At 49.0% G+C, this 108,546-nt stretch overlaps 6 protein-coding genes and 1 non-coding gene across 8 annotated transcripts in view; 3 read left to right on the plus strand and 4 right to left on the minus strand.

Moving 5' to 3' along the window:
* HIC2 (HIC ZBTB transcriptional repressor 2) overlaps positions 1-3,147 on the minus strand; it is a 25,160-nt gene extending 22,013 nt beyond the window's left edge. The window contains exon 1 of the mRNA XM_063088193.1: positions 3,086-3,147. The gene's annotated coding sequence lies outside the window, so the exon portion shown is untranslated. The remainder of the gene's footprint in view (positions 1-3,085) is intronic.
* Positions 3,148-16,025: 12,878 nt separating this feature from the next.
* On the minus strand, positions 16,026-20,939 carry LOC134370112 (RIMS-binding protein 3A-like). Its single transcript, XM_063087096.1, has one exon. The coding sequence runs from the start codon at positions 20,937-20,939 to the stop codon at positions 16,026-16,028; it is 4,914 nt and encodes a 1,637-aa protein (XP_062943166.1).
* Positions 20,940-29,660: 8,721 nt separating this feature from the next.
* On the plus strand, positions 29,661-83,114 carry UBE2L3 (ubiquitin conjugating enzyme E2 L3). Of its 2 annotated transcripts, XM_063087097.1 has the most exons (4): positions 29,661-29,742; positions 45,653-45,748; positions 74,059-74,245; positions 81,668-83,114. In XM_063087097.1, the coding sequence occupies exons 1-4, from the start codon at positions 29,716-29,718 to the stop codon at positions 81,820-81,822; spliced, it is 465 nt and encodes a 154-aa protein (XP_062943167.1). In that variant the 5' UTR covers positions 29,661-29,715; the 3' UTR covers positions 81,823-83,114. The 2 variants fall into 2 exon arrangements, with proteins under 2 accessions (XP_062943167.1, XP_062943168.1); XM_063087098.1 differs by lacking the exon at positions 45,653-45,748 and having other exon boundaries at positions 29,698-29,742.
* On the minus strand, positions 50,765-50,898 carry LOC134371398 (U11 spliceosomal RNA). Its single transcript, XR_010022823.1, has one exon. It is a non-coding gene; the product is annotated as a U11 spliceosomal RNA (small nuclear RNA).
* A 4,890-nt stretch (positions 83,115-88,004) lies between the features above and the next one.
* On the minus strand, positions 88,005-89,217 carry YDJC (YdjC chitooligosaccharide deacetylase homolog). The gene is made up of 4 exons (XM_063088208.1): positions 89,054-89,217; positions 88,811-88,970; positions 88,510-88,609; positions 88,005-88,030 (listed from the first exon to the last, which is right to left on the minus strand). The coding sequence occupies exons 1-4, from the start codon at positions 89,215-89,217 to the stop codon at positions 88,005-88,007; spliced, it is 450 nt and encodes a 149-aa protein (XP_062944278.1).
* Positions 89,218-91,848: 2,631 nt separating this feature from the next.
* Positions 91,849-95,919, plus strand: CCDC116 (coiled-coil domain containing 116). The gene is made up of 4 exons (XM_063088145.1): positions 91,849-91,920; positions 92,750-93,304; positions 93,425-94,018; positions 95,143-95,919. Exons 1-4 carry the CDS (start codon positions 91,849-91,851, stop codon positions 95,812-95,814), a joined length of 1,893 nt encoding a protein of 630 aa, XP_062944215.1. The 3' UTR covers positions 95,815-95,919.
* Positions 95,920-103,640: 7,721 nt separating this feature from the next.
* On the plus strand, positions 103,641-105,538 carry SDF2L1 (stromal cell derived factor 2 like 1). Its single transcript, XM_063087509.1, has 3 exons — positions 103,641-103,851; positions 104,200-104,396; positions 105,254-105,538. Exons 1-3 carry the CDS (start codon positions 103,665-103,667, stop codon positions 105,533-105,535), a joined length of 666 nt encoding a protein of 221 aa, XP_062943579.1. The 5' UTR covers positions 103,641-103,664; the 3' UTR covers positions 105,536-105,538.
* The last annotated feature ends 3,008 nt before the right edge of the window (positions 105,539-108,546 follow it).

Here is a 108,546-nt window from a genome sequence, read left to right on the forward strand (position 1 = left end):
CTACAGGCCAGCCCCAGATCAGCATGGCATCCAGTTCTCTCCTCCAGCCCAGGGCCAGCCCCTCCCACCACGTCTCCCACACCACTGCTGCGCCCTCTGTGCTCCACTTATCAAAGTGCCAGCCCTTATCACCCCATCTTACAATCATTTGTTTGCCTGTCTGTCTTGCCCAGGCTGAGCTCTGGAGGACAGCGATACATGAAAGTAAACTTAAGGTCTGTTCCCATTTTAGAAACGGGGACACTAAGGCACAGAGTCAGTCACTGTCCAAGGTCACACTGAAAGTACAAGGCAGAGCCAGTGTCACACTCCACACTTCATGACCAACTGCAGCTCCCCTCTCACTGCCCTACAGCGGGGGTCCCTCCTCAGCCAGGCTCTAAAGAGCCTGGAGGGGAGGAACCTGATTTGTTCGTTCTTCCAGATGGTGAAAGCTACCTCCCCCAGGCTGGCTGGAGCAGCCCAGAATGAAGAGCCTCAACCCTCCTAGTGACCAGTTCCTGGGGGCGGTGGCCCTCAGCCCCAGTGGGCAAGACAAGGTATGGGGTGGGGCTGACTGCTCCAGGCCAACAAGCCAAGCAAAGAGGGCAGAGCCACAAGTCCCCTGGGTCAACTGAACTTTATTGCTCCCTCACTCCGATTCTCCAGAACTTCCCAGCCAGCCCTTCTCCAGGGGCTAGCTGCTGATTAAAAGGCACTACCCGCTTTCCCCCTCCACCCCCAGGTCTGACCCTGGCAGACAATAAGGACTAGGAAGGCAGCAGGCCCATCAGCTCAATAATGCAAAACCCTGTTGCTCCGTGTCCACAACAGCTGACTTGTAGTGGATCGGAGACTGTGCTTATTAACAAAATGAGAAATCTGATCTATGGAAAGAAAACACTACGTGAGGATTAATCCAGGACTGCAGCTTGTGGAGAAGGCTGGGCTGCTGGCCAAGACAAGGAAGCAAGGATGGTATCGTGCCTACCTGTCCCCATAGCAGGTACCACACAGAAGAGGATGCATGGCCTCTGCCCCACCTGCGCCTCCTCTTCTCCTTCCAGCAATTGCAGCAATCATTTCAGTTTTGTTTTAATTAAAGGCCTGGCTCCCTCAGGCTGCTTCTTCCTGTACTCAGAGCCAGCAACCAGAGGGAGAATTCTTCTTTTCAGGAATCGCTCGTAAAAGCTCAGTGACTAATCTGCAAGTCCCAACAACTGGCAGAAAAACACTGCAGGGAGAAACTCTGGGCACACACCAGCACTGGAGTCAAACAGCCAGAGAAGCTGGGCAACAAGCACTCTGCAACACCCCAAATCTGGTCTGCAGGAGCCAGAAGCCAAAGGAAAACCGACCAACCTGGGAGCTCTGAGCCCACGGGCAAGTAGGCAGGTGGGGGGCCTCCTTCCAGGCTTCCACGTTTCTTGCCTGCCCTGTGGGACCTGGAGATTTTCACAATAAACTCAACTGTAGATGACCAAGGGTTCACCTGCAGGCAGGGCAACCTACTCCTTGGAACAACTCTGGGCCAAAGGACTCAGTTAAGCCCCCAAATATCAGCCTCCTCCCCACTTTGGTGTTAAGAGCCTGCTAAACCAGCAATCTCACCACACAGCTTTGTCTCTAGAGGCCGGCCTGAGGCCGGCCCATCTGCTTTTTTTCAAACCACTCCAACAACCCTGCTCCACTGAGCATACACTCCCTCCTTGAGCCAGGGCTACAGACTGGCCACATGGCCTGTGCTCCTGAAAATGTCTGCTTGAAGGCCCAGGGAGTCCAGACACTAGCAGATGGGAAAGGAAGAGAAGCAAAGCCAGGAAGAAATAAATGCTAGATCCAGAAGGGTCTTGGATTTGGGTGACCCAGCTCCATTCCTCCATCCAGGGTCCCTGGAGGACAGCCCCAAGTTCAGCCTAGAAGCTCTACAGGCCCCACCACTACCTGCCCAGCTCTCCCCCTCCCCCCAGCCCAAGAGGCACAGCAATCCCCACATCAGTCAACAATCCACCGCCACAGGATTCCTATGGGCAAGGCTCTGCCCCTCCCCCCCCAACACATATGTCAGAGGGGTGGCCTCCCTGGGTTATACTCCTCCTGCTGTTGGGGGTTGGGGGGGCCGGGAACTCAGCTTTCCAGATGTGCTTGGCAACTCATATTAGAAAAGACACTGAAGGTAGAAGGAGTAGGAAAAGACATGGGTAAATAACTTCAATACCGGTCCAGCCCATCCGGATCAGCATTGGGCTCCCTTCCCCAGGCAGTCCCAAGCTGCTCCGGGTGGGGCCGCTGGGAGCATTATCTGGTCTCATTCCCTCCTGTCCGTAAGTCACTGCCCCCCAGGGAGAGGCATACCCCCCACCACCACCCCCCGCCACAGGCCTGTGTGAATATGAACCATCTTGGAAGATAAACAGAGTGACAAGCTGGGGCCCCTCAGCCCCCTCCCTCAGCCAGCCAACCCCCTCCCCCAAGCCCATCTCTCTTCCTGCCAAGCTGCTGCCTACGGGAGAAGTCTGGGGGCAGGGCAGCGAGCCCACCAGCCGCAGGGCCTGGCCCTCTGGGAGCGGACCCTCCAGGCTAGGCCCTGCCCTTGCTCCAACCGGTCGTCATACGGGATGGGGTAACGGAAGGGGACCGCAGACGGTGCAGGGCCGCAGGTCTAGAATTCGCAAAGTCTTCCAGCGAGGGGCGGCCGCGGGTACAGGCCCGTTTGCATAATGGGAGCCCGCCCGCCTGTCAGGCAGCGCACCTCGCCCGACGCTGTTCGGATTAGATTGCTAATGAAAAGGCACAAAGAGCCTGCGGCCGCTCGCCCACCGACCCCCACTCCGCAGACCCGCGCCCCAGGCCTGTCGCGGCCCTGGGAGCTTTGTGCCCGCGGTCCCCCACAGCCCGCACCCCGCCGGGTACCCGGGCCACAAAGCCCAGGCCGGCCGGGGGTCTCACGTGTGCCCCCGCCTAAGCCCAACGGTCGCGCGCGCGCCCTCCCACGAGCGCAGCCCCACGTCGACCGGGCGCGCGCGTGTCCACGCCCCTCCGTCCGGGGGCGCGCCCGGCCCGCTGCCCCCGCCTGCGCCCCCCACCACCCTCGGCTGCCCCTCACCTCATGTGCGTCGGCGGCGGCGCTCCGCCCGCCGGCCGGCCGGCCCTGCCTGCGATTCCTCGTCCTCGGCGCACGACCCGCGCCGCCCGCGCCCGCCCCGTCCGCCCGCCGCCGGCCCGGCTCGGCTCCCCGCCCAGCGCGCACCGAGCGCCTCTCACAGCCGCCCGCCCGGCGCCATCTTGGAAGCTAGTGACGTCGGCGCCGCCCGCTCACCCCTGACCCACATCTGAATGGGCGAGCGGCGGGGCGTGGCCAGGGGCGGTGAGAGGCGTGGTCGCCCGGGGGCGGGCCCCGAGGGGCGGGCCGGCAAGCGGCCCGAAAGCTGGGCTGGGCTGGCTGCCACCGCACGGCGCCATGGGGGAGGGGCGCGCGGGAGGAGCCGCGGACCCCGACCCCGCACGCCCACCCGGACCACCACCGCAGACGGCAGGGTGGGACTGCGACCTCGCCCCCGAAACACCCGGGGCATCATACCCCCTAGGACAGTGACCCTGGTCCCCCAACGGCCGATGTCCAGCCCCAAACTCAGGGCTGATCCCCTTTGAGCCTGACCCTGACCCCTTGGAGTCCCTCATCAAGGACCCCTAGAGGCCTGGGCCCCACCTCCTCGACCCCTTCGGCGTCCCCTGCTCCGAGCCCCACAAAGTGGTCCCAAACTCAAAGGCGCAGCCTCGGGGGACTGCAGGCTCAGTCGCCTGGGCTCCCGGGAAGGCCGGGGACGTTCGGGTCCGGAGGAAATGGGGAGTCCCGTACCCCTGACCCCGACGCCCTCTCATGTTCGCGCGCACGCACCCACGCGGGCATACCCTACCTGCTCAGAGGGCGCGGAGGTCCCGAGCACGCTGTGCTCAGCCAGCCCCTTCCGGTGGCCGCAGCCCTTCGCAGGCCCCAGGGGTCAAGCGGCGCGCCTAAGCTAGCCCACTAGGACCCAGGCTCGTGGTTGTCATTCAGATGGCCTTCTGAGGGCTGGGGCCAGCTGTAAGACGTGTCCACTTCTCTGGGGAGTTACTTAATAGACCTCTCTCTACTTTGAACGCCAAACAAAGGAACTCATCACTGTTGAGATCCGAGAGGTCCGAAAGGAACCTAGATCTGCCTTGCAGGGAAGTTGTGCTCTAGCGCCAGTGGAGATTGAAAACCAATTCAATAACCCTTCAGGGAGGCTGCTGATAAGACCATTTTTTCCTAACCAATGTGTAGGTTTGATGTAATCCTAACAGGCCATTTCATAAACTTAACAAAATTCTAAGTTCACCTGGAAGGCTAAATAGCCAGAACAGCTATCATTTTCCCCCCTTGGGAACAAAAAAAGAGTAAGGGTAGACTGCCTAGCAGATATTGAAACAAATTATAAAGCTACTGCAGTCAATTCAGTGAGGCACAGACCAAGAAATAGAATGAAAAGCCTAGAAACATCCTGGAAATGGTAAGAACACAATAGATGAAAAAGGAAATATCAAACATCTGTGAAAAAGAGAGATATCAAACACCTGTAAAGAAGAAAAGGCATATTCCACAAATAGGGCTCAGCAGAGGACTCACTCTTTGAAGGAGCTGGGGGGGGGTCAAAAAGTCAACTGCTCTACTAACCAAACACATACAAATTTAGCTACAAAAGGCAACTTTTTTTTTTAACCGAACAAATTAAAAATCAATTTCAAATGATAACCTTCAAACACAGGCAGGGGTCTGATGGGTAATCACTTTCATATACTATTTGAAGCATATAAATTGCTCCAAAATTCCTGGACACGAATTTGGCAGTAGGAGCCAAAAAATCTTTTCAAGTGCGTATACCCCCTTGGACCAGTATTCTGGGAATCTGTTCTAGGGAAATTAACCACATTTGTAGACCTCATGCTTGACTATCTGTCTCTCTAACCCGACCATGAGCTTGGAACCCCCACTGCCTAGGAGCACACCTGAGATTTAGTAGGCACTAAATACTGACTTGTTTCATTTGCATCTGAAATTAATGCATAATAATATTTTTGTGTCATTTATAATAACGAAAAAATCATGCACAAAATAAATCTCATACAACAGGGGATTGGTTAAATAATTCACACGATGGAATGTTAAGCAGCCACTGCAATGTCCAATGATGTTCATGAGGACATTTTATGATTTAGAAATGTACAAATCAGGCTGACTGGTTAGCTCAGTTGGTTAGAGCACCATGTTATAACCTCAGGGTCAACGGTTCGGATCCCCATACTGGTCAGCTGCCAAAAAAGAAAAAGGAAAATAAGAAACTAGACTCTCAACATCTCTGTCCTAGTTATTGGGTAGCACCCTCACATAGTCTCCCCACTTGCAGTCACCATTCTACCCCCAAGCCCATTTCCTGCAAACTACTATATAAAATCCAAGCATGGTTACTCCTCTGTCTCTAGTACAATATTACATAAGCACTTGAACTTAAGAACTTGAGGGAAATTTTTGACATAATATTAAATGAAAACACAAGATTTGGGACTGATCAGTTAACTAAATTGTTTAGAGCATGGTTTTGTAACACTAAGGCCAAGAGTTCGGTTCCCCTGTACCAGCCGGCCACCAAAAAAGAAAATAGCAGGGAGCCGGCCCGTGGCTCACTCGGGAGAGTGCGGTGTTGAGAACACCAAGGCCTCGGGTTCGGATCCCATATAGGGATGGCCGGTTCGCTCACTGGCTGAGCGTGGTGCTGACAACACCAAGTCAAGGGTTAAGATCCCCTTACTGGTCATCTTTTAAAGAAAAAAAAAAAAAAAAAAAGAAAATAGCAGATTTCAAAATTTTGTTCTGACAGCAACCCTGTAAAACTATATTTGGATGGAAGGAAATATGGAAATATAAAAACCACGCGGTTGTGGGGATAGGAGAACCAGCCAGAACTGGGCTCATTTTACATCCCAATTCCCTCTGGATTCTCTGTGTCTAGTACGGGACCTACCCTCTCTGATCTCCTTTCCTCATCGGTCATTTGGTAATCATGACACCTCCCTGTGGGGCACTTGGGAGGCTTGAATGAGATGAGACTAAGAAGGTGGAGCCCAGAACTCAGGCTCTGGTGAGCCCTGGGTAGAGTAACTCTGATTGTTATGTCACATAGTAAGGGTCAAGTGGGGATAGTGGAGCTGATTGTTACTTTTACCATTATGTCTTTTCAAGAAAAACAGAAAGAAAACAAATACACAAAATATCCCAAAATAATGCATCCCAGCGTCTTAACATGACAGCCAGATTTAGCGAGTGAAAAATGCAGGATACCCAGTTAAATTTGAATTTCATATAAACAACCAATAATTTTGTAGTATAAGCATGTCCCATGCAATATCACCTCTTACCTCCCCACATCCCAAACTCAAGCCATGTTGGAAAACTCCCTGTTCCTTTTGTTTGCCATGACTTCTCCTCCCACCTCCAGGCATTCCTACGCAGAGCTCCTCCTGCCTGATGAACTCTTACTCAGCTCAGACATCATCTCCTGCAGGAAGTCTCCCCTAATCCTAGGCTATTCCGTACTGAGAATACTGCTGGGCAGTTGCCATGAGGGCAGGAAGACTTGGTCTTGTTCATTCTTGTAGATCCAGTACCCAGCTCATTCCTGGCATCAAGTAGGCACTCAATTAAAAGTCAAATGACACCAAGGTCAAGGGTTCAGAGCTCTGTAGAGGCCACTAAAATAAAATAAAATAACATAAAATAAGTCAAATGAATGAACGAATGATTGAAATGAATGAATTTCCTCCCAATCCCTCTTCCCCCTTGCCTCAGTGCACCCCACCTGCTGCTCTCAAAGCCATGCAGCTTCATTCACTTCTTGTCACAGGGAGTACCATGCAGGTGGTATATACAGGGGACAGAATGGCACTGCAGAAACCTGGCATTGAGGTCTCTCACATGGGAGGCAGAATATCTCTTGCAAGAGCAACAGCTTCCCCCTCCCCCTAATTCTGATTGCTAATTTTGGCTCCCAACATTGAGTCCTCACTCTATGCATGGGCAAAGCACTTTATACACATGGGCTTGCTGTTATTCACCACTGCCTAGAAGAGGGATGCTGTTACTACCCCATTCTATAGATGAGAAAACTGAGGCTCAAAGAGGTTAAGTCACCTGCCCAAGGTCCACAACCAAGTTTAAATCCCAGCTCCTCTGGTTGGCATAAGCAGAGGTCACCCTCTTAAGAACACCATCTGAAGAAAAGCCCTCCATCCTGCAAATCCCCAACGGTAAAGGGCATGCCTCGTGATGGGTGATTTCCCTCCCTCACCACCCACTTCATGTCACTTTGCCATCCTGCAGCCTCAGGCAGAGCCAGGCACCCTGTGCCCAAGGGAAACTGCACGCTGGATCGTCAGTAGCCCAACAGATGCTGACACCAACGATGAGGTGGGTGTGGGCTAGTGAATAGCCCCAGAAGCCCACATTCAAGAGGGGAGATGACAGAACACTCACAAGAGGGCTGGGGCTGGGCAGGGAAAGGTGCAGGCTGTTTTGTGGGGTCAGAATAGGGGAGCCAACTGCTCTGGTCTGGGGGGCCAGGGAAGGGGCTTTGCCTCTGCTTGGCATGAAATTCTTTCTTTTTTTTTTGGCAGCTGGCCGGTACTTGACCTTGGTGTTGTAACACCGCACTCTAACCAACTGAGGAACCGGCCAGTCCCATGCCATTCTTCAGTATCAGCTCCAACATCACTGCTTGCTCACTTTTCTCAGATTGCTCTTTCTAAAGCAGCTGCTGGTCCCTTTCCATCCTTGCTCCCTATTTGCATCCCAGTCCTTGCACTACTGGTCATGGCCTTGTTGATGTATGTGTTGCCTTGTTCACTTGCCCTCTCTGTCACTAGAACATGAGCTCTGTGTGAGTCAGGATTGTCCACTGTTTGCTCACTGCTGCAGCCTGGTGCCTAGGATGGGGCTTGGCACTTATGTGGTAAATAACAATTTGGTGCACACATGAAAGCAGTGAGACCCAAAGGACAAGCACAAGTGGGAGGCAGGGTGATTCCAGGCAGGGGAGCAGCATGCATGCTCAAAGCCTTGCAGAGAGAAAGCTTTAGGAGGCATCCAGAGGATGCTGGCCAGAGCTGGTGCCACATGTGTGGGACCATGGGGTGTGGTGAGAACCAGGGGTGCGGAGCATTGTCAGCTCAGGCCAGGCATCTGGGGTCTTTGTCTCAAGAGCCACGGGAGCTGCTGAAGGGCTCTAAGCAGGCAGGACATGAACAAATTTGTACTGGAGGTGTGTGGAGGAGTGAGTCCACAAGCAACCCGGGGAAGACAGCAGAGAAAGCAAGACAGCCCTGTAACCCCAGTTGGAGGTGGCACCATCACCAGGCAAACAGGCCAAGAAGGGCGAGAGGTTTTGTTGTCAAAGTGGGCCAAGACATCCTGCTACATGAAAGAAGCAAAACGCAGCATAATATAAATGTGATCACATTTATGGTTTTAGGAATTATATATGTGTTTCCATTTATAAATATGCTTATAAATTCCTAAAGAAAGCTGGACCAACAGTCTCCCTGGGAGGAAGGATGGTGGTTGTGGGGAGGTAGTGCGATTCGTAAGGAGGGACTTTTCACATTTAACTCAATGTACTCCTGTGTTGTTGGAATTGTTGTATCTATGTATTATTTTTGTTATTTTTTAGAAAAAGAATTATGAAATAAAGAAAAATGAAAATCTCAGTGATGACCCCCTTTCTTAAGAAGCTTTGCCTGTCCTCTGCTTGGTCACAAACTCCCTCATCTATCTCCCCCAGATCCTGGATCTCCTGCTCCTGATCAATGATCCACTTGCCATTTGATTTCTGGGTTGTCTCTCCCATTAGACTGGCAAGGTCTGTTGTGGGGTCTGTGTATAGGACACTGTGGCTCCTATACCTGGCCAGCATCTGGCCCAGGTGAACTGATGGTGAATGAGGGGAGCCAGTTTTTCCTCTGAGATGGGAAGGGTGGAGATGAGGGCTGGCAGGCCCATGTTTTGGGGAGAAGCCCACGGGGAGGCAGCTGAACAGGGAACCAAATCCTGGCTATGCCACTGACCAGCCAGCTGCCCTAGAACTGACCAATATGGGCTTCAGTTTTCTCACCTACAAAATGAGCCTTACAGCTGTTATCTGCTTCATTGGCTTTTGTGAGTGTGAGGGAATTACCTGGATGCAACAGACAGAAGCTCAGCAGAGCCTTGGTAGATGGGGAAGCAGGCAGAGAAGGCACCCCAGGGAAAAGTGAGGCCAAGGTGAGGTTCCATTTCCCTAGTGGGGTTCCTCTCCAGCAGCGGGGGAGGAGTGGATAAAACAGACTCCTCCTCAATCTGGGCCAGGGAACAGGGTCCTGAGGGCACCAAGAACCTTCTGGGACCTCTGGCTCAGCTCCTGTAGCCAGATACTGAACCAAGGCCACTCAGGGGATGGGGGGCCATGGAATTTCCAGATTCCAGCTTTCCAGTTTTCTTCAGGGAGACTTCTTCTATCACCAGGCTCTGGTAGGACCTCATGTGGGAATGGGGGAGGGGCCATCTCTTTCATGGCCAGGACGCCAGGAAGCCCCTGGGCTGGGACAGCAGCCTCTGGTCACAGTCATGAGGGAGGTTGGGTGCAGCAGCCCTTATCTTGCCTGACCTTGTGGAGGCTGACCACTCCCTCCTTCTGGAAAATGTGGCCCCCTGCCCTCTCTGAGGCCTCTTTCTCCTTAAATCCTGATGGTCCTGAGGTGGAGCCTCATTGTCCAATTCTACCCCTTGGCCTACCACCCTGGGGTGCTTTCACTGGCCCCAGCTCATGGACATCTCCCAGATGCCTCCCCTGGAGTCCCTCCGGCATCTCTGACTCAGCAGGTCTGTGCCTGCCCCTGCTGCCCACTCCCCGCCCCCAGCTAAGCTCTGCAGAGCACCCTGTTGCCCAAGCTCTAACTGCGGCCACTCCCCAGCACCTCCCCCCTCCCCCCACCAGTCCTACCAATTTGAATTCCTACCTATCTCTCCCTCTGGCCTCCTCCCCAGACCCAGGCCCTGCCCCCAGGGTGGGGAAGGAATCTTCCAGATAAGGGCATGGGGCAAAGGGACACAGCTGGGTTCAGACCCCAGGCTCTGCCACCATCTTGCTGAACAACTTTGACAAATGACCTCCCCTCTCTGAGCCTGAGTTTCCCTAGCTGTAAAAGGGGGAAATAATTATACTCCCTGAGTGGGGTTAATCTGAGCAGTACGTGAGCCTTAGCACATGGTGAAGGGTCAGTAAAGATCAGATCCTAACGGGAAGCTGGAAGCATGGCCACTGAGAGCCCTAGGCCGACACTTTCTGGGGTGGTCTCTTTCACAAGCTGGTTGGGGCCTTTCCTAAGTTAGGAATGGGTTGGTCCCCAGCCCCGATGTCTGCTGCACTCCAGATCCAGATACCTGCATGGCGGGGGTGAGGCAGAATGAGACAGTCTGATAGGGGAGGTGGTGGAGTCAATGAGTAATTCCAGGGTACGGAATTATGCCTGAGGGCTGTCCAAGCATTTGGGAGGGGCAGCTAAAGCCAGTAAGGGAGGGGCGGGATTCAAAGGCCTGCCTGCAAGAGGTGATGGGCACTTTTTTTTTTTTTTTTTTTTAAAAAAAGATGACCGGTAAGGGGATCTCAACCCTTGGCTTGGTGTTGTCAGCACCACGCTCAGCCAGTGAGCAAACCGGCCATCCCTATATAGGACCCGAACCCGTGGCCTTGGTGTTATCAGCACCGCACTCTACCGAGTGAGCCACGGGCCGGCCTGTGATGAGCACTTTTGAAGAACACCTGGGAGTGAGGCAGCCGGAGGAGCAGAGCAGCCGAAAGGCTAATTTTAGGGAAGAGGAAATCGAGTCTGAGAGTTAAGAAACAAAGGAATTGCCCAAGGTTGTTCAACTAAAAGTGAGTGAGAGGGCCAGGATTTGGATTCAGCCCCGATCTACTCTCAAGCTGAGCAGGAGGTGCCTAGCCCCCTAGGACATCCTTTACCCAAAGTACCCTGACCAAGGGAGTGTGGCCAGTGGAGTCCCTAAGATTGAAGTCAACGTCCTGGAGGTCCAGCCAGGTGGTCAGTAACAAGAGGATTTACCTGGGGTCCCAGGGCCCCCATAAATGGACAAAATGAGGCATACAAACCTGTAGCCAGGTATCAGAGGCCAAGTCTTTATGGGGAGTGAGGACAGTTCCTGTGGGCAGGGGACAATTGGATGGTCCTCCAAACACAAGGACATTTCAGCCCTGGGGGGAACAGACCCATTGCAGACCCCACCTGTCACCTGGGGCAGAGATACGTCGGCTGGGCATGGAGGCCGGCTGGACATGTAGGGTTGGCTGGGGTGTCAGTGGTGCCACCACAGCCCTAGGAACCATCTTTGCCCACATTTCTAGATCTAGCTCCACCTGGCAATATGCTTGGTTTCATAAGACCCAGTTGGCCCGGTGTGTTCTATCTTAGGTGGAACATCTGACCTCCTACGAGCCCCTCCCGGCCTCCAAATCCAACCTCCATAGTGGTGAGACAGGGAGAGGAGAGTGTGGCCAAAAGGTGGAACAAGCTTAAAATGGGCTACAGAGCTATCTCTGAGGTTTTTTAAATGGTGCCCTTTACCGAGGTCAAGTGTTCGGATACCCATACCAGTCAGCTCCCTACCCCCACCAAAAATTGTGTCCTTCATATTTTGTGAAATCTTTTCCAGATTTGGTACAATCAATGACTCAGAAATTGGTCAATTAATCTTACATTTTGGAAAATGCACTGTAGCGGAGGGTGAGAGGGAGCAGGTCAGGGAGAGGTGGAGGGGGGCGGAGGGGCTAGAGGCCCATGGACATGGGTGGATGGGGCCAGGGCAGGTGTTGTGACCCTTGAACTAAACTCACCCAGTTGATAGGCTCCTTTGCCCTCTGGCCAGCCAGGCTTCCTAACTCTCTCAGTCCCCTCCTGGGCAGGTCTGGACTGGACAGGCTTTGAGCCTCCAGGTCATGAAGTCAGTCAGGGAGGGAGCCTGGTGCAGGCCACAGCCAGGCATCTCCGTCCTTTGCGGCCTGCCCACATCCTTCAGCAGCCTGCCCACCTTGTTAGACCTCTGTGGCCTTCCCTTGCCCCAGCTCAAAGTCTTCAGCTTCTCAGGGCTCTCAGGGGGAGCCAAGCTGGGCCCAGAATGATGTTCCCCTGCTCCAGCCCAACCTGTGCCCTGACCCAATTTCTTGGTCTTTCTTCATGTCCTGACCCCAGGCTCTGCACATAGGATCTGCTCAAAACAAACTCAATTCTGCTGCAGATGAAAAAGCCAATGCTCTGAGAGTCCTCCTAGTGGCAGGCTGGCATCTAAGTGGCTGGGTTCTCAATCCCAACTGATCCATGCCACCATGGCCCTACCTCTCCCAGCCTTATGTTTCTTAATTTATTCACTAAAAGTTGCCGTGGCCTCTGGGATTTAAGATTTAGAGGAACGTGGCTGTGAGAAGGGTGAAGAAGGAGGCCTACCTGTGGCTGGACATCAGACTGGCCAGGCCTGGTGCTGGTCATGGTCCTCTTGGAGGATGGCCCGTATGGGTATGTGACATTCTCCCTAAGGTGCTCTGGGGAGAGAGGAGGGAGAGAACTAGGCCAGGAGGGACCTGGATTCCAGGCCTACAGCATCAAAAAGATATTTCTTGCTTGCCCCTGACACTGGGGCTGGAAGCCTGAGCAGGCAGGTGTGGGCCTAGGTAGCCCTGCCCAGGTGCACAGTCCCTGGGGAAAGGCTCTTGGGTTCACCCAGGCTGCCCCCTGGTGGCAGTGTGAAGAAGCTCCCAAGACCTGTAGCCCTCTCCAAAGAGGAGGTCCACACCAGCTAGTGGGTGGACACCTGTCCCTCATCCCTTTCCCCCTTTCTATGCCACTGCTCCCCCAAACCTGTAATTGCTCACTATTTTCACACCTAAGGGACCTTTGCTTCTGCTGTTCTTGCTGCCTGGGATGCCATCCCTCTCTCTGGCCCAGTTATTCACATTCTCGTCCCACTTGGGAATGCACTCCTCCCCATGGGTACCTTCCCCAGTCCCTGTTCCTCTGCTGTCCTGGGTCCACATTTTACTCTGTGCAGTGGCCCGAGCAGCCCTGTGTGTGGTGTGAGTGCTTGAGGCATAGCACAGGGGCCACATATAGAGGGTGGCAGAAAAACTGTTCCTTCATTCAACATACACTTATTGAGGACTTACTTTGGGGGGCTGCTGGTGTGAGGGGTGGGGATATCACTTCAGAGCTCTGACAGACTACTCTGCAGCTGTTGGAAAAAAGATGAATGATTTTGGGCAATAGTCAGGGAAGGTTGTAAAATTAAGTAAATAGTGATGGAACATAGGTAGCATGGTCCTTGCTGGGTTGAGTTTGTGGTTCTTAGGGAATGAGAGTCCTTGTCCTTAATTATGAAAGTGTGTGAATTAAAGTTTCTATTCTCTTGCTAAACTGTCATTGCTCTTCCAGTGTGTGTGAAACATAGTTGTCCACACCACTCAGTCCATGATCAGTCTGCAAACTGCCCAACTTGGCACCCACCAGCCCCAAGGGGCTGGGCTGCCTCTCCTGCAGAAGCAGTTCTCTTGCTGCTCATTGTCCTCAGACTCCATTCTGGGCCGTGGGCTCACCAGGAATCTAGTGGTTTGAGAAACTGAGGAGATACCTGTAAATTCATGTTCACAGCAGCATTATTCTGAATAGCTAAAATGCAGAAGCAACCCAAGTGTCCATTGACAGATGGATGGATAAACAGAATGTGGTATATCCATACAATGGAACAATGGAATATTACTCAGTCTTAAAAAGGAAGGAATTTCTGACACATGCTGTAACCTGGATGAACATGGAGGACATTATGCCAAGTGAAATAAGGCAGATATAAAAAGGCAAATACTGTATGATTCCACTGATATGAGATACCTAGAGACAGAAAGTAGTGTGGTGATTGCCAGGAACTGGGAAGAGTGAGAATGGGGGGTGTTTAATGCCTACAGAGTTTCAGTTTTGCATGATAAAAAGAGTTCTGGAGATCTGCTGCACAACAACGTGAATATACCTAACACTACTGAACTGTACACTTAAAAATGGTTATGATGGTAAATTTTATATACCATAACAATTTAAAAAACCATCATGAGAGCCGATGCTCTCAGCTGTGATCAACACTGGGCTTCAGGATCACTGGCCCAAAAGGAGGAGAGGTGGTGGCTGCCTGCAAGGGTTGGAGATAACGTTCAGCTGGGTGAGCTGGTCTGGACTCTCTTCCCAGGCCAGCTGCAGAGCCTGTCTGAGCCTGTTCTCTCACTGTAAAAGTGGGTCATTGTGAGCATGAGAGGGGACAAAAGTGGTTGATGGGGAGTGAGGTGGATTTCCTCCCCTTGCTGGGACCTGCAGCCTCTGGCTCACAAGTAATAAGTATGTGTGTGCACACCACCACTCTTTGAGAATAAGACAGCAGAAAATGTGTCAGGTTGGGACAGCCCTTGGGTCTACCCCTTCCCTGTCCCACCTTCAGCCCCATGGATATCATGGTGGAACCCTCTGGCCCCAATGCACCAACTTATTGTGGAACCAGCTGGTGGCTCCAATCCTTTTGCCCCAGGATGTTTCTGGTCATTTCCGGCTACACACAGGAAGGCAGTGTTCTTTCTCTGACAGTGTGTTGAACGTGGGGAAACAGGGGAAATCAAACAGAAGCAGAGAGGAATTATGACTGCCCCTTATAGGGCCGGCCAATGGCTCACTTGGGAGAGCATGGTGCTGACAACATCAAGTCAAGTGTTAAGAACTCCTTACCAGTCATCTTTTTTTTTTTTTTTTTTTGTCGTTTTTTCGTGACCGGCACTCAGCCAGTGAGTGCACCGGCCAGTCCTATATGGGATCCGAACCCGCGGCGGGAGCGTCGCCGCGCTCCCAGCGCAGCACTCTACCAAGTACGCCACGGGCTCGGCCCCCAGTCATCTTTTTTAAGAAAGAAAAGACTGCCCCTCATCCCTACCCCACTGGAGGGGAAACCCTGGAAAACCATGGGAGGAGGTGGCTCTGAGCCATGTGACCTTAACATTGGTGCCCTTCTAAGCCTCAGGTGGTTCTTCTCTAAAATGGGGCAAACAAGGAAATGCCCTCCTAAGGGGATCCCTCCTAAAGCACCCTGGGAAAGGGGGCAGCTACTAGAGTGAGACCCCCAGCTGGGAGACACTGACCTCAGCCAACCTTCACAAAGGGCTTACCAACAACACAGCCCCAGCACAGGGACACCCTGGGGAAGGTGTGGCTGGGTGGAGACTTTGGGGCCCTGCTTGTCAGCCCTGACTCTTGGCTGGACCCTCTGCAGCTAGCGCAGCAGACCCTGAGCTGGGCCACCCTGAAGAGTAAGGCTGTGCCCTCCCTTCCCCAGCCAGGAAAACACTTCCTCAGCCCTTGAGGACCCCCTGGACAGAAGTAAGAGGGACAAAGAGGATGCTCATGTTTCTCTTGGTTGTGCTTTAACGTTTAAAATATTCTTTTTTTTTTTTCTTCTATGAACATTTTAATGAGGGGTTGAACATAAGATAGAAAAATAACATTCTGATTGCTTTTTTTTTTTTAAGATGTAGACTTTTCTTGAGGCTTTCATACAAGACAATGGATGAATAATGTTAAACTCCTAAAGAAAACACATATTGGCCACAGAAAAAGGCACTTCTCCAAATACCTATCATAGTTATCGACAGCTTGGAGACAGCCTGTCAAACTCTCAGGGGTTGGCTTGTTTTGTTTTCTTTTGGAAATAGCTCAGCTCAGACTTGAGCCCTGCTGCTTTTAGAGGCTAGGGGATGTTTGGGGACGGCCATCAGTCTAACATAGTGGGGCTTGGAGTAAATGCGGTTTACGGTGGCAAGGAGGGGTGCCAGTGTGAGGGTCAATGTGCTTGCTTCTCCAGTGGCATGTGGGTGGCTAGGGGCCACTACCCCGGCAGGGAGTCTTGCTCACTCTCCATGGAGGGACACGTGATCTAGCAGGTGGGCTGGCACCAGGCCCCTCTGGCCACCCGATTCTCCATAATAGAATCCTTTGTCATCCATGGGCCCATAGACTGTGACCACATCCCCCGCCCTCAACACCAGCTTGCCCTTCACCTGGCCCCCTGTTTGCCCATCCCTGGGATCATAGTCCAGAGCAGCCATCATGGTCTTTGGAGTCCACAGTGGGGATCTCCTGGAGTTCTCCTGGGGTGTGAGGAAGGGGCCCCATCGGCTGGTGAACCCCCCAAAGTCCTCGAGGTGGGGCACAGAGGGCAGGTGCTCTTGTACTGGCAAATGCCACCTCTTGTCACTCCGCTCCAAGCCCATCTCTATCTCAGCCACCAGGTGCCCAGGGATGTTGCCCACTTGCCCATTGCACTCGCCATGGTAGAAGCCGTGGGGGTCTTGAGAGCCCCACACTCTCAGCAACTGCCCTTTCTGGAAGGCCAGCTCCTCCTCCACAGTCTCAGGGTTGGAAGACATCACTAGGGGGTTATAATCACAGAGGGCCACAAAGATCCTGGCTGGAGTGTTGGCTTCTGACCCTGGCTGTGTGGGGCCACCCCTGGACATCTTAATGACTTTGCTGGATGGAGGTGGACACAGCGCTGAGATAGGCTCATGAAGCTGGCACTCTCTCTTACCTCCCAGAGCCTGTTCTCGCCCACTCTGGGGTCTGAGCTCCTTTCTCTGCTCTCGCATCTCCATGTGCCATGGACGCGAGCACACTGCCTCCTCCTCCTCCAGAATGCTATGGAAGTCAGACATGTATTGTTGGCTGATGCCCAGGTGCGGAGGCATGAACACTTGGGCATCTTGCTTTTGCTTAAGATCCTTCTCAAGGGCAGTCTTTTCCTGACATGGTTCTTTTCTGGTCCCACACTCAGGGGACAGATGGATGAATCCTGGGGCATGGCTTTTGCTGGTGCCCATGTGCCAGTAGTGGTTTTCTTGCCCCTTACACTGGCTATTGATCAGAGGTGGCCTGTGGATCTGGGGACTCTTTTGAAAGAGCAGGTCTTTCCTGCAGCCCTCCTGGGCATCTGTGGGCCCCTGGGCTTGGCTGCCAGCCCCTTCATTTGGACATTCTTCTTTTGAACTCAGGTTGGACATTGGGGACCGACTCCTTGTGGATTCTTCAGAGAATGCTCCTAGGAACTTGGCCTGGGGCTCCCTGCAGCTTCCAGGACTGTGGAGGCTGGCCTTGGCACTCAGAGAAGCAAGTGCCAGCTTCTGAGGGCAGACGGGGAAGGTGACTCTGCGGGTGGATAGATCACCACAGGTGTAGCTAAAGGGAGGAGTCTCCAGCAATTGTTGACAGGTGAAGCAGTCCTCAGGGATCTGAGCTGGCACTGAATCCAGGGACTCACCACAGAGTGACATGGTTCTCACTGAGACCTTCTGGCACATTAGGGGCACCCGCAGCTGGGAAAATTCCAACAGGGTGCTCCCAGCGGTAGCATCAGTAACCTCTGCAACCTTGAACCCGTCAGCATACACAGCATAGCCAGTGACCTGGACCCCATTGGAGGACCCAGCCAAGTCAATAGTCACAGGGAGCCAGCTGACCACCAGCAGGCCTGGAGAGGTGTGGCACTCCACCAGCACATCCAGTGGAGGGTCAGGAGGTCCTGCTAAGGGTGTGTCGAAGGTGATGGTGGAGGACATCGTTTCCCAGCACACCTGTGGCAAGTCCCATGGCAGTTGCACTTCTACCCGCGCCTGGTATTGTGTGCCAGGATGTAGGCCATGGAAGGTGTAGCAGCTCACTCCAGCGGGGGTCAGGGTATGCTCCTGGTCATTGAGGTACAGTACATGGGGGCAGCTGCTGCTGCTACAGACCCAGGTGATCTTGGCTGACGTGGCTGTGACGCCCTGCATATGTAGTTGCATGGGGGCCACACAGAGCACCCCTTTATTCCCTACAAGGGGTCTGTAGAAGCCCTGTGGAGAGCTCAGGCAGCTGGTCTCCAAAATATCTATTGCCACTTCTGCCTTGGAGCTCAACCTTCCCATCTGGCATAGCCCTCTGTCTACTGCTCCTTGGGCTTCCACAGGTAATAAGCTGTCTTTCTTCAAAGCTTTGCCCTGCCCAGCCAGGAGCTGACTGGGGCCAAGGTCAGGGGACTTGAAGGGCTGGAAGCCCAGGACATCACTGTATCGAATCTGCTCCACCAAGTTGGAGGGCACCAGCCCCTGCCGGCCATCCTCAAGCTTACCCTCATAGAAGCCATCCTCATCAATGTCCCCAAAGACATATACATAGTCCCCAGCTGTTAGGGGAAGCTCGCCCTCGGGGTGCTCATTGGGCCCCTCGAATGGGTTGTAGCTATACCGAGCCAGGAAGATCTTGCATTTGGGGGCAGCGGGAGCCTCTGAGCCCCCCACTTCCAGGGCTGGGGACACACTGTCTGGCTCCAGATCATCCACCTCGCTGGCTGTGTCCATGTCCAGAGCAGGGCAGGAAGGTACGGTGGCCCACAAGGATTCCACCTCGGAGGAGGAGTTCGACCCGGAGCTGCTTTTCTTGGCTTCGGTCCTGGAGTCCAGAGGACAGCTGGTCGGGACTCTGTCTGGCACTTGGGGGGCACTGGCTGGTTCCCCAAAGGCAACTGGTCTCTCCTCCAGGAAGGCTTCCCTTTTCTCCTGTTTGTCTCTGCTGGGCTGGGACACTGCGTGGTCTTCAGGCCCTGGCTGGAACTTGGGGCTTCCACTATCCCTGGCTTGGGACGCCACGGCTTGGGCGGCCTCCTGGGGCTGCTCGGGAGGGTGGCCGGGCTGACATTGCAGCGACTGTATCTCCTTCCAGGCAATCTGGAGGTCACGCAGGGCCTTCTGCAGGTCATGCTGCAGCTGCTGCTGTCTGTCTTGTCCGCGCGTTGCCTGCTGCAGCAGTTGCTCAGCCAGCAAGCCGGTAGCGTCGCGCTCCTGACACGCGCGGCCCAGCTGCTCGCATACCTTTCTGGTCTCGGCTGCCACCTTCCGCACCCAGTCAGCCTGGGCCTGCAGCCGGCCGTTCTCCTCCGCCAACCAGGCGCCCTTGCGCAGCGCTGCCTGCAGCTGCGCCTCTGCCTCATCGCCCCGCCGCCGCGCCGCCGCCGCCTGCGCGCCCAGCTCCTCGCACTCGCGCCGCCGCGCGCCCAGCTCTAGCTCCAGCGCCAGCACCTGGCGTCGCGCCTCCTCGCAGGGTGCGCTCTGGCCGCCCACCTCGGCCCAAGCTCCGCCCTTGCCCTGCTGCAGAGTCAATTGCCGCTGTAGAGTCAATTGCCTCTGCAGACGCAGCACCTCTCGCTGGGACTCGCGCTGCAGCCGGTCCAAGTCGCTGACGTCGAGCCCCTGGGCACTGGAGGCTCCTCCTCCAGAATGAGGGGCGCTGCTCAGGCCCGAGGCGACGCGTGCCTGCAGGAAGTGGCATTCCTGCCGTAGCTCTTCTATCTGCTTGTCCTTTTCTAGCAGAGCACTTGCATACTCTGACATATCCTGGGCGCGCTGGCGGGCAAAAGCCTGGCACAGCTCCAGGCCGGGGCGGCTCTCGCCGGGCACGGGCGCGCTCACTGCCCTCAAGTTGGTCTCCTGGAGCTTGCGGGCCCGGTCTTCCAGGCGCCGCGCCAGGCCAGTCAGCTCCGCGCGCTTCACCTTGAGCCGCTTCAACTTCTCGTCCGCCTCGTCCGGGAAGCCTGCACACCGTAGCTGCATGTTCTCCTCGCGCAGGCCAGAGCAGCGGCGCGCCAACACTTGCAACGCCTCGGCCAGCTCTGAGTTCTGCTTCACCAGCTCGTGATATTCCCGTCTCGGCGGCGAGGGGGTCAGGGCTTCGCAGGGCTGTCTCCCAAAGCCTTCTCCTCCCTGCGGGTTGCTAGGTTTCCCGCGTGCCGATGACGGTGGTGGTGGCGGCGGACTCAGGGAGTCCAGGATGAAGGTGTCTGGCAAGGAGGCCCGCTCCTCGGATTCGGAGGCCTTGGGGCAACCCAGGGTGCTGTCGACCGAGCGGGAACGCACTGGTGCCAAGGAATCGAGGGAGCTGGAGCGCGTGGGGAGCAGGCCGTCTGGAGAGCTTGAGCACGACCCAGGGACCAGGTCGAGGGAGAGGGAGTTCACGCGGATGCTGGCGCTCAGGCTGTCGAAGGATCTGAGTAGACAAGCGGGCTTTGGAGTGAGGCGAGCACCGCTCGCGGTCTTGGGAAGCGGTTCTTTCGAGGAATGTACAGCCTGGGGGTCCGGGGGACTGGACAAAGCGGGGTGCCAGCGGAAGTGCTCCAGGATGTACTTGAGGAATAGCTGGCGCTCCACGTCTAGCGCCGCCTGCAGGTGGCGGATGCGTGCTGCCTGCTCGCCGTCTTTCTCCCAGCGCAGCTGCGCCAGCACTTCCTGCAAGCGACAGCGGCACTTCGCCGCGGAGACCTCGGGCGCCCCCGCGTGGCCGCAGTAGCCGCGGTTCATCAGCTCCTCGGCCAGCTGGCGCTGCAGCTCCCGGGCCTGGCGCAGGACGCCGTCGCGCTCGCGGTGCAGCAGCTGCTGCAGCTGCCGCATCTCGGCCTCCTTCCAGCGCAGCAGCTGCCGGATCTCGGCCTCGCGCTCCCGCTGCATCTCTTCCTGCAGCTGCCGCAGCTCCCGGCGGTGCTGTGCCTCCCACTTGGAGCGCAGATGGTCAGCCAACTGCTCCCGCTCCCGCTCTGCAGCCTCTCGCAGCTGGCGCGCCTGGGCAGCAAAGCGCCGCCGCTCGGCCCGCTCACGCGCCCGCTCCGCCTCCACCTCGGCCCGCAGCTTCTCCAGCTCCCTTCTTTGCTCCTCCAGCACTGCCAGTGCCGGGCCAGGGCTGCCCGGCTTCTTGGGCGACGCGCGGCCGCCGCCGGAGGGGCTGGGCGAATCCTTGGTCATTGCGGCCGCGGCCGGCCAGACGCCTGACCTTGCCTGGCAGGCCGCAGCTCACCAACGGCCGCTGTCCCGGCCGCGGCCAACCGCTCCGCGCGCCCCTTCCGGCGCCTCCTGGGGGTCTCCGCGAGCCCCTTCCGCTTCTGGACGTGTTCCCTCCACCCACTGTCTCTGGCGCCCGGCCGCGCACCTCTCCCGGGGCTGGGCTCCCGACACCCCTGCTCAAACTAGCGCATGTCCCTCCCAGGATGCCTGGGGGTCTTTTTGGCCCCACACCTTTCTTGCTCCTGGCACTATGTCCCTTGTGACCCACCCCAGGCAACCTCCTAGGCACTGTGCAATCTCTTCCAGGCCAAGGTGCCCCGTGGGAAGGCAGGGCCCCTGCTCCTGGGCCTGGAGAAAGAGGCCGGGTGTGTGGGTCAAGGCCACGGGTTGAGTGCAGGCAGACCTGGCCTTGCTCTGCCATGGGTTCAGGTGGTGTGTTTGGCCTAGGTGGCTGGGAACTACAGCAGCATATGCCTAAATTTGGGGATAAGCCTTGGACCCCTAACAAGGGGAGGGAGCATCTGGGAGCTGCACCCACACTGTGCCTACTCCTCCAAGGACCTCTTACATGCGTTATCTATTTAAACCTTTCATGCCCATTTTACAGGTGATAAGTCTGAAGCCCCATGGCTTGGGCATGGTGCCAACTGAGACAGAGGAGAAGGGCCCCTGTGAAAACCAGAGCCTTGACCTGTTTTCTTGGTTCATCTTTACACTCAAGGACGCCTGGAGAGAAAAGGAATTTTCCATTGTCAGACAACACAGAAGTAGCTAAGTGGGGATTCAAACCTGCAAAATTGTGACTCCAGAGTCCATCAGTGCTCTGTGACTTCATCCCCCAACCTCAGGGTCAGCTGTGAGGACCCCTCCCCAGTCTTTCTCCAGAGGGAAGTCTCACATTTCAGAGCTGCAGAAGGAGAGCGGGTCAAGCAGAAGCCGGGGTGGGGGACACTAGTTGGAGAGGTAGCAAAGGAGGTGAGAGAATGGGTCTGCTGGGCCCCTCGGACACACCCTGGGGGCCCAGCCCATCCTTTGGTCTGGCTCATGAGGGCCTGGAGCTACCTGCTTCCCTGAAAGGTAAAGCCAAAGACCCCTATGGGCCCAGACTGGTCCTTGTGTTACCTCCCTGGAGACAGCAAGGCCAAAGAACCTTCCAGGGTCCTCCAACGGGCAGTGTTTTCAGATGGTTGGGTTGGGGGGCCTTTGGAGTCAGATAGTCCTTATGCTTCCTGTATCACTTCCACACCCTCATCTGGAAAATGGGCTAATAATGCAGCCCTCTTCCAGGCTGTGTGACCTCCCAGAGATCTCTGACCTCTCTGAGCATCCATGTCCTCTCTGGGTGTGAGAGTTCAATGGGCTGTGCACAGACATGGTGCATAGACCAGAACAAGGCTCTCTGGCTGGCAACTCACTCACTGATTTTAGTCCTAATCTCTTTTTTGCTTCTAGGGAAACTGAGGTCTTCGAGGCAGAGCTGCCATGGTGGAGGTAGGACAGGCACTCTCTGTCTTCCTGGGACTCACTCAGGTGTCTCATGACAGGTAGAAAGCATCAGAGAGACCTGGGGTTCCATCCAGGCCCTGCCACTTTTTGGCTGAGTAACTATGGCAGGTTACTTCACCTCTTCCAGCCTCTACTCAGTGGACGTATTGATAGCAACAGCCTTTCAGAGTTGGAGGGACACCACTACTCCAGTGGCCCAGGTAAGAACTGCAGTGAGGTCTATGTAAGTTCCCATCTTCCCATCATGAGCTTTTTCCAGGCCCCTGGCTCAAAGGACTCAGTGCCTTTGCATGTGTTGTCCATGGGCCAAGAACCTACTATGTGCTATGCTTGGTGCTTAGCATTTGCTATATATTAAATGTTTAAATCACCTATGTCCATTTAACAGAGAAGTCCCAACCCCAGTGTATCAAAAGTTTTGCTCTAGGTCATTTGGCTGAGTAGTGGGTCCCAAACAACGCTTGTTTTTTTGTCCACTTACCTACTGTTCACCTTGTACTTGTCCTTTGGTCTCAGCTTAGCAGTTTCCTCCTGCGAGAAGCCTTCCTTGATTCTCCAGGCTAGGCCTAAACTCCTCAGGGCCCTACAGCCCCACAATAGCCCTGATCACCCCACCTGTCTCCCCTCCTTTTGAGAAAGAAAAGTGTCTGATACACAGTTGTGTCCCCACCCAGAGTGGGATCAGAGAAAGTGTAAGTGGAAAGTCTTTCCCCAGCAAGGTGGCATAGGGACCCAGGGCTAGGCAGGCAGGAAGGGCACAAGGGGCACTGCCCAACCTGGCCATCTGGCTCACCTACCTCCCATATTCAGGTACCATCTGGCAACCCAGTCTCAGGGTCTGGGCTGCCCACTGGGGCCTTGGGCAGAGGCCTCAGGCTGGGCCAGGAGTGAGGGTCAGTCCTCAGCAGAAATGTTTGCAGGACCTGAGCTGCAGAACACACACACACAAACACACACGCACACGCACACACTCAGCCTCTGACTGGTCACCTGGTGTGGCTTGGGAGCTCAGGAGCCCTACTTCTATCTGGCTCCTCCCTGCTCTTCCTGCCTCTGGTGCCAAGTGGCTCATGGGAGACAAAGATGGCCACCTGGTACCTGTCCATCTGCATCCAGACCTGAATGTTGCGGTCACGTTAGCGGTCCCTTTGCTTTTTGGTCTGTGGTGTCTGCCTGGCCTGGGAAGCACCTGGGACTTCTCATGATATGTTCACTGAGCATGTGGTCCTCTGGTTCCACCTTTTCCATTATACTCAAGTTTTTAAAGCCATGTTCCCCTGAACCCACAGGAAATGCCTTTGGGCAGTGGTTAGTAACAAGAACACCAGGAACTATGGCTCCAGATGTTCTTTTTGAGAGGTGAGGTGGATATGGTGTGGGGATGGGGGTGCAGGTGAGATGTGGCAACAGCCTTGTCCTTGAACTGGTGCTGGGCCCTGGGTGTGGCAGCCACAGGAGGGTGTCTTTATGTCTTTTTTTTTTTTTAAAGATGACCAGTAAGGGGATCTTAACCCTTGACTTGGTGTTGTCAGCACCACGCTCTCCCAAGTGAGCTAACCGGCCGTCCCTATATGGGATCCGAACCCGTGGCCTTGGTGTTATCAGCACCGCACTCTCCCGAGTGAGCCACGGGCCGGCCCTGTCTTTATGGATTCCTCACCACAGCCCTGCTTTACAGAGGAGGACCTGAGGCTCAGAGGGAGTGGGTGGCTTGCCAGGGTGCAAGGAAGTGCTGGATTGTCACTTCAGGGTGGTGGTTGGGCTCCACAGCCTGGTGTTCTGCTGCAGGACTCGCCCTCAAACTGTCAGGTCGGTACGGCAGGCTGCCGCCAAGGAGGAGGATGCTGGGATAAGTCTCTGGGAATCCCACAGTCACCAGCCAGCAATTGCCTGTGCCAGCACGTGCCCCCCCCGCCCCCCACGGCATGTCAGAGGCATTCTGAAGCGTGGAGAGAGTGGATGAGTAAAGCAGCGTTTCCCCAGCTCTGGGCTTCTGTCATCTCTGCACTCATCATGGTGTGCGGTGATTGTCCAGTGACCTGCCTGTCACCCCTATCCACTCTGAGCTTGGCGACAGCAGGGGTAATGTCTTCCTTGGTCCTTACTGTGTCTCTGCATGGGGCCCAGCACATCGCTGGTGCCCAAGACATATGAGAAGTTGTAGACTGGGAGGCAGGAGACCCGGGACTAGCTCACCATGTCACTGCCTTCTCCGGGACCAGCTTTCCTGCCTATAAAATGAAAGGGATGGATTACATGGGTGGTTTTCAAACTGGGTTCCTTAGGGCTCCAGGGTTCCTTGGAAATACCATAGCACTGTGGAGAGGAGATATTGTGGGAGCTGAAGGGTAGACACTGCCCCTATCTGCTTCAATGGGCAGATCCACTCATTGGTGTCATTTATGAGGTTTGAAAGAGAAATGTGATTTAATAAAGAGTTATGCTGCTTTTTTTTTTTAAAAGATGACCGGTAAGGGGATTTTAACCCTTGACTTGGTGTTGTCAGGACCACGCTCAGCCAGTGAGCCAACTGGCCATCCCTATACAGGATCTGAACCCAGGGCCTTGGTGTTGTCAGCACCACACTCTCCCGAGCGAGCCATGGGCCAGCCCAAGAGTTATGCTGCTTGAAATGTTTTCCAACCCCTGGGTTAGAGGTCCTCCTGTCTATAATGTGCCTACACACTGCCCATCCCAAAGCTCCATGATTCCAGTGACCCTAAGAGAAGACAATGTGTCCCCCTCACATCTCTGTTCACCCCACATCACCAACCCTAATTCCACGTTGCCTCTTCCCACAGCCCCAGTCTATGACCTTTGGGCCATGGGGTCTGAGATCCTTGGTGACCTGGTTCCTATCCCTCCCCTGCCAGCCTGGCCTGGATCCATTTCTGCTCTGGTTCCAAAGCTTTGCAGAGCTTGTCTGGCCTCAGGGAGGGGCGTGGGCTCCATCCTGCAGGCCCACAGGAGGGCTTTAATCTTCTCAACCCCTGTGGCTCCAGTGGCCCCAGTTTCCCATTCCACTTCCCTTAGTTTTGTGTCATTGTATTTCTGTCTGTTCTCTGCTGTCTTCTCTGTGTCTAGAACAGTGCCTGGCATGTGGCAAGTGTTCAATAAATATATGAGCAAAGAAGACAGAGGTAGATAGGCCAGATGTGGCCTCTGCCCCCATGGAATTGACAGTGTAAGGGAGGATGCAAAGGTTAAACACAGATGACACAAAGGTCAGTAGTAAAATCGGAGCTTGGACATGCACCGTGGGTGAGGTGTGTGGTGCTAATGGGGAGAAGAGACTGGTCAGAGCAGGCTTCCTGGACAAGGAGATGCATGAGCTGAGGGCTGAGGGAAGAGAGGGAGAGGAGGTGCCCAGAGGAGCTGAGGGGGGATTTCAGGCAGGGGGAACAGAAGCTGCAAAGCCCCCTGCAGTCTGGCTGCACCAGCCCTATCCCATGCCCACCCCTCTCAGGGCAGGCCCACACCCCTTCTGATTTTGATACTTGACAATCCTTTCATGGTCCTCACTTGGGGATGGGGGACAGAGAGAATTGAAGCTCAGAGAGGTTGCCAGCCCAACCTCAATCAGGTGAGTTTCCTTCTACCCCCCAGTACTGACCTTTCCTGGATGGGGCTAGATACATGGAGAGAGACTGTGTTGCTCTCTACCCCCACTTCCTGGGCCCTGCAGCCTGTCCTGGCTGGTCCACACCCTCCTGGGCAAGGAAGGGTGACACACATCCCTCTGCGAGTGGCTTGCCCCTTCCCCACCTGCACTTTATATGCCTCATGCCTGAATTCTCGCCACTGCCAGGGAGGCTGGCACTATCCTCGCCAAATGAGAAAACTGCCTGGGGTCATGCAGGGACTTGTGTGACTCGAGTCTGGGCTCTGAACTGGTGCTAGCAGAGCCTCACCTGCTGGCTCTGGCAGCCTGAGTGTTACTGTAATCCTCCAGCCCTTGAACAAGTGGCTGCTGCTTCCTGAGAACCCCACTGCTGTTGGCAGCATCACTGTTCCCCAGATCTTCACTGTTGACTTATCTTGTCTTTTGGCATCTCCATTTCCGCCTGTCCCACTGCCTTTGGACCTATTCCAATCACCTCCCTCCCTTGCAGCCTGAAGAATGAGGCCCTGCCCACCTCCCTGCTGGCACCAGTAGTAATGACCATTTGTCCCGTCATTTGGCCATAGTTCTAGGTCAGGGGATAGTCCTTCACCAAATGTTTGTTGAGCATCTGGTCAGGGCATGGCAAGGGCCAGAGGAAATGTTAATTTCTTCATTCACTAAGCACAGAGAAATGAGTGAAGGAAGGGAGGGAGGATGGGAGGGGAAAGGAGGGAAGAGAAGAAAGAAAGGTGGGAAAGAGGGAGTCCTTTAGGTCAGCTGATCCCCCAGACCTTGGTTTGTCCCTCACAGCCCAACAGCATACTTGGGCTTGAGCCTCTGACCAGCCAGGTGGCTGAGAAATTGATTAACAGCTTGAGCCTCAGTTTCTTCCTCTGCAAATGGAGCTGATGGCAGTTCTGACTTGTGAGGGCTATTGGAGGAGTCAATGAGATGCCATTTGCTCTCTTTGGGACCTAGCACCCAGCAAAGGAGCGTGGTAAGTCAAGTCCTTGGGGATGAGTAGCACTTGCCAGATGGATGTGGGGGGACATTGTGGGAGGTAATGACAAAGGCACTGAAGGCACAGGGAGCAGCGTGAGCAAAGGCAGGGAATATGGTGTGGCTGGAGCACTAGTTGTGGGAAGGGAGGGAAGTGGGAAGGGAGAAACGTGGGAAGGGAGGAATATGGGACATGAGGCTTTAGCATGCACCAGAGAGGAGTCTGACTCCCAGCTTCCTAGCTGGGCGATGCAGGGCAAGCCACTTCTCTCTGGGTCTCAATTTCCTCTCCTGCCAAATAGAACATCTTAGCACTTCTCTGTGGTGCCAATGAACTTGGTGGTGGGTGTAAATGTGCAGCACCCAGTTACTGTGAGTGCCCATGGCCCATTTCCTGCCTTAGCAGAGGCACTATTTTTTCCCTGTCCTCTTGCCTACTGGGGAACTCCTTTCATTTCATGCCCAGTCTCTGTCAGCGCCCCCCGGCTCCCTGCACCACCGAGACCCCACACCTCACTAAACCCTTGCCACCCTCTGGTATTTTTCTCAGTGCCTCCGCAGGATGCTGTGAACTCCTTGGGGCAGGTGCCGCTTGTGTATCTCCCTTTTTGGACCTGGACCTGAGGCCTGGTGGGTAAGACCCAGGACCCTGTGCTGATTGGAGGAAGGAACAGCATATAAGTGTGAGCAGAAGAGCCTGGACCAGGAGGAGGAGCAGGAGGAAGAGGAGGAGAAGGAGGAGGAGGAAGAGGCCACTTCTGATGAGAGGCTTGGGGAGGTGGCATAGAAAGGCCAGATCTGAATGAGCAGGTTTGGCTGAGTGGAGGTGAGCTGGTGTGACCAGAAGCCAGGCCTGCTACGGGCAGCAATAGATCAGGACAGGAGCCCCAAAGGCCAGGCGGCTTTTCTACTGAAACTGGGTAAATTTGCTGTGTGCTTGTTTAGCAATAGTACCGCAGCTCGGAGACTTGGCTTCCTACCGGCAAAGTGGGTGAGAGGGAGCCATCTTGCAGGGCGGGTGGTGAGGATGCAGGAAGATGCCATGGCAAAGGCTAGTTCTCAGCATTGTGCCTCTCCTGATCCCACCCTCTATCCCCAGCTTAGTATGTCAAGGTCAAAGGTATGAAATGTGCTTCAACTGGCTTGGAATTTCTCAGGGCAGGGCCCCCTTTCCCTTTGTGGTTCTCCATAGAGGGAGGCTGTTCCCAGTAGAGCTGTGTTCTTTCTTTGACCTGGGCCCAGTAAGGGCAGGTCCTATGCTCAGAGTAGGACCATGGAGTCAGTGAGCCCCCAGGCTTCCAAGTCCCCCGTGACTCTAGAGAACAGGTAAAGACCCTCATACATATGCAAGATGTTTATTGAACACCCAGTGTGTTGACCCTTGGGGGTAGGTAAAAGGAAGGCAGGGTCCCTGATTTCATGAGGCTTGTCCTGGTTTCTCCCTCCCTCTATGTGTCAAGCCTGGGCCCCCAGGATGCTGTGTGAGAGGCTGCCCTATTGCAGGCTATATTATCTCCAGTGCCCTTTCCTCTCTCCTTTCATGAAAAACCCCGTGTTCCTAGAATGGAGAAAAACTCCTTAACAAGGCCTAAATGTGTTCTAAAACTGTGCCCTTCTCTCTGCCTGCTGCCACCTTAGGCCCAAACCACTAGCTCCTCTTTGCCCGGATTATAGTGACAGGCTTCCAAGTGGCCCCTGCTCCCCTTCTTATCCCCTTATCCACCTCCATTCCCCATTCTCCAGAGCACTCTCCTTAAAAACATGCATCTGACTATGTAGTCAATACTCACATCCATTAGTGACCTCTCACAGCACATAGAATAAAAAACCCCCTCTGTTTCTGCAGGGCTCTCTGTAGCCTGTCAACTGCCTCACTCCCTTTAATCCTTCTTCCTTCATTCTGGCCACCCAGACTCATGGTCTTGGCCAGTGATTTTCCTCTGCTTGCAACATTCTCCCCCAACCCCCCAGCTGTTCCTTCTCCTTCAGGTCAGCCAGCACTGGCTCTGGTGCCAGCAGCCCAGCCTGGAACAGGAGCCTGGCTCTGCTCCTAGCTGGCTGTGTGACCTTGGGCACGTCACTGGCCTTCTCTATGTTTCTGTTTCCTGAGAAATGGGGATGTTAATGGTAACCATCTCATAGGATGTTTCAAGGCTCAAAGAAAATAAAGCCTGGGGGGGCCCGGCACTTAGTAGGTTCCAGAGTTAGCTATGATTATTTATACTATATTGATATTTCCTTGGTGAGGCTGCCCTGACCTCCCAGTGAAAAGTCGGTCCCCACAGTCACTTTTTCATCACTAAGTTTGCTTACCTTCACAGCGCTTAGCAGTGCCTGAAATAATCTCGGTTATTCAAGTATTTCACGCAACCAAAATTTATTGTGCACCTACTATGTGCCAGGCACTATTTGTAAGTGCTATTAGATAGGACGCTCCGTCATGGCCGTGTCTCTGCCTCTCCGGTTCACCTGTGCTTACCCACGCCTCCGCGGCACTGTTGCAGGCACACAGTAGGCGCTTTGCTCCGCGCTTGCGCCCCGCCCCTCCCCCGCTCCAGGAAGTGTGGGGGCTCCAGCCGCTCGGCCTGCCGCGATGCATTCTGGGAAAGCAGCAGCACCAGATCCAAGATGGCGGCCAGCAGGAGGCTGATGAAGGTAAAAGCCATTCTCCGGCGCCGGCCGGGCGGGGGGCGGTGTCCTGGGCGGCCGGGCGGGGGGCGGCGGTCCGGGGCGCCTTGGGGCGCCACCGCCTGGCCTCTAGCCCTGCGTGGTCCCGCTGCCCCCTACGGACCGCGCGCGGGCCGAGGGAGCTAACGGGGTCGCCTAGGCCGCAGCCTGGGCGGGAGCGCCAGGCCGCGCTGGGAGCCGCTGGCGGCCCCTCCGCCCGGCTCGGGGCGTCCATGCCGCCCTCCGACCTGATCTCGGCCGGGTCCTCCCTTCGCGGAGGCCGCGGACCGGGCCGGCGGTGCCGCTGATGTGAGGGCCCGGCCGGGAGGCCCCAAACCGGGCACCCGCGGGGAAGGCCCGAGCGCCGGAGCCCGGCCGGGAGCCCGTGTTGCGGAGCCGCCCCACCCTGGCCCGCAGCGCGCCGGCCCGCAGCTCGGGAGACTGGGAAGCTGGGAGGCTCGGGTTAGGGAAGGAAGGAGGAGGCCAGGCGGCGAAAGTTAAGTTAGTTTGTTGGTGGGTCGTTTGCAATTGCGCTGGGTCCTAGCAAACTGTCGCCTTGTGACTGCAAAGTCACACAGCACACAAGTTCCAACTCCAGGAAGGCGTGGGGTCGGCCCCGATCGCGGCGCGGTTCTCCTTCCCCGTCTCCTTCCCTATCTACCACTTAGTCATCCCTATCTCCTTTTCCGGATGAAACAAAGTGCCATTTTTTGAGGGGTGGGGGTTGGCTTTCGTCGTTCAAATCAAAACGGGCCAAAGTTTATAAAAATAACTTGGCACTTTGAATCTTGAATGCAGCGGAGTGTCTTCTTGCTAATTGGCTCCTTTGGTGAGGAACACAGATGCTAAATAGGCTTAATTCTTTCTCCGGTGTATTTGCCGACGTCCTCCGGATCCGACCCCGCCAACGTCTGTGAGTCGGCGGCCGGGTAGTGCTGTCGGGCAGCACCGGGCCGGAAATAAAAAAGGCCCAGGAGCTGATTTCCTGAGGGAAGATAAAGAACTGGGGTTCTCCGGGCAGAGCAGTGCTTGATAGAACTAGACATTGAACTTGGAGTCACAGCTTCTGGGCCCCCCTCCTTGGGAAGTTTCCTTTCTTTTGTTCACGAAGGGCTAGAGAGGACATTTAACTTTACAAAGCATGAGTAGAAGTCAGCCCGAAAGAACAGTCAGCCAACTCCAGACCTCTCCTCATCTCTTCTGCCAGTAACACCACCAAATTCACCCAGTCGTCCAGATGAGAGGATTGTTAATGGCTTATTTCCCTACTCTACTCCCCAAATGTAGTCATCCATTAAGCCTTGTGGATTTAACTTTAGAAAGAGTTCTTGAGTGCATGCCTTTGTTCCTAATCTTACTAAAGATACCTGAATCCATACTCTTATCTCTCCATTGTTCCCCTCGTCTTCCCACCCCCCACCCCTGTGCTCCCCTTCCCTGACTCCTCTTTATGGACTCCAGAGTTCTTTTTCTAAAGCAAATATTTAATCCTTCACCCCTGTTAAAAATCTCTGCGGTCTTACTGTCTTCAGCAGTTTAATCCTAACCTCTTGGCATGCAAGACCTTTGTTAGACTGGCTGGCTGAAAGCAATCTGTTCAGTTTCACCTCCCGCCCTTTGGTTACCCACTACTTTTGTACCTAATCACAGTAGCTACCATTTTTCCAGCTTTTACTTTGTTCAGCTCTGTACTTCCCTGTGAAGTAGACATCATTATTCCCATTTTGTAGATGAGAAAAGGGAATGCAGAGAGATTCTTTGGCTTGCCCCAGGTTACCTAGCTAGGGAGAGGGAGTGAGCCGTGATCTAAGCAGTTGATTCCAAAGCAAAGCTTCCTGCTCTTACTTGCTATGTGGCCTCACTTTGAACATGCTGTTTGCTCTTCCTGAGAAAAGCTACCTTCTCCTCATTTCTCCCTTCCAGGGAGGTTCTAAGTTCAACTTCAGTGCCAACTATTCTGTGAGCCATCTCATCCTCCCCTCAACCCAGTCCCCCTTCAAAATCAGTTGTTTCCTCCTTCGTGTGACCACAGCATTTTCTTTGTTTCTCTTTGAGCACTTGTTATCACAATCTGATTTGTGTTTACAGACCTGTCTTTCCTACACTAGATTCTGAGTTCCTGAAGGGCAGGGATCTTGACCTGATTCAGCCTGGTATCCTCCTAGTCTAGCCCAGTTCACCCAATGTGGAATTTCCAGGGTCTCAGGGGTCTGTGAGGGGATTTGTTGTGCTTTTTAAGTTATTTTTGTGTTCTTAAGAAATTGAAGCTCAGAAAAAATATGTAATACTGAGTACTTATTGAATGCTAGGTTATTTACATAAGTTCTTTTTTTCAACAGTCAAAATTAGTATATTGTCATCTTTATTTTTATAGATGAGGAAATTGTGAGGTTTTAGATAGGTTAAGGGAATTACCTAAGGTGGAGTAGTAGGTCATGGTTGAGACAGAGAAGACACTAAATCTATCTTGTCACACTGCCTCCGTTTCTTATTCCAAGACTGCATGGAGGGTATGTCCAGTTTTAAAACTTGTGGATGAAGGCTGGCTGGTAGCTCACTTGGTTAGAGTGCGGTGCTGATAACACCAAGGTCAAGGGTTCAGAAACAAAAACAAACAAAGATAAAATTGTGAATGGAAATTCTTTCAATTCAGTAGGGGAATGCTGGTTATATGATGCTGATTGTTAGCTCTGAGAGTCAGTGTTTAAGCATGGTTAGTTTTAAAAAATAGCAAAGAAAAAGTATTGATGCAGTTCGATCAACAGTCTTTCAGTACATGGGGTGGAAATAATAAAAGGGATTTTCTGTGTTGAAAAATTGGAACTTAGTGCCTGAAACAGTGCCTTAGGCAAAGCAAGCAAGTAGATGTTGAATAATCGAATTAATTATCTTAAAGAATTTTAAGTTTTCTCAAAACTTTTCCAGGACACAGGGCATCAAAGATTTCTTTGTAACAATGGACTGTTTGCAGATAGTGTAAAATACATGATTAAAAGTAGAATGACTTGCATATATCAGGCTGAGAAGTTATGTTAGACAAAGTGAGTATGATAAAGTAGTTTCTGAAGCATTTGTCAAAAGGATTAACCTTTTTCAGAACCCCCTTTAGGAATTACAATGTTATAGAACGTTAGATACATTTTAATTTGCAATCAGCTAATTCAGTATGGATGACAACAACCAGATTGTAACCATTGCTTTCAATACGGAGGGGGAAATAGCTACAAAAGCCAAAAGTAAAACCTGCCTGTGTGGTTGAGGTCAATCAGTTGAAGTCTGATCATATCTTTGCAGTTTCACTGCACACAGCTCACCTAAGGGCTCGCCCATGAGTAGCTTCACAGAAGAGCTTTTCTCAGAGGGGAAATTTGTAGATGGGGTGTGTGTGTATGACATTTTATTAGTTATTATGGCATAACTGTTGAGGTAAGGAGTTGAGATTCGTAGCATCCTTTTAATGCTATTTAAATAATGTTCACTCACAACTCCATATTGGTGTACTTTTTCTCAGTCCATAATCACATATGAGTAGGAGGAGTTGCTAAATAACAGTTCATTCCTTGGAATTCATTGTACTAAGCAATGAACTAGTTTGCTTTTGAGTACAGGTTTGTTTTCGCTGAGGATGGGTAATTAACATGATAGAGCAGTTATTGTTTCTGGTAGTTGGGTCGTGTGTTAGGAGGTGAGAGGAGTTTTACACATGGAGTTCTGCCAGTATAAATGTCCCGAATCCACTGAGGTTTTGGGGATTGAGAAAAGCATTGCATCTTTTATCTTAAATTCATGCATTCCAGTAAGCTGGGACTGTTTGGGCCTCTCAATATTCTTTATCAATGTTTCTCTATTAAAAGAGAATTTGAGGGCCGGACCGTGGCTCACTTGGGAGAGTGTGGTGCTGGTAAAACCAAGGCCACGGGTTCGGATCCCTATATAGGGGATGGCTGGTTGGCTCACTTGGGAGAGAGTGGTGCTGACAACACCAAGTCAAGGTTTAAGATCCCCTTACCGGTCATCTTAAAAAAAAAAAAAAAAAGTAAAGTAAAAAATAAAAGAGACTTTGGCTTCCCAAAGAGAGTATACTCAGTTATTGCAACAGTTGGGAACTTTTCTTAAAGTATATACTAGAATAAAAACATTTGTCTCAGGGCCTTTTCTGCTCTTGTTACAACTGTAAATTAGGAGGCTGTTGATTTAGTGTTTTATTATACCAGATCACTTGAAAGTATTGTTATTCTATTGAAACTGTTATCACTAAATGTTCAAGATACATTCCCTTTTCTTGACTACAACAGTAAATTAGGAATTAAAGGTTAGAGAACCATAGGGACATCCCCCCCTGAGCCCAGACTCTTGTATCCAACTGCCTCAAGAGCTCCTTAGAATGGCACACAGACTGTAGGCATCTAAGTCTGAGCTCATCCTGTGACTCTCTCCCTGTGGCCCCATGTTTCTCCTCCTCCTGTCTTGCCTTACTTAGTTAATGGTCCACTTATCTACCCAAGGAAAAATCCCAGGGAGCCCACCTCAACCCTTCCTCCACATCTAGCCACCTGCCAGATTCTGCTGAACTGCAACTTCGATCTCTGTTCTCTGCCTATCTTGTCTCTATCCCCACTGCCACTGCCTTAGTTCAGTCCATTCCTGTCTGTGGTGGGACATCTGCTTCAGATTCCTCAGCGGTTTCTTTGTCCTCCTTACCAGTCAGTCCACCCTCAGTCCCACATGATTCCTAACCTGCAGTGCATAAGAGTAGTGTGTGGTGTGGAGCTTTAGAGAAATGCATATTCCCAGGCCTTGCTCTCAGAGATTGGACCCAAAGTAAGTAGGACAGGGGGGAGGCTAGGGCTCTGGATTAAAAGTCCTTAGCATGTTCCTCCAAGATCTGGTCTCACCAGCCTTGTCTGTCTCCACTTGCCAGTGGAATCCCCTAAACCTGGTATGCTTTGCACACTCTGGATCTCTTGATGGATGCCCTTGTCTCTTTTCTGCACCAGGTTAACTTCTTGACCTTTGAGACTCAGCTCCAGAGGCACCTCCTCTGGGCTCTGCCCTTGAAGGAGCTCAGCAAGGGGGAAAAATGACATGCACCTGGAATAAAGAAATCCTGGTCTGTCCACTGTGTGCTGGATATATGCCAGCTGAATCAAGGCGTGCAGGGGAGGGAAAGACCCATTTGACATTGAAGAAGAGGGGGAACTTGGCCCTTTAGGAATGAGTAGGGTTTTGGTAGTTGACCTGGTAGCTGGTGAGGCTGAGTCTCTTTCCTCTGTCAGAATGGCTGTGGGTAGTGGCCTGAAAGATGCCTTAAGGAGCCCCAGAAGCAGTCTGCCTACTCTTCAGTACCAGTACCTGCTTCTGACCTTGTGCTTTCCGCTTCTTGGGTTTTAGTTAGGCCAGCCCCTGAGGTGGTTTCCAGAAGTGCAAGGGAACTGGCCTGGTTTTACCCTAGGTTGGGATGTTCAGCATACATGGCTCCTCCAGAACTGGGAGCCCTCCCTCTGCAAGGCCAGTCTTGTTCTCCGGCCAGCCTCTGAACTGCCTCTCCATGAATGAGTGTCATTGAGGGTGATACTGATGAATTTAAGGACAAGACAGAGCAATACCATCACCTTTATTTTTTTTTTTTTGGGGATCCGAACCTGGGGCCTTGGTGTTATCAGCACCGCACTCTCCCGAGTGAGCCACAGGCCGGCCCGATACCATCACCTTTAGAGTGAGGGGTCAGGTAGAGCTGTAGCTGCAGCATTCAGGAGGAGTGACACACCACTTGTGAGAGGTTTTGCCTGTTTTCACCTCCTCTGGCCAGCTCATACTGTTTTCGGGGAACATAGATAAACCAAACCGTGCCCTCCACGACCCCTATAAAAAGGGAGGAGAGGGGACTTTCATTCAGGGCAAAGCTGTTGAGAGGGAGAAACTATAGTATAGTGATTGAGAGCTAAGTTTCTGGAGTTTGAATACTGGGCCTGCTACGTCTTAGCTGCGTGGTCCTGGGCAAGTTCCCTAACCTTTCTGTGCCTTAAGTTTCTTCATCTGTGTATGAAGATTAAATGAATTAATATATATCAAGTTTTTAAAAAAGTGCTTAGCATATTCCAAATGTGAGATACTTGGAGATATTATTATTGAGGGTGAGCAAGACACTTTCCAGGGTGGTGAGGAGACCCGCCTGGCAGGAGGGGAGGGTTTGGAGGAGTGATAGGAGATGGTGCTGAAAAGGTGGGTTGGGGCCAGATAGGAGCAGGCCTGCCCGGACAACCTCACACTGAGGCCGAGCCCATTCTTCCACCTGCAGTGCTCTCCTGCCTCTTGAAGTTACCTATTCTGTAGGGTTGGTGAAAGAGGTACTGAGACAGCTATGTGAATGATTTTTTGTTTAAAAATGCTTACCTTTCCCAACAAAATTGAAAAGCTTTTAAACTCAATGTTTGTCTTCCCAGTATCTCAGAATCTTACTCTGTGTATTTTTCCTTCCTGTCCTGAATATGCGTCCATTGCAGTGATGGTCGCTGTGTCCAAAGATGAGCACAGGTGCTGTAGAAGGCACTGAAAGGTGATGAGCTGCAGGGAGGGGGGAGGTTTGGGGGCAATTCTCGCATAAGTAATTGCAGTCCCAGAAATAATATTGTTGCTTCTTGTCTTCTCTTTCAGCCTTGAAGCAGAAAGTTAAGAAAGTTGCTTCTGGTGGCTGTTCAGTTTCTCCTGATGGCCCTTGCCACACACAGTCTCTTTAGAATTCCAGAGCTTCGAGGGGCTTTGGAGAGCAGACACCAGTGGCCTCAGTTTATGGATGAGGAGGCTGAGGCCAGTGGAAGAACCAAGCCCACTGCCCAGGTCTCCCCTGTCTCAGAGTCATGCTTCTGATTTTTAGATGGCTGCTTTTGGTTTTTAGGGAGGGACAGGGTAGAGAAAAGGAGGATTCATTTTAGGTTAGGTGGTTGTTTGGGTTTTGTTGGTTCTGTTTTTTAACAGTTCTAGGCCTGTGTTGATGATAATTTTCTGTACTTCATTTTCCTGTCAGATTTTGCCTCCAACCTTCTTAGCATGGTTCAGCAGAGGGATGAAATTCTGTTTTGACATCCCCTAGCCCGGCAGCCACATTTGCAACCAAAGCAGTGGCTAAGGTCAAAGCTGGTGCTTCTGGCGATGCTCCATATCTTTCTGAGCAGGGATGCTGCCTGACCTTGTCACGGGTGGTCGAGAGGACATACTCAGAAGTTGAACAGCCACGGAGCCCTTCCTAAGGTGGTTTGTAAACTCTCTGCTTCATACCGGTGTAGCTCTCTTTAAGAAAACTCAGCACACGAAAATCTAGGCCGACAGAAGGATTCTCCACTTATTTGACACAGGTAGTTCCTGTTGTACTCACTTGTCCTGTGTCGGGCTTTGTGACATTGAGTTTATTGTGGCCAGACTTGAGGAGGCTGGTGTCCTATCCCTTAAGGAGCTCCTAGTCTGGTGGGGGGCCACTGGACTCTGGAGTGTGTAATGTAGGTCAAGAATGCCAGGCACACCCATGTTCAGATGGAGGCAGAAATACGTTCCAGGAGTGAGAGCCTGCTGAGCTGGGGCCCTGGCCATGTGTTCCCCACGCTTGCCCGGGGGTGAGGGCAGTGCGTTCCTTTAAGTTTTTGTTGAATGTTCTTTTCAGTCATGTCCTCTTAAAATGACCCCCTGAAGAGAGACCCACCTGCTGAGAAGCAGTGTGCTGTGGTAGTCACAGGAACCTGAGTTAAGATATTGATTTCTGCTTTCAGCTCATTTGTGTTATCACTTTGAACCTCAGTGTCCTGATTCCCGCAAAGAGGATAATGAAATGACTTCATAGAGTTATGACAGTAGTTTTGTAATGATAGCTAATGTAAGCTAGCAGGCATACTGCTGACCTATGGAATAGGTGATGTGTTGGCATGGATCCTGCCCCCTTTGCCGAGTGTTTATTTGAATGAGAGAATCGAATTCAAGGGCTCTGAAACCTTATGTTTAGATTTGCAGTGTATTGAATTACATTAAAGTCATGGTTTAGTGTTATTGCCAGCAGTTGCTTTGTGTATGCTTGGGAAGTTTGTGTTTCTGTTAAAATTAGTCACTTTGATAGACTCCCATAAAAGCAGTGAGTACCTGTTTCAAGTTATTAGTGTCTTACCAGTTGTGTGGCTGGTGTTTGATAGTGATACTGTGTTTAGATTTAAGGCAGATTTGTGTAGCTTTTCTCAGACATCTGGCTCCATCTGCCAGGTTTTGTTTTGCCTGAATACAAGGAGCCTAGAAACATTCCTTGCACTAGGTAGACACTTACAGACCAGCTGTGAAGGGCTAGGGAAAATACTGTGTATGTTCCTGCTTTTGTCATTGTAAATATTGGGGCATACTATTCCAGAGCAAGCTAAGCCCTCCTGGAATCCTGCATGGGAAATGGGAGTACCTGCCCTGCCATTTCTGATGGAAGTGTTAACTACCCTAACCCACTGCTTTGGGTGGCCAAGATGATCACAAAAGAGGGATTCTGGCTCTAGTTCCAGTCCTGGACCTTCCCTGAACAAGTTCTGAGACTTGGGCCTTTCTGAGCCTTGACTCTACCATCTATAAGGTGGGGCTAATATGGTGAAGCTCTGGTCATATCCTATATGCTGTGAATTGTAAACGTGTATAATGTTGTAATTGGCCACCCCTCTCATGCTGCAACCTCCTCTTCCCTAGCATCTGTTTCTGTTCTTTGTTGAAATTTTGGAGGTGATGATATTCTGAACTGATGCCCTTGAGAGGAGTGTGCTGGTGACATGCTGTTAGCAAGACCCCTGCCATGTGTTTCTGGTCGTTTCTGAGAGCTTTATGCTAACAGCCATAAATATATTCATTTCTAATTTAAGACCACATGAGTTATAGGCCTTCAACACCATATCACATTTATCTCCTCTTATGTAGGCTAGAGAATGTATGTTGGTGCCTTGACACTGTCTTGGATTTTAAGAAATATGATGCAACTATGGAAGGGCATGAAATGAACATTGAGTACCCACTAGGTATGCTAAGTATTAAGCACAATGTAAAGTTTCCTGTAATTCTTGGTAGAGCCCTGTGAAATGGGTTTCATACCATTTTTCAGGTGAGAGTAGACTTGGGGCTTCAGGTGGTATGAAGGGCAGGGTCCCTGTGCTCTTTCTAGTGTGCGGATGACTTGGCAGCCATTGAAGCAACCACCTGCCAAATCCAAACATCATTTCATTGTATAGAGTGATATGTAAAATAAATGTTGAAGAAATGGTCAGGGATTGGAATATTCTGAGTTTATTGCCTATAGGAATCTTCAGAATAAATAACAGTAAAATAACCAATATAAGCCACAGGAAGCATGCACTTAAAAAAAAAAAAAAATTCAGAATGACTTCTGGGTTTCCGTGACCTCAGACTTGTTGCTGTCAGAAGGATTTCTTCCATTGCTTCCATGTGCCTAGCTCAGTGAGAGGTTTTAGCCCTTATAGAAGCATGTTTCTAGCTGTGGAAATGAGACTCGGTTAATCAGGGCCTCAATTTCTTCCTTGCTTAAAGATTGGGTGGCATGATTGTGATGTTTCTTAAGCAGAGGTGGGCCTCTCAGTCACGTGGTGCCAGCCTGCTCCGCAGGTTGATGGAGTAGGTCCTAGGGGGCCTAGGTACCAGTTAATCTCTCCCTCCTTCTCCCCTCTCCCTGCACCCCCTGCCTCTCTGCATGTGGGTATTGAACAGGCCCCCAGGAGCTCAGGCATGCACCTGGTTGTGAGTCCAGGACCTGATGGTGACAGTACCCCGATGTTAGTAAACACTCCAGGCAAACTCATTTTCTTATGGCTTCCCTAATACACCTGGTGATTTCTTCCCTCTGTGTCTCTGCAAATACATTTCCCACACATGGACACCTGTTCTCTCTAGCTGTTCAGTTTTCCTCCATCCTTCAAGGCCCATCTCAGAGCCTCTGTTCCATGAAGCTGCTCTTCTTTGCTCATGTCTGCTCTGGTGTCTGATGGGCTTCCTTCACTGTGACCTAAAGGTTCTTAGAGCAGTGTTCTCAGCTCTTTTAACCCAGCCTTACCAGCCAAAAAGGTGGCATTAAGCTTTACTTTCTGTAGAACACACTTTTTTCCATTTAACAAATATAGAATGACATGGTGATATTGAATCTGCTTGTTGACACTATGAACACCCTTGCATTTAGACTTGCTGTCCCTCACATTGATTTGACATCTGAAGTTTCCCTGACTTTCCCCACTGGTATTCCTCTGGACATCTGTTCACCTGCTCCTGTGACACTGGCTTTGGAGGAGACTCGAGGGAATGTCTAGTACAGCCCTGCCCAGTGCAGGTGGCTTCTTTCTGACAGCTGCAGCCAGCAACTGCCCAGTCTCCCCAACCCATTTGAGTATCTGGAGTGATGTGGCAACTTGCTGCCTCCTGGTCAAGAGGCTTGGGACACGTGGAAGTGGCATTAAATGCTAGGAAATTCTGGCACTGAGCCAAAAGCTGCCTGGGATAACTAACACTTATGGGTCCTTGTTGTTTCCCCACTTGTATAGAAAGTTGAATCCCTCTTTTGCAGAAGAACCTTTTAACGTTTGAAGACAGGTGTCCTGTCACCTTCAAATCTCTTCTGCAGGCCTAAAGACCCTCATTCTTTGGATTGTTCTGGTAGGACATGATCCTTGTGATTCTGGTTGTCTTGAGCAGCCTCCGTTTGATGTGGTCTTCTAAAATGTGGCAGCAGAACTGGATGCAGTGTTTGGCTCTGAATAGCTCAGGGTAGCATGGCTGTTTAAACATGACACAAACCTTTGGTCTGCTAAACCACCAGTCAGTTTTTTACGCAGCTAAGGCTTATGTCCTGTACCAGGTGAAGAGTTAACTTTTTGGAACCCAGTCCAGGTCTTTGCTGTATCTCTAAAAGAATTTCATTCTGGTGGGGGTTTTTTGTTTGTTTTTGGCAGCTGGCCAGTTCTGGGATCCATATCCTTAACCTTGGTGTTATAACACTGCAGTCTAACCAACTGAGCTAACTGGCCAGCCCAAGAATTTCATTCTGTGACTTGGGTTGTTGTTTTGCTGTCAAGGAATCTTAAAGCCGTTTCAGTCTTCAAGCCTGTGAGCATTTGTTCTTCCTTTGATGTGTGGCACCTGACTGTGTCTCTGTCCCCTTGCTTCCCTCCATTGTGACTTCAGGCCCCTGGTTCTTTAGCCATTTGACAGTCTCCTTAGCTCTTCTTGATCCAGCCTCTATTTATCTATCTTGTCCATAAATACCATAGTGGCTGTTGACAGAAAGGAGCATCGCTTTTAGCCAAGGCTCAGGAGTGCTTCTTAGAGGAAGGGACATTGACGAGAGGCCTTGAAAGATGAGCAGGTTTTGGACATGGGACCAGGGATAGGCAGGGCAGTTGGGGAAGTCCTTCCAGGAGGCATCCTGGGGAAGGACATGGAGGAGATCACCAGGCCGGTGTGGTGGAATTCTGCACGCCACACATTTGGACTGCACTGAAGGGTCTTAGTTGGGGTCATTCTATTGGGCCGGGGGGGCTGCATATTTTTGGAGGGGAGAAGAATTGTATAGTGCTTTTAGATTTTAAAGAGGACCATGACCACAAACTAGGTAAGAATGGCTAGCTACTGAGGGGTTCTCAAACCGGGCCTTGCATGAAGATTACCTGGGGAGACTTTGAACAAGAGTTTTCTAGGCCCCGTTGTAGACCCCCCAAAAAAGAAACAGAGAGACTTTGTTAACTGTTTTGCCAAACTCAGATGCATACGTTTGAGCTGTGTGACAGTGTGCTGGCTGTGCGTAGCAGTCTCCTGCTCTCCTGTCTCCTCTCAGGTCTTGAGCAGAGGACGGGCCCATCTTTCCTGTTAGTGTTTGCAAAGCTGTTAGGCGGTGATCCCTTTCTGCTACATTCCACACTTTGTCCTGGTGTGGGCATCAAGCTCTTTGGGCTGGAGTTTGGGAAATGGGTTTTTCCCCTTTTGAAGAACTGGGCAGCATGCCTGGGCTGTTTCAGTTTCCCTCCATATGCTGAAATCCACTTCCAGGCTCAGAAACAGGCCTCCTTTTAAGAAGTGTTGCTCTCTTTCTCCCACATACTTGCCCTGGCTGGGAAGCCTGCTGTCCCCCGCCCAGGAGAAGGGACGTGTGAGTTGGCTGCTTCTGCTTTCCTGTGAGCTCTTCACTTCTTGGTTTGTCAGTCTTGCGCCACCAGCCTGAGCAGCTCACTCGGGCTGCTGCTTGCTCTGAGCAGAACTGAAACAAAGCTTTTGTAAACTCCTGTCGTTCTTGGCTTTGGTCTTCCTACCTCTGTTCTAGAGCTGGGCTGCTCTTGTGGTTTTTCTTTGTCAGGTCCTTTCTTTCATCATTTGTAATATCCTTTTTAATTCAGACTCTTTGAATTTACATTGGTTCCTTTAAATTGCTTCTCCATTTCTTCATTATCAGGACCATTCTCAGTTATTAGGGGCACAATTTCATTTGAGGGTTTGCTGTCTTGAAGGTTTGAGTCATCTTGCTTTTTTGAGTCTCAGATCTTATCAAACCTATCTTTTTGAATATTTGAACCCTTCTTTCTCCTTCTCCTCCCCCCTCTTCCTTCTTGTTCTTCTTGTTCTTCCTCCTCCTCCTCCTCCTCCTCCTTTTTATTGTCAGCTGGTTGGTACAGGGATTGAATCCTGGCCCATGGTGTTATCAGCACCATGCTCTAACCAGCTGAGCTAACTGACCAGCCCAAACCCATCTTCTTAAAGTTGTTTTCCTCAGTGGAGGCATGATTGTCATTTTAGGCTAAACAGTTCTTGTCTCCAGGACTGTCTTGTGCAATGCAGGACTTTTAGCATCCTGGCCACTGATGCTGCCAGTGGTTCTCAGTTGGGGCTTGAGAGGACATTGGGAAATCAGGATGGGGTGGTGTCACAATGCCTGTCATCTATCTCATGGGCAGGGCTCAGGATACTCAAGTGCAGAGTCCTGCCTGAGTGCTGAGAAACCCTCAGCTACAGGGTGCTCAGCATTCCCTGAAGGTGACAGGGTTGTTTTGTTTGTGTGTTTCTCTCACTTCTGCCTTATAACCAGTTCTTCCTTGTTGGTGAGAATTATTCAGAGGAATCAACTGTTATACAATGTAAAAAAAAAAAAAAAAAAAAAAAAAAAAAAATATATATATATATATATATATATATATATATATATATGCGAAAGAGGTTGCTTCTTCTGTCTTTGGAGAGCTTAACTTGACGGCAAGGTAAGTTGAGAGTTTATCTGATAGCCCTGCTTTGGATTCCCTTAGCCTCCCAGCTCTGTCATGAGTGTCATTAATGTTTTCCATTCTTCTTTTGGCCAGGAGGTGTATGGCTCATTTCTGCCTTGGTATCACTTTTACTTTTGTTCATGTGTTTCCTTGATATCAAAGCATTAATAGGTGACCTCCCTGCAACCCTGCCCACGGTGCTCACTTGTTCCTCTCCTTTTTCTTGAGCAAGATACAGTTTTTTACTGCCATGTTACAGTTGAGTCCCATCTTGCCATATTTTCATGATTCTTGTAAAATTTACCTCTTTGTGTTTGTCGCTCATAGTTCACATTGTTAGTATGTGCATTTCTGAAGCCATAAAGTATATTTACAGATTATTTTTTAAAATTTCCCCATGAATATTAGATATCTTCTCCTCTGCTGTTTCTTCTTTTTGGTTGTCTAGTTCCAAAGTTCTACCGGAATATTTTTTTTTCCTGTCTGTATTTGGTTTAAAACATTTCATTTGATAGGATTGAGGTTTTAAGGGATATTATATCTTCTGTCCTTAGCCGAGAATCTTACCGCTAGTATCTTGAGCCAAGGACCAGAAAGTCAAAATAGAGCTTTGCTGCTTATTTATAGAGAATCCTTCCTATCCCAGGTCCTTTTTTCCCTCCCAAAGCTCCAGTTTCCTATCCATTCACTAATCTGGTCATTAAGCAAATGTTTGAGCACTACCGTGAGCTAGGTCCTGGCAGTACTGGGGCTTCCTGATCCCTGCCCTCACACAGGCACTACAGAATAGCTTATATTCTATTTGGGGAGCGGATGGAGGTAGTACTGTGGACATAAGATCTCTTCCTCTTCCTGAGTCTGCCCAGGCTTCACAATCCCCAAGGAAGCATTCTGATGAGTCTGGCATGAGCAGGAGGACCAGACAGCAGTTGGCAGGTTGGAGTGATCCTTCAGGTTCCATGCTTTTTCTCATGTAGACTCAGGAAAAGGGGCCAGGCCACTCCATCCCCCACTGCAGAGTGTAGCAGGCCCTGTCAGCTGGTGCAGCTGGGCCTTACTTAGAAATGGATCCATCTCCCAGCACCAGCACATCTCCTCTCACTGTACAGCTTGTTAGAAATCCCCACGTGCAGGCTCCACCCACACTTGCTGAACCAGAATTTCTGTGGCTGGGCCCAGGTCCAGGTGATTGTGGTGGGCAGTGAGGGTTCATAAGCAGTGAGCTACCTGTGGGAAGAAACTTGTGCTTGTCACTTGCCACGAAGCACCAGTGTGTCCTGACTGCCTCTTTCATGCATTCAGTCACCATAATCTCAGCCCACTGTGGACCAGGCATCCCTCACATCCTCCAATCCAGAACCTGTGACACTATTGCCAGATGCCTGTTCCTTAGGAATTGTTTCCTTCCATGCATGCCTGTATAGCCCCAATGTGCCTTACAAACTGCCACTGTGTGATGGGAGTGTGGGGTGCGGAGGATCGTTTGGGCTTGGCATGGGGACTGGTAGGGAGCCTCTGTGCCATTGTGAACTGCAGCACTGCATGAGGAGGGGCCTTCCCCATTCTACAGGCTGTGTGGGCTGGGCCAGAGAGGAAGCAGCCCTGCAGAGCAGGCAGGGCTCAGCTGGGTGGTACTTGGGTTGTAGAAGAGAAGGCACCTGGGAGATGTGGAGGAGGCAGTGGCAGGGAGCAGCACTCCAGGTGTCTGAGCGTAGAGGAATGTTGGCGATGTGGTGCACCCTGGGTGACTTGGGTCATAATGCCTGCTTGACATTCAGTTGAGGTGTCAGGGAGGCAACAAGGAATATCAGCCTGGTGCGCAGCTGAAAAAGAAGTGATGGACAGTTGTAAAGACATCTCAGGCAGGGTCCTGAAGTATTAATCTTGGTGGTTGTGCTTTCTGGATGCAATGGCGTTTGCTGCATTGACTGTTTATATACTAATAAGCCTTCATATTTGCAAGGGACCCTGTTGCTTATAACGTGATTTCCCCTTCATTGTCTGCAGCACTGGGTCTTATTACCCCTGTTTTGCAGCTGAGGAAACTGAGGCTCAGTGGAGGTTTCCTGTCCTCCTCCCCATCCCAGACTGGATAATTGTTCTCTTTGCTGTGTGCCTATGCTGAGGTGGAGTCCTGAAATCGCACCTACAGCATTGGGTAGAAAACTTTGTGGGTATGCATTTGCTTCTAGTCCCCAGTTTTATTCATCTTTATTCTCAGCGTCCGACTCATAGTCAGTGCTTAACAAATCTTGGTTGGAAGAAGTCAGGCTAGTAGCACCTCATGTCGCCCCTGCTGTGCGTCTGCAGGGTGCTGAGGGTATTTAAGCCAAGGCATGGTGACCAGCCCAAGGAGGAGGTGGTGCATCTGCAGCAGCACAGTCCCCCCATCATGTTCAGTGGGTTCACTGAGGTGGGGGCTTGTCTTGGTGTGGGGCATGGGTAGAGGCAATGACCTCACAGAGGGGAACACTGTACCTCTGTGCCTCCTTAACCAGACCAGGCACAGTCTAGTCCTCACTCTCCAATTTTTTCATTGGTGGTGGTGTCACTCAGTTTAATTTGAGGGAGTCAGGAGGGATCTTAATATGTGGTGCTTTCCCCTATTTGACACCCCTTTATGCTTTGTTAATCAACAGGAGCTTGAAGAAATCCGCAAATGTGGAATGAAAAACTTCCGTAACATCCAGGTTGATGAAGCTAATTTATTGACTTGGCAAGGGCTTATTGTTCCTGTGAGTATTGAACACTTCCACTTCTTACCAGATTATTCTTTAAGGTGATGTGTGTGCTGTTGGGCTTATCTTTCTGCTCTTAAGTAGGCTCATAGTCTAGACAGCCAACAGATGCACAGAAGTGGGCTGTCACTCTAGGGTGATAAGGTAGGGAGTGAGCTTAGCCTTGGGTTCCTAAGTAGAATCACATCTTTGCATTGGTTTTGTAAAGTTTTGGGGATCCTGATCTTTCCAGATCTGTGGTTATTGACCCAGGGAAAAGGAGTCTGTATCTTATCTGTGCTCCTGTTCTTTCCTGTCTTCCCTGGCTTCTGTATGCCTGGCCTTATTTATCAGGACAAGACCTTCTTCTCTGACCTCCCTTGGGAGAGGGCAAGCATCCTATCTAGATCTTCTTTTGTTTTTTCCTTTGGTTTTTCATCTGTGTTTCTAACCCTCTGGACATGTTTGTTCCTGGCTTTATTCCTGCTACCCTCCAACATGTATTTCCTGTTTGTCTCAAATCCCTTTTAATTGCCCACATGTTCCCTGCACCCAGTGTTTGTTCTGACGCTTGTGCCTCTAGTGTCTGCCCACCCCCTGCCTCCGCCCCACCGTCTCACAGACTTCTGCCTTTGGATGGGCTCTGGCTTCTTCTAACAGCAGCTTTCCCTTGGCCTTACCGACACCTTGATTTAGTGTCTCTTCTTTTTTTCATCCTTTGATCCCCTCACCCCTCAAGAGACTTGTCCTGTACTTAACCTCAGTTTGCAATCCCCATTTCTCCCACTCTCCTGAAACTGCTTCACACCAAGTGCATGGGCTCCCCTCCATTGTCACACCTTGGGCTCGGCAGCCCTGGCGCTATGGCCCTTGTCTCTCAAGCCTTTGGAGCCTGGGCAGTGGCCCAGTTGCCAGTCCCGTAACCAGTGTGCCTCTCACTTTTGTCCTGCTGCTGCTTCCTCCTGACTCTTATGCACACCTTTCTCCTGTTCTGTTTTGTCTCTGGGGACCCTGCTTCTTCCAGCATCACAGCTTATTATGCTTGACGTGGAGGGTTCCTGCACCTCTTCCTCCATTCCTGCCTTCTTTCGGAGCTGCACCATCTTTCTACCAAGCGGCCTCACTTAGACCTTGTGTAGCCTTCTAGCTACCTGGCTCACAACCTTGACCTTCTGCGTGAGTCTTTCTTTCATGTTCTTCCACATCCACCCTTCCTCTCTCTTCCTTGTCTTCCCCACTTTGCTCATCTGAGCATCAGGCCCTTTCCCTGTGCCTGACCCTATCCTGCCATTGTTGTATATAATCTTTTCTTATGGGCAGATTGGCTATGTTGCCAAAGCAAGACATAGAACATGCTTACTTTAGATGCTTTCTTCTTGATGCTGGTTATAAGGTCATGCCTTTTTAAAAAAGTCCCTGGAACTTGAATAGCAAATATTAGATTTGTAGTTTATTTCCGTAATCATTCGAATAACTAAGGAAAGGTATGTTTGTAGTGTTTTAGTACATACTCAGGATGTTTAAATCTGGGAGCTTACAGCCTGGTTTTGGAGATGAGTCCTGTAGATTTCTTTAGGCTTGCAACTGGTGGGGCGTGGTTCACAGGGTGTGGTTGGTGGGGAAGTCTCTGAGTGGGAGTGGTCTGCCTGTGACTGCAGCCCTTGCCTGCTGTAGGCACCTGTTAAGTGCTGAGCAGAAAGATGATCAGATCATCTGACCACCTGTCTCTTCTCTGATTGATATTTTGTATCCTATTGATATGAGAAGTGAACAGTTAATCACTGGCTCTTTGGAAAATAAGAATGAATGGGATGGTTTTAAGCAGTAAAGCTCGGGCGGTCTGGCCCTGTGAACCCAGTGGCCTGAGAGCCCACAGGCCAGCTCCAAGGGTGGATTGCTGTTGGGCAGGCTGTGCCCCCAGTTCACACCAAGGCTTCCCTCTGGTTTCACACTGCTAGAGCCTGTGGAACAGTGGGCTAAGGTCTCATTGAGCCAAAGCTGGAGACTGGCTGGTAGAATCCCAATGTGCCTAGAAACCCCAGTGTCCAGGCCAGAGCCTCACCTTCTGTTTGAGGAAGCTGGGCCCAGAAGCAGTGCCACCTCCAGGGCTGCTCTCACCCTGCTCATACTGCCCTCTCTCAGTCCCGTCTTTTGCTTCCCTCCTGTAATGACTGCCCAGGGCCCGTGGGTGGGTATGAGCCCTGTTTCAAGGAAGCCTTTCTTCCTTCCCTAGAGCAGTGAAGGCACTCTTGGCAGCCACCCTCACCTGGGTCCACAGTTGTACCCTACACCTACCTGGGCCTCAGGTCTTCCTGCATTGTAGAGGCTGGGCCAGCATGGGAACCTTCTACCCAAATTCACTGGAGGTCCACTCATTTGGGGTGAAAGTGGAGTCAGACTGAGAAAAGGCTTGGCAGCCCCACCCCCTGCCCTTACAGCTGGATGCTGGTTGTTAGGGAGTCGCTTAGTAAATGTCCTGGCTGTTGTGCGAAGGTAAGGCTGGAGAGGTGCTTCCTAGAGACACTGCATTGTTACCATGGCAGTTCAGGTTATTCCCTTCAAATGTTTGTTTTTCTGTAAAAATTTTTCCATCTGAAATTCAGAGATGAAGTATAGGAAGAAAATATTACTCATAATCCCATCATCAAGAAGTTCAGTTCAGTAAGTTTTTTGATACTGACTTTTAGGAACTAGGGGTATGATGGTGAGCCTTCTTGAAGCTTCTAGCCTAGGGAATGTGTTCACTCTTAAACTTTAACATAGTTCCTCCCAGTCTTTTTTCATGTAATTTTTGATAAAACATTTCATAATTTCATAATTATTTCATACTTTATAATTACTAGGTCACTGCCTTGAAACTCTGTGAAGATAATGTTTAATAACTATGCAATATCCCATAATATTTGTATTATCATTTATTTAATCACTTGTTTATTTTAATCTTTATTTTTTATTTTAGATTCTGATCTTAAAATATAGTATTCTGACCATTAGGATCAGTTATATTATACATAAGGGAGGGACTATCTATAGGGCTATATATATTGTTAAATTATTTTCCAGAAAGGTTGTACCAATTTATACTCCTACAGACATGGTCTGCACAAATGCCCACATATGTCCTTGGCTGTCATTGGGCATTTTAAAAGGGAGTTCTGAGTGTCAGGTACTTCAGAGCCTAGGCTGTGGGGTCTGACTGCCTGAGGTGAAAACCCCTCAACTGGCTTGGGGATCTTGGGCAAGTTACCAGTTGGTCCTAGTATCCTCACCTCTGTAACGAGTATGATACTTAACCTCTACAGATACTGGAAAAGTTAAACAAGTGCATGGGTGTGAAGTGCTTAGGCTAGCTTGGTGCTCTTGTTATTAAAGGTCATAATTAAGGCTTTTGTGGGACCTCTTTGGGAAACTCTTGGTCAATATGTAACAAAAAGCCCATGAAACAAACGTACAAAAAGAAATAACTGTTGCCAATTTGATTTACATTTTAAATTTTGTTATTGTGGTTGGCTTTTGCCCCTACTTATTTATTGATTGTTTATATTTCATTATCTGTTAAGGTTTTATTATGTTTCTTTGTTGAAATGTAGGAATTCTGTGTATTAATCCTTTGTGTCTGGGGGAAATATTTTTTATCCTTTTGTTTTCTTTTAGCTTTGTTTAAAAATTTCTAATTTGAAAGTTGCTTTTTTGGGGGGGTGGGGGGTGGCTGGCTGGTATGGGGATCCAAACCCTTGACCTTGGTGTTATCAACATTGTGCCCTAACCAACTAGGTTAACTGGCCAGTCCCCTTTACTAGTTACAGATCTGTTTAGATGTTCTATTTCTTCTTGTGTAGATTGTATGTTTCTTTGGTAGATTGTATGTTTCTAGGAATTTGTCGATTTCATCTAGGTTTTCTGATTTGTTGGCATACAACTGTTCATTGTGTTTTCTTACAATCCTTTTTATTTCTATAAAATTGTTAATGTCCCCACTTTCATTTCTGATTTTAGTAGTGTGAGTATTCTCTCTTTTTCCTTTAGCCTGTCTAGCCAAAGTTTTGGCAATTTTGTTGATATTTTCAAAGAACCAACTTTTGGTTTCATAGTTTTTTGTGTGTTTTTTGTGGCTGGCTGGTAGAGCGAGGTTTTTTTTTTTTTTTTTTTTTTTCTATTTTTTGTTTAAGTCCTTATTTCATCTCCTCTGTAATTGTTATTATTTACTTCTTTCTCCTAGCTTTATGTTTAGTTTGCTCTTCCTCTCCTTGTGTACAGTGTCCATTTAAAATATTGATTTTTGCAGTCTTTTTTCAATGTAGGTATTTATAGCTATGGATTCCCTCTCAGCACTACTTTCACCACATTCCTTAAGTTTTGGTATGTCATGTCTTCATTTTTGTTCATCTCAAGGTATTTTCTAATTTTCCTTGTTATTTTTTCTTTGACCCATTGGTTTTTCAGGAGTATGTTTAATTTCCACATAATTGTGAGTTTCCTAGTTCTGTTAATTGATTTCTAGTTGTATTCCTTTGTGGTTAGAAAAGATACTTAGTATGATTTTGATCTTTATAAATTTATTAAGACTTGTTTTGTGGTCTCTTTTGGAGAATGTTTCATGTGAACTTGAGAAGAATGTGTCTTCAGCTATTGTTGGGTGGCATGTTCTCTATGTTAGGTCTAATTGGTTTATAATAATAAATATTTGTTCAAGTACTCTATTTCCTGGTTGACCCTCTTTTTCAATATTATTGAAAGTGGGATATTGAAGTATCCAACTATTATTTTAGAACTATTTCAGAACATATATTTCTCCTTCAATTTTCTCAGTTTTTGCTTTATATATTTTAGGGCTCTGTTTTTAGTTGTGTATATGTTTATAATTGTTATATCTTCTTGATAGATGAACCTTTTATCAATATATAATGTACTTTTTTCTCTTGTAATCTTTTTTTACCTGCAACTTTACAGCTTCATCTAAATATCAGAAGGCACATTTAGAAGTTGTTCGACTTCCAAAAACCAAATACATTTTCTCTTACTTGGACAATGAATAAGGGTGCCAGGACCAAGGATCACTAGCTGCCCAACTACCAAAATGTTATGCTTCCAAAATCTCTTGATGTCAGTTTTTCACAAAGAGCAATCAAGTTACCCTATGTGTGCCACTCACAACAGAAGCCTTTTTTCACTTGTAATCTTTTTTTTTTTTTTGTCTTTTTCGTGACCTGCACTCAGCCAGTGAGTGCACCGGCCAGTCCTATATAGGATCCAAACCCGCGGCGGGAGCGTCGCCGCGCTCCCAGCGCCACACTCTCCCGAGTGCACCACGGGCTCGGCCTCACTTGTAATCTTTTTTGACTTAAAATTTATTTTGTCAGGTAGTAATATAGCCACTGCAGCTCTCTTTGAGTTATAACTTGTATGGAATATCTTTTTCCCTCCTTTTACTTCTAATCTCTTTGTGTCTTTGCATGTAAAGTGAGTCTCTTATAAACAGCATATAGATAGATGGTGTTTTTTAAAAATTTTTATTTATATTTATTTATTTATTTTTGCAGCAGCTGTTTTGTTTATTAAATAATGATACATTGTTTGAAAAAAGGTCAATTTTTAATTAACTTCTAAATTATTTAAAGTATTTAAAATTTATAACTGAGGATAAGGTATGTATTCTTTCTCTGCAACTTTTTCCTACCTAAAAAATGGATATCATTTCTTATAAGTTTAAGGATATTTGAACATCTCAGAAGTGTATGAGAGGCTTTTATGAAGGTACTTTAGAAAGCAAAGCCATTGATAAAAAAGACAAAGGCAAATCTTTGAGATGCTTACACAATGACAAAGGATTTAAATTCTAGGAAATATAATCAATATTAAAACAATTAAACAGATTTTTTTTTTTTTTTTTTTTTTAGCCTTTGAATATGTAGATTCTGGTCTTTTTTTTTTTTTGGCATTATAAAACATTTAATTTTAATTTTAATTTTAATTATTTAAAAAATTTTATTATGTCAATATACATTGTGGCTGATTATTGTTGCCCATCACCAAAACCTCCCTCCCTCCTCCCTCCCCCCTCCCTCCCAACAATGTCCTTTCTGTTTGCTTGTCGTATCAACTTCAAGTAATTGTGGTTGTTATATCTTCTCCCCCCCCCCCCGGTTTTTTTTTGTCTGTGTGTGTGTGTGTGTGAATTATATATTAATTTTTAGCTCCCACCAATAAGTGAGAACATGTGGTATTTCTCTTTCTGTGCCTGACTTGTTTCACTTAATATAATTCTCTCAAGGTCCATCCATGTTGTTGCAAATGGCAGTATTTCATTCGTTTTTATAGCTGAGTAGTATTCCATTGTGTAGATGTACCACATTTTCCGTATCCACTCATCTGATGATGGACATTTGGGCTGGTTCCAACTCTTGGCTATTGTAAGGAGTGCTGTGATGAACATTGGGGAACAGGTATACCTTCGACTTGATGATTTCCATTCCTCTGAGTATATTCCCAACAGTGGGATAGCTGGGTCGTATGGTAGATCTATCTGCAATAGTTGGAGGAACCTCCATACCATTTTCCATAGAGGCTGCACCATTTTGCAGTCCCACCAACAATGTATGAGAGTTCCTTTTTCCCCGCAACCTCGCCAGCATTTATTGTTCAGATTCTTTTGGATTTTAGCCATCCTAACTGGGGTTAGATGGTATCTCAATGTGGTTTTGATTTGCATTTCCCGGATGCTGAGTGATGTTGAGCATTTTTTCATATGTCTGTTGGCCATTTGTATATCTTCCTTAGAGAAATGCCTACTTAGCTCTTTTGCCCATTTTTTAATTGGGTTGCTTGTTTTTTTCTTATAAAGTTGTTTGAGTTCCTTATATATTCTGGATATTAATCCTTTGTCAGATGTATATTTTGCAAATATTTTCTCCCTCTCTGTTGGTTGTCTTTTAACTCTGTTAATTGTTTCTTTTGCTGTGCAGAATCTCTTTAGTTTGATATAATCCCATTTATTTTTCCTTTGGTTGCCTGTGCTTTTGGGGTCGTATTCATGAAGTCTGTGTCCAGTCCTATTTCCTGAAGTGTTTCTCCTATGTTTTCTTTAATAAGTTTTATTGTTTCAGGGTGTATATTTAAATCCTTAATCCATTTTGAGTTGATTTTAGTATACGGTGAGAGCTATGGATCTAGTTTCATTCTCCTGCATATGGATATCCAGTTATCCCAGCACCATTTGCTAAAGAGGCAGTCCCTTCCCCAGTGAATAGGCTTGGTGCCTTTGTCAAAGATCAGATGGCAGTAAGTGTGTGGGTTGATTTCTGGATTCTCTATTCTATTCCATTGATCAGTGTGTCTGTTTTTATGCCAGTACCATACTATTTTGGTTATTATAGCTTTGTAGTATAGCTTAAGGTCAGGTAGTGTTATGCCTCCAGCTTTATTTTTTTTGCTCAGCATTGCTTTGGCTATGCATGGTCTTTTATTATTCCATATAAATGTCTGGATAGTTTTCTCCATTTCTGAGAAAAATGTCTTTGGATTTTGATGGGGATTGCATTGAATTTGTATATCACTTTGGGTAGTATGGACATTTTCACTATGTTGATTCTTCCAATCCAAGAGCATGGGATATCTTTCCATCTTCTTGTATCCTCTCTAATTTCTCTCAGCAGTGGTTTGTAGTTCTCATTATAGAGATTTTTCACCTCCTTGGTTAACTCAATTCCTAAGTATTTTATTTTTTTGGTGGCTATTGTAAATGGGCAGGCTTTCTTGATTTCTTGTTCTGCATGTTCACTATTGGAGAAAAGAAATGTTACTGATTTTTGTGTGTTGATTTTGTATCCTGCTACTGTGCTGAAATCATTTATCAATTCCAAGAGTTCTTTTGTAGAGGTTTTAGGCTGTTTGATATATAGGATCATGTCATCTGCAAACAGGGACAGTTTGACTTCATCTTTTCCAATCTGGATGCCCTTTATTTCCTTCTCTTCTCTGATTGCTCTGGCTAATACTTGCAACACTATGTTGAATAGGAGTGGTGAGAGTGGGCATCCTTGTCTAGTTCCTGTTCTGAAAGGAAAAGCTTTCAGCTTTTCCCCATTCAGGATGATATTGGCAGTGGGTTTGTCATATATGGCTTTAATTATGTTGAGATACTTTCCCTCTATACCTAACTTATAGAGGGTCTTTGTCGTGAATGAGTGCTGAACTTTATCAAATGCTTTTTCAGCATCTATAGAGATGATCATATGGTCCTTGTGTTTGACTTTATTAATATGGTCTATCACATTTATTGATTTGCGTATGTTGAACCAACCTTGCATCCCTGGGATGAATCCCACTTGATTGTGGTGAATAATTTTACATATGTGTTGCTGTATTGTTTGCTAGTATTTTAGTGAGGAGTTTTGCATCTATATTCATCAAGGATATTGGCCTGTAGTTTTCTTTTTTGGTTATATCTTTACCTGGTTTTGGTATCAGGATGATGTTTGCTTCATAGAATGAGTTTGGGAGATTTGTGTCTGTTTCAATCTTTTGGAATAGTTTGTAAAGAATCGGTGTCAATTCCTGTTTGAATGTTTGGTAAAATTCTGCTGTGAATCCATCTGGTCCTGGGCTTTTCTTTGTTGGGAGCCTTCTGATAACAGCTTCAATCTCCTTTACTGTTATTGGTCTGTTCAAATTTTCTATGTCTTCATGGTTCAGTTTTGGGAGCTTGTGTGTGTCCAGAAATTTATCCACTTCCTCCAGATTTTCAAATTTGTTGGCGTATAGTTTTTTATAGTAGTCTCGAATGATTCCTTGTATTTCAGATGAATCAGTTGTAATATCGCCTTTTTCATTTCTAATTTTTATTTGAGTCTTCTCTCTTCTTTTTTTTTGTTAGCCATGCTAATGGTTTGTCAATTTTATTTATCTTTTCAGAAAACCAACTTTTTGATTCATTGATCTTTTGAATTGTTTTTTGGGTTTCAATTTCATTCAGTTCTGCTCTGATCTTAATGATTTCTTTCCGTCTGCTAACTTTAGGTTTGGATTGTTCTTGTTTTTCTAGTTCTTAAGGTGAAGTGTTAGGTTGTTCACTTGCCATCTTTCCATTCTTCTGAGGTGAGCATTTAATGCAATAAATTTCCCCCTTAATACTGCTTTTGCAGTATCCCACAGGTTTTGGAATGATGTATCATTATTTTCATTAGTTTCAATAAATTTTTTGATTTCCTGCTTGATTTCTTCTTGGACCCATATGTCATTAAGTAGAATGCTGTTTAATTTCCATGTGTTTATATAGTTTCCAGAGTTTCGTTTGTTGTTAATTTCTAGTTTTAATCCATTGTGGTCTGTCAAAATACATGGGATAATTCCAATTTTTTTGAATTTATTGAGATTTGATTTGTGACCTAATATGTGATCTATCCTGGAGAATGATTCATGTGCTGATGAGAAGAATGAATATTCTGAGGTTGTTGGATGGAAAATGTTCTGTAGATATCTGCCAATTCCAATTGGTCTAGAGTAATGTTTAGATCTTGTGTTTCTCTGCTGATTCTTTGCCTAGATGATCTGTCTAATATTGACAGTGGGGTGTTCAGGTCCCCTGCTACTATGGTATTAGTGTCTATTTCCTTCTTTAGGTCTAATAGAGTTTGTTTTATAAATCTGGCTGCTCCAACATTGGGTGCGTACATATTTATGATTGTTATGTCTTCTTGATGGATCAGTCCTTTTATCATTAAGTAGTGTCCCTCATTGTCTCTTTTTATGGTTTTTAGTTTAAAGTCTATTTTGTCAGATATAAGAATAGCTACTCCAGCTCGTTTTTCTTTTCTGTTTGCATGGTAAATCTTTTTCCATCCTCTCACTCTTAGTCTATGTGAATCTTTATGGGTGAGGTGGGTCTCTTGTAGGCAGCATATAGTTGGGTCCTCCTTTTTGATCCAGTCAGCCAGTCTGTGTCTTTTGATTGGGGAATTTAAGCCTTTTACATTAAGAGTTGTTATTGAAAGGTGTTGATTTATTCCTAGCATTTTATTGGTTGTTTGGTTGTCTTAGGTGTCTTTTGTTCCTTGCTTTCTGATTTACTGTTTGGTTTCTGTGTTTGTTGGTTCCTTAGGTTGTAGATAGCATTTTTGTTTGATTGTTTTCTCTTCATGAATGCCATTTTTATTATACTAGTGGATTTTGATTTTTCTTGGGTTTTTATGGCAGTGGTAGTTATTTTTCACGAACCAAACCCAGTACTCTCCCTTGAGGATTTCTTGTAAGGGTGGTCGTGGGGTAGTGAACTCATGCAGTTTTTGTTTGTCTGAGAAATATACTATTTGCCCTTCATTTCAGAAGGATAGCCTTGCAGGGTAGAGTATTCTTGGCTGGCAATCTTTGTCTTTTAGTAATTTGAATATATCATCCCATTCCTTTCTAGCTTTTAGGGTTTGTGATGAAAAGTCTGATGTTAGCCTGATTGGGGCTCCCTTATAGGTGATTTGACGCTTCTCTCTTGCAGCTTTTAAGATTCTCACTTTGTCTCTGAGTTTTGCCAATTTGACTATAACATGTCTTGGAGAAGGCCTTTTTGGGTTGAATACGTTTGGAGATCATTGAGCTTCCTGGATCTGAAGATCTGTGATTTTTCCTTACCTGGGAAGTTTTCTGCCACTATTTTGTTGAATGTGTTTTCAATGGAATCTCCATTTTCCTCCCCTTCTGGAATACCCATGACTCGGATATTTGAGCGCTTAAGGTTGTCTGATATCTCTCTCAGAGTTTCTTCAATGTCTTTGATTCTTTTTTCTTTCTTTTTGTCTGCTTGTGTTATTTCAAACAGCCCATCTTCAAGTTCAGAGGTTCTCTCTTCAACTTCGACAAGCTTGCTGGTTAAACTCTCCGTTGTGTTTTTTATTTCGCTGAATAACTTCTTCAGTTCAGCAAGTTCTGCTACATTTTTTTTCAGGACATCGATTTCCTTGTAGATTTCCTCTTTCAGGTCCTGTATACTTTTCCTCATTTCATCATGATGTCTAGCTGAGTTTTCTTGTATCTCATTCAGTTTCCTTAGAATTATCACTCAAAATTCCTTGTCAGTCATTTCAAGGGCTTCTTGTTCTATAGGATCTAGAGTTTGAGATTTATTAACTTTTGGTGGTGTACTTTCTTGATTTTTTGTATTTCTGGTATCTTTTTTTTGATGTTTATTCATTGTGGCAGGGGGTTTCACAGTCCACCGGTTTGAGACTATTGACTAACTAAGATGTTGCTGTGGTTGCCAATTTGGTATGGCTGCCTCCGTGACTGCTCAGTTGGCCTTTAGTGCCTTGGGTGTATGGTTGCCTCGGGTCTTGGGCCTCTCCGGGGAGCCACCTTTCTGGTCAGCTTGGACTCTGCTGGGCTGCTGGATCACGTACCACAGGGTGTGTGATCTCTGTTGAGCTTCCACTTCCCATGCAGGACTTCTCCCTGTTCCGTGTGCTCTGGCCTGGGCTGTTGGATCGTGCAGTAGCGACCCCACAGGGTGTGTGGTTTCTGTTGAGTCTCCGCCTCCCTGGCTGCACGTCTGCCCGCTCTGTGCGCACTGGGCTGGGCTGGGACGTGTCTTCTGCAACCCTCGTCTATCAGCTGGGCCTTCAAGACCCTGCTCGGCACCACCTTGCCCAGGAAGTGGGATTGTGAAGAAAAGTCCCACGATAGGCCATCTGCAAACTGGATGCCAGTAGCGTGGCTCAGTCCAATTCCAAAGACCTCAAAATGAGGGAAGCTGATGGTGTCCTTGTTGTAAGTCCTGGAACCCAAAAGCTGAAGAGTCTGAAGCCCTGATGTCCACGGACAGGAGAGAAGAGTGTATACCAGCTCCATCAGATAGAGAGCGATAGATGGTGTTTTTAAATCTGTTCTGGAAATCCCTCTTTAAAGTGGAGAGTTTATTTTATTCACATTTCAAGTATTTACTGATAAGAAAAAGGACTTCTGCCATTTAGTTATTTGTTTTCTGGATGTCTTATATACGTTTTCTCCCCTTCAGATGCTGCATTACTGCTTTTTTTTGTATTTGGTTGATATTTTTATAAGGTACCATTTTGATTCCCTTCTTTCCTTTCCTCTGTATTTATTAGTTATTTTCTTAGAGGTTACCTTGGGGATTTCAATTAACTTCTTAAACTTATAGCAAGCTAGTTTGAATAATACCAACTTAGTTTCAAAAGTATATAAACACCCTGTTCCCATATATCTTCATCTCCCCCTTTCATGTTGTTATTGTCACATATTGCATCTTATACACTGTGTGCCCATTAACATTGATTTATAATTATTGTTTTATATATTTGCCTTTTAAATCATATAGAAAAATAGAGGAGGGGCTGGCCATTTAGCTCACTCGGTTAGAGCATGGTGCTGATAGCACCAAGGTCAAGGGTTTGGATCCCCTTACCAGGCAGTTGCCAAAAAAGAAAGAAAGGGAAAAAACAAAACAAAACAAAAAAACAACCCAGGAGTTACAAACCAAAAGTACAATAATACTGGCTTTTATGTTTTCCTGTGTAGTTACCTTTACTGTCCTTTATTTCTTCATATGGCTTCAAGTTACTGTATGTCCTTTCATTTCAGCCGGAAAGACTCTCTTTTGTATTTCTTTTAGGGCAGATCTACTAGTGATGAATTCTCTCAGTTTTTGTTTATCTGGGAATGTCTTAATTTCTACCCCATTTTTGAAGGATAGTTTTAATAGTCTTTTCTTTTCAGTGCCTTCTTTCTGGCCTCCATGGTTTCTGGTGAGAAATTAGTGGTTTGCCTTATTGAGGATCCCTTGTACATGTCAAGTTGCTTCTCACTTGCTGCTTTCAAAATTCTCTCTTTCAGTGATTTGACTATAATGTGTCTTGGTATGGATCTCTTTGAGTTTATCCTGCTTGGAGTTCATTGAGCTTCTTAGATGAAGATTTATATCTTTCATGGAATTTGGGATGTTTTGGGCCATTATTTTTCAAATATTCTTTCTGTCCCTTTTCTCTCTCTTATCCTTCTGGAACTCCCATACTGTTTATTTGGTCACTTCTTAGTGTCCCACATGTTCCTAGGCTCTGCTCAGTTTTCTCCATTCTTTTTTCTTTTTGTTCCCTAGACTGGACAATGTTAATGGTCTTCAAATTTGCTGATTCTTTCTTTTGCCTGCTCAAATCTACTATTGAATTGCTCTAGTGAAATTTTCATTTCAGTTATTGTGCTATTCATTCAGCTCCAGAATCTCTGTTTGGTTCCTATTTATAATTTCTGTCTCTTTATTGGTATTTTAATTGCATTCATTTTCATGGTTTTATTTAGTATTTTGTCTATGGTTTTCTTTACCTCTTAGAGCATATTTAAGACAGTTGACGTTGGGGTTATAACACCGCACATTAACCAACTGAGCTAACTGACCAACCCCCTAAGACAGTTGAATTCAATCTTTGTGTAGTAAATTCAGTGTCTGAGCTTCTTCAGGGATGGTTTCTGTCAATTTATTTGGTTTTTTCATTCATTCATTCATTCATTTTTGTGGCTGGCCAGTACAGGGGGTCTAAGCCTGTGAACTTAGAGTTATAAGTCTGCACTCTAACCAACTGAGCTAATGGGCCAGTGTGTTGTTTTTCTTTAAATGAGCCATACTCTCCTGTTTTCTTTGTGTGCTTTATGATTTTTTTTGTTGAACACTGACGTTCTTATAACGTAGAATCAGATTCTCCCCTTTCCCCTGGGTTTGCTGTTCTTGATTGTGGAAGGCTTTGCTGTGTTCAACCAATGTTTGCATAGAAATTTCCTTGAATGCCAGGAATTAAAAAAAAAAAATAGAACACTCCTCTCAGTCCTTGCAGATTGGCTGTATTCTGGGGGTACTCCTTTAACATCTTAGCCAGGCCATTTACAATTCTGCCTCAGCCTTCACTTTCTGCTTGCACTGAGCTTATAGATTAGCCAGTAGTGGAAGTTTAAGGTTTTCTCAGATCTTTTCTGATTTAGTATGCTGTCCTAGGTGTGTGGGTGTCTTTTCAAATTCCCCAGTATGTCTGGGCACTAATGAATGCTCTAATTTCCTAAAGAAACTTTCTCCCTGGCTTTTCCTTCTTGACTTTAGGCAGTTTATTGTATGTCTCAACTGTTATCTTTTACTCCAGGCAGCTGTGGGTTTTCTTTTTCTTACAGTATTTTTGAGCAGTGCCTGCTGCTTTTCCACCTGTTTTGGCTCCAAGTTAGATGGAACAGAAATGAATACCTATGTCAGTCTTTCAGGTTAGAACAGACAAACACAGTCATTTGTGAATAAGGTCTGCTCTCCAAGTATGAGACCCTGATCCCTCTGGAACCAGGGACCAGGGTCTCATACTGGGAATGGAGGCTCTGTTTTCAAGGTTGCCTGCTGCCCAGGTAGAGAGGGGGTGGAGTAAGGGCAAGTGAAATCCCCACAAAGCTTTCATACTGTTTTTTAGTGGCCTGTTTTGTTATTCTGTCTTCATTGATTGCTGTAAACCTTTGACTGTTTTCCAGAGTTGTGACAAAGTTGGTTCTGACCTTTCCTGCAGTTATTTTTCTGTTTCTGTGGATGGAAGGGAGTTTGGAGCTGCCTGCATCACCATTTTGCTGGTCAATCCCCAAGTTTTTATTTTTTAATCAGAAATGAGTGGATTTTATTAAAGGCCATATTGCTGTCAGTTGAAGTTTCATTATATGGTTGTTTTTGTTTTTTTTTTTTTTTTAAAGATGACTGGTAAGGGGATCTTAACCCTTGACTTGGTGTGTCAGCACCACGCTCACCCAGTGAGCTAATCGGCCATCCCTATATGGGATCTGAACCCGTGGCCTTGGTGTTATCAGCACCACACTCTCACGAGTGAGCCACAGGCCAGCCCCATTATATGGTTTTTCAAAGTGGTCTTTTAACTGTTTTTTTTGTTTTTGGTTTTTTACAACAGCTCACCCCATATCTATGTTAACTATTAATTAAACCCTTCTTTTCTTTCTGAATTAAACTCTTTCTTCATCATGAGGGACTTTTTTTTTTTTTTTTTTTTTCGTGACCGGCACTCAGCCAGTGAGTGCACCGGTCAGTCCTATATAGGATCCGAACCCGCGGCGGGAGCGTCGCCAGCGCGGCGCTCTACCAAGTGCGCCACGGGCTCGGCCCATGAGGGACTATTTTTAAAATATTCCTTTGCATTACATTTACTAGTCTTTAATGTGTTTGCATCTGTATTCAAAAGTGAGGTTGGACTGTGTTTTCTTTGTTGTGCTAGTGGATTTCAGTAAGATGGTCATACTGGTGCCATGTATTATGAAGTATTAAGTTCATTCTTCTGTGTTCTGGTTTGCTAATTTTTCCTTTTATGGCAATTTCTGCTTTTATGTTATGGTATCTTCTTTTTTCCTTGGTGTAGGTTTACTGTTTGTTCTTTTCTAACTTCCTGATTGGAGTGCTTATTTCTTTGAGGTGGGAATTTGTCTTAGCTTGAGTTCCTTTCTCACCTGGGCTGCTCCTGTGCCCTATGTTCTTTGCCCTGAACTGTGGTGATTGCTTTATTTTTTATTGAGAAAGTAATATATGCATGGGTGAAAACAATCCAACAGTGACAGTAAGTCTAACTTACTCAGTCAGAAATATGCCTTAGTTTCCTCATTTGTAAAATGGAGCTAATAGTAAGTGCCTGTCTCTCTTAGTGGTCAGGAGAATTAAATAAGTTGATAATGCCACTGGGCCTGGCCCAGATTAAATACTTCATTTAGCTAGTGTTGTGGTTAATGCTACAGGCTGTTCCTGGATTTCTTTGCCTTTGGACTTCAGAAGCACAGACGTGAGTCATCTTTGAATCTCTGAGGCATGTGTCTCAAAGGCTGCCTTAATAACTTCTTAAAATAAAGTGAAAGTTCTCTGGAGAGACTATGTACTGCCTTGGTGTTCCCCTGTCACTGTTGGGAAGAGAAGCAGAGTCTCTCTGTTGTTACACAGTTTCACCTGCCCCATGCTGGCTCCTGGGCTCACTGCTCCCCTTTCACTGCCCACACACCCGGTTCTGGTGAGCCCCTTCAGAATATTTCTGGGGATAGACATCAGGTGCACCGGTAATGTCCCTTTTCAAAAACTGGAACTCCCGTTGCCTGTGTGCGGACTTTTCCGTCTCACAGCTTCCTTGAAGCACCTCATCATCGTCTCCCCTACCCTGGCTTGTTGACCAGCCTCTTTTGAGCAGTTCTGCCTCTTGACCCATGGGCTGCAGATAAGTGACCTCCACCAGTTGACTCTGAGCTGGTCCGAGAGTGGGCACTCAAAACTGACTAACTGTTGAATTAAATATCTGTTTATTCATTTTCAGTGGGGATAGTCATTCTCAGGAACTAACATGCCACTTGCTGCTCAAAAAGCCATTTATATCCCTTCTACTTAGGGCTCCCATCCTCCTCCTCTTCCTGAGTCTTCTCTGAGACTCTCCCATCCCCTGGTCTTGGTTAATCACACCCTCCTCTGTGTTCCCTCCAGTCACCATGTGCACTAATGAGGTGACCCCCACTCACTTTGGCTCAGAAAGGGGAAATTTACTTCATCTGACAAAGTCTTGAGGTGGATGCTCTGGGTTGCTTAATCCAGCAGCTCAATGAGATGAGTAAGGATCTAGATTCCTCCTATTTCTCTGTCCTCTTGTTCTCCATTCCATTCTGTCCAGCTCTCTACCTAGTAATCAGGTAGCTGCTACAGGGCAGGAGACCCATGCAGACCCAACAGTGTCCAAGGGAGGAAGAGGACCTTCTCTTCTTTGTGTGTGTGTCTGTCTTTTTGAACTTTTTATTTTCAGGTAATTGTAGATTCTCATGCAGTTGTAAGAAAAAATACACAGATCTCCAGCACTCTTCACCCTGTTTACACCAACATAACATCTGTAACTAAGCACAGTGATAAAACCAGAAAATTGACAATGAGATTTCATTGATCTTATTCAGATCTCTCCAGTTTTATGTGTGTTTGTTTAGTTAAACATGAAGTTTTATATGTGTAGTTTGGTGTGACCAAGAACAAAGACACTCATCCCAGGAGCCCTGTGGACACGTGTCTACCTCCCCATCTTTCACTGCTTAGTGTCCAGGGGGTAACACAATAGGCAGTGCTGTCCAATAGGAATATAACGTGAACCGGAGCTGTACTTTTAAATTTTCTAGTAGTCACATTAAAAATTAAAAAGAGACAAGAGTTGAAATCCCCATACCGGCCAGCCACCAAAAAAACAAATTAACAGGTGGAATTCATTTTGATAAATATTTTATTAAACTTAATACATCAAAAAATATTATTCAACATGTAATCAGTATCAGTACTTACTAATGAAATCTTTTGCATTCTTTTTTTGTACACAGTCTGAAATCCAGGTGGATATATTTTATACTTTATAGCACATCTCAATTTGGAAGAGTCACATTTCAAGTATACAACAGCCTCATGTGGCTGGTGGCTACTGTATTGGGCAGTACAGGGTTAGTCTAGTCAGGATTTACAGTCCCTGACTAGGAGGTCACAATGAGAGAGTAGTGTATACGTAAAACTGGGTTTTGCCTGCAAGGAAATAAGGGGAATGGCTGGTGACTGAGTAGCCTGTTGGTGTCTGCTCTCGTCCACCCCTCTGGCTCACCAGCACCATTGTTCCCCTTTTATTTGTGCATTCCCCATCATTTGACTTTTGCTTTATAACTTGTGGTGTAGATGTCTATCTCAGTGAGTTCAGGTTCAGGAGGCCTTTGTCCTCCCACTTCTCTGTCCCCAGCACTGTTTGTTACACATAATAGGCACCCCACAGTCTGTAAATTGAATGTGTACTTTTCAGAACAGTGTTTCTTGGTGGGATTACATTGCAGGCTGCCTTTTGATGTGTGCTTGTGAGTTATTAGTGTAGGATTGTCCCTGTCTCTTGTCTATTAGATGTCAGTGGCCATCCTTAACACTGGGAATATCTAAAGACACCCTCAGGCTTTCTAAATCTCTCTAGGAGGGAAATTGAGTGATTCCTCAGTTGGGACTCACTTTTCCTTAGTTAGCTTTTTTTTGTTTTCTTAGTTTTTTTTTAAACAGTTTTATTGAGATTCATAAACCGTGCTATTCTCCCATTTAAAGTGTACTGTTCAGTGGTTTTTAGTATACAAAGTTGTGCAGCCATCACCACAGTCAATTTGAGAACATTTTTCATTACTTCAAAATAAATCCCTCATTCCTTAGCCATACCCCTTTAGTTGATACCATTTTTTTTTTTTTTTTTGTCATTTTTTCGTGACCGGCACTCAGCCAGTGAGTGCACCGGTCATTCCTATATAGGATCTGAACCCGTGGCGGGAGCGTCGCCGCGCTCCCAGCGCAGCACTCTACCGAGTGCGCCACGGGCTCGGCCCGTTGATACCATTTTTTAATATAAAATATTTAGGTTTAGAGTTAGGGCAACCACAAATCTACCTTTTTTTTTTTTTTTTTTTTTTTTTTAAAGCTATTCTTCATATTTCCTATAAATAGGCTCATGCAATATGTGACTTTTTGTGTCTGGCTTCTTTCACATAGCATAATATTTTCAAGGTTCATCCAAGTTGTAGCATGTGTCAGTACTGCACTCCTTTTTTTTTTTTTTTTTTTTTTTTTTAAAGATGACCGGTAAGGGGATCTTAACCCTTGGCTTGGTGTTGTCAGCACCACGCTCTCCCAAGTGATCTAACTGGCTATCTCTATATAGGGATCCGAACCTGTCGCCTTGGTGTTATCAGCACCACACTCTCCCAAGTGAGCCACAGGCCAGCCCTTGCACTCCTTTTTGTTGCCAAATAATAGTCCTTTGTTTGGATATATCACAGTTAACTTATCCATCATCAGTTGATGGACATTTGGGCTGTTTCTACTTTTTGGCTATTATAAACAATGTTGCTATGGATATCTTTGCACAAGTTTTTATGTGGACATATGTTTTTATTTCTCTTGGGTATTTACGTAGGAATGGAATTGCTGGGTCATGTGGTATGTATGTTTAACCATTTGAGGAACTGCTAGACTGTTCTCCACCGGGACTGCACAATTTGCATTCCCTCTCACAGTGTATGAGCATTCCAATTTCTCCAGTTTCATCTGTCTTTTTAATTACAGCCATCCTGGTGGGTGTGAAGTAGTATCTCATTATGGTTTTGATTTGCATTTTCCTGATGGCTAATGATGTTAGGTGTCTTTTTATATGCTTTTTGGCCATTTACATATCTTTGGAGAAATGTCTCTTTAGATCCTTGCCCATTTTTAAATTGGTTTATTAGTTTTTTAATTATTCAGTTGTAATTAACTTTGATTTTTAAAAGCAGTCAAATCAGTTTTTCTTTCCAAACAAGAGTTGGTTTTTTTGCTGTTTTGGGGGGACTGGCAGGTTATTTCAGTTGGTTAGAGTGCAGCCTTATAACAGCAAGGTCACAGGTTCAGATCCCCATACCATCCAGCTGTGTGCCTCCACCGCCCAAAATAGTTGGTTTTTTGCTTGTGAATGACCTATAATTGAATCTCAACCTCTTAGATTGGCCATGAGGTTCTCATACCCCCTGCTTTATTAGCTTCCATAAGCTGTGCCCATGACTGGGATATCCAGAGATAAGGCAATATTTTCTCTTCTATATAACAAGCTCCAGGCAGAGTCTGGGGTCATTGCGTTCCAGGTATGTTAAACTGTTATTCTGAGAGCTGATGCCCTTGGCTCAAAAAAATAACACAGACACTGATGCTGATGCTTTTATAGCCAAGAAGAGAATCTGAGAGTTCAACAGTTCAGGTAGCAAGCAGTTCAGGGCTGGTTCTGAGGATGCCTTCCATCCCTGCTCTCAGGTATGTCCTGGACAAATGCAGACATCAGAATGCTGTGAAATCCCAACAGAGCAGCAAGTGACCTTCCCTACTGCTTCTTTCTGCCTGTGGCTTCCAGAGTGGATGCTGCCTCCCTTCATTGCAGCTCCCATGACTCTGGTGCCCCTCTCCACCTCCCAGCTTTCCTGCAGCAACTAGAGGAGCTTTGTTTTTTAATAAAGATGTTTATGGGGTCTTTAATGCTGCCACTGACACATGATACTGTTGACATCATCTTTACAAATGACATGGAGTTCATGCCCTGTGGTGGGTAGTGGTAAAGAAACTGTGGCACTTCCAGACCATCGAATACATTGCCACCGTTAGGAACGTGTGGGGGATCAGAGCGCCCAGGGACCAGAGGTACAGTCAGCAGCGAACTGTGAGGTGAAGAAAGGTGGTTATGGCACCATGTGTGCAAATCCTTGGCATGCTCCAGAGTGTGCATGTTAGTGTGTGTGTGTTCACCTAGAAAACAGGTGGCGGGAGGCTGTGTACATGAGTGCTGGCCCCAGTTCTCTGTTATGGAGGTGACTGGGGCAGTGTGTTTTCTCTTTGTGCCTGCTCACATCTCATATTTTCTACAATACACATAAATTTCTCTGATAGTAAAGAATGTCATTTTAGTAAATATCAAGGCTGGGTTTTAGAAAATAAAAATGGTGTGTTCTTTCTGAGCTTGTCTGGGCAGTGGCTGGCTCCCCTTCAGCCTCCAGCTCTGCTCCTCTCCTTCCTGGGAGCAGTTAGCCACCTCTGGCCAAGCTTCCTCAGTCCCCATGGAAGCAGGTATTTAATGTATTCAACCCAGTTCTATTATCTCAATTTTCCAGTCGTTACTTGATGGGTACGGAGTCTTTTTCTGGGGACATGAAAATGTCTTGGAATTAGGGAGGGTGATACAACATTTTGTATGCACTAAATGCCACTGATTGTGCACATTAAAATAGTTAACTGTGTGTTATGTTTCACCTCGATTACAAACTTTTTTCCCCCCACTTTTAACAAACCCTAGTCGAGGTAGGCCATTTGGAGATCTGACAGTTACAGGGTTTCTTTTTGGTTTTTGTTTTTTTCATTTTCCCTTTCTTTTCTGTTGGCCTCTGATGGTTGGTGTGATGTTCTTGATTAAAAGTACTTGGCACAGTACCCGACACAGTATAAAAGCTGCTTCAATGTTCGAGGTTAATTTTTCTATCAAGAAGGAAGCTTTCCCTCAACTCCGTTCCTGCCTCCAGGAGTGCAGTCAGGGCTTTAGTTTCCTGCTTTATTCACCTTTCTGTAGCTACATTTGTAACTTTCATCTTCCTTTTTGTGCACCTCCTCTTTCCTACAGCCCATCGCATCTCAAATCCTCGCCCTTCCTCTTCCTTCCTTCCTCACACTGCCCCTCTGGCCAGGCTCAGCACTGGCCTATGTCTCTGCTCTTCTCTGCTTCCTGCTGCTGCTTCTGTTGCTTCCCCTTCTGCCTTCCTGTAACTGGAATGCTTGAGGCCAAATGAGGGGAGCCCAGTTTTCTGACAAAGAGCTACACACAAAAAATAATTTGGCCATCAACCTCAGGGTACATTAGGGTTTTTAGGAGAATGAGCATGCCCCCATGTTGACAGGAGCCGTTGAGCTCCTGTCAGAAGCCAGGAAGGAGGCTTTGTGGACAGAAGCGTCGGTGGTACTGCCCTCATGGAATCCATGGTCTCTTAACCGGCAAGTGTGGCTCCACCTGGAAGGTACTTAGGGCAGAAGAGGGGCAGCAGGGAGTTCAACTTCTAGATTGCATAGTGGAAGACAGTGTGTGGCAACTTGAGCAGAGCAGTGAAAGAATATAGATGGTATGACTTGAGTTTTATAACTGCCGCACATATGGAAGTATGTGTAGATGTACAGAAATAAAGGCCTTTGTGAGCAGTGTGGATGCACGGAGAGCATACCACAGCTGTGCAGCAGCAGCCTGCCAGTCACCATCCTCGGAGTGTCTGCTGTTTGGGGTTTTGTGTGTGTGTATTGTATATATTTGGTGTGAATGTTATATTTTTTCCATTCTTGGGGGAAAAGTGAATAATGCTGTGAGAGGTACATATGGCTATGTAAGTTCAGAGGAGGGAAAATTCATTGTTGAATTCAGTTAATGGAGATTATGATTTGAAATTGAGATATAATTCAGGAGGTAGTTTAGTCATGGAAGATTGGAAAAACAGTTCTAAAAACACTTATATCGGGCCAGCCCATGGCTCACTCGGGAGAGTGCGGTGCTGATAACACCAAGTCCACGGGTTCAGATCCTATATAGGGATGGCCGGTTGGCTCACTGGCTGAGCGTGTTGCTGACAACATCAAGCCAAGGGTTGAGATCCCCTTACTGGTCATCTTTTAAAAAAAAACAAAAAACATATCTACTAATGTTTATTTTTGATGGAATATAGTTGAATTCCTTAAAGTTGGTATAGTCACCGCCAATGAGCTATGAAAAGTCCCACAAACTAAATTGTTGAAAACAATACAAAGAACTCATCTTCTGAAACCAAAATTAGCTGGTTGAGCAGATTTTGTGATTCAAGTATCCAGGAAGCTTGTTTTTAGAATAGATAAGAGAGAATAAAAACTTAAAGACAGTTTACAAAGGGTAAGGACATAGTCTATGTTTGGAAGACCCATGAATTTATCTCAGCTTTTGGCAAGATTCTAGAGTGGATCACGAAGGTTTGGTAAAGCAGAAGCCAGCCCAGGGCACCCAGAACAGGGCAGGCCACCTCCCCTCATTTCCCTTGACAAAATGATGGAACTCTGGGAGGTAGGCAGCCAGCAGGGCGGGACTCAGCTAGATGTTCTTGTGATAGGAAAGTTTGGGCTTTGTTGACTTCCTGGGTGAAAAGGAGCTGGCCACAGGGAAAGGATGCTGCTGAGGGTCGTGCCAAGCTAATGGAAGTCATAGAAATGTGCAAGAGCTTTCAAATCTGTCTGGCACTTGGAGTGGAGCAGGGACCTCATGTGCATTAGCTCCCACCCAGAGTCCAATTGGGGAGTCAAGCCAGCTGTGAGTCCTGCATGTGGTGTCAGATGGTCACAGAGGTCAGATGAGAAAACACTGTTGGGGACACTCTGTGTAGCAATCCAAGTCAGGGAGCCAGAGCATTGCCCTGATTTCCTTTATGGCTGCCAGAGAGCTGTGGTGGGGTTTTCACTGCTTCATAGTGGTGACACAAAACTGTGACTTCTATGGGATGGTTGAAGTACTCGGGGGGTCTTTACCAGGGAGGGAAGGCATGAGGTGGAATGGGGTCTTAGGATTCTTGAAGGGTTGCCATGGGAAGGAAAGATGAAATTTGACCACAGGGGAGAGGGGAGGGAAAAAAAAAAAAGAAATTTGAGGGCCGGCCCGTGGCTCACTCGGGAGAGTACGGTGCTGATAACACCAAGGCCCCGGGTTCGGATCCCATATACGGATGGCCGGTTCGCTCACTGGCTGATGGTGCTCACAACACCAAGTCAAGGGTTAAGATCCCCTTACCGGTCATCTTTTAAAAAAAAAAAAAAAAGAAAGAAATTTGACCACAGGATTAGAACGAGGACATGTGAATGAAAGACCCCGATGGTTCGGTGCCGTATGGTGTAGAGCTTCTCTTGGTCTTAGTTGCACAAAACCACACAAAAAAGTGGTTTTATGCCTTGAAGCCTGGTGTCAATAACTGTGAAGGAGCTGAGATTTTTACCCTACTTACAAGCTAACAAGGTGCAGAAGACATGAGACTTCTGGGACAAAGGACGGTTTATTACTCACGATATAGTAAGCAGCACGGTCATCGGCATGCTTGCATCAGTTCCCCTTCCCAGCATCCCATCGAGGTGATGAAGGTGGGCCCACAAGGATGCCTGCAAATGTGGTGGGTTGTGTTACAGGAGAGGAAGCCTCAGTTTAAGGGTCTCAGGCTGCCTCCACCTCGCTTGCCACATTTTTGAAGGTAGGTGATGACAGCATCTGCCTCCCATGGTTGCTGCCAGGAGCAGATGGGCTGGAGATGGGACAGAAAAGCACCTAGCATGTAATAAGTACTTGATAAACTGGGCAAATGTTATTTACATGCATGCATATAATGACTAGAAGCGAATGCAGGAAAATGTGGATTCTTAGGGCAAAAGTGCTGCAGGATTTTTTCCTTTCCTTTTGATGTTTCTTAACCATACTATTTATAAAATAATAAAAAACACTTAAAAACCAGTCACTTTCTTATGTAAAGAGAAAGTGGATAAAGAGTCTCCTGGAATTTAAACATGGACTGAATGAGTTATAGATAAAGATAAATGAGGTTTTAAAATATATATGTTTGACTAATTGCCTGTAGCACCTTCAGGGAAGAGATAAGTGAAATTTAAAGTTTATGGTATAATTTAGAGCATGTAAAATTATTAGAAGAAATTAATTATGCATCTCAAAAGATTCGTTGGTACAGCAATATTAGCTTAAGGAAGTGCAAGACATCCAGTAAATGAAAGTTTAACAAAAACACTGGTCAGGATCATGTGGAGATAAAAATGCTGAAATCTTTGTTTAGTTTGATATTGAAATGTTGCAGCTTGAGTTTGAGGCAAATTCCTGAAAAGTTATATTTTTCTAAAATAAAATCATGTTTTCTCATTTAACGTCCCTTGTTATTTCTGAGCTGCCTTCCCACAGAACAAGTTTAGCTCTAGAATGTCAAAAATTCACTTGTGGAGCTTTAGGCCTTTACTCAGATACTGTAGCATATATTTTAAATTTTGGACACCTCTTTCACCAAAAACCACCAGGATAGGTGGACATTCTGTGTGATTTGCACACACTTGATTCACTCCTTTGGTCATCCACAGAGGCCCAGATGAGGAAAGAGGCTCTGAGAAGTTAAGATGAGCATGGCCAAGTTCCCTGGATGGTGAGAGGCCTGGCCTGCCTCCTGTAGCAACTGAGTTGCTTTTCTTGAGCTTTGCCCATATGCCAGGCATGTGGGACTTTATAGCCTTTGTCTCTCAGCATCATTAACTCTGGATGTGGACTGCTGTTCCCCCATTTTACAGATGTTGGGGAATGTTTCCAGAGTTGCCAAGCTAGGGAGAAGCAGAGCCGAGGTTAGGCCTGCTAACCAGGGACCGGCCGGCCTCGCCCATCCTTGTCTCCCAGCTCCTAGCACAGGGCCTGGCACATGGTGGGCAATGAATGAAGACATTTAGCAGATCTCACCAGCCAAGAGTCATACAGAAAAGCTGTTTTTACATTGCTTAAGCAGTGTGAATAACAGTGATGTTTACTTAAACATAATCAATCAATCAATCAATATCTCTTTAAAAACTGAAAGCATGTTTTCTCCATTCCCCCATGAACTTACTGGTAACAGTCTATCTCTCCTGAGTGGAGCGGCTTAGGCTGGGTAGACAGGACAAGACCTGGGAGGGGTCTGCTGCCACTTCAGCTTCGAGACAGTGTTCTAGAAGACTTTGTATTCCCCAAAAAAGGCATGAGGGAAGGTTTTGTTGGGATGAAACTCCTGTCTTATCCGAACTTGTCCTGGTATGTGTACGTTCTCCCACATGCAGGTACACTGGGCCTGGACTGTGCACAGCCTCTCTACTCTCGTCCTGGCCCCGAGTCTCTACACCTTCATGGCAAGCCTCCCCACACATTAATATTCTGACAATGCTTCCAGCTGCTCAAGGGGGTTTCAGACCCAAAGCATGGCCCCAGCAGCCCCTCGTCCACACTTTCTCCTTGCAGCTTCTCCATCTTGCCCTGTGCTGTTCCCTTCTAGCCCCTGCCAACCTAGTCTTCAGTCCTCACTGCGTGGAAGGCCTCTCCCCTCCATCAGCCTTCCGTAATCCTCCCCATACTTTAAGACCTCTGCTCCATGCCTCCCTTCCCCGGGCAGGGCTAGAACATGGGTGAGTGTGGAGACCTGGTGCCTGCCAGCCTTGCTTGCCAGCATAGGAATTCTGTTCACTGGGCAGTGCCCACTTCTGCCAAGAGTGGTCCTGGGCACTCTGTAAAGCTTGGCTTTCTGTAGGTTGGGTGTGACATAGCAGGCCTCAGTGGGACCCAGGAGAGCCAGAGTACAGGGAAAACAGTAGTCCCCTTGTCGTGTGCTTTTCACATTTTCAGTTATTCATGGTCAACCACAGTCCAAAAATTGATGAGTCCATTACGATAAGATATTTTGAGAGAGAGAGACCACATTCACATAACTTTTATTACAGTATATTGCTATAATTTTTCTGTTTTATTAGTTGTTAATATCTTACTGTGCCTAATTTATAAATTAAACTTATCTTTGGTATGTACGTATAGGAAAAAAACATAGTATAAATAGAGTTCGGTACTATCTGCAGTTTCAGGTAGCTACGCTGAGGGTCTTGGAATGTATCTCCCGTGGATTAGTGGGGCCTACTGTACAGTGTGAAGGGCTTACTCAACTCTGGAGGTGAGGTAGGGAGGGGGAGAGGCCGAAGGGTTCTTTCTTGGAGTATCTCTCAAAGGCTTCTGGGACCATCAGAGTGTGTAGGCCCTGAGGGCTAGATCTTTGGGTGGTTCTTGGGGCAGGCCTCGTGACCAGCTCAGCTCTCCAGGGTCCAGCCATGAGCTTGGTGCTGACTGTACCCTGGCGAGACCGAGCTGGTCAGGATTTGGAGTCCAGGCCACCTATCAGCGTATTCTGGGTTGGGTTGTTATTTACCTCTGGTGTGGCTCTTTTCATATCTTCAAAAAAGATAAGGAGATACAGTGTTTGCAAAATACTTATAAAGGACCATTATCCAAAATATACAAAGAACTCTTAAAACTCTGTAATAAAGAAACAAGCAACCTGATGATGAAAAAAATGGGCCAAAAAAATCTAAACAGATACCTCACCAAAGAAGATAACAGATGGCAAATAAGTTCAACGTGGTATGGCATTAAGAAATTTCAAATTAAAACAACATTGAGATACGAACATTTATGAAAATGGTGAAAATCTAAAAACCCTGATAACTAACAAATGTTCACAAGGATGTGGAGCAACAGAAACTCTCATTCCTTAGGGGCCAGCCTGTGGCTTACTTGGGAGAGTGGTGCTAATAACACCAAGGCCAAGGGTTCGGATCCCTATATAGGGATGGCCGGTTAGCTCACTTCGGAGAGCGTGGTGGTGACAACACCAAGCCAAGGGTTAAGATCCCCTTACTGGTCATCTTTTAAAAAAAAGAAAAGAAACTCTCATTCCTTGCTGACAGGAATGCAAAATGGTGCAGCCACTTTGGAAGATAGTTTGGCAGTTTCTCACAAAACTAAACATACTCTTACCATTCGATCCAGCAGTCATGCTCCTTGGTATTTATCCAGTTGAGTTGAAAACGTATGTTTGCACAGAAACCTGCACACAGATGTTTATAGCAACCTTATTTATAAATGTCAAAACTTCGAAGCAGCCACAATGTCCTTCAGTAGGTGAATGGATAAAAAAAATTGTGGTACATCCAGACAAATATTATTCAGCATTAAAAAGAAATGATCATGGGTTCAGATCTCTGTACCGGCCAGCTGCCAAAGAAAAAAAGAAAGAAATGAGCTATTGAGCATGAAAAGACATGGAGGAACCTTAAGTGCATATTACTAAGTAAAGAAGTCACTCTGAACACTGAAGAGGCTACTACTTCTTAGTCCATTCTGGCTACTGTAACAAAAGACCATAGACAGTGTTGCTTATAAACAACAGAAGTTTATTTCTCACAACTCTAGAGGCTGGGAAGTTCAAGATCAAGGCATTGGCAGATACAGTGTCTGGTGAGAGCCCATTTCCTGGTCCATAGATGGGTGCCTTCTTCTGGGACTCTTATAAGGGCACTAATCCCATCATGACCACCTGATCACCTCCCAATAGCCCCATGGCCTAATACCATCATATCGGTCATTAGGTTTCAATGTATGAATTTTGGGGAGAGACAGGCATTCAGATTATAGCATCTACATACTGTATGATTCTAACTATCACGTATGATAACCACGCAAAATACACAGAATACACCAGGAGTGAATCCTAATGTAAACTGTGGACTCCAACTAATAATGATGTGTTGATGGAGGTTCATCATTTATAGCAAATTTATTCTTCTGGTAAAGGATGTTGATAGTAGAGAAGGCTATGGGTGTGTGTGGCAGGGGGAGGGTTGGCAGGGGGTATGTGGAAATCTCTGTACTCTCTCAGTTTTGCCACGAGCCTAAAGCTGCTCTAAAAGTCTGTCAAAGAAAAAAAAAGAAAGAAAAGAGAAAAACATAAAGAGACCAGGACTTCAATCTCAGACCTTTTCACGGCTTATCTGATACCTTGCTCTAGAAACTGATTTACTGTTGGGTTACCCTGAGGGTGACAGGGCTTCTTTGACGTACCACTTGAAATAAATTAATTTTTCAAGTAAACAATGGGAACATTCCTGTCTTGGCCACAGGTTTGTAAACTGCAGTGTGTTCATTTGATTACTCTCTTTCTTTCAGGACAACCCTCCATATGATAAGGGGGCCTTCAGAATCGAAATCAACTTTCCAGCAGAGTACCCATTCAAACCACCGAAGATCACATTTAAAACAAAGATATATCATCCGAACATCGATGAAAAGGGGCAGGTCTGTCTGCCAGTAATTAGTGCTGAAAACTGGAAGCCAGCAACCAAAACCGACCAAGGTAAGGCATGCTCCTTATGTCTTCCTTAGATAGGGCTCTTCTGGGGACACTGCTGCAGGGTAGGGGATCTTGGGTCTCTTCTAATGCCATGTCAGAGTCCAGAGAAATTCTCCATTACCAACTCAAGTGCATGCAGAAATAATGCTGAATTGAACTGTTGACCTGTTCAATTGAGGGACTGAGGAGACCCTTCCTGTGCTCAACCCAGTGGGGACAAACATAGACAGATGAGCCAAGCGGTTTGCTGTGTTGCAGTGAAGGGGATGTGGGCACTGCCCTGGAAGTGATGAAGGATCGTGGGGCTGGCTAGGTGGGAAGGAAGAGCAGTGTTTAACATGGACTCACGCAGCAATTAGCCCCTGAACTCACACATGAAGGAAGAAGGGAGGTTGGAGAGGGTCTTCCAGGCTGAAAGAAGGGCATGAACCAAAGACCAGTGCCTCAGAACGGGTGATGTGGAGGAGGAACTGAGCCAGACTCGAGGGAGAGGTTCCAAGATGAAAGCACACAGTTGGCTTTAGTGGGCCTAGAACTCCCTGGAATGGGTGTGTCAGGGTGTGTCTGTGTGAACACACACACACACTCATTTGTCTGGGAAAAGTGTTTGATTCAGTATTGTGGTTCACTCCCTCTAGTCTCCTGGAAATAACTAGACTTTGTTATGGACCACATACAGTTTTTACTTAATTCCAGACTTTCTTTTGAAGTCCTCATCTTGTATTTTTGGTGGCTTTCTTATAAGTAAGCAACTGAACCAATACAAGATATGTTTAGATTAGAGAGTGGATGAAACTGGCATTTGAAAGGCTGCAGGTGGAATTTTGAGATAGTCATTTTTCAGTGGAAGCCCTGGAAGGTGGAGTTCAGAGCCTTTCACAAGAAAAATCGAGCCTCACTCATTGGAGATAATCACCATGAAAGGTGTTCACTGGGTTCCCACAGTGGAGTAGTAGAGAGGAGCTGGTGCTAAACACTGTCAGAGGAGGAAGATTTCCAGTGGGTTTGGCACTTGGTTGTGTACAAGCTGGTGTTTGTAAAAGCTTAACACAGTTGTTCTCAGTACACATAGCCTGTTTTTTTTCTGTACAAATTACTAGCTCTTTATGGGAAGCCTATAGCTGCGTTTGTTCAGGAGCATCTTGTCAGCACTCATATAACTCCTAAGAGTCCTTGCTGGGTTGTGTCCCTATTCACCCACGTGCCTGGGGAGGGGAAATCCTTCTAGACCAGCCTGCCCAGGAAAGCTGCACATCTCAGACTTTGGCTGCAAAGAGTTCAAGGTCAGAATTCAGGGTCTCTTCCTATATCTGAGAGCTGGTGGGGTGGAGGCTTGCAGGAGAGGAATGCAAGTGCTTTGCCTCCTTTCGCAGGGCTGCTGAATAGAGGGCTATGGCAGGATCATTCTAATTTTTAGCTTCACTTCTAGGTGCATAGCCAAAATGCTCTGCCTCTTCAGGTGTGGCTGCTTTATTCAGAGAGCCAGATAACCTAGGGGTGGCTTTTCATTTTTTGTAAAAGATACTTATTGACTTGTGTTTTCTAAGTTAAGACTTTTGGTACAGGTGCTGTTCTGTGTGCAGTGATAGGCAGAATTGCCATTTTGTGATTTAGAGTTTCTTCCTAGGAAATTTTCTGTAGGTCCTTCATGGCATGGCCTTGATCCCATCCTCACATACATCAGGAATGTTGTCCCTAACACTTGATGCCACATTCCCATGTTTCTGTTATCTGTTACTGCATTACAACCCACATCAAAACTTAGTGGCTTAAAGAATTTATTAGGGGCTGGAATGGGCTGGTGGGTGTCATTCGTGTGTGGCAGTTGGTGTTAGCGGGGGCATCTCAGTCCTCTTTGTGGCCTCTCATTCTCTATGAGTCTAGATTGGACCTCCTCATAGCATGGCAATCTCAGGTTCCAGGGAGAAAGCAGAAACTGCCTGGCCACTTAAGGCTCAGGTGCAGAACTGGTACAGTGTCACTTATACTGGATTCTGTTGGTTAAGCAAGTACAGATTCAAGGAGACGGAAAATAGACTTTCCTTCTTGATGGGAGGAGTGGCAACTCTGCACAGGAGCGTGCAGAATAGTAAAGATGGTTACAGAGGCAGAATGGGTGGGCAGTGACACTGAGTCCTCTTGCTGGCTCCTCCAGCCTACTTGGGCCCACTTGTCTCCAGTGGTGGCTCTCCTGGATATGACGCTGTTGCACCCACTTGACAGATTCATGATATGTTGGGTGTCCCTGTTTTTCTAGCTCTATTTCCTGACTGCTGTTCAACTACCACTATTCTACAAAGTCTGCTTTTTTAAATGCCTTGCTGTTCATTTCCTAAACATGAAGTACATGAGACACTCGTGCCAACCTCTTGCTTTAATCTCCCTCCAGCACTCTGCCACTGTCCTTATATTATTGCATGTGCTTATGATTTTCTTCTCCTGCGCTTGTCCTTAGAAACTTCATCATTCACGTTGATGGCTCCTTTCAGAAACACCTTGAAGTTCTTTGACCACCTCAGCTCATGACCTCTAGCTTACTTCAACCATCCACAAGTAAAGCCTTTCCTTAGACCAGCTACATTTCCAGTTCAGGGTTACCCTATCTAAAAAGTCCCCAGATAGTATTTTAATAGGTAGGTGTTGAGAATTATAAATGTTAAGATTGTCAACAATAGAGTTGAAATGTACTTAAAACATAAAATTAAGCATAATGGAAGAGTTAGTAACTAACATGAAAAGATACTCACATAATCCAGCAATTTCACTCTTAGCTGTATATACCCAAGAGAAATGAAAACATAAGTCCATAAAAACTTGTACATGAATGTTCACAACAGCATTATTCACAATAGCCAAGAAGTGGAAATAACTCAAAGGTCCATCAATTGGTGAATGGATAAACAAAATGAGGTATATCCATACAATGCAATATTATTCAGACAGAAAAAGGAATGAAGTACTGATTCATGCTACAACATATGTATGAACCTTGAAAATTATGCTAAATCAAAGAAACAATCACAAAAGACCACATATCGTATGATTCCATTTATAGTTGAGCCTCATTGTTCATAGATTCTATATTTGCAAATTGGCTTACTTACTAAAAGTCAATCACAGACATGTGCAGAGCAGTGAAAAATTTGTCACCCTATATGCACGTTCCCAGCTGAGGTCATGAGGGAGAACTACCCCAAATGCTCTGCCTTCTTGTTTTAGTTCTCATACTGTAAGCAAGTCTCTTTAGTGCCACGTTTCTTGCATTTTTTTTGTGTATTTTGTTGGTGGTTTTGCTTTTTAAGATGGCCCCTAAACATAGTGCCGAAGTGCTCTCTAATGTTCCTAAGCACAAGAAGGCTGTGATATGCCCTATGAAGTAAATACATGTTTTAGATAAGCTTCATTCAGGCATGAGTTATAGTGCTCTTGGTCATAAATTCATTGTTACTGAATCAATATTACGTATTAAATAAGGAATATTTTTTTAAACACTTAAAATAAGGTGTATTTATCAGTTGATGAAAATGTTGTGAGCTTGCAGGAACCTAACCCTATATTTCCCCTAGGAGCAATGATTCAGTATCGTTAATTCAGTGTTCACAGCACATTTGTAGAACAAGGTGACTGCAGATTACAAGATTCAGCTATATATGGGATGACCAGGATATGTGAATCCATAGAGACAAAGTGGATTAGTGGTTGTTGGGGGAAGGAGAATAGCAAGTGACTGCTGCTAATGAGAGTGGATTTTTGGGGTGGTGGTGATGAGAATGTTCTGGAATTAAATAATGGTGATGTCACACAACTTTGTGAATATACTAAAAACAACTGTATGCCTCCAAAAGGTTTTATTTTTGATGTGATTATATCTCAATTTCAAAAAATGAAAGACAGTAAAGAAGCATCAAACATTCAGGAAAAATGGCATGAGAAAAGTCTAGAAACAAGGCAAAACTGTATCCAACAGAAAGGGTGATACCAGGGCTGACTGGTTAGCTCAGTTAGTGAGATAGTGTGGTGCTGATGACACCAAGGTCCAGGGTTCAATCCCTATACCAGCCGCCCTTCCCCCCTACACACCCAAAAAAGGGTGATACCAGAAGAAGAATGTAAAAACAGTTTTGTTTAGCAGTGTTTGGTTCTAGTAGATATCTTAGCAGCATAACAAGGATTTAGTTTGGTGGTTGAATGAGATTTGCCATATAAAGTACACTTAGTAATAAAGCCAGCTTAATACTGAATCTGTAGGTAACAAACAACATAACAACAAAATTATATGGAGAGAAATATCAAACACATTTATAAATTGAACGTTTCAATCCCCCATACACTATCATCTTATAACAAATCAAGGAGATAAAATTAAGAAAGGACTCAACAATGTAATCAACAGGTTGAGGTTAATTACATTTTTTTAGCATATTCCATGGAAGGCTGCAGCATTGCACATCTTCAGAGGTGGGGGTACGTACCATTCACATTTCATTCTGTGAAAATGGAACTCTGAATTTCTGTGAAAAGGAGGGAAAATTATAAATACGGTTTACATCCTGTATTACAAAAAAACTATAAGAACAAAAAAGGAAATTTTATAGGCTTTATTCTGTGGTCATAATAGATTTTGATGTATTTTTTTAAACCTCTACATTGGACAGAGAAAACAGTTCAGAAGAGCATTTGTGTTTTTTTTTTTTTTTTTTTGTCGTTTTTTCATGACCGGCACTCAGCCAGTGAGTGCACCGGTCAGTCCTATATAGGATCCGAACCCGCGGCGGGAGCATCGCCGCGCTGCCAGCGCAGCACTCTACCAAGTGCGCCACGGGCTCGGCCCTTAGAAGAGCATTTGGATCAACGAAGAGGTCAAGAAACCAGGGCTAGGGCTGGCTGGTTAGCTCATTTGGTTAGTGCGTGGTGCTGATGACACCAAAGTCAAGGGTTTGGATCCCCATACTGGCCAGCTGCCAAAAAACCAAACAACCAGGGCTAGAGAATCTGTAGAATATAATGAGTGTTCTGTCCTATATATGAAAAATGAGGGGATAGGGCCACAGTTGTACTTTGAAAAGCAGTCATAGCAGTTGATGTTCTCACAAGCAAAACAGGTTCAGCACAGATGAAGTTTATTATAGTTTAGCGGAGGAGCCAGTGCACCCTGGGGAATGGAGAAAGAATTAAATACTTATCAGAACCACTAAATCTATTTGAAAATATTTAGACTTCATCAAATAAGTAAAGGTGAGTTCTCAGGAAAAGATTTAAATAGACAAACAGCAAACTTGCAAGGTGAATATCTTTTGAAAAGCAGATGTTAATTAACAAATGATTTTATACTAACACATTAATACATTAGGTACTAAGATGATAGTAGTGGGTAGAGCGCCTGAGGATTCATAACAGAGGGCGAGCAGAAACTTGTATGTGTCCCCCACAGAGCACTCAACCTGCCCTTAGCCCAGTGAGGTTCCTGAAACACTGAGGCAGTAATTCTCCTGTTACAGAACCATTTCTAATTATGGAAAAGGGTGGGAAGCCACCTGTTTATGCTCTCAGGCAAATGTGGTTCAGGTTTTCAATCCAGCAGTCAAGAACAAAGGAAAAAGGAATAGTCTCACATCTGAGCGTCGTGTGGAAAAGCTTGGCATGCACTGGAATGCACTTTGGCCAACAAGCAGAAGCGGTGGAAATGTCCTTTGGAAGAGTATGTTCCCCATATGAGATTGGTCCTGTTTGGACTGGAGGGAGTCTTGGGTGCTTATTTTAATGTTTATTAATGCATGCGCTCTGTTTACATCAAATGAAAGTGACTTTCATTGAGTCACTAACATTTCCTTTCCTTTTAAAAATATTTATTAATTTTTTAAAAAGCTTGGCAAACCTTTCACAAATAAAAGTTTAGGCAAGTTGGGGTAATAGGAACAGAATGGCTTTATAATCATTTCTGCTTGGTTAGGCAACAATAAAATATGGAAGGGATGAATCTGCAAATAAAGAGATAAAAATGTACCTCCAGGGCTCGCTTCCTCTAGAGGTAGTACAGGTGGTATGTATGGGGATGTGATAGTATCTGTCCCTGAGGGGGTGTGGAGGTTGAATTAGAGACTACTCCAGCCTGCAGAGAGCCTTCCAAGCCCTTCGTCCCTTCTCTCTCTTCATGTCCACCCTTCTTGCCCAGCCATCCTTCCTCTCCCCTCAGCCTGGACCCTGTCAGCTCTACATGTGCTGGCCCCTCCTAGCCTTTGCCCCACTGCCTCACCTGGACCCACCGTGGTCACAGGGGCCTTCTCTTGCCATCTCCCCACCTGGTAGCATTAATAGGCAGAATTGGGGGCAGATGGTCTTTGGGTGCCCGGCCAGGAGTACTTTGTGCTGTGATGCTCACTCAGCGTGGTGCTGTTGACTGGTTATGCCTTTGTGCGTGACTCAGCCAGCATGGGCATTTTAATGCATTCTTTGTAATGCTGGGTGAAAAGCTGGGGCCCCTAGTAAAAGAATTTCTGGCATCAGCAATCCAGACAGGAAAGGCACCTTTTTGCTGGGAACGTGGCAGTAGGAAGGAACACAGCTTTCCAGAGGTGCTGGTCTTGATGGGGGGTTAAAAGGTGGGTGTGGGGAGGCATGGGTGGCTGTGTGCTCGCTGCTTATGATCTCCCATCCCACCCTGCATTCCCCCACAGTCTTTCCACCCCAGGGCTTGCCTTCTAGCACATCTGGGACTTAAGGCACCTTGGGGGAGTATTGTGGGACCCATCTGAGCCGTGGTATGACTTCTCCTTATGTGATTGACAGTCTGATGCAGCTGGCAGTTGTCAACCTCCCAGTGGCTGGATGGGGTGCTCCAGTGACCTTTCTCACGGGTTCAGAAGCTTCTAAGGGTCTTCCAGGGTGAGATCATTACATATTGACAAGTGCAGCCCTGTTACGCACCCTTTCTTTCTCGTGTTCACTCAGTCTTTTTGACTGAAACTACCCTGGGCTAAGCATAGTGCTGAGTGCTGGGCTGGTGCAGGGACCTGCCACCCAGTTCTGCTCCTGAGAAAGTGACCGTGTATGTGTGTGTGAGATTGAGAGGGTATCAGTGCTAGGCCTGCTATCTCCAGAGCACATGAGAGGGATGGGAGTGACTAGGGGCCGTGATGTCCCCAGGTGTCAAGTCAGGAAGTCTTCCCGGAGGCGAGGGCATCACTCTGAATAGTTGTCTGCTGTAGTGCTGGATGTTTGTTGTCCTTTAATTTCTCCTAATTACAAGGAAAGATAGGTTGAGTTCTGGCAGTCAGAATTTTGGATAAATAGGCTGCTTTGTCTTAAAAGCACATTAGCTGTAAATCAGTTTTAAAGTCAGAGTGTCATTCCTGGGATTGGTGCCTCCTGCCCCGTGCCCTTTCTGAGACTGTTCTAACCCCTGATGCCTTGTCCTTCTCTTGGCAGTAATCCAGTCCCTCATAGCACTGGTGAACGACCCCCAGCCCGAGCACCCCCTTCGGGCTGACCTAGCTGAAGAATACTCTAAGGACCGTAAAAAATTCTGTAAGAACGCTGAAGAATTTACAAAGAAATATGGGGAAAAGCGACCTGTGGACTAAAATCTGCCGCGATTGATTCCAACAAGTGTGAGCAGAGACCCAAGCAGTGCATTCAGACACCCCGCAAAGCAGGACTCTGTGGAAAATTGACACGTGCCACCGCCTGGCGTTCGCTTGTGGCAGTTACTAACTTTCTACAGTTTTCTTAATCAAAAGTGGTTTAGGTAACCTGTAAAGAAAGGATTAAAAATTTAAGATGTTCTAGTTCTGCTTTCTTTGTTTTAAAAATCACTGCTTCAATCTACTTCAAAAGAATGGTGTTTCTTTTCTTGTCCAAATTTATCCAAAATCTTCGAGTTACATTTAGCCCATAAGGTTTAAAAAAAAAACAAAAAGGAAGAAAAAAAAGGTTGTGGTCTCCCTTCCTCCCCTGCCCCCGCAGCCCCACTTTCTCACATTCAGTTCATTTCTCACTTGCTCACCTCCCAGATCCCGTCTGCTCCGCAGAGGAGAAGAGATGACTCTGGCATCTCTAGTAGCTTTTTCTCTCCTGCATTGCACTGCCCGGTGTGGGAGTTAGTTCAGATTCTCTTGGCTCTAGTTTATAACATCCTTTTTGAAAATTAAAAAATAAGCAAACAACAACCACACACCCACCCCTACCCCACCCCCCCAAAAAAGCCGTGAAAAGGGAGGCCCAGCTCTTATGTGAAAAATCTGGCTAATGTCACCACAATAACGTTGATTTCATGGATAAACCCCATGTCTGTGTGTGTGATTGAACTGCGGCCTGGCTGGGCCTGCATAGGGAAACCCTGCAATAACAAGTCCAGTAATCCTGAAGGGAGGGCCTGCCAGCCAGAGGACACGGTGCACCTGTGTGATGAATTTCTTGCCAGAAAGGCTCCTGAGGCCAAAGGTTGGCACTCATCATGGAAGATCTGCTGGTCATTGCAGGCAAAGCTAAAGCCAGGATATTCATTTGAAATTCCAAGCTCATCCGTCACCAAGCTCCATCTGAATGTGCCATGGAGTTCGCTCTCCAACTCCTCAGTGCAGCAGCCCCACCACAGCCCTCCCTTGGCACTGTTTGACCCTTTGCGGGATTGGAATTGGCAGAACTTGACTATTGAACCGGCACTGGTTGGGGTCGCCAGGGCCCCTGCTGGCCCCTTCCTTCGGAGCAGCCGGCCAGCCCATCCGGGAACAAGATGGCCTTCCCTCTCCCTTTGGACTCACAGCCTTTGCAGAGTCAAGCTCCACTTGAAGCTCACTCAGTAATATCCTTTAAATGTGTTTTATATTGTTTTGACTGCCTTTTTTGTAGAAATAAAAATTGACCTTAGAATTTATCAGCAGATGAACTTGTAAGGATTTGAATGTTAATGTCTTTTCAAGGCAAGTGGGACTGTCTCTGAAATAGTAGAGAATACATTTCACTCTGACACTAGAGGAAGGCGATGATTCCAATACCATGTGTCATTGACCACTTCTGCCACAGGCGGCTTCCCTTCTTGGCTGTTGGGGGAACTAGATGCTGTGGAGGAGATGACTTAACAAAACTTTGCTTTCTCTTTTAATCTTATTTCTGTAACTTGAAATCTTTTGGGGGCTTGCAGACGTGCTTGGTTTCACCCATGCAGAAGTGGGAAGTGATTGGTAGGATAGGCAGCATAACATTGTTTAGTTGTCCGGGTGTGTGGCCCCTGCGGTATGAAAATGAATTCGGCTTCTTTGGTTCCCGGTATGCAAGGGGCAGGTTTCTGGAGACTTCGAGTGCCCAGGATGGCAAGAGCGCTGGGCCAGTGTTTCCACATCTGTCTCTTTATTAGCAGAAAGGTGATGATGGATTTTATTTCACTCACACTTAGATTTGTAATAAAATGCCAAATTCTGTCAGAAGCTGTTCAGACAAGCCACCATTTGTTCTTGTTGCTTCTCTGAATCCAGAAATATTGCCATTCTTGAAAACTGTCCCATTGCTTCATATTTCTGCCAACATAGCTCTGCCTGCCTGTCACCCCCTCACTGCTCTCTGCTCCCTGTGGGAGGATACTTTTGTGCTGGCAGCCCCTCAGGGACTCTCAGCCCTGGCACTGGCACTCCATGGTTTGCCCAGTCAGTGGGTGGTTCCCCTCTCGGGCCTGGGCAGCTTACTCCTTCCTGCCCTGCCCTCAGGGCTTTGAGCAAGCTGGCAGGCAGCCCTGGCTGCTCCCAAACCAAAAAGCTGGGTCCTCTGAAGAAGGGGAGAGCTGTGGAGCAGCCGCCTGCAACTGACCCAGGCTCACTCAGGAATTCACACCCACCTGGTTCCTTGAAGTGCGCCGGGTCCTCCCACTGCCTCCCCTCCCACCCCTATGGCAGAGAATAGGCTAAGATGCTGCGATCCCGTTCTGCTGCCCTTAATAAAAATGCTCTCCGACACTGGTTTGGTTGTGTGGGTTTCTTCCTTACTGGGGGTGGGCAGTGCCAGGGACTTGTGCTCTTGGGGACTGCAGATGGGTGCTTGGGCTTAGGTCCTGGGGCCTCTGATCTCTCTCCATTCCCATCCTCTCCAAAAGAGGCGCACACGGGTGTTCCTGCCTCCCCGAAGGAGAGTGGATGGGGTATAATCAAAACAGGAAAAGCTGGAGAGTCCACACTATTGGGGCCTGCAGAGGGACCCCATAGATGTCTCAAGAGGGCACAGAGACTTGCATGGATGGGCGCATCTCTTCAGTCCTCTTGTAGCCCCAGGAGAGTGATGTCATGTCCCAAGTTTAGCAGAGGTGAAAACTGGGGCCCCTAAAGGGTAGCTGTCTTGATCAAAGTCATAGGAGAGATGGGGTGTGCCTGAGGGTGGGGCTCGGCCATTGCCCTGAATGGCCAGAAACCTACCTCATATTCCCCATGAGAGCTGGCTGCCAAGGCACTGCAGCAGTAGCACTGACTCAATGCAAAGCCCAGCCAGGCCCGTGATACTTAGTTTTTGATCTGGTAGAGTTTTCTGCCTGGAATTTGACACCAGCTGAGACCAGGCCTGCACTGTCAGCTGGGTCTGCAGGTCTTGGGGAGAGAAGCTTCCTGAAGTTCATTTTACCAGGGAGTAAGGAGAACGGTCCTGTCCTTTGATCATAAGTAGGCTGCATCTGCCACACGCTTGGGGCTTTATCCTCTGTGAGTCTGAAGACAGCCCTCTGGGCACCATCCCTATTTTTACAGAGGAGGAAACAGCTCCCAGTGATGGCCAAGGGGCACCTGGTCTGTGTTTTTACAGTCTGACTCCAGAGCCTCTTGCATTCCACCCTTCTGTATAGTTCCTCCCAAGGGCTGTCTTGAGACACAGCCACAGTCCCCCCCATTCCCCAAAGCCAGAGGTCTGTAAGACCTCTTAACTTCCTGTCCTCTGGACCCACCATTTTCTGATCTTCCCCCTCCACTCTTAATTATCCAGCTTGAAATAAGCATCTATGGTCAAAGGTACAGATCCCTATAATGGCCAGCAGCCAAAACAAACAAAAAAACCCATCTCATACCAACTGCGGCCTGGCTTCTGTCACCCTCCTGCCCCCTCATGCTCTTCTGGCCAAGTGGCCCAGGACTTGCTCTTTGCCAAATCCATGCTTGGACAGCCTCTCAGCCTGGCTCCTACTTTCATTTGGCAGCGCCTCTGTGTCCCAAACAGGCCATCTAACCCAGTCAAGGGAGGAGCCAGAGCTGGTCTCCTTTCTTCCGGGCCTGTCCTGCACTAGTTCTTTCTCCTCTCCCTGCTTCCTGTGTACAGTGTGAGGAAGTGGAGCCGAGGGTGGGACTGCTCCTCCTGCAGCACAATGCCTGACAAATGGCCATTTCCTGGGTAACTGGAACGTGATCTTGTTTGCAGATGACTACTGGGGAATCCTGCAAGCTCAGAGGATCAGAGTGGAAAGAACTGTCCATCGTGCAGAGGCCATAACCAAGGCCCAGGGAAGGAAGTCACTTCCTCTGGAGAGCATTCCCTGACAAGTGCTGGCTGGGTTAGGAACCCCCCTTTGGCTCCACGTTTTGCTGTGGGTTCCTTTTCCCCTCAGTGTGGCCAGATAACACTGACTGTCCCTGTGTATGTACCAGACTTTGAACTCTGTAGGCCAGGCTGTGCCCAGCACCCAGCCCTGGCCTGGTACAGAGCAGGCCCTCCATAAGTGCTGAATGCATGGATAACAGTAACAGTAACACTTGCTTGAGCCACCCAGTGCACAGTGGGCTTTGGCATTAGAAACACCCCTGCCACTGCCTGCCCCTGTGGGCCACCAGTAACTACTCCTGCAACAAGTCATCCTTGTTACTTGCCCTTCCTTTGGCTTCGGTCACGTGATTCTCCTACCAGTCTGGCCATGCCCCCTTCACTTCTCTCCACTCTTAAATGTTTCTGGTCCCCAGGGCTGGTCTCAACTCTCATCTCTGCTCATCCCTTCTTCCCTCTCTGGGTGACAGTAGCATCTATGCAGACTCCTAAGTCTCCTGCCCACTCAGACTTGGAGCCACACAGCCAGCTGCCTCCTCTCAAAACACTTCCATAGCAGAACCTCCCTCGAGGGAGCTGCCTCTGTGCCAGTGGGCTGCCTTTGGGCCACCCCTGGTACCAGCACTAACCAGCAGCCTGCAGGAGTGTGGCGAGACCATAGTGGGCTGAGAGGAGAAGGTGAAGGCTAGGCAGCAGGAGGGACCAAACTTATAGTGATTCCAGTTCACACACATGAGTGAACAGAAGTAGGAAAGATGCTTTGAATGGAAGAGTCAAGGTCAAGGGAAGGTTAGGATGGAAGATGAGCGTGGAGCCAGATAAAAGGGCTGAAACTACAGTCAAGGGGATGGGGCATGGGTGGGTGGAGGAAGGAAGAAGGAGCGAGATCCCACTCTTCACCTTCAGAAAGCTGCATGTCCCTCCAGGCTGTCTAAGGCCAGGTGAGAGTTTTCTTGACACCTGATTCCATGCTTGGCAGAGGCTAGGGCCCAGTGCACATCAAATAAGTGATCAAGTAGGTTCAAAGCCCTGCTCTGCCACTCCCACCTCTAGGTCTGTAAAATGGGGACATTGGTGCCTGCCTCATAGACACTTACATGAAATTAAATCAGACAAGTAGAAGGACCATGTGGTGTTCCACCTGCCTTACCCATCTGCTCCCTGCATCTCAGGACCCTTGATCCAAGCCACGTGGATCCCCAGTCTACAGAGCACCCATACATCACCAGGTCCAGTTAGGAATCCCAGGATCCCATTTCCACAGAAGACTGCTCCTCCAGTTAAAATTTAAGCTTACTCCTGTGAGCTTGCTGGACCTCCTCAGACCTATCCCCTAGCATGGCTTACTTAGAACAGGTGACTTCTTTTAAATCAAAATTGAGATTATAATGTGCCTCCCAGAACAAAGCCTCTTGGGACAATCTTCCACCCCACCCCCGAAAAGAATAAAGAAAACCTAAGCATGAACAAAACCAGAACGTGCAGAATGTTTTGCATATCTTTTCTGGAATATTGACTTGGTTTGGCCCAAGAGGGAGTTGCTATGTGTCTGTTCTTGTTTCTTTGAGGATCTCCTGAGCACACTTTGTAAACCACCCAAGTTTAAAAGACATACTTATTTTATTAATATAGCCATCTCTCCCCACTGCCCCTAAACAATGATGTTTACACTGCAACATAAAGGGGCACCAAATGCTCTGTAGGCCCTAGGCGCTGTGTCACAGGCTGAGTCTGCCTGCAGCCACACTGATGCCACTCTGATCCATGAGGACCTGGGCACAAAGGTGGCAGCATCTCACCCAGGCAGGTCACAGAGCCTGCTGCAGGGCCTGGTTCTGGGTTGTGCCAGGGCTTGATCCTGGCCCCCTTTCTTGGCACTAAGGGGCATTAGTGCTTGGTTGTCTGTAGGGGTCAGGATGGGGAGGGCTCTAGGAAGGGTTCCAGAGTGACCTCACAGGGGACCCCCTCCCCTCCCCGGGTCTTTTGGAGTCCAGGTCGTCCAGGGCACAGAGCTGCACCCCGTCCTGGGCAAGCCGGGCCCGCAGCGTGGGCGCGGTGAGGATATGCAGCTCATGCAGCCGTTCCCAAGAGCAGGAGAAAGCATCCGGGCCCTCACCACAGCCCCCGGCCGGAGGCACACTGGGGTAACCAGGGTGCGCCATCAGCTCGACTGTCAGGGTGTGGCCTGCTGGGATACCTTCTAGGGCTCGCGCCAGTGCCCCGCACACGCGGTGAGCAGACATGTGGCGGCCGCAAGTGCTCAGGCCCACGAAGGCATCTGTCCACCTGTGGGTGCCAGTGCATAAGCGACGGGGCCTGGCGATGGGCAAGGCTAGGCCGGGGGGTGGGCAGAACTGGGGTGGCGGAAGCTGGTCGACGCCTGACCCGCTTCCAGGTTGGGAAACGACACAGCTAGCCAGGTGAACCGCCAGCCATACACACTGGGTCCTTTGCGGGGGCAGGGAGTGGGGGCGGGGAGCCTCACCGCAGGCCGTGGTGCAAGAAGGGACTCACGGCGGCCCTGGAGTCGCGCTCCACGGCGCAGGCGAAGGCGCGCTCCGGGGCCTCCAGCCACGCGCAGCTGCCCACACCGCGTTCCAGCGGCAGCCGCGTGAATTGCACCCCATAGGCCTGCAGCACCTCGGCGAACACCTGGCACACGCCTGCGGGCGGAGCGGGCTAAGGAAGGAGCATGTCCCCTCACCTGGGAGGACTGCCCTCCCCTTAACCCTCGCCCTGCCTGGGAGCACCAACCCGCCACGCACCTGGGAGCACGTGCACGTGCTGATGCCCGTCCACGTGCGTGGGGGCCCTACCCAGCAACTCCCGGAAGCGGCTTAGTTGGGCCTCTAGCTCCTCCCGCACCTGGAGAAAAGAGGATAGACATGTTGAGCGTCCGGGAAGAGCCACCGCGGAGAATCCCGTCCTTGTGCTTCTGTGTGACTGCTCCAGTGTTTGAATGAGGGAGGCGTCCAGCACCGGCTCCTGCCCCTTATGGCTTCACGGTACCCTGTGGGCGGGGCTCTGGGATCATCGCGAGCATCCTCCTGCAGCCGCCCTCCGCACCTGAGGCAAAGCCACGTCTCCAGCCGCCACCGCCTCTCGGAATCCCATCTTGCCAAGGAAGAAGCCTTCCGGGCTGAGCAGCGACGAGGTGCTGTGGCGGGCCGGGCCCACTGGGCGGCCCTCGGACAGGTTGGCGTGGAGGCCCGTGGGGATGCTGTGCCTGCGAGTGGAGCGCGAGCGGGAGCACGGGCGGGGGCGGGGGTGCCCCAAGCCGCTCCCACCCTGTAGGGGGCCAACCCTCACCTGCGGGCCAGCTCTGCCGCGCTCTCAGCGGCCGCGCCGTTGACCAGCAGGGACACGCTGGTCACGGTCCCGGCCAGGAAGGCCTCCACAATGCCTTCATCGCGTCGTGGGCAGTAACCGAAGTCGTCCGCGGTGACCACCAGCCACACCCGCGGCCGAGCCATGGCCGCCTCCGCCCACCGCTGGAGACCAGAGGGGAGTGTGCTGGACAGTGCAGCCCCCGCCCATGGACGCTGCTCGAGGCCCCGCCCCGACGCCCCCGCCCAGATGCGGCTGCACTTTGCCTTTGTTCTCGCCACCTAGCGGTCCCGGCGTGGCCCTGCAACGACCCCGCCGATTGTGCTCCTGACTTAAGCAGACCAGGGCTCGATTTATTGCGACGCAAAACTTTCCTTGACTGCAAAAGTGATATTTAATACGAAAAATACCAAACCAAGCCAAACCAAAAAACTAGAAAAAAATCTCCCTTACCCTTCCGAGAGATCACCACTGTTAACTTTCTGGGTAGTGTCCTTCCAGTATTTTCTCTAAGCAAATAAACAGACCCAGTTCCTCTTCACCTCCACCCAAAAGTTTTTAATGTTGTTTTGAGAAGACAAAGATGATCACGTCAGTGTTATCTCGTTCTTGTAACTTTTCTTTTTTTGATAGATAGCAGTGCCTATGAACTTTTTAATGTTATTTGCTATTTTTTAAAATTGGCAAACACGTTATGTGACTATTCCCTATTTTTATTTCTTCTTTTTCAAATTGCCTGTTTGTCCTTTGCTGATTTTTCTGATGGGAGGCTTTTTCTTCATTTGTAAAAGCTCTAAACTGTAAGAAAATGAACGAAAACAAATATACCAATGCCATCATTGAAGAAAGCATTAGCCCCTGTTTCCTTCCTGAGCTCCCTGCCAGGGTACAACTTTTACATTCATAACTTCACTTTTTTTCTCTTTGGTCCAGAAAAGCTTTCTTTATCCATGACCGTAAAAATAGTCACCAGAGTTGACAGCCAGAGTTTTCATTGTAATGTGGCTGTCTTGATTTTCCATGTGGAAAGTGTGGTATTTGTATCCAACCTGTGGGATTGGTAATGTCTTGTTTTATGTATGAGACAACTGAGGCTAGAGAGGAGAAGGTGTTTCTGCTAGGAGTAGAGGAGCTGGGATGGCCCTGGCAGCTTTGGGTCCACACCCAGGCCTGCTCTGGTCGTCTGGAAACTGGCTGTCCCCTAGATCAGAGGCAAAAAGGGCAGAGTGGAGGTTGAGAATAACAAATAGTACCTCATGGGCATTGTAAGGATTGGAGGCCTCATAGAGCCCTTTAACTAAGTTCTTAGCCAAAGGACTGTTGTGTTCAATCACAGTGATTGTTGAGTTATAGGACCTCGGCCAACCACCATTCTCCACTAGGAAGCTGATCCTGGAAAGGCCAGAGGCCCTGAGGGTCCACCGATTGGAAGGAGGGAACTGACATTTATTGAGTACCTACTGTGTGCCAAGCACTGGCAGTATTAGAGATTAGGGATGACTGCCTCAGTTTCTGTCCAAAGGGAGTGACATCTGGTAGACAAATAAGACCTGTGGTGTGGAAGAGTCTGGGATGGAGTTTACTGTGAATTCTGTTGGGGGTTGCAGGCTTTCAGGGAAGGCTTCTCTGAGGAGGTGACACTCTGGTGGAGTCCTGTGTGATGAGTTTATTGGGCAGAGGGGAAAGGAGAGGAGGTAAGGATATATGGGGCTTCTATTGGGGTATCAGGTGTGTTGTATGAAGATTTTATTTAGTCCCCATATTCCCATGTGGAAGGACGCTCAACTCCATTTACAGACGACAAGCTGATGCGCAGAGAGGTTGAGTCACACCTGCAGGCAACAGCAGAGCCAGGAATTGAAGCTAGGTCTGTGACTTAGAGCAGGGACTCTTCCACTGCTCTCAGAGAGATTGCAGAGGAGAGCGGGCTCAAGACGGACCCCGGGTCGTCCACACTGGGCGAGGGGCGGAGGGTCCCGGAAAGGAGCAGTCAGAGCAGGAGGCCCAGGACTACACAGCGACCAGAGAGGCACCGAGGAAGGTTCTCGTGTTACCGGTGGAGGCCGTGGCTTTGGCTCTCAGGCTCTCCTCGGGGCTGGTGGGGATCACAGATCCCGGCCCCAGCCTCGGGGCTCTTCCTGGCCCGGCAGAACCAGGTCAGCGGCATCCGCCGGCTCCTGCTCCCCGGCGAATGTGGGTGGGGCGGAGCCCAGCGAATTGGAGGAGGAGCCCCGCCCCCAACCATTGTGGCGGGGAAACTAGTGGGCGAGGACCCACTGCAGACCAATCAGGACGTGGTATGCAAATGAGCAAGTGAGGAGGCCCCAGGCTGCCCGGCTCAGTGTGCAGCCGCCCTCGGGTGGGCGCCGACTTCGCGGAGCGGTGCGGAGCAAGGCCCGGGTCTGGTGAGCCGGGCAGAGCGGTTCTGGGCCGGGGGCGGACGCCAGGGCGTGGTGGGTCTGGGAAGAGAGAGGGTCGGACACAACCAGACCGAGATAGTCGGGAGACAGCATGCAGACGTCATCGGGAGCCCCTCCCGACGACTTTACAATCGGATGGCCCGCAGACGCTTGGGGGACTCCGTGCAGAGGAAGGGTTGAACGTTTGAAGGACGCGGGGTGCAGGGAGCGAGGGACCCCGCGGACCTTGGGGACACTGACACACTGGCAGACGGACGGAGGAGACTCACGCCGTCTCCCTACCCCGCGCAGAGAGGAGTCCGCGGCTGTGCTGCGGAACTTGAGAGGAGTGGGGCAGAGAGCCTGGCCGCGTGCACCATGGCCAGCTGCCGCCACCACTCAGGATACTTGGCCGACGACGAGGCCGGCCACAGCACTTACGTGGGGCGGGTAAGTGTGCCTGGCAGGACCCCTATCCTTGGGCCCCCAGCCTGTTCCCCACCAACCCTGGCGCCCCAGGCCACAGCCCCCCTTTATTTTTATTTTGTGTGTGTGCGCGAGCGCGTGTGTGTGTGGCTGGCTGGCACAGGGATCAGACCCCGGACTTTGGTATCATCAGCACCACGCTCTAAGCAATCATTTCCTATTGACCTCGCTGGATCTCTTAGTCAAGTCCTAATTGCCTTGACCTAGGCTTTGACCCTTTCCTGGGCTCTGATCACCCTCAATTTCATTCCCTGTGTCCCTCTGACTTCCAGCAACCTGGGAAGTGATTGGGTGGACTGAGTGAGAGCGTGAAGTGGGCTCAGGGCCCACAGCTCAAGTTGGAGAAGAAGCCATGGGTAGTTTAGGGCTCAGAACTTCAGTTCTTCTCTGCAGCCCAGCAGTAGAAACAGGGCTGGCCTGTTCCATGGAAAGATGAAGAGCCTTACAGAGACTCAGAGGGGTTTCATGATTGCCCATTCACACCCTATGTGAGGGCAGAAGTGAGCTTTCAGACAGCGCGTTTTCCCCAGCCAGGTCTTGTGTATGTGAAATGTAGGTGTCAGGGAAGCTTCAAGGAGACCCTAAATAGATTGCCACTTTGCAGATGAGGAAATTGGATCTCAAGAGGAGCCGTCATGAAGGTGGCGGAGCCATAGTCCAAACCCAGGGCCGCCTGTCTCTAAAATGCATTTCCTTCCATTGGACTCCCCACTCTAGTGGCACCTTAGGAGGACCCCGGGGACCCCTCCTCCATAGGGCATCTCTGCCCACTGTGACATGCCTGTCTGCTCAGGTGCAGCCACCCAAGAAGCCACTATTCTCGGGAATGGGACCAGACTCCAAGCTGGGCCGTGAGCCACACCCACCATCAATTTATGGCAGCTCAGTGCTCCGGAGCCACCACCGAAACCCCAGGGGCGCTCAGCCCTTTGGCAGCTTCCTGGATTTCTTGACTGAAGGTCAGGTGCTGGACAGCCTGCAGACGGTGGTAGAGGAAGCGACTGAACGCATGGCTGTCATGAAGACAGAGGCCGGGGTACCACTGGTGGAGGTGCAGAACCCAGTGGAGGTGCTGAGACGTGACCGGCGGGTGCGTGCTCGGCCCAGCCTCAGCACCGTGCGCCGGCACCGGGCTCGACCCAGCCTCTGCACTGGACGCTCCAACAACTACCCATCTTGCTCCAGTTCCATGTCTGACTTCCATAGTAGCCTCACAGCTGGCTGGCTGGGCTCCCACAGCAGAGACAGTGACCTGGTTGCTCGTGGCTTAAGCTCATTGCCACCCGTGAGGGACAAACTCCTGCTGGAGAAGAACCTCAAGTGGCTGCTGCAGCTGGAGAACAAAGGGGTGAGATCTGGGGCCATGACTGGGGCTGGGAGGGATGGACTCCAGCCTAGAGCCAAGGACCAGGTCTAGGCCTGGCTTGGCAGATACTGGACACTTCTCAGAGTCCCCTTCTTTCTGCAGAAAGGACTTAATCAGTCCTGCTCCCAGAGAGACTCCCTGCTGTGGGATTCACTGGACAGCCAGACCAGCAGCCAGTGGACCAGGGAGCATCCCCGGTCCTGGTTCTCAGGGCTGCTGGGCTCGAGCTCAGGTACACCTGAAGCATCAGAGCTGGGGCCTGGAGAACAGGAACTGACCTTCCTCAAGCAAGGGCTCAACAAGGAGATCAAGTCATTACTGAACCAGCCGGCATCCTTCAACCTGCCCGCCTACTGCTCACTCCGTGAGCCGCATCGCACCCTGGACTTCCTGGCTGAGAACCATCTCTTCCCCTCCCTGCAGCACGTGGTCAGCCAGGCTGTGGACAAGCTCAGCGGTGCCCGCCGCCACAACGGCTGCCTACTCTTCCCTACCAAATTGGAGCCCAACCCAGGGCTGCCGGTTAACTCTGATCTGCTGCCAGGCTCCAAGCCAGCCACACCCACCAAAAAGGAACCATATGATTCCCTCCCCACCACAGCATCCAGCCCCAAGTTATTTCACAGAAAGAGCAAGTCCAGACAGGACTTCCCTTCCAGTTCTAGTGCCCAGGTGGCCACCAGGTTCAGGCCGAAAGTGACACCCACGGAAGAGCCCAATGTCCCCAGCCCCTCACTCCACCCCAGGCAGGAGGTACCTGACTCAGATGCCGAATTACAAAAAACACCTGTGTCCTTGAGCTCCAGCCAGAGGGCCCATCCTTGGCGGAGCCTGCACCTCACCCTGCCTGCCCCTGGGGTCATGGTAGAGGTGGCCTCCAGCCAAGGCTCCCTAAAGGGCCCGGTCACACCTCTGCCCACCTCCCCCCACCCTCCCTCTTCCCTCTACCTTCTCCCCATACTCTCCCCACTCGCCTCCCGGGTAGGAAGCTTCTCCCCATCTCCTGCTTCACTGTGACCAGAGACAACCTCCTCAAGAGTGGGTCTTGGGGTCTTGGGAATGAGTTTGTAGGGGAATGACTCCTTTACCTGCCTTTCATACCAGCCACTGTCATCGTCAGGTGTCCAAGGTCAAGCTCTCTTGCCCTGCACTATGGAAACCTCCAAGCTAACGGAGTACCAGGAATCCTAGTCTAGCTACTATCAGGTGTTGCCAAAGATGAATAAAGGCTATTTTTATCCTGGGTACTTTTTTAACATTTGTATGTGAATCTTGGAGGCCTTACCCTATGGGGAAGGTCCTGTCTCTCATGGACAGCACTCTTAGCCCAGAATAGGGTTCTGCATCCTAGGACGAGCTCCCTCTAATCCAGCTGCCTAGGGCAGAATTCCCCACTCTCTCTGCCCTGCCGAGGGGAAGTTCCAGGAAGGGTATGTAGAAGATGTAGGTGGTCTCACCTTGGTGGGTCCCCAGCACAGTCCCTCCCCCGTCAGGGCCCAGACACACTTTCCTCTGAACACAGGCCTGGGCATGAGCCTGGAAGAGCCCAGGTTGTCAATGTTCAGGTTTTGGTGATACTGTGACTGAGGTCACTTGCCCCTGGCCTGACAGGTGTAGCAGGTGTGACAGTGAGGTGAGCATGGGGGTTGGCTGTTGAGTGTGACAGCAAAGCAGATGTGGCAGGGTATTGTGACAAGTCCGTGTTTGTGATGGGCAGGGCTGGCAGGGTGAGGTGGCTGTGAGGGGCATCACCGGGCAGCCAGAGAGAGGGTCTGATGAGGTGTGACTTGTCTCCTTTTCCCTCCCCGGCTGCCATGCAGAGCCCCAACAGCAAATTCACGAAGAAGAAGCCGCTGCCCTCCATCTCACCCAAGTCCAGCATGTCCCACCTCTCCAACCCTGGGTACGAGGAGTTCGTCAGCTTCTTGACTGAGCAAGCAGTCTCCTTACTCATCTGCAAGTACGAGTTTGAAAAGGACCTCAATAAGCATCTCGGCTTCATCTCCTTCCCTGTCACCGGGGTTCTCGTGGATCTCTTCCTGGGCTTCAAGAAGGTGAAGGGCTCCTGCATCCGCCTGTCCTCGCAGATCGACTGGAGTTGCCTGCTGCGCAAACTGGAGGAGGCCGAGAGGGCCGGGCAGGCCTCCCAGCTCAGCACCTCCCAGCGCAGCATGGAGTCCCCCTCCACGCAGCCCGAGCAGGCCACCAACACCCACCAGGACCAGGCCACAGAACTCGGCCTCTCCCCCTACATGGGATTGCCAGACATCCAGCTGCTCAGCCCACAGGAGCCTGTGACAGCTGAGGACCAGAAGCCTCCGAGCCTGTCAGAGCCCAAGCTCTACATGTCCTCTGGCACTGGCATGGGCTCCAATCCCCACAAGTCCAAGGAAACAGTGACCATCAAGGACAGCAAGGGCAGTGACGAGGATGAGGACTCCTCTGAGGAAGAGAATGAGGACAAGTCCCAGAGCCTCCCCGACCCCCCGTGAGGTCCCTGTAAGCCACACCAAGCTCTCAATTCCCTGCTCCACTCACTCCATTGGAGTCGCTGCCCACCCAGCAGCCCTCCCCTGAGCAGGGGTCAGGATGGGCTGAATGCCCACGAGGAGCTCTGCTGAGACTCTCAGGGGAGCCAACGAGAGCAATAGAAATAAAGTGTGTGTTGCTGGAGCACAGTGTCCTTGTCCTGAGATTTTAGCACGCCTGCCATTGAGTAGCACCTTCAGCGGGCCAGCCCTGGCTGCAGCCAGTCTTCATGACAGCCGGCAATGCCCTGACTCCGTGGCCTCAGTGTCCTTTCACATGACCAGCCACCGTGCTACTTTGCCCTTTTTGCTGTGTGGCTGTTTTCTAGTCTGCAGCTTCCTGGCTTTTCCAGCTTCTTAGGGATCCTGGTCACCCCTTGCTCCTGGCCACATGCATCATGGCTCTTGCCACTGGAGGGCTCTTCCTCCACCTGGGGCGGCCCCCTCCTTGCTTCAATGCACCACCCTGTCCTGGTGCTCTCCCCGTTACTGGCTTCCTAATTTGTATTTCCCAGCTCCAACTCCTGAGAATCTGGGGTTTCCATGCTGGGCCACATGGTGGCTGTGGGTTGGTCAGGCTGTGGATTGGCTGTCCGGGGCTTGCAACTCTCCAGCAGTGGCTCTGGGCAGGGCACTCTCTCTAGAAGGGTCCATGGGTACAGCTTGGGCTGTTATGGGTGGGTCTCTTCTCCAAGGCTCTCCTGGGGCTTCTGGCCATCCCGTGCCACCAGCACAGCACCTCGTTTTTTTCTGCCTTCCTAGAGCAGCCTGTTTGTCACTCTATTCAGGCACCTTCACCCAGGGAACAGCTCACCTGCTCACCTTGCTGACCCTGTGGCCAGGCCTCAGTAGGAGACAAGAGATCACATGAAGATGCTCCACTCTGCCTTCCTGTGCAGGCTGCCATTATGGGAGCCTGGTGGGTCTGTCTCGCTCGCCTGTCTCTGGAGCCCACCCCGGTGCACAGAGACAAGGCCTGCTCGGCCAAGCTTGACCATGCTCAGGTGTCCAGTAGCCCACGTGAGGACACAACAACAGTGGGGTTCCCTCTGGAGTCAGGCAGGGGAGATGCCTTTGACACCAACACACCTGCACCCTGTGATTTGAAGAGGAGCGCTTGCTCAGCTGCCATTCAGAGGGACGGGGTTCTAAGTTGGGTGGGTCGGGGACCCATTTTTCTACATAGCTCTTGTGGCAGAGACCTTTTAGGGCACATGCTCAATTCATAATGCCCCTTCTCTGAGGCCACTCACCACCACAATTTGAGGCCAGTGCAGCCATTTTCATACCTTATTGCCATCCCATTTGGCCACAGTTGATTGGCCCTATTGGCACATTCCCTATTCCAAGCTAGGCCAGTCAGGTGCTTTCCCAGGAGCCTGCTACTGGGATGGACCAAGAGATTCCAGTCGTTTGCACTGATTGCTGAAGACCAATGTGGATGGTGAGGAGCAGCCATCATCCACCCCTGCCCAGAGAGGCAAAAAAACCCTGTCAGTAGAAAGGAGCCAAGAGGGGAGTCCTCAGGCTCCACGAGACAGCAGCTGCCATCATCTCTACTGACTTCCCAGGTCCCACTGCCAAGTCATCAGGGAAACCAGAACATATCCCCACCACAGCCTTAGAGTCTCATGTCCCCAGGGTGGAAGCAGCTGCTTTAGAAACCAATGATACACTGTGCTAGAGACATCTGTCCTTAGCTCCTGTTTCAGGTATCTATAGCTTGTATAAACCACCCCAAGATGTAAGGGGCTTCAAACAAAATTATCTTTTATCATGACACTGGGGTTTCACAGGCTCAGTTGGGCAGCGGTATAGGCTGAAGTCGTTCGTGTGACTGCTTTCACCTGGGAGCTGGCTAAGGCTGCAACATTCTAAATTGCCTTTCCCCCTCCAGGGTCTCTCTCCACGTGGCTTCTCACTGTTCAGTAGTCTAGCTCGCTCTTTCTTATAGCATGTTGGAACTACTGTTTTTCTAGAAGAAGGGAGGAAGCAGGAACCACTGGAGGCTTTTTGGTTCATTTTGTCTTTTCGTGGCTGGCCATCTGAATATTTGACCTTAGTGTTATCAACACCACACTCTAACCAAGTGAGCTATCACTGAAGTTCTTATAGCTGGTGCTCAGAAGTCCCCAAACAGCACTTCTTGGGTGTTCTGTTGGTCAAAGCCAGTCTCATGCCTGCCTAGATTCAAGATGGGGGGAAACGGATTCCATCTCTTTCACTTACAGGGATGTGAAGAGTTGTTAGCAGCCATATTTGGAAACTAGCTCCCACCCCTCCTGCCCTCACAGCTGATTGCACCTTGAGCAGTCCTTGGACCCAAGTTGAGCTGATCGGATTCTCTCTTGAGAATCTGAAAAGAAACTGGAGATGTCCTTATCAGCCCCGAGCACCTGCCCATAGGGTAAGTGGGGGAAGGTGGTCCGCAGGGGAGGCAGGAGAGGGGAACATCTATGAGAAGCCATCAGGCCCTGCAAGAGTCAAGTGAGAGCCACATGGGCTTCCCCAACCCTGATTCTGGGGTCCTTTTGCCTGTCAGGGAGATTGCCTGTTGTGTATTCACCATCCTCAGGTCCTAACTGCAGCTGGGAAACCATTGGCAGCTTTCAGCAAGTGACAGTCATAATCTGATCTGTGCTTTCACCACCTTCCTGTGTGGAGAACTCCTTGGAGGAGCCAGCATAGAGGGAGCAGGGGGACCTGCTAGGAGGCAGTGGTTGATAACTGAGGGAGAGATGGGGTGGCTTGGATTAGGGTGGTGATGGGGGCCTCAGGAGACATGCCTCAAAATCTGTTTTGGAATCAGAGCCATCAAGACTTGGATTAGATGTGAGGTGTAAGGAAAAGAAAAGAATCAAAGAGGAATTCCAAGTTTTGGGCCTGAGCAACTGGTGAATGGAGGTGTCACTTACTCAGACTCAGAAGCCTGGGGGAGGAGCAGTTTGAGGAAGGAGACCAGGAATTCTGCGTTGGACATGTTAAGTTTGAGATGCCTGCTGACATATCCAAGAGGACATAGCCATTGCCTCCCAGACTGTACTCTAGCCACATGTATTAGTTCGTTTCTGTTGCTTATAACGAAATACCTGGAACTGGGTAATTTATAAGAAAACGAAATTTATTCTTTACAGTTTCAGAGGCTGGGAAGTCCAAAGTCCAGGGAACACATTCAGTGAGGGTCTTCTTTGGTGGTGGCTTTACAGCAATGCAGGGGTCTCACATGGCATAAAATGGTGGAGTAGAGAGAGAGAGACTAACTTCCTCATTCACTCTCTTTTTAAAGTTCTCAGAACCACACCCCTGACCACCATTATCAATCCATTCACTATGGCGTGGTCCTACAATCTAATCACTTCTTCAAGGTCCCACCTTTCAATTACCATAATAGGATTCCCCACCCTCAACAGTAACAGTGGGGATTAAGCCTTAATGAGGTTGGGGGGGCATCTAATCTACAGCATTCTGCTCCTGGCCCCCCAAAACTCATGTCCTTTTCACACACAAATACATTAATTTCATTCCCAAAGTCTTAACTTGTTTCAACTCAAAAGTTCAAAATTCAAAGTCCCATCTATGAAGTCAATACAAGTTACCTACTTCCAAGATACAATGGTGGGGCAAGCATAGGGTACATATTCTGTTGGGCTAGGGCTCAGACCCTTCAAACCCATTGAGCAGACTGGGTCACCAGACCCCTCATGTGCCAGGCTGGATCACCAGAGCTCTCATATACAGACTGGGTCACAGACCCCTCACATGCAGGTTGCAAGCTAGGAATTGGGAAAGATCCTGGGAGCCATTGGCAGACAACAAGAGCTCAGTCCTTAGCTTCCTCAGCAGCTGCAGCAGCTTACAACAGCCTTCAGCAGCAGTAGCAGTGACCTCCTGGAGCATCCTGGGGGCACTGGCAGCAAAAGCTTGCAGCAACAACCTCCAGCAGCAGTAGTAGCCGCCCCCGGGCATCCTGGGGGCAGGGGGCACTGTGGATCAGAAGCACTCATCCTTTATACTTAAGTCCAATTACCCAGAAACACCTGCGTGCAAGTCAGACAACCAACGAACACACCTGGGTGCACGTGCATATTTATTTATTTATTTATTTATTTATTTATTTATTTTTGTCTTTTTCGTGACCGGTACTCAGCCAGTGAGTGCACCGGCCATTCCTATATAGGATCCGAACCCGTGGCAGGAGCGTCGCTGCACTCTCAGCGCCGCACTCTCCCGAGTGTGCCACGGGCTCGGCCCGCACGTGCATATTTATATCAAATGCTCTGCAAGATTCTGAACATCTGAGGGACCCTGACCATTTACCTTCACTTTCCCTACATATTCCCATTCAAAAAGGGAGATACAGGCCAAAAGGATGGGGTAACAGGTCCTAAGCAAGTCCGAAACCAGCAGGGCAGGCATGAAATCTTTTTTGTTTGTTTGTTTGCTTTGGTTTTTTAAAAAAAATTTATTGAATCAAAATTGATTCTACATATTTTGGGGGTTCAAAATTGAGATATGTTGATCAAATCAATATTACTAGCATATACATTGTTACAAATCATGATTATTCTTTAAGGCATGAAATCTTAAAGCTGGCAAATCATGTACCTTGATTCCATGTTTGACATCTTCTTTCTTTGACCGATAAGGGGGTCTTAACCCTTGACTTGGTGTTGTCAGCACCACGCTCTCCCAAGTGAGCTAACCGGCCATAGCTATATAGGGATCTGAACCCATGGCCTTGGTGTTATCAGCACCACATTCTCCCGAGCCACGGGCTGGCTGTCATGTTTGACATCTTCTGCATGCTTGTGTGGGGATTGGGTCTCCAAGTCCTCAGGCAGCTTCACTCCTATGGTTTTCACGGTCTGAGGCCATGCTTCAGCTCTTGTAGCCTGGCGTTGCCCTCTGGTAGATCCACAATTCTGTTGTCTCCGTTGTAGTCCTTCTCCCATGGCTCTACCAGGCATGGCACTGGTAGGGTTTTTCTGTTACAACTCCAACCCCATGTTTCCACTAGGCATTGCTCTAGTGGAGGCTCTCTGCAGTGACTCTGCCCCTGTGACAGATCTCTTCCTGGGCCCCCAGGCTCTTCCACACATCCTTTGAAATCAGGGTGGAGTCTCCCAAGCCTCCACAGCTCTGGCATTCTGAGAGCCCGCAAACTTAACACCACGTGGATGCTGCCAAGGCTTCTGGCTTGTATCTCCCGAAGCTGTGGTTCCAGCCATACCTGGTGCCAATTTAGCCACAGCTGGAGCAGCCAAAGCAGCCAGGGTGCTGGTTTGGGAAGCAGCTTCCCAAAGTGGCCCTGGGCAGCAAGCTTGAGGAGGGAGCATCATACCTGTTCCCCTAGACCATTCTGACTCCCTAAGCCTCTGGGTCTGTAATGGAAGGGTTGGCCCGAAAGGCTTCTGCAATGCCTTCAGGGTCTTTGAGAAACCAACCAACATCATTATGTTCCTTGGATTTCCACAAATACTCAAAGGTATTATGTATAGAGTTATTGAATCTGTTGCCTTTTACAAGCAGTGAACCAGGAGTATCTAATAGATATATTTTGCACATCTCTTTAAACAGTTCATAGGGCCGGCCCATGGATCACTTGGGAGAGCGTGGTGCTGACAACACCAAGTCAAGGATTAAGATCCCCTTACCAGTCATCTTTTAAATAAATAAATAAATAAATAAATAAACAATTCATGCCATGGACTATCAGTGCTCTCTGTATTATTAGAAGTTGAAGGGCCAGCCCGTGGCTCACTTGGGAGAGTGTGGTGCTGATAACACCAAGGCCACGGGTTCGGATCCTATATAGGGATGGCTAGTTTACTCACTGGTTGAGCGTGGTGCTGACGACACCAAGTCAAGGATTAAGATCCCCTTACCGGTCATCTTCTAAAAAAAAAAAAAAAAAAAAAAAAAGTTGAGCTGTTAGCATTTTTAGGTCTAAAGCCCTAAAACCAATTGAAGAAATTCATCTTTAAGATTCTGTTTCTCTAGAACCACTCCTGGTACCAAAATCTGTATTAGTTGGTGTTCTCCAGAGAGACAGAATCAATAGGATATGTTATAAATATATGAGAAGGGATTTATTGCGGGGAATTAGCTCACGTGATTGTGAAAGAGAAGTTCTACTATAGGCCGTCTGCAAACTGGATGCCAGTAGCGTGGCTCAGTCCAAGTCTGAAGTCCTCAAAACCAGGGAAGCTGATGGTGTCCTTGGTGTAAGTCCTGGAACCCAAAAGCAGAAGAGTCTTTAGCTCTGATGTCCGTGGACAGGAGAGAAGAATGTATCCCAGCTCCAGCGTATATAGAGAGATTCACTTTTTTGTTTGTTTTCTCTGGGCCCCCAGTGGATTGGATGGTTCCCGCCCATACTGAGGGCAGATCTCTCCCACCTAGTCCACTCAGGCTATCATGCTAACCTCTTCTGGAAACACCTTCATAGACACACTTAAAGAGATAGCTTTACCAGGTTTCTCAGCATTCCTTAATCTAATCAACTTGACACCTAGAATTAAACTTCGCACTACTCCACCCTGGACTAGAGGCCCCTTGAGTGCTGAGTCTACCAAATCCAGGGCAGACATTTAGCCATTTAGACAACCTAAGTGCTGAAAAGATCAAGGTGACTTATCCCATATGTAATTCAAAATCAAAACAATATTAAACATGAAAACCCTGAAATACGTGATGTTGTAAACTGTGTTTGCTCTGTATTTTCTAAATGCAAAACACTGTATGATTTAATTAAATATGATTTTTCTCCCTGCTTTGTTAGTGCCCCTAGTACATGCTTAGTCAGCCTCTTGGATAATGTAGCCAAGAGCAAGTTCCTCCATGACCCACAACACAGGGCCTGGAGTGAAGTCAATGTAAAAATGTTCCATGAATGAATAAGTAAACAGAATGTAAGTTTTCCTCCCTTGAAGTCTGAGCTAACAACCTTCTAAGAAGGCATCTAGACCAAGACCCACTCATGTCCAGGAGACCTCGGACACACAGTCACCCAGGCTTTTCCACAGACCCTTGGTCTCCCTAAGCTCTGATTTCCTAAGACAGCTTTAGGGTTTTCTGGTGAGACCCTGCCATTATCCTCAACCTCACAGCTCCTTGTTGCCCTCTGCTGCCTGATGACCCAGTGATCATGAAATGCTGCCACGGTGGGAATCAAATGTCTGAAAGGACGGGGATATACAGAAACCCCAGGGGCTAGGAACGTAGGTGATCCAGTGTGAGAGAGGGGGCTATGACCGATTATCTCGGGGTCCAGGGATTAAAGGACCAGGAGATTCAGTAACTCTGGGATCCGTCGACTTCGTGACCACAAAAATCTAGTGATCCAGCAACCTCAAGACCCTGCAGCTGCGGGACCAGAATCCGAGAGAGAGACCCATGATTGACGACCCGGGGGCCCAGGATCAAGGGACTTCGTGAACACATGCCCGCAGGGCCCTAGGGCCCTAAGCCAGGTGTCCATGGGCTCAGCGGCTGCAGGCGCTGCGCCCTCACCCACAGGTGCTTCCTCGAGTTCGCTATTGCTGGGCGTCTGTGCCACCCTTCACTTGACGCTCATTGGTGAGTCCTCGGAAGCGTGGACCAATCAAAGCCCTTCTCGTATCTCCAGCCCCCTCTCAGCCGCAGTTCTTGAAAGATGGGGCGGGTCGCCTCTACACCGACCCAATGGCAGTGCAGGCGGAGCGCCGCGCGGGCTGGTTATTGGCTGCCGCGGGCGGGCGTTGTCAGAGCTGGATTGGCCCGCGGCGGGGACGGAAGTGGCCAAGGGCCCGAGCTGCTGGAGCCGGGCAGCGGCGATGTGGAGCGCGGGCCGCCGCGGGGCTGCCGGACCGGCGCTGCTCGGGCTGCTGCTGGCGCTGTTGGTGCCGGACGCTGGCGCCGCCAAGGCCGGCGTGGGGCTTGTGACCTGCGGGTCGGTGCTGAAGCTGCTCAACACGCACCACAGGGTGCGGCTGCACTCGCACGACATCAAATACGGATCCGGTACGCGGGGCCGGCGACTGGGGGATCGGCAGGGGGCGGGCCTCGGGGTTTGGAGGCGGGGTGGCCGGGGGGTCTGCGGGCCGTCAGGGAGCCGGGACGGGGGTCTGAAGTTGTTGGGGGGCCAAGGGAGGCAAGGACTGGGAGTTTGAGATGGTCGTCAGGATATCAGGACGGGGACAGTTGTCGGGGGACTGCGGGCCAAAGGGCTTAGGGGATCAGCCTGGGGCCAGGGCTGGGGGCTGGGGCTGGGTCGTTGGAGTCCCGGGGGAACGTCTATGGTGTCCGGGACGAGGGTTGGGAGTTCCACGATTGACAGAGACTGGGGTGGGGTGGGGTGTCACTCCTCAGGCAGCGGCCAACAGTCGGTGACCGGCGTGGAGGCGTCGGACGACGCCAATAGCTACTGGCGGATCCGCGGCGGCTCGGAGGGCGGGTGCCCGCGCGGGTCCCCAGTGCGCTGTGGGCAGGCGGTGCGGCTCACGCACGTGCTCACCGGCAAGAACCTGCATACTCACCACTTCCCGTCGCCACTGTCCGACAACCAGGTGAGCCCCCTTCCTGCCGTCCAGGACAGGCTCCTGGCGTGTGTGTGATGGACCAGGGACAGAGCCTTGGGTTCCAGAGACTCTTCTCTCACCTGCTCTGAGCTTCAGCGTCTCTGAGATGGAAATCTAATGCAGCAATGTTTGCTGAGAGCTCCCTCTGGGGACACAGAGGTGACACTGCCAGAGTCCTGCTCCCGGGAGCTCCCAGTTAATAAAGGAGACCAGAGCCTTGTGGATATCTCCTCTTCTGGGGGCAAATGGGACCCAGAAAGGGGATCCACACAGTCTTTGGGGTGGGGAATAGGAAACTCCTCAGGGGAGGAGGAACCCAGGCTGGGTCTGGAAGGATGAGTAGGAAGGAGTCCGCCAGGCCACAGAGGGGAAAGAGGGGCTTTCCAGGGCTGTGGAAGAGATTGTGCCAAGGCACAGAGGTCATTGGAACTCAGGAGTTTGGGATGGAACAGAGGGTGCTTTTGGGGAGTTGGTGGAAGAAAAAGTTTGAGATAAATAGTGACATTGACTATCAGCCTGAGGAGTTAACTTTAAGCTGAAAGTGGGTCAGAGGGGTTAGGTCTGGGAGAACATGGAGTAGGAGGCCTTTGTGCCATGAGGCCCAGGTGTCACTGGACAGACAGATACAATGGGGTGTGCATATGTCTGAAGAGCCCGTGTTGGGAAGGGGATTATGGGCATATGGGTCATGGTGTCCCATTTTGCAGTTGTGGAAAGCTGAGGCTCATGGAGGTGCAGGGAAGGCCCAGTTCACTGGGTGCAAGTGCTGCGGCCAGGCAAGTGGCCACAGGGGACTCAGTATGCCCTCTGAGATGACCACTGTCCCCCACCTCCTGTGCCCATAGGAGGTGAGTGCCTTTGGGGAAGACGGTGAGGGTGACGACCTGGACCTGTGGGCAGTGCGCTGCTCCGGGCAGCACTGGGAACGTGAGGCTACTGTACGCTTCCAGCATGTGGGCACCTCTGTGTTCTTGTCGGTTACGGGTGAGCAGTATGGGAGCCCCATCCGTGGGCAGCATGAGGTGCACGGCATGCCCAGTGCCAACACGCACAATACGTGGAAGGCCATGGAAGGCATCTTCATCAAGCCCAGCGTGGAGCCCTCTGCAGATCACGATGAACTCTGAGTGTGTGGATGGGTGGATGGAGGGTGGCAGGGTGGGGTGTTTGCAGGGCCACTCTTGGCAGAGACTTTGGGTTTGTAGGGGTCCTCAAGTGCCTTTATGATTAAAGAATGTTAATCTGTGCTTATGTTTTGCTGTGAGCCTGGGGATGACCAGGAGGTGCCAGCCATTGCTGGCCCAGTTCACTATCTCTTCCTGAGTGCAAAACCTCTGTCTCCAGCATGGCCTGACTGCTGAGCTGTCCATACCTTTTTGATGCTCTTCCATGCACTGCAGTACTTCCCCAGCCAATCATAGCCCACCTGTCTACCCTTAGATGGTCTGATGGCAAGTGACCCCACTTCCCCAGCCCCTGAGCTTCATGAATCTTCCTGTTAAGGGCAGGACCAGGGCCCAGAGCAGGATGAGTGGGAGCCCCACTCCCTAACAGGTGGGATGGGCATAAGCTCTCTAGCCCTGTCATCCATTGAGGTGTGGACTCCACTCTCCCGGCCGTTGTGGCAGTCTTGACAAATGTCTTTCGCCAAGGGCCAGGCGAGGACTCTGCCCTTCTGCCAGAAATTAGCATAAGAGGTTTCCTTCAGTTGGTGCAAGTGGCACCCCACCCACCTTCCCCAGCCTGCCCAGGCATTCAGCATCTCAGGCTCACTCCTACCATGACCTTCCAAGGGCCCAAAGAGATAACAGAACTTCAAAAGATATCGTAAGGGAAGGCGACCACAAAGAACTGCATCTGCGGAGATCTGAGAAAGCTTCCTGGAAGAGGAGGCACAATTTGGGAAGTCAGAGTATTGCAACTTAAAGGCCAAAACAGAAGAAATAGGGCCCTAATAAAGAAAGAAGTTAGCTTTGCTGGTGTGTGGGTGGCCTCTAGAGGTGATGGCGGAGATTACAGGCTTCTTGTACTTGCTAACTTAGCCAGGGTGGGGCTTAAGTAGGTTTAAGGGAGCTGCTGGGGGGGGGGGGGGGGCGGCTGTTTAGTTCACTTGGGTAGAGCGTAGTGCTGATAACACCAAGGTCAAAAGGTCAAGGGTTCAGACTCCCATACTGCCAGCCACCAAAAAAAAAAAAAAGAAAGGAAGAAAAGAAAGAAAAAAGCTGCTCGGAGCAGAGGGTGCCACTTCCCTGAAGGAGAACAGGAGTCCAAGGAGAGGCCAGGGATGACAACTAACTGGAAGGGGCTGGAGTAATGTGGGCAGAACACCTTACATTTGAGAAATCAATTGACCTTGTTAAAGGATGGGGATGGGAGAGAAGCTTTAACCAATTGTGAGGTATGAGGAGAGGGGGGTCATGTGTAGGCCCTGGGTTCATTACTCCCTTCCTGTCCCCTCCTGGTCTCTCCACTGCCAAACTTCTTGGTCATCATCTACAAATCTACACTTCTCATCACTCACCCAAACTGAGAGGATTCGAATGGAAGTAGATTGTTGGGAGGTGATCCCAGAAAACACTGGGACAGAGGAGTGGGGCTGTGAGAGGGAAAGGAAGGACAGCCAGTGAAGGGCAACTGGAGTTCAGTCCCATTGGGGATCTCTGGGACCCAGTGCAGAACATGCATCAAATTTATCCCACCAGAGGGACAAGGAAGCCAGGTACTTGCCCACCAATGAAGGTGTCTTCCCTCATTGGCTGAGGATTGCTGGATGGGTGGGGGGAATTACTCTGCAGCGCTTGCCGTTTACATTGGGTAAGGGGTTCCTGCAGCCTTGATAGCCCCCACCCCACTCCAGGCAGAGCCATAGATGCTGGCAATGAACTTCTCTGCAGAAGTGAGTGCCAAGAAAATGCAGGTGGGACACCAACAGTGTGGACTGCGCCCTCCAGATCCAAGGGGGCACTCCTGTAGTCCATTCCCAGCCCCTCTGGGCTGTAAGCCCCTTTCATGCCTTTATTACCCACTACCACCTCATACACATATACAGCAAGGTGAGGAATGTTGATTAAGAACAGAACCCAACAGCGCACAGTAGGTCGGAATCCCTGGGAGCAGGTAAGGTGGCTCCAGGCAGAATTCAGGATAAGACCAAAGATAAAAAGTGCAGCAGCAGCAGCAGCAGAACTCATATTTATAGAACGCTTACTTAGTGCCTGGCTCTGAGCCAACAATTTACACAGCATCTCATTTGCTCCTGGCGACAGTCCTATGAAGCAAGTTCGATTATCATCTCAGTTTTGCAGAGAAGGCAACTGAAGTTCGTAAAGATTCAAAACCGGCTTTACTTGCCTCAAAAACATTTGCTGTCAGCCACTGGACTGAGAATAAAACAGGAGGGGGCCAGATGCACAGTAGCCTAAGTGCACCCTCCTTCCTCCTGCCAAGAGCTGTGCGAGAGCTGTGCGGTGACGTATATCCTTCCCCATCATTAGCCAAGGGTAGGCGCTTAGGGAATGCTTATCCACAAAATGGATCGCAATCACGCGGGGACCCAAGCCAACACCCCCTTCCCCGTACTTCCCACAGATCCGCAAGGCTCCACCGGTTCCGGGACCGGGCCCCCGCAGCCCAGCCCTACCCGGAAGGTTTCAGGCAAGCCCCACTGAGATCCCACTGGGCGATCCGGTGAGGTTGAGTGTGTGGGGTGGGGTGGGGTGGGGGGTGGAGCGGGGCGTGTGTGGCTACCCCAGCTTGAAAGCCCGCCGCGTTCGAATCTCCCATCCGGGAGGCGCAGGGAGCAATCTTCACATGCAAAATGCAGGAGCCTATGGTCTCACTCTCCGGAGGGCTTGGCCGGGGGCTCGGGCATTTCCCTAGGGTCGCCTGGCGCCCCCCACCGGGCTTGCAAGAGCTCTCGCCTGTGCCGCTCGAAAACTCGCAGAGATCGGAGCTGAGAAAAGGCGGGCAAAGTTCCTTTTGATAAGTTATGAATGGGGAGAAAGTGTTTGTAGAAGTCATTGTTAAAACCAGGGAGCCGGAGACTCGGCCCACGCCGGGCCAATCGGAACCCTGAGGCTATTTTGAAATCGCTTCAGTTTCAGCCAATAGGCGTGCGGGAAGCGAAACCCCGCGCCGA

This window comes from Cynocephalus volans, chromosome 2, assembly GCF_027409185.1.
Source record: "Cynocephalus volans isolate mCynVol1 chromosome 2, mCynVol1.pri, whole genome shotgun sequence".
In the NCBI taxonomy this organism is placed as follows: Eukaryota; Metazoa; Chordata; class Mammalia; order Dermoptera; family Cynocephalidae; genus Cynocephalus; species Cynocephalus volans.

Coding starts and splice junctions, on each gene's coding strand:
- LOC134370112 (XM_063087096.1), bottom strand. CDS start 20,939: ATGACCAAGGATTCGCCCAGCCCCTCCGGCGGCGGCCGCGCGTCGCCC.
- UBE2L3 (XM_063087097.1), top strand. CDS start 29,716: ATGGCGGCCAGCAGGAGGCTGATGAAG. Junction 29,743..45,652: donor CCAGCAGGAGGCTGATGAAG/GTAAAAGCCATT, acceptor GTTAATCAACAG/GAGCTTGAAGAAATCCGCAA. Junction 45,749..74,058: donor GGCAAGGGCTTATTGTTCCT/GTGAGTATTGAA, acceptor TCTTTCTTTCAG/GACAACCCTCCATATGATAA.
- YDJC (XM_063088208.1), bottom strand. CDS start 89,217: ATGGCTCGGCCGCGGGTGTGGCTGGTGGTCACCGCGGACGACTTCGGT. Junction 88,971..89,053: donor GCGGCAGAGCTGGCCCGCAG/GTGAGGGTTGGC, acceptor CTCCACTCGCAG/GCACAGCATCCCCACGGGCC. Junction 88,610..88,810: donor GAGACGTGGCTTTGCCTCAG/GTGCGGAGGGCG, acceptor TCTTTTCTCCAG/GTGCGGGAGGAGCTAGAGGC.
- CCDC116 (XM_063088145.1), top strand. CDS start 91,849: ATGGCCAGCTGCCGCCACCACTCAGGATACTTGGCCGACGACGAGGCC. Junction 93,305..93,424: donor TGCAGCTGGAGAACAAAGGG/GTGAGATCTGGG, acceptor TTCTTTCTGCAG/AAAGGACTTAATCAGTCCTG. Junction 94,019..95,142: donor CCACCAGGTTCAGGCCGAAA/GTGACACCCACG, acceptor GCTGCCATGCAG/AGCCCCAACAGCAAATTCAC.
- SDF2L1 (XM_063087509.1), top strand. CDS start 103,665: ATGTGGAGCGCGGGCCGCCGCGGGGCTGCCGGACCGGCGCTGCTCGGG. Junction 103,852..104,199: donor CGACATCAAATACGGATCCG/GTACGCGGGGCC, acceptor GTCACTCCTCAG/GCAGCGGCCAACAGTCGGTG. Junction 104,397..105,253: donor CGCCACTGTCCGACAACCAG/GTGAGCCCCCTT, acceptor CTGTGCCCATAG/GAGGTGAGTGCCTTTGGGGA.